This window comes from Quercus lobata, chromosome 5, assembly GCF_001633185.2.
Source record: "Quercus lobata isolate SW786 chromosome 5, ValleyOak3.0 Primary Assembly, whole genome shotgun sequence".
NCBI lineage: Eukaryota > Viridiplantae > Streptophyta > Magnoliopsida > Fagales > Fagaceae > Quercus > Quercus lobata.
This window is the reverse complement of record NC_044908.1, coordinates 45,099,180-45,243,358: the sequence shown is the minus strand read 5'-3', so window position 1 is coordinate 45,243,358 and position 144,179 is coordinate 45,099,180. Positions and strand designations below refer to the sequence as shown.

Below are 144,179 nucleotides of genomic sequence, written 5' to 3'. Positions count from 1 at the left end.
GTCCAAAATTTCAACAACAGCAAACAACAATAAAATGACAATGTCTCAACACCAAACACTCAATGAAACACGAAAACAACAAATTTCCCAAAAAAAAAAAAAAAAAAAAACTCACCGTGAAGCCCATCTTAGAGTGTGGAGCATGGGTCTTGGGGTCTTGAACAAGCCCCTTTGATTGACCTTTCACCAAGATCGAGGTAGAGAAGCCCCTTTGATCGATCTTTTAGCAAGATCAAGGTAGAAAAGCCCCTTTGATAGATCTTTCAGGAAGATCAAGGTAGAGAAGCCCCTTTATCTTTCAACAAGATTGAGGTAGAGAAGCTCTTTGATCAGCCTTTCAGCAAGATCAAGGTAGAAAAGCCCCTTGATCAACCTTTCAACAAGGTCGAGGTAGAGAAGCCCCTTTGATTAACCTTTCAGCAAAGTCAAGGTAGAGAACCCCTTTTCCTTCCATTGCTTGTTTGCTGGTTTCTTGTCTTTGCCTTTATATGTATGCACATGGAGCTAGGACGCTTGGAGCTAGGGCACAGTCTCTAAGGCGTAAGCAAAAAGGGCGTGGGTGTGAGCATATAGATGTGAGCCAATTGGCTACAGTCAGTAGGTTTAGGAGTTTAGTTGCTCCCTTTTGGTCATATACACTATTTAAACCCCCTTCTTTCCTTCCCCCCTTTCTCTCTTAGATGGTTTGTATTAGGTATATTATGCTGTGTACCATTAATCCTCATCTCTAGAGCATGGCGACCCCTATTTACTTTCCTGCACCTATATTTCGGGTCATGCTCTAAGGATGTAGGCATTTACTTCCTTGCTCTATGTGCTTGCATTGTGCATGATGTATGTATAAAGATACCTGCTCGCCCCCTTTTGAAGTCCGTGTCACCTAAGGCAAATGATGCCTAATTTCCACCATGAAAGGCGACATGTCGCCAGATTTTCGCTATGGAAATCTGTTACTTTGCCGAATGCCTTAGGAAAGCATAGATTGGAACCACACCCATTCAAAAGTCAAACCGCAAAGCCCCCATTCATGCAAAGCCCCGAAAGGCAATGCCAAAATCCTGTTTTTACTGCCAATCTTCGAAAATTAAGGTTTTATTAAAACCAAGGACTGTCCTTGGACAGGCGTTGTGGGGTGCCTAACACCTTCCCCACAAGTAACCAAACTTCCGGACCTAAGAATCAAGAATTTTTTTGCCATCCACACTAGATTAGGAAAAATGCCCTTTTTCTTAACCTAGGATTAGTAACAAAATCAACTAGAAATAGGTGACCAATCACACCTTAGAAAAACCCAATGATTGGTGGCGGCTCCACTTACCTTTGGTAATCCTTTAAAATTTGGCCCAGATTCCTGCCATAACGCCAAAGGTAGACATACCTTCTGTTAGGATTAGTGCCCTTAAATCCTATTGTATGATGCTATGTATGATATTAAGTATGACGTTATGTATGACTTAATATTATGATTAATAAATTTGTTTTATTATTATCTGAAATAATGGCAACATGAATATTCGGACATTATCATATAGTCCATGAAATGCATAGTATGTGATTTACTCATAGAAGATATAAATCACAAGTTCTTTGTAAACTCAAAACTTAGTTCATAATCGGTGATAAAATTGGGCGTTTAATCTGCGAAGACTATAACATATCAACTAAGATGATTTGTCTTGATCATGGAAGTGGAGACTTCTAGTTGATATGTTAATATGTTTTAAGAGTTAAGACATATTGAATTGGATCGTTGTGAGATTTATTATTCTCCTAACGACTGTCAAATGAATAATAAATCTCACGACTTATATTAACATGAACTCTTAATCCTAAGACAATAATGGACCTGATCATGAGGTGTAGGTTGCTTTGATATCTCAGGAGTGAGATCTAAAGTTACAGTCAAAAACCTTAGTATGTTAAGCAGCCACATTTAGTGTTGATGGAACATGTATTCTCAAGATGGAATTCATAGTCTCTTAACGGAGATACAAAATATTCCCTTGAGATAAGTTTAATGGATTTGTTATTCAGAGAGTTAGGCCTAACCACTTTAGTAAGAAATTACTAAAGTATATATTTATGAAATTGAATTTCATAAATATATGATGAATAACTTAAAAGGATTAAACCGGGTACTCAAGGATTAAAATATAGTAATTTACAAAGTGGCAGTTTACATTTATGACTTTGTATTACTACGAATATTTTATGAAGGGGTTGCATGTACAATAAAGTCTTGGGATATAATTTATGGATAAGGCCTAGAGTGCAACTATATTTATATAGTAGTATTAAATATAGTTAATGGTAACTTTGGACTTGTCAAGAGTTGACAGAAAAGCCCAAGGCCCATTGAAGCTAGTATCTTATTGGTCCCTTTTGGTCCCACTCCAAGCCACATACTAGAGCCCACTTGGAAAGGCCTAAAAGGCTAGCCCAATTAGATAATCAGTTATTAAGAGAGAAACATATAGATTTTTTATGAAGTCCAACTTGTATGAAATGGTGTATGTGAGTGTTGGACACTCTTGACTTCTCTCTTAAACAAATTCACATTACTGATTGAGAGACCACACATCTTGGGCGTTAGTGGAATTGGAGTGAAGATTAAAAGTATTCTCAAGTGCTTACAATCTTTGTTTTGAAATTCAACACACCAAGGTACACTCTCTTGTTCTTGTATTTTGAAATTTCATAGCACATGTTATCAATTTCGAATGAAATAGATCCATTAATTTTCCGTTACGCACATGTATTTTTTTATCAGACCTCAAGCTCTGTCACTCTGGCCTTTAAAGCCTCTACAGGTGCTAGCCACTCTGCCTCGATGGCCACTTGAGCGTGAATAATACCTCCCAGCACCCTGCCTCCACTCATAGGAACATCTCCAATGATAGGCCTTGCAGAAGACTCGGTAAACCAAGTAGAATAATCTCTGCTAGTATCCACAGAAGCATCAAAGGAGCCCATCGCATAAGCCGAGTCGCCTAGGACCTAGTGGAAGGTCCTCTCTGCTATAAAGAACTCCTAGCTCGTTAGGGCCCAAAACCAATGTCGAATCCTCGACTGGCCCATGGCAATAGTGAGCTCTGGCCTCCCCAGCAAAGTGCCATCATAAGGGTAGACTATAATCTCATCTTGAGTGATGCAATCTAAAGCCGCAAAAATAGTGATCGGCTGCACTACGACAACCCTCGTGATCCTACAATGAGCCCACGCATATGCTCGAGGGTACGTTGTCACAGACAAGCCTATATAATGTGGCCGCAAAGTGGGGATGTACTCATACACCCACCACATCAAAATCTACCAGCATCCCTCCAAACTCCTGAAGTCCTGCTGGGAGGCTCGCCTTAAGGAGATGAAGAAGCCATAGGTGACAGACCCCAAATCATATGTCCCAATGCTAGAGACTACTCCTATGGCCCACAACAGTCGGAAAGTCAACATTGGCCGGTTGTTGCCAAAGGAGCAACTACTGAGGAACAACAGGAAGAACTGACGAAGATGAATGTCGGTGGGTGCCACATCCCAGGGAATACTACTCTGTAGCCATTCAGTGTAGATCTATGGTGATGCAATAGGCTCGAAATATCCCCTCGTCTCTGTAGTGAAAGGAAAAGGGATGCCCAAGAGCTCGTAAGCCATCTTGAAGCGTATTTCCTTTGTTAGAATCGAGAGGCCACCAAATCTAATACCTAAAATAGCTGTCTAATCAAGAGGGAGGACCGCAAACTCCCCACAACTCAAGTGAAAGGTGCCCGTATCGGCATGAAACCAACACAACAAAGCCTCCCCAATCCTATGCTTCATGGTGAATGGAGGAATCTGTAGGAAGTTCTCAAACCCCTACTCTCTCAAAAACTTGGCGTATTATAAGTGGGTCCTAGGAGCAAACACTAGCTGAAGAAAAGTGGACCAGGTGCCCCAACTACAGAGCTTGTCACTCCCCTACATTTGAGATCAGAAGCTATTCGTTAGCACATCCATATAATTGAAATCTGACTGACCAAGAAGGAAGTGCAACATACCCCTCCCCTCCGTGCCGGTGCAGAAGGATGATCCTTTAGCCCCCGCTGAAGGTAAGTGTCCAGGGTGCTCTGTCTAGGACTTTGGTGCAAGCGTCAGCTTCATCCTGATGTGGTGGGAACCTCATTCTCAAACTGTGCCTCTGAAAGCTTGAAAATGTGTTGAAAACACAAGAGCTGTTTAGACCCTCAAATCAAAATTACAGCTTGATAGATTTTACTTTAACTTAATACTAAGTGCGGAATAGAGTAAATGTGAGTGGATAAACAAACAAGCTACTCTAACCCATAAAAATTATAACACAACAGTAAAATGAAATGTAAAAGAGTAGGGAAGAAGACTGCAAACGTAAGATAACACGCCGATGTGTTATCGAAGAGGAAACCGAAGAACTCGTTGGAAAACCTTTCTGCTGCCCTCCAAACTATAATCGATCCACTAGACAATCAGTTGGGATACATGGTTTAGCAAGAGACCCTCCAAGCCTAATCTACCCGATGTACCTAAGCCCTCTAAGCTCCTACTCTAACAAGGCTTCTCGAAACCGTGTCTTGTTTAGCTCTCCGAATCCCGCAACAAGCTCTATGTTGCATCCGCCATCCTTAGCATCTTCCAATGCTTGCCAGTAGCACCAAAAACACTCTCAACACTTTGAATGTGTGTGGGCAGTGTTTAGGTAGAAATCTCCTCTCAATAGATATAACAATGGGAGAGAGAATAAAAAGAGTCTATAAAGATTTCTCTCTAAGAGTAAGTAGCTCTCTCTAATAGGTGGATGTGTTGTAGAAACCTCTCCTAGGGTTTTTATCTTTGAATATCCTCATTGCACTTTGTGGGTAATGAGGGTATATATAGCATGAGTGAAAGGTAAGAAAGTCACTAATCAAAATTCTCCAGGCAAAATGTCTCGCAACTATCTCACGACTACCTCGCGGGAAGGCCTTACCCGCAAGATACTTGAGAAATAGACAGCGTGGCATGACTCTTCAGCTTCTAGTCATATGCTTCTCACATGCCCTTTTCACGGGAACCCTTCTCGTGAACTTCTCATGAGCTAGTCACGAAATGCACTGATTCTTCAATTAAGCTGAAGTCTTCACCAACTTAATATTAAACCTAATACAATAAAATCCCACAAAATATAAGGAAATAAATTAAAGCAATTATAACACTTTTTGTCATGGAATAAAGCCAACATAAAACATAGTTGTAAATCATAACTTTACAGCCTTCGAGCACCAAACTTCGGTAGGACCTCAAGCCCAGGAAAGTCATCGTCTATGTCTATAAGGATGTCCTCGGCTCGCATCTCTCCACCGGAGGTCCCCTTCCCTCTAGTCGGACTGCGCAGTGAAGTAGCCCCATTGGAAACGGTATAGGACTCAAATGAGACACTAGCTGTCTTAATAGAACACCATCTCCTGGACCATGTCTCTATAGATATATCACCGATAGGTCCAGTATCCTCCTCCCCGTGATCGAAACGGCTCTGCAAAACGCGAGCCACCTGCTTACTAGCCGAAGCAGTCTTGTCATCAGAAGAATCATCCCCCTGGGACGTAGCATACATGGGGGCCTTCCCCTGGTCTCCCCTAAAACTCGTCCTCTGTGACATAATCTGCAAAACAGCAAGGAATCCAAACATAATTAGTAAGCCCATAAGTCAAATGGCAACACAACTGGACTAACACTATTTTTTTTTTTTTTTTTAAATGTGCAGGTCTGTACCCAACATACACTTGTAAAGGATGCATATCAGGACTACTATTTAGATATCATCTATTTCTACCTGACACAAATTGGGACTGCAATTCAAATATCCTCTGTTTCTACCCAAACTAAGACCAAGACTGCTATTCAAATATCCTTTGCTTCTACTTAGTAAAAATCAAGATTGCTATTCAGATATCCTCTGTTTCTACTTGACACCAAATCGAGACTGTTATTCAGATATCCTCTATTTCTACCCCGCCTAAGACCAAGAATGCTATTAAGATATCCTCTGTTTCTACTTGGCAAAAATTAGGACTGTTATTCAGATATCCTCTGTTTCTACCTGGCCTAATACCAAGACTGCTATTCAGATATTCTCTATTTTTACTTGGAAAAAATCAAGATTGCTATTCAGATATTCTCTTTTTCTACTATTGGATAAATACATGTTTTTATCACATACAAAACATACGTAGCAGAAAATTAACAGATCTACTTCATTCACAATTGATAACATGAACTATGTAAGTTTCAGAATTTAAGAACAAGAAACCGTACCTTGATGTGGTGAAATTCAAAACAAAATATTAGAAGTACTTGGAAGCACTTTTAATCTTCACTCCAATTCCACTTAATGCCCAAGAAGTGTGGTCTCTCAATCAGTTTCCAAGAGAGAATAAGAGAGTGTCCAACACTCACATACAAACCATTTTATTCTCTATGAAAACTCGTATTAGAATTCTCTTATGAAAAACCCTCTTGAAATTCTGTATGTTTCTCTCCTTATATATATAACTAATTATCTAATTGGGCTACCCTTTTGGACCATTCCAATTGGGCTTTAATATGTGGCTTGGAGTGAGACCAAAAAGGAACAAATTAGACTCTACCTCCAATGGGTCTTAGGCTTTTCTGTTAACTCTTGACAAGTCCAAAGTTACCATTAATTATATTCAATGTCACTAAATGAATATAATTGCACTCTATGCCTCATTAATAAATTATATCCCAAGACTTTATTATACACGCAACTCCTACATTAAAATATTCATAGTAATACAAAGTCATGAATGTTGACCACAACTTTGAAGATTACTACATCTTAATCCTTGAGTACCCAGTTTAATACTTTAAGTTATTCATCATATATTTATGAAATCCAATTTCATAAATATATACTTTAGTAAATTCTTACTAATGTGGTTGGGCCTAACACTCTGAATAACCAAACCCATTAAACTTATCTCAAAGAAATATTTTATATCTCCGTTAAGAGATTATGAATTCTATCTTGAGAATATATGTTCCATCAACATTAAATGCAGCTGCCCAACATACTGAGATTTTGATCCTGACTTTTAGATCTCACTCCTGATATATCAAAGCAACCTCATGGTCAAGTCCATAATTCTCTCAGGATTTAGAGTTGATGTAAATAGTAGTCGTGAGATTTATTATTCATTTGACAATCATTAGGAGAATAATAAATCTCACAGCGGTTCAGTTCAATATGTCTTAACTCTTAAAACATATCAACATATCAACTAAAAGTCTCCACTTCTATGATCAAGACAAATCATCTTAGTTGATATGTTATAGTCTTCATAGATGAAACGTCCAATTTCATCACCGACTATGAACTAAAATTCTGAGTTTACAAAGAACTGGTGATTTTTATCTTCTGTGACTAAATCTCATAAATCACATACTATGCATCTCATGGACTAAGATAATGTCCCATTAGTTCATTTATAGATAGTCTCATATAATTAAACAATTTAATTATTTTTGACATGCCAATAAATTGGATTTTAGGGTATGGACCCTCACAATCTCCCGCTTGCCCTCAAAAGACAATTTACCATATATCCGACACTTATCTCCCTTTAGAGTAATTCAAAGTCACTCTAAGGCAAGGTTTGGAAACAATTTACCATATATATCATTTTCTCTCCGTGGGTCCGCAAGAGCATCCAGAACGAGGTGGCGTAACCCGTCCGGACACCGGGGCACTCGAAGTGCCTTTTTCAGCCAAAATGACCAAAATGCCCCTAGTCAACCCTAAGGTTGACCAATGCTCAATCGAGGTCAAAACCCTCACAAAAAAACATTTTTCATAGTTTTACATCAAACCCTAGCATCTCAAAGATTTTAACAACTTTGGCCAAGTTCGACCAAGTTTGACCCGAAGTCGATCTCGGGTGGGCCCAAAAACCCAAAATTTGATCTTGTTATCAGAACGGGTTCAAACCAACACCAATATGAAGATTTTCAAATTCTCATTCCAATGACTATTCATGGGCCAAAATCGGAGTTAGAACGGCCGAGATATCATGAAAACTAGGATGACGCACCGATCAATGCACCACAAACTTCCGAGAGCCATAACTTTTGATCCAACAGTTGGATTTTCAAGTTCCATACCTTTTCAGAAATGCCGGGGCTATAAATAGCCCCAAGCACCCTTCAGACCGAGGAGGAAGACATTTTTTCTGATTTTCTGCTCTCTGCCTAGCTTCTCTACATGTTTTTTCTCTCTTCCAAACACAAAAAACACCCAAAAAACACATCAAATCTTCTTGATTCTTCTCTCTTCACCAAAAACACACAGTATTGTTCTTATACCCAATCTTCCTTTCCTTGGTTATACACTTCGGATTTGGGGTTTAGGGGTATGGATGTAGCTTTTCTAGCTATCATCCACACCCCTAACCTTCTAAATCTTTTTTCTAGCATTCATTTAACTTTTATGCCTTAATAACATGATTTATTGCTTTCCTAGCATGTTACTTCCTTTCTTTTTGTTTCTAGCTTAAATCTCCATGGTTTTTATGCTTTTTGCCATGTTTCATGCTTAGATCTACGTTTTTACATGCTTAGGGTTTTATGCCATGTTCTTCTATGTTTTGTTCCTCTTTTTGCTCTATATTGATGTTAGGGTTATAATCTCACATGCTTGTATGGAGTTGTTGGCTAGGCTTTCCTCAGATCTATGTGTTTATGTGCTTTTTGCCATGTTTTGTGCTTAGATCTGTATCTGTACATGTCTATAAGCTTGGACCCATGTTCTACCATGTCTTTGTACTAAATTTCTACATGTTTCTATGCCTATATGTCTAGATCATTGTTTTCACATGCTTGTGTTCTTGGATCTATGCTCTCTACATGCTTTATGCTAGCTTTCCATGTCCTTGTGTGCTCTATGCCATGTTCGTGTGCCTAGACCTAGGCTATGTTTATCATGCCATGTGCTATTGTAGCCCTTTTGTACACTTTATCTTTCTTTCTTGTGTTTTCGGCCTTTGGTTCGGACCCAATCTTGGCCCTATGGTCTTTGTGGTCCATACGCCTTGGCCCATATCAAAGGGTTTGGATCACCCGTTTTGCATGTCTATGCTTGCTTGCTTCTATGCTTTATGCTTGTGTTAGCCTCTCTTGTTCTAGGCTTTACCACACTTGAAGCCTTTAGTGGGTTTGTGGTGGTGTGGTTACATCCGACGGCCATGAGGCCTTGTTTGGATGTAAACATTTGGGATGCATCGCCATGATGCCAGTTGCTTCATGCATACCTTTCCCCTTTTCTTCTCCGTGCGATCATATGCTTGCCATGCTTGTTTGTGCAACCCGTTTGTCTTATTTGCATCTTTACACGCTTGCTTACATGTCTATGCATGAGTCTTACTTGCTAGTGTGTCGTCCATGTTTCAACACAATGAAGCTATGGACATCTGATCAAAGCCTATATTTTTCTCTTGCGAACACCACCTTTTGTTTGCTTTTTTTTTGCTTGTTTTCTTTTTCACTTGTTTGCTTGCCTTCCTGTTATGCTTGCCATGTTTATCATGCTTATCTGCTTTATGCCTCTTTCATCTTAAGACAATGCTCCCTCACTAAAGTGCCATCAGTCATTTTGGTATTATAAATTTGCCTCATAGTTTCTTGCCTTGCAAAACAGCCTTGCTCATCAAACATCTCCTTCAGACTTAGCATAATGTCCGAAGCTAGTTCTACATCCTGCATTTGATGTTGTAGAACATTTAAGATAGATGCTAGGATATAGCACTTGGCCATCTCATTAGATTTTTGCCAATGATCATATCGTTGTTTTTTCTCAAGAGGAGCATCTAATGATGGAAAGCTAGGAAATGATTTAGTGAGCACATATTTGGGTTCTTTAGCAGTAAGAACAATATCCAAATTTCTTTTCCAGTTAATATAGTTGGATCTAGTCAGTTTGTTTTGATTAAGAATAGTAACAAGTGGGATAAATGAGGCCACGATCAAATCTAAAAACAATAAACATGAATATAATAAGTAAACTAGACATTATCTATTTAGCATATAAACATAGAGTATGGAACCTTAATAAAACCATAATATAATATATGTAACGACAACCCAATCCCATATTTAATATCCCTCAGCATAGAGTGAACATTAAATGCTATGATTGATTGAGAACTATTCTCATTATTAGTGCTATTATGATAACTCTTATCAAACATTAATAATATGCCGTTATATATTTAGCCTCTAAATAATAATAGTAAGAACTCAGAAAATAGGATACTATAATATTTAGTCTAGTGTATACCATTGTTAAGAATCATGTGTAGCCACATTTCATCTACCATATACAGGTTTATCTTGTAGTACCATGATTCAAAACACCCTCCGCATGGAATGCAAAGCTCAAGGATAAGAAAAGGTGTTTGGTCAAACCACTATAAGCCAGGAAATTCAATCTTTTAGGACCATGAAATAAATACTCTCTACATGGAATGCTAAGCTCAAAGCAAAGACAAAGTATATATTTCATACTACTATGAACCGACAATGGAGGCCATGAGATCCAACCCTTGTATCTCTCTCCCACTAGATGTTTTAAAAGAAAGGTTTTTAATTATAAAACATGCGTAATCTAATTACACACAGCCTTGCACTTTATCCATGTGAAAATAGTTAGAAAAATTCAAAATTCTTAGTTTTCGATCGATTGAATGTATGTCTCGATTGGTCGAAAAAAATTAAAAAATTCATACTTGATAATTTGCCTGGCTCGATCGGTACTCGATCGATCGAAAATGAACATTCGATCGATCAACTAGCAATCGAATATCAATCGAACCAAACTTAACAATCTGCCTGGCTCAATCGCTTCCTAATCGATCGAAAAAGAACATTCGATCGATTGAATATCAATCGAACCAGACAGATTGGTTACTGTTTCACTCGATCGATCGAAAGCAATTTTCGATCGATTGAATCTCATGAAACTTGAATTTTTCAGAATTTTTCTAGGGCAGTTTTCAACAGTTTTTCATGAACAAACAACCATCATATGAACATGATAGACAAAGATTGATATCAAAATTGAATTCCATTAATGCTATAGCCTTTAAGTTCAATTTAACATACTTAAACTCAAACTTAAACAACATCATAACATCAATATCAGTTTTCATTAAATAATAATTTCAACAACCATGCAGAAAATTAAATATATAATCTTCTAACAACATGAAATTATTATCTCTAATTCCAAAACTCATAAAACATGTTATACAGATTCGAAATTGAAGACCGCTCTGATACCATTTTTATGGAAAAATACATGTTTGTATCGCATACAAAACATATGCAGTGGAAAATTAACGGATCTACTTCATTCGTAATTGATAACTTGTACTATGTAAGCTTCAGAATATAAGAACAAGAAAGTGTACCTTGGTGTGGTGAAATTCAAAACCAAAAATCATAAGTTCTTGAGAAAACTTTTAATCTTCACTCCAATTCCACTTGTGCCCAAGAAGTGTGATCTCTCTATCAGTTTATATGTGTATGTTCAAGAGAGAATAAGAGAGTGTTCAACACTCACATACAAACCCTTTCATTCTCTTACAAAATTCTATATGTTTCTTTTCTTATAACTGATTATCTAATTGGGCCAGTCACTTGGGCCATTCCAATTGGGTTTACTATGTGGCTTGAAGCGGGACCAAAAGGAAACAAATAAGACACTAGCTCCAATGGACCTTGGGCTTTTCTGTCAACTCTTGACAAATCTAAAGTTACCATTAATTATATTTAATACCATTATATAAATATAATTGCACTCTAGGCTTTATTAATAAATTATATCCCAAGACTTTATTATACATGTAACCCCTTCATTAAAATATTCGTAGTAATACAAAGTCATGAATATAGACTGCCACTTTGAAGATTACTACATCTTAATCCTTGAGTACCCGATTTAACCCTTTAAGTTATTCATCATATATTTATGAAATCCAATTTCATGAATATATACTTTAGTAACTCTTTACTAAAGTAGTTAGGCCTAACATTCTGAATAACCAAACCCATTAAACTTATCTCAAGGGAATATTTTATATCTCCATTAAGAGACTATGAATTTCATCTTAAAAATATATGTTCCATCAACACAAAATGTGGCTGTCCAATATACTGAGGTTTTGATTGTGACTTTAGATCTCACTCTTGATATATCAAAGCAACCTACACTTCATGATCAAGTCCATTATTCTCTCAGGATTAAGAATTCATGTAAATAGAAGTCATGAGATTTATTATTCATTTGACAGTTGTTAGGAGAATAATAAATTTCACAGCGGTCCAGTTCATTATGTCTTAACTCTTAAAACATATCAATTAGAAGTCTCCACTTCCATGATCAAGACAAATCATTTTAGTTGATATGTTATAGTCTTCGTAGATGAAATGCCCAATTTCATCATCGACTATGAACTAAAATTTTGATTTTATAAAGAACTTGTGACTTATATCTTCTGTGACTAAATCACATAAATCACATACTATGCATCTCATGGACTATATAATAATGTCCAAATATTCATGTTACCATTATTTTAGATAATAATAAAACAATTTTATTAATCACAATATTAAGTCATACATAATGTCATACATAATATCATACATAACATCATATAATAGGATTTAAGGGCATTAATTCTAACAGATTGCTCGTCTACTCAATATGCAGGAGGAGTTAGGGTAATTTGTTAATCACTAGAAGGAGATCGTCTACAATATGTAGTATGTCTACAATTCCAAATGACCAATAATGAAGCTAAATATAAAGCCCTTCTTTAAAGCTTAGAATTGGCTAAGTCACTGGGAGCTAACTCAATAATCGTCTAGGAAGATTCGCAGCTGATCATAGGCCAGGTGAATGGAACATACGAAGCCAAGGAAGAACAAATGAAAAGATATTTGAGCAAAGTCAAGCATTGCATCAAAATTTTCGCAACAACCAAGTTTCACCAGATCCCAAGAGAGGTGAACATGGAAGCAAATAGCCTAGCTAGAGTTGCCTCTGCGGACGACATCATGAACGAGCAGATTAAAGTCCTATACATTCCAAGCATAGATGTCCCCGAAGTACAACAGATAAACGGAGAAGCCAACTGGATTACACCAATTGCATCCTATCTCAAGAATGGGCAACTCCCCGAGGATAAAGTAAAAGCTTAGAAATTAAGGGTTAGAGCAGCCAAATTTGTCCTTATGGCTAGGTACTGTATAAGAGGAGTTTTTCTCAGCCCTACCTGAGATGCTTAACTCCAGACGAATCAAACTACATCATGAGAGACGTGCATGAAGGAGCATGTGGAAATCATTCAAGAGCAAGGTCCTTCATTCACAAATCATTCATGTAGGTTACTATTGGTCGTTGATGCAAGCAAATGCCAAAGCCCACATCAAAGCATATGACATATGTCAGCACTCCAGTAATGTACCTAGATAACCATCGGAGTATCTCACCCTGATGACAACCCGTTAACCCTTTGCTCAGTTGGGGCTTGATATCCTTGGTCCTTTTCTAGTATGAACTAGGCAAATGAAGTTCCTAGTCATAGGAATTAATTACTTCACCATGTGGATAGAGGCAGAACATTTGCCAAAGATCAAAGACCAGAATGTTAGAAGCTCCGTCTGGAAGAATATTATTTGCCATTTTGGGATCCCTAGGGTGCTTATTTCAGACAATGGACAGCAACTCGACAACATAACCTTTAGGGAATTCTGTGAGCAACTTGGGATCAGGAATGACTACTTCTCACCCTCCCACCCACAGGCTAACGAACAGAAGTTGCAAACCGATCTTTGCTAAAGATCATCAAGACTCGGCTTGAAGGGGAAAAAGAGATATAACCATACAAACTACCTAGTGTCTGTTAGGCATACAGGACGACAATAAGGAATCCTACTAAAGAAACTCCCATCAAGCTGGTATACGAAAATGATGCAGTGATACCTGCAGAGGTTGGCTTGACTAGCTTTAGAGTGGCCCATTATCAAAACAAAGAGAATGAGAAGTAGATCCACCTAATCCTTGACCTCATAGACAAGGTGAGGATGGACGTGGAATAGAGGGTGGCACGTTACAAGATTTTGATGACTAAGCACCATGATGCAATGGTTAAGCCTAGGAAGTTTTAACATTGGAGACCTTATCTTAAAAAGGATGTCCTTGGCAACTAAGAATCCAGCTCATGGAAAGTTGGGACCCAATTGGGAAGGACCATATAGAGTCATCAACTACAAGAGACGAGAATCGTACTACCTGGAAACCCTAGATGGATGAAGGCTGAAGCATCCATGGAACGTGGAGCACCTGAGGAGGTACTATTCATGAAGACCCATCAAGAAGGTCAGCATGGATGACCTTAACCCCTATAGACTATTGGTTACCACTAGTAGTCTATCTATGTTATCTTTTAACACTTATGTTTTCTAGTAACATTTTATATTTTCTAGTATTTGAATTCCCTAAAAGCACTAGCTACTAGCATTTGCAATGTTTGTGGACGTTATTATGCTATGTACAAAGTTCTTAGTTTGTATATAAAGCGATGTGGATTTCCTACTTAACTGTTTCTAGTCCTTTGCAAAACTAAACTCCACAGAGTAAAGCTAAAAGCTATGGACGAATAAAATTCCTAGATGCAAAGGTGTATCTTCAAAAGCCACCTTTAGAAGAAGGAAAGGCAAAACACCACACGGTGGAATAAAACCTTAAGGTAAAATACATACATACATATATATATATATATATATATATATATATACACACACACATTGTAGACATTCGATTTTGCTTACATAATTTAATCAAGGAAGATGACTAGACTGACCATTCATATACCCAAAATTCATGACTACATTACATGCATTAATTCATTCATTGTAAAGCATAAAAATGATCTTGAGATCCTAATGGTCATGACGGTATGTCCGATTTCCAAATCAAACCGTTGGATTGAAAGATATCGCATGATCAAATTTGCATGGTCTGCTTGCATTTTGTCTAGGTGGAATCAACCACACATGATTAATTTAAATTAATTTTGATTGGCTAGACAATTAAAATTAATTAAGTAATTTTGTGATCGGTTCTTAGTTAGTATCAAAAATAGGCTTGCTTGCATGGGAATAAAGAGGATAATTAGATAACAACAAAATTATAGATAATCAAGACTTTTGGAGTGTTTATCTACAAGATAATCATTGCTGAAAAGACCTGAATCATTAGGAAAGGAGTTTAATTTTTAGAATATGGATTAAAAATGTATCTAAGTGCAAGTCCCAACTTGAAAAACCTCAAAAAAGGAGTCCAAAGTGGACTAGAACTCGAACATAGGATTGGCACCCAAGAGGGCCATTCGACACTCCTAGAGTGCTGATCAGCATTTCCAAGTGCCGATTAGCAAAAATGTGGGCCACAACCCGAGGGCACCTAGATTGAGATAAATCTCATCCTTTTCGATTTTTTAGGGATAAGGACGCGTCGTAATTCGTATTCTAATCATTCAACTAATTTTTAGAACATCCCAGCCTCTATAAATAAAGGAGGCCTCTCAAAATTCAGCACACTTTTTCATGCTTTCTGACCTCCCTCTTTCTGGCTCTTCTCTTCTTTTCTTTTCCCTCTTATGTTAAAGACGTTCTAGAAGCTCTTACCTTAGGAATTTCTTTTCAGTAAGTAAAATATTTTAGGCTTCAAAGAGTTGAATAAACTTCTTTGAACCCCAAAATATTCCTTCACTAAGAAGAGCACGCTCATGCAAGAAGTAGTTTTTTACCCCCCTTTCTTTTTCTATTCCTATCTATTAGTTTTGTTTGATGATGCATGAATAGGTTTAAGATATTTTTATTATTTCTGGTTCTTGATGCAATTACCATGTTTGGTTTGAAATGTTTCTTTAAATATGTCCTTAGATGATTCTTTTGTTTGTTATAATCTTTCTCTTGAATCTCAAAATCCGCTAATTAACAAAGATCTCTTTAAATTAAAAACTGATCTGAATTTTTCAGAACTTATTTTCTAAATTAAAAACTTATCTATATTTTCATTAAATGCAGATTTGATTTTTTTAACACACTAAACTGATCTGTACTTTCATTAAATACAGATATGATTTCTTTCTACACTAAAAACTGATACGTATTTTCATTAAATACAAATTTGATTTTTTCAACACATAAAACTAATCTTTATTTTCATTAAATACAGATTTGATTTTTTTTACACACAAAACAGATCTGTATTTTCATCAAATACAGATCTGATTTTTTTTTTAAAAAAAAAAACATAAAACTGATTTGTATTTTCATTAAATACGGATCTGATTTTCTTTAAGAAAATTTTCTTTGTCACAAAATAGCAAATTTTGAAATTTAAAAGAAGAAGTCAAAAGTTGAGATGATTTTTGATTGATGCATGTAACATAGATTTATCTTATGAGTGTAGTTCCTCTTCTAGAAAAAGTCTTTTTCTTATTTTATTCATAAAAAACAGATCTAATTCTTTTTCTCTACAAATCTAGATTTTCTTATTCACAAAACAGATCTGATTTTTCTTAATAAAAATCACCATTAACTTTGCTCCAAGTTGACGCCTGGCATCGATCAGAACGGTTGCAAAAAAACAACCGCCGTCGTCACGGGCCCTCGTTCGACCACCCGCCGCGGCGATAGCTCCCGCGCCTGCGAGGCCTCGTTGGAGGGCCCCTCTCGATGGTGGTGTGCGTGTGCTTCGCGTGAAGCTTCGGGTGCTCTCTCTTTCGGTGGATGAAGGTAGGTCTACCTTTGGCGTTATGGCAGGAATCTGGACCAAATTTTAAGAGATTACCAAAGGTGAGTGGAATCACCACCAATCATTGGGTTTTTCTAAGGTGTGATTGGTCACCTATTTCTAGCTAATTTTATTACCGATCTTAGGTTAAGAAAGCGGGCATTAGGCACCCTACAATGCTTGTCTAAGGATAGTCCTTTGTTTTGATAAAACCTTAATTTTTGAAAATTGGTAGTAAAAACATGATTTTGGCATTGGCTATCAGGGCTTTACATGCATGGGGGCTTTGAGGTTTGGCTTTTGAATGGGTGTGGTCTCAATCCATGCTTTCCTAAGGTGTTCAAGCGAAGTGCCAAATTTCTACGGCGAAAATCTAGCGACAAGTCACCTTACTTTCGCAGCGAAAATTAGGCATCGCTTGCCTTAGGTGACACGAACTATGACAATCATACCGGAAGGGGGGATCAGGTATATATATACATACATAATGTACAATGCAAGCACACAAAGTAGGAAAGTAAATGCCTACATCCCTAGAGCATGGCCCAAAATATAAGTGCAGAAAAATAAACAGGGTCGCTGTACTCTAGAGATAAGGACGAATGGTACATGGCATGATATACCTAATACAAACCATCTAAGAGAGAAAGGAAGGAGGAAGGAAGGGGTTTAAAAGAGTACATAACCAAATGGGAGAGGCTAAACTCCCAAACCTACTGATTGTAGACGCTAAGCTTATATCTACATGCTCACGCCCATGCCCTTTTTGCTTGCGCCTAGAAGACCGTGCCCTAGCTCAATGCATCCTCGCTCCATGTGTGTACATCCAAAGGCAAAGACAAGAAACCATCAGACAAGCAATGAAAATAAAAAGATGCAAAGAGCACGTGGAAGAGGCATCGAGTAGATAAGCATGATAGACATGTCAAGAATAGCAACAAGGATGTGAGCAAACAAGCGAGAAGGCAAACAAGCAAAATAGCAAGCAAACAAGCAAAAAAGGAAACAAATGATGGTGTCCGCAAGAGACAAATTTAGGTTTAGATCAAATGTCCATAACTTCATTGTGTTGAAGCATGGATGACACACTAGAAAGCAAGACTTATGCATGAACAAGTAAGCAAACGTGTAAAGATGCATAGAAAGCCAACGGGTGGCACAAACAAACATGACAAGCATAACATCGCATGGAGCAGAAAAGGGAAGGGTATGCACAGAGCAACCCGGCATCTGGAGATGCCTCCCAAATGGTTACATCCGAACAAGGCCTCATGGGCGTCAGATGTAACCACACATGGTCAAGCTCGTGAAGGGCACCAAACATGGCAATGCATAGAACTAGCACTACAAAAAAATGGGACCATCCCAGCATTTGCAAAACAGCTGGGACAACCCCAAAAAGCACCGGAATAGGCCTAAAATTCCAATTATGTAGATGTTAGGATTAGTGCCCTTAAATCCTATTGTATGATGCCAATGATGTAGATGTTAGGATTACTGCCCTTAAATCCTATTGTATGATACGATATATGATATTATGTATGACATTATGTATGACTTAATATTGTGATTAATAAAGTTGTTTTATTATTATTTGAAATATTGGTAACATGAATATTCAAAAATTATCATATAGTCCATGAGATGCATTGTATGTGATTTATGTGAAAAGTCACAGAAGATATAAATCACAAGATCATTGTAAACTCAGAATTGTAGTTCGTAGTCGGTGATGAAATTGGGCATTTCATCTGTGAAGACTATAATACATTAACTAAAATGATTTGTCTTGATCATGGAAGTGGTGACTTATAGTTGATATGTTGATACGTTTTAAGAGTTAAAACATATTGAACTGGACCGCTGTGAGATTTATTATTCTCCTAACGACTGTCAATTGAATAATAAATCTCATGACTTATATTTGCATGAACTCTTAATCCTGAGAGAATAATGGACCTGATCACGAAGTGTAGGCTTTGATATATCAAGAGTGAGATCTAAAGTAACGGTCAAAACCTCAGTATGTTAGGCAGCCACATTTAGTGTTGATGGAACATATATTCTCAAGATGGAATTCATAGTCTCTTAACGGAGATATAAAATATTCTCTTGAAATAAGTTTAATGGGTTCAGTTATTTAGAGAATTAGGCCTAACCACTTTAGTAAGAAATTACTAAAGTATATATTTATGAAATTAGATTTCATAAATATATGGTGAATAACTTAAAAGGATTAAACTGAGTACTTAAGGATTAAGATGTAGTAATTCACAAAGTAGCAGTCTACATTCATGACTTTGTATTACTACGAATATTTTATGAAGGGGTTGCATGTACAATAAAATCTTAGGATATAATTTATTAATAAGGCCTAGAGTGCAATTATATTTATATAGTGGCATTAAATATAATTAATGGTAACTTTGGACATGTCAAGAGTTGACAGAAAAGCCCAAGGCCCATTGGAGCTAGAGTCCTATTTATTCCTTTTTGGTCTCACTCTAAGCCACACACTAAAACCCAATTGAGAAGGCCCAAAAGGCTAGTCCAATTAGATAATCAGTTATGTGAAGAGAAACATACAGAATTTTATGTACATGAAATGGTTTGTATGTTATGTGTAAGAGACTTTTTCATTCTCTCTGGAACATACACACAGAACTGATTGAGAGACCACACTTCTTAGGCATCAAGTGGAATTGGAGTGAAGATTAAAAGTATTCCCAAGTACTCTTCATCTTTGGTTTTGAATTTCACCCCATCAAGGTACAATCTCTTATTCTTATATTTTGAAATTTACATAGTACATGTTATCAATTACGAATGAAGTAGATTTGTTAGTTTTCCACTGCGTATGTTTTGTATGCGATACAAACATGTTATTTCCAACAATTGGTATCAGAGCGGTCTTCAATTCCAATTTGTATAACATGTTTTGTGAGTTTTAGAATTAGAAATAATAGTTTCAAATGCTAGAAGATTATACTTGGATTTAATTTTCTGCATGATTGTTGAAACTATGATTTGATAAAAACTAAAATTGATGTTATGATGTTGTTTAAATTTGAATTTAAGTATGTTAAATTGAAATTTAAGGCTATAGCATCAATGAAATTTAGTTTTGATATCAATCTATGTCTATCATGTTCATATAATGTCTGTTTGTTCATGAAAAACGTTAAAAAACTGCCTTGTTAAAAATTCTGGAAATTCAAAATTCACGAGGCTCGATCAATCGAGATACATGTTCGATCAATCAAGAACAGGGATTTTGGAAGCTCGATCGATTGAGAAGCGATCGAGTATCGATCGAGCATCCAAAACATTTCTCGATCGATCGAGGAGCTATCGAGCATCGATCAAGAACTGGGAATTTAGAATTTTTCTAAGTGTTTTTTATGTACAAGATGCAAGGCTATGTGTAATTAAATTATGCATGTTTTATAATTTAAAAACCTTTATTTTAAAACATCTAGTGGGAGAGAGATACAAGGGTTTGATCTCATGGCCTCCATTGTTGGTTCATAGTAGTATGAAATATATACTTTATCTTTGCCTCGAGCTTAGCATTCCATGCGAAGAGTATTTATTTCATGGTCCTACAAGATTGAATTTCTTGGTTTATAGTGGTTTGATCAAACATCTTGTCTTAGCTTCGTGCTTTGCATTCCATGCGAAGGGTGTTTTATATAATGGTACTACAAAATAAGCCTGTTAAGGGGATGAATTGTGGCTACACATGATTCTAGACAATGGTATACACTAGACTAAATATTATAGTATCCTCTATGCTGAGTTCTTACTATTATTATTTAGAGGCCAAATGTATAACGACATATTATTAATATTTGATAAGAGTTATCATGATAGCATTAATAATGAGAATAGCTCTCAATCAATCATAGTATTTAATGTTCACTCTATGCTGAGGGATATTGAATATGGGATTGGGTTGTCGTTGCATATATTATATTATGGTTTTATTAAGGTTCCATACTATATGTTTATATGCTAAATTGATAATGTCCAGTTTACTCATTATATTCATGTTTATTGTTTTTAGATTTGTCATGGCATCATTTAGCCCACTTGTTACTATTCTTAATCAAAACAAACTGACTAGATCCAACTATGTTGACTGGAAAAGAAATTTGGACATAGCTCTCACTGCTAAAGAGCACAAACATGTGCTTACTAAACCATGTCCTAGCTTTCCTTCATTAGATGCTCCTCTTAAGGAAAAACAACGGTATGATCATTTGCATAAATCTAATGAGATGGCCAAGTGCTACATCCTAGCATCTATCTCAAATGTTCTACCACATCAAATGCAGGATGTAGAACTAGCTTCGGATATTATGCTAAGTCTGAAGGAGATGTTTGGTAAGCAAGGCCAATCTGCAAGGCAAGAAACCATGAGGCAAATTTATAATACCAAAATGGCTGAAGGCGGTTCAGTTAGGGAGCATTGTCTCACAATGATCTCTAATCTGAATACATTGGAGGTTTTAGGTGCCGATATTGATGGAGAATCCCAAGTGGATATGATACTCCAGTCACTACTGGAACCATTCAAGGAACTCAGACTTAATTATAATATGAACAAAAAGATTTATACATTGTCTGAATTAATAAATGAGTTGGTAGCAACAAAAGGCATTCTTGGTACTTCTAGTGTTAATGCTAACATGGCTGAAGCTTCTACTTCTCAACCTAAGTCGAAAGGCAAGGGTAAGAAGAAGAAGAAGAAGGATTTCACCAAGCAAGAGGGTAAACAAATTGCCTTAGGTGTTGCTGACAGAGGAAAGAAGATCAAAGGAAAGTGTTTCCTTTGTTCTTGAGAAAGGACATTGGAAGAGGAATTGTCCAAAATTCAAGGTTGCCAATAATAAGGGTACGAAAAGTTCTTTCCTCCTTTAAATATGTTTAGTACAAAATCCCACAGATTCCTAGTGTGTGCATTCAGGTTGTACTAATCATATCTGCAATTCTTTGCAGGGGTTCCAGGAGACTAGATTAATGAAGGGGAATTGTTTCTTACTTTGGCTGTTGGGAGCAAGATTCCGGTTGTAGCTGTTGGAGTGTTTAATTTATGCTTTAAGTCTAGGGTTTTAATGTTGGAAGACTGTTTGTATGTACCTAATGTTCGTAGAAATTTAATTTCTGCAACTTATTTGGGTAAACATGGATATTGTGTTATCCTTAAAGACAATGTTGTAATAAAGAAGGGTAAAGTGTTTATCTATTCTGGCAATATTGTTGATGGTCTTTATATTTTAACTCCTGATAAGCATGAATTATACAATTCTAAATTAGATCATGACTCTCATGTAAAATCATTAAAGAGAAAGTTTCCTTCTACTAGTGATGCATATCTTTGGCACTTGCGTTTGGGTCATATTAATTCAAATAGAATTCAAAGACTGATCAAAGATGGTCTCTTAGAGCCCATGGACTTTAATGAATTTCCAGTTTGTGAATCTTGTTTGGAAGGCAAAATGACCAAACAACCTTTTAATGCAAAAGGTAGAAGAGCCCAAGATTTGCTAGAACTAATACATTCAGATGTATGTGGTCCTATGTCAATCCAGGCAAGAGGTGGCTATAAGTATTTCATTACTTTCACTAATGATTACTCAAGATATGGTTATGTGTAACTAATGAAACGGAAGTCCGAAGCTTTTGAAAAGTTCAAAGAGTTTAGGGCTGAAGTTGAGAATCAATTGGGTAAATGCATAAAGGCCATTCGATCTGATCGTGGTGGCGAATACCTTCTTAGGGATTTTAAGGATTACTTAACTGAAAATGGGATTGTATCCCAATTGACTACACCTGGAACTCCACAACAAAATGGTGTAATAGAAAGAAGGAATAGGACTCTTTTAGAAATTGTTAGGTCTATGATGAGTTATTCGACTCTACCTATTTCTTTTTAGGGATATGCCTTATATACTGCAATATATCTTCTGAATTTAGTACCTTCAAAGTCTATTCCTAAAACACTTGTGGAGTTGTGGAATGGGCGTAAGCCTAGTATGAGACATCTCCATATTTGGGGTTGTCCAGCACATGTGTTGAAGGGAAAGTCTGACAAGTTACAGTCTAAAACAGAAGTGGTTTTCTTTGTAGGGTATCCAAAAGGAACTGTTGGAGGTTTATTCTATAGTCATAAGGATAATAAAGTGTTTGTTAGCATAAATGCCAAATTCTTGGAAAATGACTATATGAATGATTGTACTCTTAGAAGTAGAGTTGTTTTGGCTGGAATGAATGAACCTGTAAAATGAAAATGAAAATGAAAATGAAAATGACTAGGATTGATGTGACTGTATTAGATACACCACAAGATACTAGTCAAGAGATGTCTAGTACACAGGTGCCTCGTCGTAGTGGGAGAATTGTTCGGCCTCTTATAAGATTCATAGGTTTGGGAAAAACTTATGAAGCTACCTCAGAAGAGACTGAATCGGATCCCTACACTTATGAAGAGGCAATGAATGATAAGGATGCACATGGGTTGCAAAGGCTCCTAACGGCATTAAACCTGTTGGTTGCAAATGGGTTTACAAGAGGAAGAGAGGGATAGATGGAAAGGTTAAAACCTTTAAAGTAAGGCTAGTGACGAAAGGGTATACACAAAAAGAAGGTATTGATTATGAAGAAACCTTTTCACAAGTAGCCATGCTTAAATCTATCAAAATTCTCTTATCTATTGCTGCTCATTATGATTATGAGATTTGGCAAATGGATGTCAAGACTGCATTTCTTAATGGCAATCTTGAAGGGGAAATCTATATGATGCAACCGTAAGGTTTCATAGCAAAGAACCAAGAACATACGGTATGCAAGTTGAAAAGGTCCATTTATGGACTTAAGCAAGCATCTAGGTCATGGAACATCAGATTTGATCAAGCAATCAAGTCATTTGGTTTTGAACAAAATCTTGATGAACCATATGTGTACAAAATACATCAAGGTAAGTAGTAATGTTCCTAGTACTTTATGTTGATGATATTCTACTCATTGGAAATGATGTAGGGGTAATGTCATCAGTAAAGGTTTAGTTGTCAAGCCAATTTGATATGAAGGACTTGGGTGAGGCTAACTTTATTCTAGGGATTAAGCTTTGGCAAGATCATAAGAATAAGGTGTTAGGCTTATCACAAGTTGGATATATAGATAAGGTTCTAGACCGGTTTAGCATGCAAAACTCCAAGAAATGATTACTTCCTTTCAGACATGGAGTTCCTCTATCTGATGACCAAAGGCCTAAGACTCAAGAGGAAGTATATAATATGAGACAAGTTCCTTATGCTTCTGCAGTGGGAAGTCTTATGTATGTCATGCTTTGTACTAGACTAGATATCTGTTATTTAGTTGGCATGGTCAGTCAATATCAATCAAATCCAGGACCACAACATTGGCAAGCTATAAAGCATATTCTCAAGTATCTACGGAGAACGAGAGATTCTATGCTTGTTTACCATAGTGAGGATTTGATTCCCATTGGCTATACAGATTCAGACTTTCAATCGGATCTAGATTTCAGAAAGTCCACATCAGGATGTGTATTCACCTTGGGAGGTGGAGCCATAACATGGAGGAGTGTCAAGCAATCTTGTATTGCTGCTTGTGAAGTAGCAAAAGAAGTTGTATGGCTTAAGAAATTCCTTTCTGACCTTGGTGTAATGAGAATAGAACAAGTTCCCATCACATTGTTTTGCGACAATAGTGGTGCAGTTGCACAATCAAAAGATCCAAGGAATCACAAGAAAGGAAAGCAAATTGAGAGAAAGTACCACATCATTAGAGATATTATTGCACGTGGAGATGTGGTGGTAGCAAAGATTGAAAGTGCAAATAATCTAGCAGATCCATTTACCAAAGCCTTGCCTCAAAGGACTTTCAAGTCACATTTGGAGGGAATGGGAGTTAGATTAATGCACAATAGTCTTTAGGGCAAGTGGGAGATTGTTAGGATTAGTGCCCTTAAATCCTATTGTATGATACTATATATGATATTATGTATGACATTATGTATGACATGATGTATGACTTAATATTGTAATTAATAAAGTTGTTTTATTATTATTTGAAATATTGGTAACATAAATATTCGAACATTATCATATAGTCCATGAGATGCATTGTATGTGATTTATGTGAAAAGTCACAGAAGATATAAATCACAAGTTTTTTGTAAACTCAGAATTGTAGTTCGTAATTGGTGATGAAATTGGGCATTTCATCTGTGAAGACTAAAACATATTAACTAAGATGATTTGTCTTGATCATGGAAGTGGTGACTTCTAGTTGATATGTTGATATGTTTTAAGAGTTAAGACATATTAAACTGGACTGCTGTAAGATTTATTATTCTCCTAACGACTGTTAATTGAATAATAAATCTCACGACTTATATTTGCATGAACTCTTAATCCTAAGAAAATAATGGACCTAATCATGAAGTATAGGTTGCTTTGATATATCAGGAATGAGATCTAAGGTAACGATCAAAACCTCAGTATGTTGGGCAGCCACATTTAGTGTTGATGGAACTTATATTCTCAAGATGGAATTCATAGTCTCTTAACGGAGATATAAAATATTCCCTTGAAATAGGTTTAATGGGTTTAGTTATTCAGAGAATTAGGCCTAACCATTTTAGTAAGAAATTACTAAAGTATATATTTATGAAATTGGATTTCATAAATATATGGTGAATAACTTAAAAGGATTAAACCGGGTACTCAAGGATTAAGATGTAGTAATTCACAAAGTGACAGTCTACATTCATGACTTTGTATTACTACGAATATTTTATGAAGGGGTTGCATCTACAATAAAGTCTTGGGATATAATCTATTAATAAGGCCTAGAGTGCAATTATATTTATATAGTGGTATTAAATATAATTAATGGTAACTTCGGACTTGTCAAGGGTTGACAGAAAAGCCCAAGACCCATTGGAGCTAGAGTCTTATTTGTTCCCTTTTGATCTTACTCCAAGCCATACACTAAAGCCCAATTGGAAAGGCCCAAAAGGCTAGCCTAATTAGATAATCAGTTATGTGAAGAGAAACATATAGAATTTTATGTACATGAAATGGTTTGTATGTTATGTGTAAGAGACTTTTTCATTCTCTCGAGAACATACACACATAACTGATTGAGAGACCACATTTCTTGGGCATCAAGTGGAATTAGAGTGAAGATTAAAAGTATTCCCAAATAATTTTCATCTTTGGTTTTGAATTTCACCCCATCAGGGTACACTCTCTTATTCTTATATTCTGAAATCTACATAGTACATGTTATCAATTGCGAATGAAGTAGATCCGTTAATTTTCCGCTACGTATGTTTTGTATGCAATACAAACATGTTATTTCCAATAGTAGATTACCCCTATTGGCATCTCTCAGATTGGAGCTGCATTACTGATGTTAGTTCAAAGTCAGGACCTCGATATAACAAGCACGGTAGAGAGATTCCTAAGTTGGGGTCGTTTCACAATTCATAATTTGGCTCGCTAACCCTATACACTGAGGAAGAAGATGACATAGACACTAGATTGGCCACTCTAGACCAAAAACTAATGGTCCATAGTCTCAGAAATATAAAACTGGGTAGCCTTGAAGATGATAAAAAGAAGATGGAAGGGAATGAGCTCCCCCAATGCACCCACCTTAAACAACAAAGGGAAGCAAGATTTGTTTGGTGAGTGGATGGATAGCATAGAGCGCTTGAATGCTTTTGTGACTGACAAGGCTACAAATATGGAGATTGATGCTGAAGCCATGGATTATATGGATGAAGATCCCACGGTACTGATGCTAAAGGAAGAAGGAACTCACTGGGAGCCACCTGCCATTGTTGAAGCCATGATCGAGTTGAAGAACTAGGCATGAGAGGGAGCTGCCCACCCCATGGAAGACTCTGTGAAGAAGATCAAGACCATTATCACTTTTGCCAAGAAGATCAAGACCGTCAAGCCAGTCAGCCCCGCCAAGAACATTGTTTCTATCCCTATCGAGTCTATTTCTGCTAGTATTATTATTCTTGTCAATTCTGTTTGTGATAGTATTCCTGTTAAGTCTGCTTTAGTTAAGTCTATTGAGAACTCTTTTTCCTTATAATATGATTTCTAATTCTGCTTATTTGTTGGCTTTGAATATTTTTATTTCTGAAATTGGTAAAGAAACTCTTAATAATAAGGAATTAAAACGAGGGCTTTTAGAACCTATAAAAGAGGAAACCCAACCTATTAACTTAGGAACTAATGATGAACCTAAAATGATACAAGTGGGCAATACCCTAACCATCTCAAAGAAAGATGCATTAGTAGCACTGCTGACAAAATTCAAAGAGGTATTTGCATGGTCATAAGAAGATATGCCTAGGATTGATACAAATATAGTACAGCATTGCATTCCGACAGATCCAACCTTGAAGTTAGTCAAGTAGAAATTGAGAAGAATGAAGCCAGAGTGGACTCCCAAGATCAAGGAAAGGGTTGAGAAATAGTATAATGTAGGATTCCTAAGGGTGTTCAACTATCCAGAATGGTTAGCTAATGTGGTCCCGATGCCAAAAAAAGATGGGAAAGTGAGGATGTGTGTAGACTTCCGAGATCTTAATAAGGCCAACCCAAAAGATGATTTTCCTTTGCCTCACATTGACATCCTAGTTGATAACACAGCAAGACATGCTTTGTTATCATTTATGGATGGATTTTCAGGGTACAATCAGATTAAAATGGCTCCAGCAGATACGGAAAAAACCTCATTCATTACTCCATGGGAGACATATTGCTTCAAGGTCATGCCATTTGGCCTTAAGGATGCTGGTGCTACTTACCAACGTGCAGCCACCACTTTGTTGCAGATTTGATCCACAAAGAAGTAGAGGTTTATGATGATGGTATGATAGTGAAGTCCAAAGACCATGAAGGGCATATACCAACTTTACGGAAGTTCTTTGAAAGAATTCGATTCTACAAATTGCGGTTGAATCCAAAGAAGTGCACTTTCGAAGTCACATCTAGAAAGCTGTTAGGGCTTATGTAAGTCAGAGAGGAATTGAAGTCAATCCCGACAAAATCATAGCAATTGTAGCGATGAAGCCTCCAAGGAAAGAAAAGGAGATCCGAGAGTCTGGGGAGGATACAGTACATAAGTAGATTCATAGCCCAACTGACCACGACATGTGAACCAATTTTTCGACTGCTTAAGAAAGAAGTTCCTATAGTATGGAATGAAAAATGCCAAGAAACTTTTGAAAAGATCGAGAATTATCTAATGAAGCCACCAATACTAGTTCCACCGGTACTCGAAAAGCCGTTGTTGTTGTATCTCACAACTATAGATACAACAATGGGGGCTTTACTTGCTCAATACCTAGAGGAGACTAGAAAAGAGAATGCAATCTATTACATCAGAAAGAAGATGTTGCCTTATGAAGAAAAGTATTCACCACTTGAGAAGACATGTGTAGCACTTGTATGGGCAACCTGCAAACTCAGACATTATATGCTTGCTTACAAGGTCTTATTGATTGCAAGAATGGACCCATTGAAATATCTAACGGAGAAGCCTATATAAGATGGGAAGACAGCTAAATAGGTTTTTCTTCTGTCAGAATTTGATATTAAATATCTGACTCAAAAATCTGTGAAGGGGAAAGCAATTGCTGATCAATTAGCCCATTGTTCACCAAAAGAAGCTAAAGAAATCCAAGGGGACTTTCCAAATAAAGATATCATGGGGATTGAGGTGGAATCATCGAAGATGTATTTTGATGGAGCAACTAATTAAAATGGAAGTGGCATTGGAGTTTTCTTAATTTCTCCAAAAGGGAGACACATCCCATTTTTTGGTAGACTTAACTTTCCTACCACTATCAATGCCACTGAATATGAAGCTTGAATTATGAGGTTACGAGCAACCCTAGGTCTTAGAGTGAAAGAGTTGGATGTGTATGGTGACTCAGCCTTTATAATCTCTTAGATCCAAAATAAATGGAAGATCAAGTAAGAAAGGCTGCTGCCTTATCATGAATGTCTTCAGAAGTGGGCCTTGAAATTCAGTAAGATTCAATACCAATATGTGCCAAGGATGCAAAATCAGATTGTAGATGCTTTAGCAACAATGGCATCCATGATGGATGGGCCGAAGGAAGATGAAGCTAGACCAATAGTGATGGGATAGAAAGAAGAGCCATCTTATTGCATGACAATAGAAAAAGATGAGAGAGAGAATGGAGAAGGTGAATGGTATTCAGATATCCTACAATACCTTAAGGACGGGACATACCCAAAGTTTGCAAAAAAAAATGACCAATTGACCATTAGGAGGTTGTCCACTAATTATATTATTTGTGGCGAAAGGCTTTACAAAAGATCATATGATGGAATTCATCTCCTTTGTGTGACTGTGAAGGAAGCATAACAAATAATTGAAGAGGTTCATAAGTCAAGTTATTGGCCACATATGAATGCAAACATACTATCATGGAAAATAATAAGATAAGGTTATTATTGGACTACTATGGAGGTCAACTGTGCGGCTCATGTTTGGAAGTGCCATCAATGCCAAGTCCATGGAGATCTGAAACGCATGCCACCCATGCCATTACATACTATGACATCACCCTAGCCATTCTCTACATGGGGAATAGATATTATTGGGAAAATTCACCCAACAGCATCCAATGGCCATGAATCCATACTCGTAACCATTTATTACTTCACTAAATGGATAGAAGCTGCCTCATACAAGGTTCTAAACTCAAAGAAAATTGCTCAATTCATTCAGACCAATATCATTTGCAGATATGGGTACCACATGAAATTATCTCAGACAATGGACTGCATTTCAAGTAAGAAACAGAGAAGCTGCTACGACAATTCAACATTTAGCACCACAAATCTTCGCCCTACCATCCTCAGACTAATGGAGCAATTGAGGCTGCTAACAAGAATATAGGGTGAATCTTGAAAAAGAGCACGAAAAACTACAAGTACTGGCACCATAGGAGCCACTCATTATTCATTGGTGTATAAGATGGAAGCAGTCCTCACCATTGAAATGGGTGTTCATTCCTTGAGAACAATATTGGAGAGTGACATCCCTAAAGTAGATTGGTTGCAAAGCAGATATGACCAATTATGCATGATGGATGAGAAGAGACTTAAGGCCTTGAACGATATTCAAGGTTATCAAAGGAGGCTTAGGAAAGCTTTTGACAAAAAAGTAAGAACCAGACATTTGAAGTTGGGAGATTTAGTGCTAAAAGAGATCCAAGCCCCGATTCAAGATGCAAACGGGAAGTTCAAGCAAAACTGGGCAAGTCCTTACATTATCAAGCAGATATACAATAGGGAAGTAGTAAGGTTGATGGACTTAGATGTAAATCCTTTCATTGAGCCAACCAACATGGAACAATTGAAGAAATACCACGTCTGAGGTGGTAGCCTCAAAACACCACTTCTGAAGTGCTTATTAATTATGTTATTTCCCTTCCTAGGTTTGATAAGTAAAAAATAAAAACAAGAAAAAGGTAGGTTGAAAACCTGAAAGGGCAATTTACGTAAAAGGAGAGTTAAAATAAAGACAGTAAGAGAGCCTGCTAGGTTGAAAACCCAAAAGGGCTGCCTTAACAAATGATTGATCAACTCGGTTAGCCATCTCTAAGCCCAATAACATGCTCCTTATAGAAGTAGGATTTGTGTCCACAGGAGTAAAAGGTTTTTTTCTTTTTCCACCAGGTATTCCTTGCTCATATTGGAATTGCCTCAAGAGTCTATCAGCCTTGTAGAAAGTTGCTTTCCTTAGCCCAACTAGGAAAATATGATTTGATCTCGGAGACCACAAAAAAGGGGGTGGGCACTTCCACCAATAACAATCCCACCGAATGGAGACACTGGATTTCTTGTTCAAAAATTTCACCCAGTCAGTCTCAATTTGACACTCGATTTTGAGGACAATCCTACTGAGAAAATTACTAGGACCATAATTAGCAACAGTAGGCATGGCAATCATATCCAGTCTTTCCATCAACCATATATGCAAAACCAAGGAACTCCCGAGAAAGTTCTGTGACTCTCCACCATGGAATATGGAGTCCAATCCTAGAAGAGTTTCTGCTAAGATCAGAGGAACATGATTATCACCATCTTTAATTTGACTCACAACACTTATGGCTCAAGCATCCACAAAATCAAGCCTTTTGAAGCAAAGCAAGAATTTTCCCACAAAACAGAGGGCTAAGCCAAAATTCTTCTGCATGTTGCCAGTCACTCTGTGAGCATGTTTATTGATCAATCTCGAAAGAATTGCACAAAAATTCACCATGTGCCCTTCAATCATGCTACTGGCAATTGAAGTAGGAAGTCTTAGAGCATCAAATAAATTTACCCTATGTCTGGGATCACAAGAAGCTGCTACGGATTTCTTGCTAGGATCATAACCCAAGATAGCTGAAAATTCTTCCATGATGGGACAAATTTCAACAATTTGAAACCGAAATACATGATCTTTAGTATCCCAGAACTTCACAGCAGCACGGAGGAAGTCCCACTTGATCTTGACGTTCCTCAGAGCCTTAATTTTCTCTAGTTTGTAGGCTATAAAATTGGCCTTGGTGCTAAAATCAAAGCTACGAACCCATCTATTGATATCATGAATTGTTGAATGAGGAAAATTTTGATTATTAGCCATGGATAACTCTTGCTTGTGGATATTGTGTCTTTCTAACCTTGATGCAGAGATTTGTTTGCAGGATAAATTGCTAAAGTAAGCTACATCAGTTCTTAATCAGGTTTAAATAAGTTTCAAAGAGTTTGTAGCTGAGTGGGAAAGTGTTTCACGATCACAAATGAAGAAAATATTTTTCAAAAATCTTGAAAATGCAAAACACGCATCAAAAAAGTGTGAGGAGTTGGCCCACCATGGGGTAAGCTAATCAGCACTCCCCAAGTGTCGATTGGCACTTAACTCCACTAAGGCTCATTTATTCTGTTTTGCATTTTCGAGCACTTTTTAGCTCCATTTTTTACCCAATTAAACACTCAAAAAGATTTTTTTTTTTGGTTAAACTGGGGCATTCAAACATGTCTTGTCCTTTTTTAAAATAAAATAAAATAAAATTACCCACATCATTGCTTTCAAAATAAAATTTGATCAAATTAAGATTTTTTTCAAAGCCTTGAATTCATCTCTAAAACTAGGGGCATTCGACCACACCTCATTCATTTTCAAAAAACGACCATCATCATCATCTTTTCATAAAAAATCAAGATTTCCAAAAATCATGCATTCACTTCTAAACTAGGGGCATTCAGCTCCGCCTCATTCAAGAAAGTGCAAATTCCATCAGAATTGGTCAAGATAAGTTTAAATTGTTACCACAAGATTTCGTTAGGTGAATTCTAAACTTGTCTCATTCAAAGTTGCAACAAGAACAAAAGCAATTCAAAGGACAAAGAGCCAAAAGCTGAAATTAATACAAATTTGTCTAAAGAAACACTTCTTCTTGCATTTGCAAGAAAATTAAAAACATAAATCAAGCATCATTGGAACTCCGGGTCTGCCTGTGCGAAGATCTCCTTGATCCACCTCTAGAAGAGCCGCCCTCAATGTTTCCTTCTTGACTTGCATAGAATCGATTTTCCTGCGGCCGGTTTTCAAGTTCAACATTTATGATCCTTCCCTCTAAGGATCTTGTGTTAGCATTAGCCAATGCCATGCGACTCACCTAAAAAATTAACAAAGACAAGTGTTAGACCCATCATCAAGATAACCAAAGAAAATCTCATGCCCAACAAAAATTTTCAATGGCCAAAATTTCATGGCACCACAAAATTTTTCCATACCTGTACCCACAAAATTTTGCCATGCTCATGAAATAAGACTTACACATGCCAACAAATTTTCCGCACTCATCATGAATTTGTTCGACCAAGCCTGTACAACAAATTTTTCATAACTTTAATGCCCCTAAAATTCAAGCCAAAATTCATTCAACAACACCACATATTACATACATTGCCAAATTCCAAATTTCAAGTTTCAAATTCCAAATTTCAGATTCCAGATTTCAAGTTTCAAATTCTAAGTTCCAAATTTCAAATTTCAAATTCCAAATTTCAAGTTTCAAATTCCAAGTTTCAAATTTCAAAGTTAAAGTCATTTTCAAAGGACTACAAAAATCAATCAAATTTTTCTTTCTAAAAAGGGAAAAATTTAAATCAAGGAAGAACAAATAAAGATCACATATCCTAAAACAATGGAACAACAAAGCACTCATCATTTAAAGTCTAATCCCAAATTTTGGTATTTTGCAGGCAAAACTCCAGGTTCCAAGGTAGAGAATCCCCTTGGCTACCTTTCATCAAGATCAAGGTAGACAAGCCCCTTGGTCACCACAATGTAAGATTGAGATAGAGAAGCCTCTCAATCGTCCCAGGTTCCGAGGTAGAGAAGCCTCTTGGTTACCTTTCATCAAGATCAAGGTAGAGAAGCCCCTTGGTCGCCACTGCCCAGGTTCCGAGGTGGAGAAGCCCCTTGGTTACCTTCCATCAAGATCAAGGTAGAGAAGCCCTTTGGTCACCACAGCCCAAGTTTTGAGGTAGAGAAACCTCTTAGTCGTCACAGTTCAAGATTGAGATAGAGAAGCCTCTCAATCGTCCCAAGTTCCAAGGTACAGAAGCCCTTTGGTTACCTTTCATCAAGATCGAGGTAGAGAAACCCCTTGATCGCCACCACCCAGGTTCTAAGGTAGAGAAGCTCATTGGTTACCTTCCATCAAGATCAAGGTAGAGAAGCCCCTTGGTCGCCACAATTCAGGTTTTGAGGTAGAGAAGCCCCTTGGTTACCTTTCATCAAGATCGAGGTAGAGAAACCCCTTAGTCACCACCACCCAATTTCCAAGGTAGAGAAGCCCCTTGGTCGCCACAGTCCAGGTTCTGAGGTAGAGAAGCCCCTTGGTTACCTTCCATCAAGATTGAGGTAGAGAAGCCCCTTGGTCGCCACAATTCAGGTTTCGAGGTAGAGAAACCCCTTGGACACCTCCCATTGAAATCAAGGTAGAGAAGCCCTTTGATCAACCCTCCACATTCAGAATGGGATGGAGAAGCCTCTCAGCCACCCCACATTTCAAGATTCATTTCAATATTGGTTATCAAGTAGGTCAAGTATTCACAATTTTCATTTTTGTCAAACATAAAACACTAGTTCTATGTCCCAGGTTTTAGGTTCTAAGGCCAGGTAATTTTTGAAAATTCAACCTCAATTAAATCATGGCTGCTAAAATCAATGTCTCTGTTTTACATTGACATTCGCTTTATAAGCTCTGTCAATGAGGGGCATTCTGTAGATACTCGATTTTGTACCCATAATTTAATCAAGGAAGATAACTAGAGTGACCATTCATATACCCAAAATTCATGATTGCATTACATGCATTAATTCATTCATTGCATATCATAAAAATGATCATGAGGTTCTAACGGTCGCGACTGTATGTCCAATTTCCAAATCAGACCATCAAATTGAAAGATATCGCATGATTAAGTTTGCACGATCTGTATGCATTTTGTCTAGGTGGAACCAACCACACATGATTAATTTAAATTAATTCTGATTGGCTAGACAATTAAAATTAATTAAGTAATTTTGTGATTGGTTGTTAGTTAGTGTCAAAAATAGGTTTGCTTGCACAGGAATAGAGTGGATAATCAGATAACAACAAAATTTTGGATAATCAAGACTTTTGGAGTGTTTATCTACAAGATAATTATTGTTGAAAAGACCTTAATCATCAGAAAAGGAGTTTAATTTTTAGAATATGGATTAGAAACACATCTAAGTGAAGTCCCGACTCAAAAAACCTCAAAAAAGGAGTCCAAAGTGGACTATAACTCAAACACGGGACCGGCACCCAAGAAGGCCATTTGGCACTCTTGGAGTACCAATTGGCACAAATGCAGGCCACAACCCTAGGGCACCTGGATTGAGATAAATCTCATCCTTTTCGATTTTTTAGAGATAAGGACTTGTCTCAGTTCGTATTTTGATCATTCAACTAATTTTTCAAACATCCCAGCCTCTATAAATTGAGGATGCCTCTCAAAATTCAACACACTTTTTCATGCTTTCTGACCCCCTTCTTTATGGCTCTTCTCTTCTTTTTTTTTCCCTTTCACATTAAAGACATTCTGAAGGCTCTTGCCTTAGGAATTTATTTTTTGTAAGCAAAATATAGTAGGCTTCAAAGAGTTGAATAAATTCCTTTGAAACCTAAAATATTCCTTTACAAAGAAGAGCACGCTCATGAAGAGGTAGGTTTTTTTTCCCCTTTCTTTTTCTATTCCTTTCTATTAATTTTGTTTGATGATGCATGAATAGGTTTAGGATATTTTTATTATCTCTGATTCTTGATGAAATTACCATGTTTGGTTTGAAATTTTTCTTTAAATATGTCCTTAGATGATTCTTTTGTTTGTTGTAATCTTTCTCTTGAATCTCAAAATCTGCTAATTAACAAAGATCTCTTTAAATTAAAAACTTATCGTATTTTCATTAAATACAGATCTGTTTTTTTTAAACACATAAAACTGATCTGCATTTTCATTAAATATAAATATGATTTTCTTTAAGAAAATTTTCTTTGTCATAAAATAGCAGATTTTGAAATTTAAAAGAAGAAGTCAAAAGTTGAGATGATTTTTGGTTGATGCATGTAACATAGATTTACTCATGAGTGTAGTTCCTCTTCTAAAAAAAGTATTTTTCTTATTTTATTCGTAAAAAACAGATATGATTTTTTTTCTCTACAAATCTAGATTTTCTTATTCAAAAAGCATATCTGATTTTTCTTAATAAAAATCACCATTTTTAACTTTGCTCCAAAACAGATTTGATATTTTTTAGCAAAAACCTTGTTCTTACTTTATACAAAAATAGATCTTATTTACTTTACAAAACTAATTTTTTTTATTTACACAAAAATAGATTTGGTTTTTTTTTTTTTTAATGAATCAAATCATTTTTTTTTAATTTAAAAAAATAGATCTAAATTTTTTCTAAAAAATATGATACATTCATAAGATAGATTAATGTGAGTTAGTTTTGGTCAAGTGTGTCATGTATGTTCAACATATCATTCCATATCTTGCATAAAATGGTATATTGGTCTTTAGAGTCTAGAAGACCAGACATTGTCTAGGCGGAATGGGTGCCTAACACTTTCCCATTCCATAACCTAGCCTTCGAAATTAGTTCTTTTGGATAGGTAGACCTGTGCTTTGCCTTTCTTTTTTATCTTTGGGTAGATTGTAACTAGGACAAAAGGTCATGTATTCTTTTGGTAGATTGTAACTAGGACTCAAAGCCTTATAAGATTCAATTTATCAAGACTATATTTATTTCTATTCAATCAACGACAATGAAGTATTTTGATCATGTAATTTTGTATTTATTTTTTTCTTTTTTTCTTTTTTTTTAAAATAAGTGGCAACTCCACACCACATAGCCAAAAAGAGAGGTGCCCTTAAAAAGCACCCAAATCTCTTTTTTGAGAGCTCTCTCTCTCTCTCTCTCTCTCTCTCTCTCTCTCTCTCTCTCTCTCTCTCTCTCTCTCTCTCTCTCTCTCTCTCTCTCTCTCTCTCTCACACACACATATATAAGAGAAGGAACAAACACCTTTCACATATATTCGTCAAAACTGATAAAGTAGAAGACGAACAAAAGCATGCAATCAAACAAACAACAATCATGGACGGCCAACGTCAAAATCCCTAAATAAATGAAGTCCAAACCATGGACAAATATGTGTAAACAAAAGAAAAAGAGAAGGGATTACAGCAAGTTTCCAACCATGGACGAGTAAATACATATATATTAATTTGTTCAAGCTGAGGGTAGACAACCAACGACCAAAATCCCTTAAATGTTAAGCCTAGAAGGCAATTGTGCTTACGTCCTTAACTGTGGACGAAGTAAATGTACTTGAACAAGTTAAAATGGTCTAAAACAACAGACCCCTATAACACTAAAAAAAATGCTTACAAATAAACACTATAGGGATAAACCACTAGGAACAACGTCCCTAGACTTAGCATCATCTTTAGGAGGAAAAGCGGTGGTGGCGTTGTCTTCGATATTAATGTCCTCTGAGTTGGCATGGAGAAAGGAGCTTTCAGCTACAATAGAAAGCCTGATGGAGTTGAAATCCACCCCAGGAAAGGCTTTGCTGGCATCTTGGCGAAAATATTCAAAGCACGTATCATAATTCTCGTCCAAAAGCTTGGTAAACTCATTGGACATTTTGAACTCTCCAATAGCCTCATCCTTGGCCTTCCTTAGGGAAGTCTTCTTCTAGAGGTGGCCAGACGAGATTCCATCTCGATGATGTCAGTCCTTAGCTCCTAGCTAAATTCTTTAGCTCTTTTACCTCGGATGATAGACGCTTCATCTTATCCTCCAACTTGATCCTTTCCCCAGCTTTATGACTTGCCTCTTTTTCCATCTCACAGATTTTTGTCTCCAACCTGATTCTCTCCTTACCTAAATCTGTGGCCTGCTTGGACGCCACTATAAACTTAGACATGGCCTACAGTACAAAATGCTAAAGTGAGATTTATGATAAAATATTATTCAACTTTTATGAGTGGCCATGGACGAAGGGAAGTACCTTACAAAGATCATGAATTGTTGATTGTTCAAACTCCTTAACAAACATGTTATAGCAAATGTCGATGTCCTCATCCTTCTTTACTTGCTTCAATATGTTCCAAGCTAAAGTCTCATTCCTCAGCAGAGTCAAAGGACTATCCTTAGGGAGAGTAGTAACAGGAGGAACGCTCGATGGTCCAATGTCAGGAAGAGGCGTAGGAACATCAACTTTAAGAGCCACAGACAAGGAAATAGGGGCTGTGGCGGGGAATGGTAGGATCATGTTCGACGATAGGAGTTTTGGACAAAGTAGACGAGTCCACGTTATGCCTTTTTTGGCCTCGACAACTAGGAAGGTTTCCCGTGTTAATCAACTTAGACATGACCTTCCTTTTTGATGAAGCGTGAGTTCATCAGTCGATATAGGTAGATGGAACCAACCTCCGGTCTGCGTGAACATATCCTCAGAGATGGTCACCGCTGTGGTGCCTGCCACAACGTCTTCGATGCCAAAGTTAGAACAGGAAAGCACTTTGTGAAATGAAATAGACTAGCAAGATAATAATGAGTGTTCCTTAGAGTGTGTATATACCTTCTGTTGGCAATGTGAGGGGCTTTATATATGTTGCCCTGGGGTTCTAGCCTTTGTGATTGGCATTATGGTGTTAATGTCTTCCTTTGGTAACGCCTCCTGCCTTCAATGTGCTTTCAACGGTCTGTATAGTTGGTTATGTAACCGTCCGAGGTGTTATTGATGGCATTGAATGGTCCAGCTATCTTCTTCACTAACATGGGCAAGGGTTAGGCTCTTCACTGGGGGATTTCCTTGTCAGTCTATCTTATCTCATCTGTGACCGATTTCGTCAGTCCCATTAGATGCCCCCGGATTCTATGGTCGTTGGGACATGTCATGATGACCATAGAAGATGAAAGGTCCTTGGCCTTTGAGTGACTCTTAGGACTCCGTGCTATATTAAATGCGTAGTGGCGGCGCTACACGTTTCATGGCCACGTGGTGCATGCTTGTTGGTGGATTTTTTGCACGACCCTTGGGTTTCCCACCGCTTTTCAGTTATTTGGGTTTTAGTTTTTAAACTTCCTTTCATTTCCCCCTTTACTTTTCCTAATTTCCTTATTCATTGCTCTCAGTCTTTTCTTCCCCGTTTGTTCTTGCTACGCTCCAACTTTATTCCGATGATTCTCCTTCTCCAATTTGCGCTGCATTTTTTCAAGGTATGTTTCTCTTTTTCCTTTCCCTCTGTCTCCTTTTTCTTTCCCTTTGCTATCTGTTGTAAGTTTCTGATTTTTCCCTTTTTCTCGCTGTGATTGTCTTTGTTTTGTGGCTTTTAGGGTTTTAGTATTTACCTCATTCTTTTGCTTTTTTTTTTTCTGGGTGTCCATGATTGGTAGTTTTGAGGTTAGAATAGCTTGCCCCTCAATTTCTTTCCTTTTTGCATGTTTGGGGGGGTCTTTAGGTATTTTCCCAAACGTCGAGGACTTTGTTTTCATGGGTAACAGTTTAGGTGTTGCGTTGGCTAAGTTGTACCCTTTGCTCCGTTAATCCATTGATTGGTTTGCGGGTCTGATTAAAGAGTGGGGGACGATGTCTGAGGTTAGGTCCAGTGAACTCGACACTGGGTTGTCATCTAGTGGGGAGCCGATGGAGGGGGATACCGCCGTCTCTACTCCCCGAGAGGTTAGGGCTTTTTACCCCCTTGGGGAAGTGTGTGGGCTGGATGCTGAAACCATAGGTAGATTTAGAGATAGATTTTAATTTCCAGAGAGGGTTCGTGTTCGTCAGCCAAATGACGAGGATAGGGCTTGTCACTTCTTTCCTGGTGAGTTATGCTTCTATAAGGCTGCCTTTACTTATGGCCTTACGTTCCCCGTCCACCCTCTGATTATGGAACTTTTGGCACATTTTGGTATTGGCCTCGGGCAGCTTATGCCCAACTCTTGGAGGATAGTGGTGAATTGTATGGAAATATGGTTGGCCGCTATCGGGGACATGATTAAAGTTGTTGAGCCCGTCCATATGTACCGTTTGAAAGGGTCTAAAGAGTACTGGTATTATGAGTTAGTGCCCTAGGAAAGGAAAACCAAGATTGTCAAAGGTTTACCATCGTCCTTCAAGTATTGGAAATCAAGATTTTTCTTTGTGTCCGGGGATGACTTTGAGACTCCCTCCAGTTGGGATTGGGGAGATATCCCGAGGTTGCTCCGTCGGTGGGGAAACCCAACCTTAGGTGCGTCAGTATTTCTTCTCGTTGCTTTCAGTTTCGTTATGTTTGTTTTCTTCGTCACTAACTCCTTGTTTCTTGTTTTGTGTAGTGAAAAGACGACCTAAGCTCAAGAGTAGGTATAAGGAGCGCATTGATAAGGCCATAGAGTACGCACAGTCGATTGAAGATTAGGACGACCTGGTTGATCCACGGACCCTTGCTTTCTATCATCTTGGTCCTGACCCGTCCTCCTACGTTCTGCAAAGTCTTGACATTGAAGGAAAAAATAGTAAGTATTATGTTCGTCAGTATTTGAGATCGTTCGAATTGACTTTCTCTTAAGCCCTTGGATTTTTTTTTTTTTTTGACAAGTGTTTTCTTCTTACAGAGATGACGACCAAGTTCAATAAGGATATGTACGCAAAGATGAGGTCTAAGAAGGACAAGCCTTTGTCCAGCATCGGGAAGAAGGGGGTACGGGTAACCGGGAAAGGTCCGTCTGTTACGCCAGTTGATTCTGCTACTCCCATCGTCTCCGGTGTTGAAACTATGAGGACGGCCTCTCCAGCCACATCGGTTGAAGAGATTCCCACTCCTTTATCGAAAAGGCCACGCATATCAAGCAAGGAGAAGGAAAAGGCTGACTCTCATTCGTCCACCATATAGAGCGACAAAGGGCTGGCCATGGACAAGGTGCACGAGGTAGTGACGGCTGAGAACTTGAAGGTTTTTACTAGTGTGCCATTCAATGTGGTAGCAAATCAACAAGTCCACAAGCTCGTCCAGGTAATCTGCTTGTGCACTTCTTGTGTTTTCTCGAATTTATACTGATGACTTTATGTTCCTTTCCAGGTGTTGGGGGAGAGTCTCCACATTGCTATGGAGTACTTCACACAGGAAGCCAAGGTGGCATCACTAACGTCGAGGATGGAGACCTTGGAAGAGGAGAATTCCTCACAGAAGAGAAAGCTCATCGAATCTATGCACGAGGTCAATACTTTGAAGGAAAGCACCAAGACTTTGACTGACGATCTCCAGAATGAGCGTCAATTAACGTTGGAGAAGGACGAGCAACTTCTGGAAGCTAAGGAAAAGCTTAAGACAATTGCTGCCAGGTCTGTCGAGGCTTTCCAACAAACTGAGGAGTACAACATTGTGCTCTTCAGTTGGTACTTCAAAGGCTTTGAGCTTCTAAGGTGGTACCTCATTAAGCATCCCACTGGAGTTGATCTGCAGAACTTGGATCTTGAAGTAGTGGACCAGGAGATGGCGATTGACGAGGCTGCCCAATCTTCCGCTCCTGAGGATGACGCCCCTGAAAAGGCTCCTGCCGACGATGCTGTGGCTGGTGATGACGTTGCTATTGGTGATGACGCCGCTGTATGCCCCCGAACCTAAAACTTGTGAAAAATTTTCTTTTTTTTTTTTTTTTAGCTCACCATGTTTTGGGCTTTTTGTACATCTAATTTCGGAACAATCTAATCTATTTTGAAAACTATTTTTGTTGCCCAGTGTTTATGGGCTCTTAGATGTGAACATAGTGTAATTGCCCGTCATGTTGGGCTTTTTTAAATTCAAGGTTGTTATCTTATTTGCTTGATTACTTACTTGTTCGTCATATGCTTGTGGTGTTTTGCATTTGTCCACGCCTTGTACTTAGCAGAAATCAGTAACTTTTTCTCTTTCTTTCATCACTGATTTGCTACTTAGTCTCATAATCCTTCCGGGGAGCTTGAATGCAGCCTGAGCTTTGTTTTGATTTGTTGCAAGGTTCTTGTCCCTTTTTTTTTCCTTCTAGATTCCATTTTCGTATGTGGCTTCGTCAGTAACCAACATCTGTCGGGTAAAGTATTGTCACTTAGTCATTTTGTTGTTTGACTTAAACCCGTCTTACACCCATTTAAGGGATCTTGTCATGTTTTATGGATTCGTCAGTAACTTACATCCGTTAAGGCGGAATCTTGTTACTTAACCGTTTGACTTACACCAATTTAAGGGATCTTATCATGTTTTATGACTTCGTCAGTAACTTACATCCGTCAATGCAGAATCTTGTTACTTAACCGTTTGACTTACACCCATTTAAGGGATCTTGTCATGTTTTATGGCTTCGTTAGTAACTTACATCCGTCAAGGCAGAATCTTGTTACTTAACCGTTTTTAGTTTCACTGCTGACTGGACCTGTTTGCACAAAGGTACTGGATGAATAATTCTTTTATTAATTTCAAGAATGAACATATTTACTTGATACATCTATTGGTGGTACTTCTTCAAGTGCTCAATGTTCCATGGTCGAGGGAGTTTCTGTCCATCCATGGTTTCCAGGTGATAACTGCCTTGCCTAGAGTAGTGGATGACTCGGTAAGGTCCTTCCCAATTAGGGCCAAGCTTTCCTTGGTTAGGATCTCTAGTTGCTGTGGTAACCTTGCGTAGGACGAGGTCACCTATGTCAAGTCGTCTGAGTTTCACCCTCTTATTGTAGTATTCGGCCATCTTCTGCTGGTACTTAGTCACTCTGTTGGAAGCTTTGTCTCGTATTTTGTCCAGACAATCCAGATTGAGTCGCAGTTGATCATCATTGCCTTCTTCGTTGAATGCCTCTCATCTGATGCTAGTTACTCCTAGTTCGACCAGGATCACTACTTCAGTGCCATAGGTGAGCCTGAAGGGGGTTTCTCCCATAGGGGTTCTTACTGTAGTTCTATAAGCCCACAGGACATTGGGCAATTCTTCTGGCAAGGCGCCCTTCGCGTCGTCCAGCTTGGCTTTGATAATCTTAAGCAGTGTCTGATTAGTTACTTCCATTTGTCCATTCGCCTAGGGATGCCCTGGGGATGAAAATTGGTTCCTGATGCCTAGGTTTGAATAGAAGTCCCTAAAGCCTTGGCTGTCAAACTGCCGCCCGTTGTTTGATATGATCGTCAATGGAATCCCGAACCTGCTGATGACTTGCATAATTGAGTGTAATTTATCACTTCTCAACTTTAAACTTTAGTCTAATTTTATTTATTTTGTTGATTTTAGACTTGATTTTTGTTATTTAAATTTTATTCCAGATTTGAAGAAAATAAAGATTTATTCAAATAAAAGAAATATGAAGCATCTAAAGAGAATATTTTTGGCCTTGGAAGTTGGCAAGAAAAAGAGAATGAGGCGCTGAAAAAGAAAGATGAAAAGGAGGCGCTAAACAAAAAGAGAAGGTGTGCTGAAAACAAAACCAACAAAAAGAAAAAAAGGCTGAAACAAAACAAAAATAGGCTGAAACATTGGTGTGGGCTGAACTAAAAAAGGTTTTGGGCTGAGGCAAAAACGTTCTGAACTGAAAAAAAGGTTTTGGGCAAAATTGAAAAAGGTTTTGGGCTGAAGCAAAAAACGTTTTGGGCTGAAAAAAATGTTTTTGGGCTCAAGAGAGAATTGTTTTGGGCTGAAAAAAAGGGCACACGTGAACTGAAAAGAAAAGAAAGGCAGGAAGAAAAGAAACAAAAGGGGAGGCTGAAAAGAAACAAAAGGGGGCACTGAAAACAGAAGCAAGAAAAAAAAAAAAAAAAAGATGCTGAAACAAGAAGAAAAGAAGGAGAAAAGAAGAAGGGGTGCTGAACTGAACAGAGGCTGAACGAGATCTATTGAGTATTCTTTTTCTTCCCAATCTTCTCAGAAAAAATTATGGTGAACTCGTTTGTGTTGGATTTAATTTTTAGCATGAACTAAACTTTCTTTATTCTAGGAAAACGATGTAATCTAGTTCCAAACTATGCTTGCTTTTCTATGTTAATTTGAACAAATTCTCTTCATGTTTGTCTGATTTATTCTAAGCTTATTGCTTCTAATTAACTGGCCATTAATTAGATGATTTTAATCTTATGATTTGCTGTTGAAAGAGAGAATTATATGATAGATCTTGAATATTTCAGCATAGGTAAATATAGAGATCGAAAGACTTGTATAAACCTATGTAGTATTAAAATCATTGGTCTTATTGCTTTCTTGCTTTATTAAATTGCATACTCTTGTGTAAAATGATGAACAAGAATGTTTCCAATTGACTATCGAAAGAGGCTTTTGGAAGAGTTTGGAGATTGTTAACAAACAAAGAAAATTAAATTCAATTAGCTAGATGAGTAAAGCATAGTGAGGAATTAGGTAAAATCGATTTCCTAGAAGTTTTCTTCCCATTAAATTGATTTTTGAGCAACATTTTTTTTTCCTTTGCGTATTTTCTTTAATTTGATTTTATTTTAAATTCCAATTACAAAAAACCTTAGTGAGTTCTCCAGATAAAATCAAGATTAGCATAGTTTTGGTATTTGTCAAAAGTAAGTTAACAATCCCTGAGGACGATACTCTTCTCATCACTTTACTATAAAATTATGATATTGTGCACTTACAGTTTTGCACTGATCACCTATAAATTATATTCTTCCATACAAAGTTTCTAATTCTTGCTTCAGTGATTGTTGCTAGGGCCTCTACTTCGACCCACTTTGTGAAGTAGTCAATAGCAACTAGTAGAAATTTTACCTGACCTTTACCTTGGGGTAGTGGACTGACGATGACAATTCCCCATTGCACAAATGGCCACGGGGAGGCTATTGTCGTCAGTCTCTCTGCTGGAAGTCACCGGACGTTCCCGTATCTTTGGCACTTGTCACACTTCTTGACGAGCTCCACTGCATCCACCTACATAGTAGGCCAGAAATAACCTGTTTGAATTACCTTATTCACCAGGGACCTAGGACTGGCATGGTTACCACAAATCCCTTGGTGGATTTCTTCCAGTATGTACTTGGCTGCTTCTTCGTCGACACACTTCAAGTAAGGCATGGAAAAGCCTCTCTTGTATATGGTGTCATTAAGGATCGTAAATCTGGCCGCCCTCTTCTTGATCTTTTTGGCCTCTTCCATATTCTGAGGGAGATTCCCATCGTGGAGGAAAGATATTATTCGTGTCATCCAGCCACTTGTGCTCTGGATTATGAATGCTGGAACTTCTTCAATGTTGGGGTGTTTCTGGACTTCCATTGCCAAGCCCATGCTTATCCCCTCTTCTTCTAACGATGTAAGCTTCGAAACTTTGTTTGCCTCCATATTCTGGCTTCTTAGGATCTGTACGAATTCCACCTTATCGAACTCCTGAGTCAGGTATCTCGTCAGCCTGAGGTATTTCTGCATTCTCTCTTCCTTTGCTTCATACTCTCCCTTGATTTGTCCGATCACTAGCTTTGAATCATTTTGGACTAACAGGTTCTTAGCTCCTAGCACTTTTCCGAGCCTATATCCCGTCAGTATTCCTTCATATTCAGCTTCATTGTTGGTAGCCGAAAATTTCAGTTGAACCCCATATTTAAGCGTATCTCCATCAAGGGTAGTTATGAGGACCCCTACTCCCTCCTCTTTTGGGCTGACGAACCATCAGTCTGTATCGTCCATTGCTCGGATTCATCAGTGAGCCTATCCTCTTCCGGAAAGGTGAACTCCGCAATGAAGTCTGCCAAAGCTTGTGCTTTGATGGCTGTTCTGGGATGGTGCTTAATATCAAATTGACTGAGTTCAATTGCCCATTGGATCATTCTTCCGGCTACCTCAGGTTTGTTCATGGATTTTTTGATAAGTTGGTCCGTCATCAACAGGATAGGATTCGCCTAAAAATATTGCCTTAGTTTGCATGAGGCTACTATTAACGCAAACGCAATCTTTTCAATCCTTGGATACCTGGACTCAGCCCCTTGGAAGGCTTGGCTGACGTAGTAAACTGGGAGTTGTTTCTTACCTTCTTCTCTAATCAGGGCTGCACTCACCGCTGTGGCTGATACAACCAAGTACAAATATAGGTCTTCCCCTTCCTTGGACGAACTTAAGAGGGGTGGATTACTCAGGTAACATTTGAGTTCTTGGAACACTACTTCACCTTCGTCGGTCCAGGCGAAAGCCTACTTTAAGGTCTTGAAAAAGGGTAGGCACTTGTCCGTCGCTCTAGAGACGAACTTGTTTAAAGCTACAATCCTTCATGTGAGCTTCTGGACTTCCTTGACGGTCTTGGGCGATGCCATGTTGATTATGGCTTGCACTTTCTCCGAGTTTGCTTCTATTTCTCTCTAGGACACCATGAATCCCAAGAACTTCCCTGAAGCTACACCAAAAACACACTTACTAGGATTCAACCTCATCTGGTATTTTTTGAGGGTGGCAAACGTCTCCTTCAGGTCATCCAGATGCGCGAGCTCTTCCTTACTCTTGATGAGCATATCATCTACATATAGTTCCATATTCCTACCAATTTATTGGTTGAACATTTTGTTCACTAGTCTCTGATACGTAGCTCCGACATTCTTTAATCCAAAAGGCATAACCTTGTAAAAATAGAGTCTTTGACTCATGATGAAAGCAGTTTTCTCCTGATCTTCTTCAGCCATCCTTATTTGGTTATATCCTGAGAAAGTGTCCATGAACGTCAGCAACTTGTGTCTGGTTGTAGAATCCATAAGCTGGTCTATTCTCGGTAGAAGGAAGCTATCCTTCGGGCATGCTTTGTTCAGGTCCGTGAAGTCCACACACATTCTCCATTTCCCATTTGCTTTCTTCACCAACACAATGTTTGCGAGCCATTCAGGATAGTATACTTCCCTGATGAAACCTGTCATCAATATCTTGGTAACCTCATCTGTAACTGCTTGGTCTCATTCTAGGGCGAATACTCTTCATCTTTGCTGGACGGGTTTTCTTTCCGGGTTCACATTCAACTTATGCTAAATGACTTCTGGAGCTATGCCCGGCATGTCCTCGTGGCTCCATGTGAAGACATCTAGGTTTTCTTTCAGGAACTGGATGAGCCTTGTTCTCATCTCAGGGCTTAACGTCGTCCCTATTTTCATCATCTTGTTTGCTTCTCCTTTGGCCAGCTCCACTGTTTCCAGGGCTTCCATTTTATCTTCTTTCTTCTATTCAATCATCCATGTGTGGTTCTCCTTTGCAGCCAGGACGGCTTGATAACACTCCCTGGCTAAGACTTGATCTCCTTTTACTTCGCTGACACCATTATCCGTCAGGAATTTTACCTTCAAGCAATATGTTGACATGGCTGCTTTCCATTTGTTAAGTGTGGGCCTCCCAATCATCACATTATAAGATTACAGGCAATCTACTACTAGGAAATCTAATTGACGTGTCAACTATGCCGGGTAAGTCCCCACTATTACTGTCAGCGTCACTATGCCCCTAGGATATACCCTGTCTCCACTGAAACTGACGAGGGGGGAGTCAAATGAACGCAATCTCCTTGGATCCAGCTTCAGCTGTTGGAAGGCAGGGAGGTAGATGATGTCGGTGGAGCTACCGTTGTCCACAAGGATCCTTTTGGTGTTGAATCCCTCTATATTCAGCATTATAACCAATGGGTCATTATGAGGCTGCTTCACTCCCCGAGCATCCACTTCATTGAAGGACATGTCCTGGTTTATCCGTTGTTGTTTGAACGGAGGTATCATGTGGATGCTATTCACCTGTCTTTGGTATGCTTTCTTAAGGGATCTGAATGATCCTCCTGTGAAGGGCCCTCCTGTAATCGTCTTTATCTCCCCGATCACGTTCTTTGTAGGTCGGAATGGCTGATCGTCATTCCTAGAAGAGGACTCATGCTGACCCTTATTACCATCCCTAAACTTGTTATATTCTCCCTTCTTCACGTCTTTCTGTAACTTACCCTTCTGTATCAACTCTTCTATCTGTTCCTTTAGGTCCCTACAATCTTCCATGTTATGGTCATGATCCTTGTGGAATTGGAAGTACTTGTTCTTGTCACGGACCATAGGAGATGAGTGTAATGGTCTCGGCCATTTGAGATAGTGTTCGTCCTTAATCTGCATTTAAATTTTGTCAATAGGCATAACTAGAGGGGTAAACTTTACCGTCCAAGGACCTTTGTCTTCTTTCCTTCTGTTTCTGTCATTATTCCAACGATCTGGGCGTTCCCTCTTTTGACCCCTACGCTAGTCATCCCTTCTTCCTTTGTCCCCTAGCCTCTCCACGTCTTTTATGGCTGCTAAAGTATCTTCGGCATTTATGTACTTCTGTGCTTTTATAAGCATTTCCGCCATCATCTTTGGAGGGTTCTTCACGAGTGAAGCCACAAGATCTCTGGATCTCAGTCCTGCTTTGAAGGTCGTCAGCTGTACTTTGTCATCAACTTCGTCTACTTCGAGGGTCTCCCGAGTAAAATGTTTCACATATGACCTCAAGGTTTCCTTTTCTCCTCGCTTAATGGTGAGTAAGTGATCCGCTGGCCTCTTAGGAAACTGCCCCCAAATGAAGTGAAGCAAGAAAGCGCTGCTTAACTGTTCGAAGTTGTCGATGGATGATGTGGGCAACTTTGTGAACCATTCCCTTGCAGCCCCTTTGAGAGTGGTGGGAAAGGAACGACACAATATCTCATCGGGTGGCTGTTGAAGGCCCAATGTCGTTTTGAAGGTATTGAGGTGATCCTGAGGGTCTTTGAGCCCGTCGTACGGCTCAAGCTGACGTAAATGGAATTTTGATGGCACAGAGCATTCAAGGACGGCTGTAGTGAAAGGTGAATCCGTGGCCCTTACCATTCTGTCTACGCTTTGGTCTGTCTTCACCTTAATGGCATTCCTCAACTCGTCCATCTCCTTCCTCATCTCTTGAAGGAGATTAGAATTCTATTCGTCCGGAGTAGGTCTTTGATGAATACTCCTCCTATGGCTGTCCCTTTCCCCCTCCACGTTATCCTTGGACCGATTCTCTTCCTGCTGAGCCTGTTGAAGCCGTAGCTTCATTTCCTAATTTTGTTTGGTGAGTTCTTCAATAGTGGCCGCAAGAGCTTGAACTTGCTGGGCCAAGGCTACGGAATCTAGATTGGATTCCATCTGAATGTAGAAGTTGATGGAAACTACGTTTTCAAATGTGAATCTGAAAATGTCGTCCCCACAGACGCCGCCAAATTGATGAAGCATGAGTCCGTCAGTCGATATAGGCAGATGGAACCAACCTCCGGTCTGCGTGAACGTATCCTCAGAGATGGTCACCGGTGTGGTGCCTGCCACAACGTCTTCGATGCCAAAGTTAGAACAGGAAAGCACTTTGTGAAATGAAATAGACTAGTAAGATAATAATGAGTGCTTCCTAGAGTGTGTATATACCTTCTATTGGCAATGTGAGGAGCTTTATATATGTTGCCTTAGGGTTCTAGCCATTGTGATTGGCATTATGGTGTTAATGTCTTCCTTTGGTAATGCCTCCTGCTTTCAATGTGCTTTCAACGGTTTGTACAGTTGATTCTGTAACCATCTGAGGTGTTATTGATGGCATTGAATGGTCCAGCTGTCTTCATCACTGAAGTAGGCAAGGGTTAGGCTCTTCACTGGGGGATTTCCTCGTCAGTCTATCTTATCTCGTCTGTGGCCGATTTCGTCAATCCCATCACTCTTTTCTAAGGAAGATAGGGGCATGAGATCCAATGTCTTCAAGGGAGGTGGACAAACCTGAGCAGTAATAGCACCTTCAGTCTGGACAACCTCGTCACGGCTAGCAAGTTCTTTCTCGTTGTTTTCCTTCATTGTTACCATTCTTGAAAATGGTCGTCAAAGCTTAAAACGGACTAATAAAACAAAAATAATAAAAAATAATGAAAAGAAAAGGAAGCTTACTTCGACAAGTGGCAGTCTTGTATGACAAAGCTTCCTTAAACAACTCAAGACCAAGAACCCAGCAGGCAAGACGATGTAAAGTCGTCAAAGAGTAAAAAATCCTATCAGGGAAGCAGTGAGCTTGTTAGACCCTCTCTAAGAGCGCATTGTTTAAGCTTGGACAAGTTACAACTAAGGGTGTGCATAAGTCGGGTTGGGTCGGGTCAAGGGGATTTTCTGACCCAACCCACCATGGTGGGTTAAAAAAGATTCAACCCAACCCAACCCATCACATAAGTCCAACACAACCCACATGGGTCGGGTTGGGCAATTTTTTTTTTTATTACCATTATTATTAAATTGAGTAGAAAAATATAAATATATTTAAAAAAGAACCCAGAGATTCATATCAATGTAACTCCTTAAAGGCAAACAACACTAATGTCTAAACAACAATAGTAAAAACAATAGAGAGAATGCCAGACAGAGACAAACCTGCAAACCAAGATAGAGAGAAAGAGACACAGCAAGTCAGCAAGAGAAAATATTGTAACATAAGAAATAGACCTGTAAGTTGAGACAAAGCAAAAACATTTAAAAATCAGCCAAAAGAAAACTAAGAAATCAACAAAGCAAAAGCTAAACATTGATCCACCATGGCAAGAGAGATAAGCAGATAGAGCGAGAGAGAGGAGAGAGAGAAGCTAGAAAAAGAGAAACAGAGCAAGAGAGGGAAACCCAAATACCTGCACCTAACACCGGAAAAGAGAACCACCAGAGTAAGGAAGAGGCCTGTGGTTGATACAAATGCAAAATCATATAAAAATCAGTAAAAAGAAAACTAAGAAATCAACAAAGCAAAAAGTAAATACTGATCCACTACGGTAAGAGAGATAAACAGAGAGAGAGAGAGAGAGAGAGAGAGAGAGAGAGAGAACATTGAGAAACTTTACCTAACACTAGAAGAGAGAGCTACCACTGGAAAGATGAAACCACCATCGAGGCGGTGATGATAGCTAATGGACGACAGTGGCTCAATAGAGGGAGAGAGGGTTAGGGTTCAAAAGGGAGTGAAATGGGAGAGGGGAGTGAGAGGCGGCACATTAAGAGAAAAGGTTCTAGGGTTTGTGTGAACTAATTGACTTTTATATAGGATAGGAAGAGCTGGTTATTTAAAAAAAAATTATTAATTATATAATATATTTTAAATATATATTAAATATATGGATGGGTCGGGTCGGGTTTGGCAGGTTTGAAATTTTATGACCTGAGCCCAACCCACCAAACCTTAAAAACTGACCTAACCTTGGGTCGGGTCAGTTTTGGTAGGTTGGCGGGTTGGCGGGTTGGCTACACACCTAGTTATAGCTGCAAAAGGAGAAACAAAGTTAAATGGGAAAAGAAAAGAAGATTTAGACTAGTAAAAAAAAAAAAAAAACAGAGGTTACCCTCAAGATGAAGACGACCCTAGTCACCAACCAATGGAGGGAAAGTATCCCTACTAACCTCGATGGGGTCTCCAGCCCAAGGACTAGAAACAAAAAAGAACTCTTTCTTCCACTCTCTATCAGACATAGGAAGAGACCTTATCATCCTACAGTCTGAGCCTCTAACAAAAAACTAGTAAAAGCCAAGGGATTGGTTAATCCCAGAAGGTTTATAACAATAGAGAAACTCGTCCACAGTATAAGGACCATTCCCCTCAAAAACTTCTCTCCACAACACTTGCAATGCCACGATGATTCGCCAACCATTGGGGTTAAGTTGATTGCGGGTAATGCCTAACCTAGTTAAAATCTCCCTAGCAAAAGCATCCAAAGGAAGTCTAAGACCACCTAACATGTAAGCCTCATATATACCCAACCTTGGGGAGTTGGGAGTACAACACCATTCCCCAGTAGCTAGAAGACAAGTGTGGATATCGTTAGGGATTTGATATTCACCCCTGAGTTTGTATAATTTTTCTACGTCTGTTGAAGACAGTATATTCAAAGCACAACAGACCATAGCATCGTCTTTTGATTGAATTGGGGAAGGAATGGGCTTTGGAGGAGCGGTACACAGGCCAACAGACAATCCTAAAGCTGCCATTCTCCTCATCTCTTCCTGAAAAACCTCTAAAAGAATCCCAGGGGTCCCAGACAAATACACTTCATCTGAAGAACTACTCTCACTACTACTACCTCCATTACTATTGCTCTCATTGTGATACTCGTCTATCTCCCTATCATCCCTATCGCTAGACGAAGACACCACTATCTCAACCCTTTATAAATGAATGCATAAGAGAAAACATATAGATGAAAAGGAGGGGATACCTGATGCTATACAAAGCGGACTAAGGACAAAAGAGGATTGCTAAATAAGGCGTGAAGGACGAGCAAAGACAAGAGTGTCAGAAGAGAAAATATGAGAAAGTGGGAGGGTAAAAGAGGTATTGGTCTATTTATAGGCAACAGGGTGGGACAATGAAATGACATGGACCAACCAGATGACAACACGTGGTAACTCTCACAAAGAATGAAGCGACATGACAACTAGACCGTTATGACCAAGCCACGTAGCAGTATGCATGACATTTAATCCCAGCGAGTCCCAGAACACCACATGGTAAAAGTCATCGACGAATGACAAAATGCCATGTGTAAAAAAAAATTATATATAGAAATATGGACGACCCATGAACAAGGGTGCAACTAATGGTGATTTAACCAATCTCATTCGTTCATGATGGACGTGGTCCAGAGTAATCCACAGAAGAAGAGGCCAAGAAGAGAGCATCATAAAGAATGAAGATGTGCCGTCCAAAGAAAGGAAGATCGTCCAAAATGATATTACTCGTCCACATCCTGGGAATGTATGGATGACCATCCAACACTTTGCCAATTTTAGAGGATTTTCTACAAGCACCAAATAATTGGACCACATTCTACTCTTCCGAGATGTGGGGTGAATTCCCCAAAATTCGCTCCATTCTCTCCACTAACACCACACATCTCCCATGCTGGTAATGGATCCAAACAAGTAGACCCACTAAAAACTCTCTATAAAAGGGACTTAACCCCATCAGCCTAGGGTACGTTTTCACTATTCATCCACTCTCATTGCTTGAATCCTAGAGAGAAAACTGACTTAACCGTCGAAGGGTCCTTGGCCGGTTTACCCCTGTCACCTTTGATAAGTTCTTTTTTTCTTTCAGGTCACTAAACCACTGTTAAAGCTCAGAGCATTCAGCCTACTGATTTTCGAACTTTATCACCTTGTTTCCTAAAGTTCATGGCTACCTTCTAATGATTCAATCTCATCGTTCTGATCTTGCATTAGGAACTCTTGTATTATTTTCAGTACTGTACTAACATCATACATTGTTGTTTCCTCTTCTGGTGCCCGTATCAAAAGATCATTTACGGAAGCCTCCTCCAATTGCTGTCCTATTCTCCTTAATAGCTCATCCTTAGTCATCTCTCCTGAATCCATCAAAATGGAGGCTTTCAACAACTTTAGCAGGAAGCTAGAAGAGACACTGCCTTTCTCTGCAGGCAATAGCCGCAAAATTGCATCCACTATTGACTCATGCTTTATCATATCTCCAGACTAAATCAGACCCTTGCTGAAACCTGGCAACCTTCTATAAGAATACGCTTTTAAGGCTGCTCCAATCACATCATTAGAAACTATCCTTTTTTCTTTAATAATCATTAGAAGACGCTTATAAAGATCAATTTCAAGTTCACACAAATCCTCAACCCACAGTCCTTAGGCACCAGACGGTTTCTAACGCCATTCCAGTTTGGATCATTCCCATTTTCCTCTGGAAGCTTCTTTCGGTTATAGGCATAGGACCAGTCAACCTTGTAAACATTAACACAGGCCTTGATAGCTCTAGAATCAATGCAATTGCTAACCATCTTCAAATCCTCAGATAATGGTAAGAGTCTTTGTAGTCTGAAGAACAATGATTGAATCTATCCAGCTGCGAAAAATGCTAGAAGTAAGAAATACATCAATCTTTTAAATGAGGTTCCCTTTCTCAATGGACTCATGCATTTCTAGGTACTCAGCTGCACATAGAGCTGCAACAACAATGTAAGCAATGAGGGTAACAGTCATGCCATAACAAAACTTCACACATATCTCAAAGGCTGCACAGGACGACCAGGAACGTCAGAAATGTGAACTTTGTGTGCGTTTGCGTAGCAGCCAGTGTGTGTTTCCAGCGTTTGCATTTTTGGCTGGGTCTCACAGCACTATTCACAACCCAGCCAAAAACACAAAAACATGCATATCAATGCATTTTTGGGTCCCACGGTACTATTCACACATTTAAAAATTATTTTGCTACAATGTTTTCAGCAATAAGTTTTCAATTTTCAAGTAAATAAGCAGGATTGAAACACACCTTTCATATTTGTTCTCTTCATTAGTGGTAGCAACCAACTTCTGCAACTGGGCGCTCTTTGACAGTAGAGGAAACTACACAAATAAAGAAATTAAAGTAATACATCTAAAGTGTAAAAGATAAAAATTGTGATTTTTTTTTTTTCTTGATGAGTGTTTAATGATGGCATTACTGTTTGTTAACAATCAGTTATTCTTGGAGTTATAAGGTTAGAAATAAATCGATGAATTACTGTAAGATACATAATAAATAAGATAAAAAAAAAAACAAAAACAAAAACAAAATATAACAAAAACAAAAAAAAAAAAAAAAAAAAAAGTGAAAAACATATAAGGTAAAAACTCTCTACTAGATATTAGATAGAAAAAGTTTCTCTCCAAACTAGTTCGGAGAAAAATCTTTCAAATTTCTCTTTTTTTTTTTTATTACATATGAATTTTGAAAAAAAAAAAAAAAACCTTACCGTTGGATTGCATGTTTTTATTATATCCTTCATGCTTGCAAAATTTCAAGAAAATAAAATGCCAATAACAATGTCATCAATCACATGTTTACAAGTTTTTGTGGTATAAAATTATACATGAAAAATAAGTTTATCGATTGAATAGTAAATAACATCTGATTTGAATTAAGTTAAACATGTACATTAAGAATATAAAAAATATGTAATCCAATAGTTATATTTCAAAATTCATGTCTAATAACATAATATAGACATAATATAAGAGGGGTATGAAGGATTTCTCTCCAAACTAGTTTGGAGAGAGACCTTGTCCAACTTGGGATAGTTTTTTCTTTTTTTTTTAATAGAAAATGAGGATAATTTTTTTTAGAAGGTGGGGTAGTTTTTTTCTTTTTGATAGAAATTGAGATAGGTTTTTATTTTTATTTTTTAACATTGGGTTGCAACTTTGTATCTTTTTCCTCCCAAGTACTTAAAAAATAAAATACCCCATATAACATTTTAAAAAAAAAAAAAAGTATGTGGTATATTTTTAGAACTTAGGATGGTTTTTTTTTTTTAAATGAGACCTAGGTTGTTTTTTTAGAAGGCCCTCATTTCTTATAATTTAGGAATAAGAATAAGTTAATTAAATTAGGAGTAATTTGTAAGTAAAAAATGTAATAATTAACTTAACTGCAATGAGGTAATTTCACAAAAAAAAAAAAAAAAAAAAAAAAAAAAAAAAAAAAATCTTTACTACAATGAAGTAATTTCTCACTACTGTTTTAAATATTTTAATAGTAATAAAGGAATTAGAGTAATACATCTACCATGTAAGAGATAAAAATTGTGATTTTTTTTTCTTGATTACTGCTTAATGATGGCGCTACTGTTTGTAAACAATCAATTATTCTTAGAGTTATAAGGTTAAAAATAAATCAATGAATTATTGTAAAGATACATAATAAATAAGATACGGGTAAATAAAAGAAGGGGCATTATAAAGAATAAACTTCCATAGTGATAATTCACACATACAAACAACTCCGTGTTTAGTTCACCAGATGAAAGAGAAATCCTTCATGGGTCCACAAACATTTATTTTCTCTTTACTTCTTCTTCCTAACCAAACAAGGGAAATGAAAACATCCTCTTTTTTTCTTGACTGAAGAAGATTCTTCAGTATCCCACTCATCTAACAAACCTTCCACTGTTCCACCAAAACCCCCAGTGAAAAGATGTAAACCCTCAATGAACTGAACAATTTGTGACATCGTGGGGCGTATCTGATGATAGACCACGCAACGAAATATCAACTTTGTAATTGCTACTCCATCAAAAGCATGAAATCCAGGTTCTCTCTTCAGGCTCTCATGCACAAGTGGACAGTCAACTGGTTGGAAGCCAGAATACTTGTATTTTTTCCAAGCCCATAACTCAGGTAGTTGATCATCATATTTCCACTTCTCCCCACCGAAGGCATGTTTACATATGAGTTCAAGAAGTACAATAGCAAATGAAAACTGATCTGATGTCGGCCCCCAATCTCCTGTTACAAATTTTTTTGGTAAGTACTATAATAAAATTAAAAGAGCGGGGGGGGAGTACAATCGGAATGCCAAAAGACTAATGGGTCCATGCTATTATGCTACTGTAAAACATAACAGGCAGAAGCATTTAAGCAGTCTAGGTTAATTAAACAACAAACAGGGACAATATCAAGGAGGAAAGCCTAGGAGGTTTTGCATGTGTATTCAGATTATAATCAACATTGTCATGTGCACAGATTCTGTTAGATTATAGTGACCAGGAATAATGCATATTTCTTCCAAATATCAACACAACTAAAAGAGGCAATGCCTGAAGGTTGTGAGTTCTCTAAAATCTTATATAAGGTTCACAATAGCTTCCCCCCTTCTTTTTCTGCTTCTCTTGTAGTGATGGTTAGCAGCAACAACTCCAAAATAAATACGAATAAAAATAGAAAAGACGAAAGAAAGGCTGCAACTTCTAACAAATTATACTTTTTGATTAAAATGAATTATAGGGTTTAAGAGAGAAACAGAACTGAAAGACTTAGCCACTTGGGTGAAAAAATTTTTGCAACTTAGCAACTTAAATGCCCATTAATTTGAACTTTAGGGAGGGTGGCAACTTTAAGCACTTATGCACATTACCCAAAATTCTTTTTTGACCTCTTATTATTTATTTGTATTTCTCAGTTATATAGGCACCCAGTAGGTATTGAAACCACAACCTAACCCTCAACCAGTGTTTATTGGACTGAAAACACTTTCGACTTAAGCAGCTATATGGTACTACTGCCAAAAACAAGGCAGGGGCAATTTGCTTTGGGCATTAACACTAAGGACAGTTAGTTTGACAATGATTTCACAGTGAACATATACATACACAATGTAGAGTTGTGGCTCTATCCTAAGTTCAGACCACTGCAATACATCAAAACTGGAGCTAAACCATCATTCACAACAAATTCAAGCCACTCTTTTGGTTTGGCCATATAAAACTGGCATTATGATTCTAACTCTCAATTATGCCTAGAACAACTTGAAAAAATGTGAAAATCAAAATGGACACAAATTAAGAAGCTCTTAACAATGCTGATAAAAGCAATCTACTACTGCGCACATATGTGCTCCAAATGACCTGCAAGTGCCCTTACAACTCCTGGGGGAAACGATACACTAAATGCAATTGGATCAAATGCAGTAGTTATGACTAAAATAACTACAATTAATTATCAAGTCTTTACTCTTTAGGCTTTAATTAGTCTTGGTCAGATTCACATGGTTTTAATTTATTCTCAAGTGTCAGGGACAATTCTATAATTCTCTGGCTTCTGGACATAGACTGTACTAATTGTCCATTGGGTCTTATTGTGGTTTTCTATGAATTTAATTCTAGTTTAGGCCTAGTAGTAGAAACCCAAGAGTCAAAATCTTATTATGGTTTCAAGAAGTCCAAGTTCTACTAGCTATAGAGGTTAGCCACCTACAAGTAAATAAATTCATTAAAAATCAAAATAAGAAGTGCACTGCCCAAGTACAGTGGCTGTATACAAGCAGCAACGCAAAACATAGAGAACTAGAATAAAAAGAAAATTAAAGATATACAGAAACTAATGAAAGTTCTAGGAAACCAGAAAAACTAGAAATCCTTCTGCAGAAAACATATAAGTAACAGACACTCAAACAAAGTCTTCAGAAACTGGAATTTCAACTTAACCACACTGAAATCAGCTCACTTGAAACACATACCGTTCCGCTCTCTCCCAATGCATCACATAAGACACAACAGAACATGCTACATCATCCCAAATCCTTTCTCACCAGGCAACCCCTCTTTCCATGCTAACAACATATCTCACATTGAAATGGGTATCACCCAAGAGACCAAATAAATAAAGAAAGATTAAATAAATAAATAAAATTTAAAAAAAAAAAAAAAAAGCGTGCCAATAAAGTGATTAAGAATCAACAAATTTTGCTCTTGAGAATCACATAAGGTGTGATGCCAAGGAACCTAGATGTGATGCTTAGGTATGTTTAGCTTCTATTTTTCCATTGAAATTAATTACATCTATTCAACATTAACAACCAAGTCTTAGTCCCACAATTTTGGGATCGGTTATGGACCATCAACAAAAAAATCAAAGTTGACCATGTTAAAATTATGGTTAAGTGATTAAATTCACTATTTTCTAATAGTTTAAGCTTTTGGGACAATTGGTAGTTTAACATAATAGTAGAGCAAGAGACCCTGAGTTTGATCCCTGTCTTCACCCTACCTTTCATTTAAAAAGTTAAATTCTCACGTGTTGGGCCCCCACTTATTAAGGGGAAGTTTAGGCCCACATGTGATGGGGGAGTATTAGAATCCTGGGTAAGTGACATCTAATAGCTTAAGCTTTGGTGAAAATCGTTAATTTAACAGACCACATGTATTCGTTTTTGCTATTTTGTTATATCCTAAAGTGATACTCTATGTTACTTCTATAATTGACATGTCTCTTTTTACTACTTCCATTAACGTTATTTATGGTCTTCCTCTTCTTTTTTGCATTTCCTCAACTTGAATCAACTCTCTCTTTCTCTTTGGGGCATTGATTGCTCTCCTCTAAATAATATCAAAGCATCTCAAATGACTCTACCCCATCCTTTCATCAATAGGGGCTATCCCTATCTTTAAACAAATTTCCTCATTTTAAATCCTATCTTTCCTTATATTTTCACTTATAAACATTCTCATTTCAGCTACACACATTTTATCAATTTTTTGCTTCATAACAGCCAAACATTCAGAACCATAGACACTAATTGGTCTCATTGTAGCCTTAGAAAATTTTCCATTTAACTTAATAGGTATTCAAGATCATAGAATAGTCTTAATGCACTCCTCCACTACATCCACTTTGCGCTTAAACTCCACGTACTATGTTTTAGCTTTGTCTTACTTAACTAAAAGCATTTAGACCTTAAGAGTAAGGGGTTTATGGTTAGTTCTTATTACCATCTTCTAGCTGGTCATAGTGTGCAGTTTTTCCCTTGGAAGAGCATTTGGAAGTAGAAGATTCCTTCTAGAGTGGCTTTCTTTGTATGGACTGTTGCCTTGGGGAAATGTTTGACAATTGACAATTTAAGGAAAAGAAAGGTATGCATTTTGGTGTTATATGTGCAAGTGTAACAGTGAAACTGTTGACCATTTATTCCTTCATTGTCCAGTTGCTTTGGAGTTGTGGGATATGGTTTTTGGTTTATTTGGAGTTTGTTGGGTTATGCCAATGTCTGTTGCTAAGCTTCTTGCTTGCTGGCAAGGTCGATTTGGTCGCCATTATAATGGATATATATGGATTGTTGTTCCTCATTGTTTGATGTGGTGTATTTGGAAGAAAAGAAATAATAGGTGTTTGAAGATAATGAGCGTTCTATGCCTGATCTCTAGCTTTTATTTTTTAGAACCATATTGGATTGGTTTTTTTTTTTTTTTTTGAGAAAGTTATTGGACTGGTTCTCAATGTGGAGAAACCAACCTTTTTCTTCAATTTTGGATTTACTTGATTTATATAATTTTTGTATTTGATATGTACACCCCTATATACTCCCTGTGTAGTTGGGTGTCTTTTTTTTTTTTTTTTTTATATATATTAATAAATCTTTATTACTTATCAAAAAAATTAAAAAAAATCTTAAAGTGTCTCACCAAATTACTAACTTGGCATTAACTCCACGTCTAGTTTCATCTACTAAGATTATATCATCTACAGAAGGCACAACTAGAAACTTTTTCTTGAATCAATTTAGTGAGCTCATTAATAGTAATTGCAAAGATAGATGGACTTAATGTTGATTGTTGATGCAAAGATATATGGACTTAATAGGAAACTCAATATTGATGCCTTCACTTATTCTTACACTAGTTACAGATTACAGATTTGTCATTACACATCCTTAATCAACTTAATAAACTAAGAAGTCATCAGTGTTTCAGTTTCAGCACCAAAACTTTATTAAAAGGACCTGATAGGCTGATACTGCTATAGGGATTTAGGTTAAAACGTTATAGTCAGTGAGGTAAAGCTTGTTTTTTGGTAGTAATTAGGTGTTAGAAAATTGAGAAATTCATACTAGAAATTCTCAGGGCATCTCACTTTGGCGCTTAGATGTTAAAGTGAAAGAGCTTATAGGGAGAGAACAATTAGAGTTGCTTAATAACAACTTGAAGCTGTAAAACAGCAAATAGGAAGTAAAGAGGTGAAGGAAAACAGAATAAACTAGGGTTCTTAGGCATCAAACCTAATGAGGGGATACATCTTGCACCAAAATTCTAATAGCACCATACCACAACATGAGCATCACACAAAGCCAGAATATTGTAACTTCATTCATCTCACTCCAGATCAGACAATGCGTCATTCATTTCAAGTTAAAAGCATGGCACCTAGTAAACAAGGAACCCAAGCAAACTTGCCAATCAAGTTCAACATCTATGATGGTTGACCAAGACTTATTATAATTAGATCCACTACAACAGAAACCAAATGGAAGACCATTCACAAGATAGCAGAAGTAAAAAATTCTAGCAAAACAGAAACATCCACAACCAGAATGCAAGGAATTAATGCCTCAACAACAACATGCACACAACTTTCAATACTGAAATACATTAATACACAAATGGAGATACCTGTCTTGAAAAAACTGTTGTCTAAATAGGGAATATCTGAGATTAACATGACGTCCTGGTTCAGAAGATGCTGCTTTTCACCAAGAGCTCCACCAGTTAGCATAAAAAAGTCGAATAGCACTGGATTGAAATCCTGTGAAACAATGAAGATCAAATCACACCAAATTTTAGAATCCTTTTGCTCATAAAACAAAAGTGAGTCTATTGAAAGCATGAAGAAAACCAAAGATGACCTGATCAAGCATTATAAGAGCAGGGTGAACAAAGTGAAGTAGGTAAGGGGGATTCTGACAATGCAAATGCTCAAGCACACGTGCAATCGCAGATGCCACCTGCATTCTTTGCTTCCAAGTTAAATCATCTGCAAATGCAATTAAAGCACTTTCCGTTTAGTCTTTTCGATGGAAATGGGCATCAATGGTTAAAGTTCATACGTTATGTAATGCATGAATCAGATGAACAAACAGCTAAAATGTCACAATACACGAAGATTAATATATATATTATAATGCATAGACAACACCAAAGTGGTGATCTTACCTTTGTCAGTGATGTTGATAAGAGTATCCTTTGATCTAAGATCATAGACAACACCAAAGTGCTGATCTTCAACTTCACAGCAATATCCAATCAATTTTACCAAATTTGGGTGATTTACAACATCTGGATGTGTCAGAAAAATGCATTCACTCTACAACAACAAAGATGAAGCAAATCAATTTTATTTTCTGTAGTTCTTCTTTTAAACATAACATTTAGTAGCGGCAGTAAATAATAAATGAAAGAAACGTGCGTAATGTATATACATACCTCCAGTCTGGTAAGTCCATAATTAGCATAATGTTTGGCAATTCTTCCAACGTCAGGGTAAAACCATATCTTGACTGTAACTTCTTGACCTTGCTGAGTTTTTCCCCTATAGACTTTCCCGAAATTTATCTTTCCAATAAAGTTTTCTTTGCTAAAGGAGTTTGTTAGGAGTTCCAAATCCCTCCAGCAATATTCTTTTGGTTCGACACAATCAGCAGAAAAATCCATCTCTGCATAATTTTTTTAATCCAATGTTAATGACTTAATTAAGAGTAAAATTTTACAGACTTACAGTATGATTATAATCCTAAGACACAGCTAAAAGGAATAATATGTCAACTTGCTATGATTATTATAATATCTCTATATATTATGAAAATTTAGAAAGTTAATTATGGCTTCAAAAAATATCCAAAATACCTTAATATAATTAGATAATCCTTATTCTTATTCTTAGTATCTATATATTGCAAACCAACGAAGGCAAAACCCACCAGGCCACCACCACTACAAAGCATGTTCAAATAAAAACCCTAGAATAACCAACAAATTTAGTGACATACCTGGAACGGACATTCACGCTTGAGTGACGATACAACGTTTGTGGGAAAACTGTTACGGAGAGAATCTATATTCGCCGTATCAGAGAGAGCTCTTCAGATAAAAAATAAAATAAATGTCGAATTACTTTTTATATTTATATGGCCTTCGTTAGACACGTAAGTTGTTTTACGTTTTGGATTGGGTAAATAACAAAGACACGTAACCAAATAAAGCCCGGAGTTCCAAAACAAATTAGAAGTGGAACTCTTATATATCTACAGTACTTATATTTTATACTGTTATTGGGGTTTTTTCTATTTTATATTATGTATAATTCTAGCGTACTTTTTATTTTATTTTTTTTACAGTACTTACTAGTACGCAACCTGCTATATTAGGGGGTCATTCCACCATACTCTCTCTTTTTTTTGGGGTATGGTACCCACCTAAATCTAAACCGTTAAATGAATGAAAATTTGATCCGAACCATTCATTTAATTTGAAGTAATTTAGAGTAAATACTGGCTACCGGTCAAACAAGTTATATATATAAGTAAAAAATCTAAAACAACCCAGTATTCACTGTGCGCTTCTCCTTCTCCTTCTCAGAAACAAATTTCTCTCTGCGCTTCTCCTTCTCAAAAACAAATTTCTTTCTGTCACGCTTCGGACTCTGTCACGCTTCGGACTCTATCACGCTTCTGATTCGGTTTATCTAAAGAACCCAGAATTCGGCTTCTTCTTCTCTTACTAATCAACCACAAGAACCCAGGGCAGCTAAACAAAACCCAAAGAAGAAACAATATCGGCCGGCGACGATATTTGAAATAGGTTTGTCTTTCACTTTCTGTTTCTCTCAGACGAAGTTGATTTTACTACTAATATACAGATTATTAAAATTTCTTTGACTATCAACGCATGATTTGTCTTTAGTTTTATTTATTGTAAGTAATCCCTAATGCTATAAATTGATTTGGGTTTTTATTTTTATTATTTTGATAGGAGATTTGGGTGTTGTTTGTTAAAAGTTGATTTGGAATTTCCTCCTATTTGAGAAACAAAATTTCAATACCATGATTGCTGTTTTCTTTCAACTATTTAGGTCCCCAAGTAAAATTTCAAATACAGTATTGCTATTAATTAGATCTTTTTTCTTCATGTTCCCCATATTAATTTCCCTGTTATGCTCACTTTCTTGGTACTGGTCCTTATATCAGTGAGTCTTGGAATTTAGCACACGGGTCTAGAAGTTCCATTGGACGATGAAGTTATATATGTAGACACTGTTCTGGAAAAAAATTGGCATTGAAGGTGAAGGTAAGGCCCCGCCTCAATTCTTCTAAATGAATCTACATTTTTCTACCTGAACTCCCATTTCATATTTTTTCTTCGTATAAATTTTGGAATGGTCATTGTTTGCAAGATAAATTTGCTGCACAAATGAATTCAAAAGCTTTCTCACGACTTTATTCTATGGAAGCAGTTTTTTTAGAACCCAAGGAAAATTACACTTCCGAGATCAAATAGATGTTGATGTACTATGATTTTTCCCTTTTAAGAATTGTAATCAGTCTCGACTGATTAACAAGTGCATGAAAAAAAAAAGCTTCATTTTGTTTTGTCCAACCAATGAATTTTCCATTGATTAGACTATTTACTCCTTGGTGGTTGGTAAAAGTGTCATGTATGCTTTGTAGATTTGGTGATGAAGAGTTTATTTTTAGAAGTCAATTACACAATTTGTGGCCTTTTTACCAGACTAGCAAATATGTGTCTTCCTTGTAGAATATTGAGTACAATGTGATAAATTATAGTTTTTAGTTTTAATGTGGTAAAGCAAGTACTCTTAACTATTTTGGCAATCTCTTTTGGCTTAGAAGCAAAATATATATTATATTGAAGATTGTGTCTTGAATAATAAGTGCTGGAGTGGCACTTCATCTTCAGGTATATTTTATTAAAGATTGTGTCTTGAGTAATAAGTGTAAGTGATTTGGTTGTATTTTCTACAGATTAGTTTTTGGATCTTGGTGGGAAATCTGATGCCTGTTGGCTATATACAGTATGTTTCTGACCATGCTAGTGATTTAAATTCCTAATCAACATTTTTATGTGGTATCTAATTTTCTGAATGTGCTGGAATTAGTTGCTAGCTATGGTTGGATAACAATTTGATCATGGAGATGAAATTTGTGGAGTAGTTGTCAATGTCAGAGCTAGGCAGGAAAAAATATCTCTATGGCTGAAGAATGCTACAAATATAAAGCCTAGGCAACTAGCATGTTTTGTTCACATGTAAATATAATATTTCAACACTAGAGGAATTACATGTTTTGTATAATCACATTATTAAGCGAATGTAATCACATTATTAAATTTAATCCATTTTGTATATAACACTAGAGGAATTATTATACTTAATATTTATACTGCAATATAAGCATATATATAAAGCCTCAGTTGTAAAGCTTGAATATTATATGCAAGAGATATGTCCTAAAGAAACAATGAAGCTTCTCCATGTCAAAGCTACCGTTGTCTAAAGGTTCTTACATACCAATCATAATGAAGTCTGGACTTATGTTTGTGTCCAGGAAGCTCTTTTCATGAACAATCTTTGTTTGTGTTTGTATTCTAGCTGTAAATTGTTACATGCCAAAGTTGGAACAAAAAAATAATAATAATAATAAAAATACAACCGTTATTATCAAGCTCCACTCTAGAGAGGTAAAAAACAATCTCATAATTGCCAATAGCTGTAAATTGTTACATGTAACACTTATATTGAACCACATGACTCAAGTACACATGTAAGACCCTATGTTTTAGTACATAGTATCTGATATCAACCTCAGTTGTTTATTATGCTACAACAAAACAAAGTTCTAGCCCACTACCAAACATTAAAAAGAAAATACATTGCTGCATATATGTAGTATTGTAGTTCCACAAGAGAGCTTTCCTTTTTTGTTGAGCAAGCCAATCAAAAGCTTTAGTCAACTGAAACTGGTTGCATGTTTTCAGCTTCTTTCCTCAGCTCTTGAAACAGGACAGATGACAAGTATCGCTCCCCAAAACTTGGATGAATAGTCTGAAATTCAAACAATCAACAGCCATTTATGGGCATTAATACTTGAATCAAATTGGTTACATAAGAACAGAAACACTAGAGATGTTGATAATAAAGAACACCATTTGCTTGTGTTGATTGAATTAGAAGCTTTTTCACAACCAAAACTGGTGATGTGTAGAGAAATGAATTTTGGAAACAGAATTATTTTTTCAGAATATAACCTTATTCACATTTCATGTATAAATCTTGTGAATTAAAGAAGAATAAGATAATAGACAAATAAAGTTGATCTTTATAATTTGTTTGCATATCCTGAAGCTATCTTATGCAAAATCAATTGGCTCCAGATGATATTCCTACTTGCATTAACCAGGACGATCGAAGTTATAAAATGCGTAATAGCATTCCAGATATCATCTTGTTGGGTCCATCTGGGGGTACTAAAAAGATGTTACTAAAGCACAGAAAGCGTTCTCCAGTAGCATCAGCTGATATAATTAAGTTGTGAGCACCCATGAAAGTGTAGAGATAGATATGCTTCAAAGAGTTATTTGAGTAATTACCATAAGTCCCTCCTTCAACGCTAATTCCTTGGCCATATTTACTGCATCTTCGCTACTAACCTACCAGATAAGTTTCAACATGACAATTAGGGAAAACCAAAACTATTAGCAAGAATACTATATTCTTTTTAAAATCTTTCTGTCATTGCTAACAGCATCATCAACAACACTTACCTCAAGAACTTTTTCCATTACATCCATGTCCAAAATATCTGGTTTGAACCCAACCCCATTGCCAGTAATCTGATGAGAACCTGATTCAAAATTTCAACAATATTAGAGTGTTAACTTCTCTTACCAGGACAATGTTATCTACAAAGGCATAGATAAACTTGAAAGTTACAAAGTCTGTATCTTCATTACTTTTATAGTCTTCCATTATTAGATATCAGTTGGACGAAAAAAAGATAAATTTGAAAATTTTCCAACTTTGTTCTCTTCAGAGGTTATAAAAAAAAGGAACTAGATAAGAAAGAAAATAGCATGAATTTTACCTGGTTTACCACCATTCAATACGTTACTTTCTGCAGGTTCTACTCCATATATCTACAAGAAATCAACTAAAATATTAACAAGGAATGAAACAAAATTATAAGGGTGAATGTGGGCAAATCATGAATCATTACCTTTACATTAGGATTTTGGGATTTAAGGTACTGTCCAACCCCAAAGACAGTGCCTCCACTACCAATTACCATGACAAAAATGTCAACTTGTCCATAAGTATCTTCCCATATCTCAAGACCTGTAGTTTCAAAATGCACCTGTTTTCCATTTTGAGGTCAATCACATATCCACCATCCACTAAGCAGGAGAGGATGAATAATGTATATACCAGATTCGAATTGATTCTAAACTATATATAATTTAAGATAATTATGTAGCATAGAAAATTTTATCCTACATGATGCCAATAAAGACTTTTCAGTTACAGGAGAAAATTAAAGGCAGGATAACTACCAAGGCGTTGGCAGGATTTGAAAATTGCTGGAGCATGAAAGCATTTGGTGTAGATTCCAAAAGATCATATGCCTTCTTAACTATTCCCCCCATCCCCTTGGTGGGATCAGTGAGAATTAAATCAGCTTAAATGCTCTTATAGTTACCCTCCTCTCCAAGCTTGTGTAAGAGGGCATGGTTAGAACCGTTTTGTATCCTTTGAGGGCTGAGATAAATGCCATACTGATCCCTATATTTCCTGATGTGGGCTCTATCAAAGTTATCTAACCTAACATTTATACTAAATTAGACAAACCTGAAGCTGCAGTATAAGTTTAAGACAAAAATATCTTATAACAAGGGAAAAATAAATAGATCACTAAGTTAAGTATTCAGCTAACCTTCCCAGGGTAATTAAGTTTTTCTTTTCAGCATTCACAATCATGGCATGTGCTACTCTATGAACAGAAATAAACAAAACAATTATACATTTTAATCATAAAAATGTAGTCAGTAATGTGTGTTTTAAACTGTAATAACAAGAAATATATGCTAGTAAATCTATCATTATGAGGAAGAAAGAAGATACCTGTCTTTGATGCTAGCAGTAGGTTGCATCATTTCTTGCTTGACAGCAATATAAGCTCCACAGCCTTCAGTGACTTTGTTAAGATATACAAGAGGAGTTCGACCAATGAGCTGAAGTTGGTTACAAAAAATAAAAAAAGGGTTTCATTCTATTAGAAAGTGATCACAAGCATTGTTTATATATGAAATTTCCAAAATATCAAAAGATGAATATTTTTTTTTTTCTTTCAAAGAACTAAACAGGAAAACATAATATTTCATTGCATAAGAAATATTGCTTCAACTAAAACAAATAAGTTATCATGTAAATATGCAGATATTGACATTTGTGAGCATACATTTGATAAGCCACCAAAAAAATAGTGCAAATGAGAAATCTGATCTCTGATTAATCAGCTGAAGCTTCAAATATCCTTTACCACTGTCTTTGTACTCAGGACTGGAGTAGTTTGCAAACTGATACTGCAAAAGAAGACAATCCAATTCACACTTTTAGCTCCATTTCTATGTCAAAGGAGGTGAATTTACAAGAAATGAGAGAGAGAGTCATTCCTAGATTTCAGGGGCATTATAGTCATTTTCTATGTTCTAATGGTATTTTGATCATTTTGTAGGTTGCAATGGTATTTTTTTTTTTTAAATGTTAGAGGGAATTGAAGGAGTTTTGGTCATTTTTTAGGTACTAAGGGTAGGGGTGTGTAGTGAAATTGCCAACCCACCAAAATCGACCCGACCCGACCCAACCCAACCCACTAGGTTAGGTCAATTCTTAGGAGATGGTGGGTTGGGTTGGGTCATGATTTTTTTTTTTTTTTTTTTAACAGTGAGTCGGGTTAGGTTTGGGTCATGAGATTTACAAACCTGCCTAACCCAACCTAACCCATCTATATTTAATATATTTTTAAATTAAAAAAATATATTATATATATATTTTTGCCCCTCTTCCTAAATAAACCCTGTACATTACACTACTAAGATATGGGAGAATGCATATGTGGTTGGATCTGGACCCTACACTTGGAATGGCTGTGATTGTGAGTAAAGGAAGAGGAAGCATTGGCTAAAAGATCCTATTCTTGGTCCGTGCCAAATGCATGACTACTTTGGGAAGAAAGTAAGATATGCACCTAACATGGGACTCAAGTACTCACGAAAAAGGAGATAGTGACTTTCTAAGGTCAGCAACTATAGGGACACCCCTTATTGGTTGAATGCATGTTGGACTACCTTAGAGACACATGTATCATTTACAGTACTCCTGATGTCTCTCTCAATGTCCATGACTTGTTTCCCAAGCAGTGGCAAAATCACCTACCCACAGGTCTCAGTGCCACGTTGGCATAATCTCTATCCTCTAGTCAACTTTCCATATCACAACTATGGAAAGGTCCAAAATAGAGAAATGATGACTTGACACCTATCTTTGTACTTAGCCATATTCCTCAAATTATAAGAGGAACATTAAGCTATATTTTAGGGTAAAAACCCTAGTAAATATTTGAAGAAGAGAGTAGAAAGTTGATAAGATAGGAAGGTAGAAAACAAGGTCTCTCTTTAAGGAAGAACACCTTTATTGTACAAGAGTGACCTCTTTTCCCCACATAATACAAATTTGAACAAAGCAAGAACATTCAATTTTTGCTCAAACCGTGGTTTTTCATCCCTTTTCCTAGGGTTTTCCATGTACATCTTGTGTCCTTTTTACGTTCTTGCTATCACTTTCTTCTTCTCTAACATGTGTCATGTCAAAGCAAGCATCCTTGTCACTTAAAACTTTTTCATGTAAATATACTATTAGATAACTTATTTTATTCTTTTATATAAGCTCAAATCTAACTTGCACATATAAAACCCAAACCCTAAGTTTATCTTATATAGTTTGTGTTTGTTTGCCGTTATGTTTATGATTATTTGGTTATAAATTTTCTTTTAATTGTAGTGGTGTTGTTCTAATGCTTAATTTAATTATAATGGGGAAAAAAAAAAGTTGTCCAACCCATGAGTTCAACCAACCCAACCCGACCCACGTGGGTTGGGTTGGGTTAAGTTGAACCCTTATAATGGGCTAGGTTGGATTTTTTTTTAACCCGAAATGACCCACTTAACACAACCCGTTTAACTCGTATAACAAATAAATATTCATTTTTTTTTAGATTTGTCAAATACCTTTTATATCCTACATATATTTTAAATTTAAAAAGAAAAATGAGTAATTACAAAAACTTACTAGGGATATAATTGGAAATTGAAACTTTACAAACCCTAGATCTCTAAACCCTACAAACCCTAAATTATTTCTAGATGGATGTTATATTTAATATTATGCAGGTTGAAATGGGTTATGTTACATTCATATCAACCCAACATGACTCGTTTATTAAGCGTGTCAAATGGGTTGGGTCAAGTCAACCCATCTTATTAACAGATCGGGTTAGGGTTAAAGGATCATGACACGATTATTAAATGGGTCGGGTTATGGTTGAGTCATTTAGTCAAATACCCTTATCTCAACACGACACAAACCCGACACGCTAACCCGAATTGACTCTTTGTTAAATTTCTAAGGGTATTTTTAGATATTCTCTATGTATAGGGACCATTATGGTCATTTTCTTTTGTAAGGGCATTATGGTCATTTTTTTTTTGTAAGGGTAGTTTGGTCATATTTTAGTTTTGTGGTTATTTTAGTAATTTTTTTTTTAGATTTTATGGTAATTTCAGTCATTTTTTAAGTTTCAAGATTATTTGGTCAATTTTGTTTGTTTTAAGGGTGTTTTGGTCATTTCTTAGTTTTCATGGTTATTTCGGTCATATTTTGGGTTTTTTTTGGTAAGTAGTTTTTATTATTATTATTTTATTTATTTTAGTTTCAGGGTTATTTTGTCATTTTTTAGGTTCTACGGGTATTTTGGTCATTTTTTAGGTTTCATCGGTATTATGGTAATTGGTGAGAAAAAAAAAAAGGGAATCATTGAATGTAACAAAAGTACCACCGAATGTGAGAATAGTATGGTCAAATGTGATGTTAGTATTACCTAATGTAATAATAGAACCATCATTTGCAAGAAAAGAATAATTGAATCACCAAACGTGACAAAAGTATAGTCACATGTGATTTTTGGTACTGCACAATTTGAAAATGGTACCATTAAATGTCAGAAAAAATACGAGTACAACCGAACGTGGCAAAGGTACAGTTTTGTCTATTTTGGCACACTTAATAAAATTGAGAAAAGAGAGGTTTGGTTAAGGGTACATATTCGAAATCATAATTTAAATTTATATAGATGACAAAAAGTAATATTGTATTTTAATTGTTTAATTTAATGATTTGAGGTATCTGCCAAAGGCCTTGTAACTAAATTGACACTTCCTCATGCACAAAGTGTTTGGGGGTTTAGGAAGAAAAGAGTTCGAACTGCAGGTTAGAAGCATGTTGTAATTATCTCTAAAAAAAAAAAGATTTGTTGTATATTTTTTTATGTTCTTTTTTCCCTTCTTACCTGATATTAATATTTTAGTTTTTGAGTGAATTACACATTTTTAGTGTTTTGATTGTTATAATTTGAATTTGAAGGCAAATTTCTAAGTCACACAGAAATTAGGAGATTACTATAACTATGATTGTCTTAAGCTTTTAAATGATTCACTTGAGCGTGAAAGCTTTTTTCTACTAACATATGAAGCTCATCTTGCATCTTGAAGTTAAGCACTAGCAACTAAGGATTCTTTGAAAATTTATTTTAATATAAAACAAGAAAAAGGAAAGGGAGAGTTAAAACCATTGCACTATTCGTAAGCTTAAGTGTGCAATCTCAGGTGGAAAATCTGCTACTGATTGTGTGAAAAAAAAATCCACAACTATTGTAGGAATGTGAGAATAGCACATGAGAGAACAATTAGTACCTAAATATAAATAATTACTACTAAGAGAAGATTACTGTGAAACAAATCATATTTTGCTATCATTTCTAGTAAATTTTTTATATAAGTACAATCAACCTGAAGTTATTAACCAAATAGAAAATTAAAAGGGATAAAGGATTCAAAACATTGTTTTTCCAGTACTAATCACACGTAAGTAGTGACAGTTTATGGCAATTACAACAAATATTCTGTTACATTGAAGCTCCAACTTCATCTGAATTCACTGCAACTCCATTAGGGGCATCATCTCCATGAAGTTGAGTAGAAACATCATCTATGGCTGAATTCAACTAAGCCATCTTCTCCGTTAATATTTTGCGGGTTCTCTGTAGTCATCACACCACTAATGCAATATCAATGCATTGCAAACATTTAAAAAAAAAAAAAAAAAAAAAAAAAAAAAAAAAAAAAAAAAAAAAAAAAAAGATAACTAAAACAATATCAATAATAGTTAAAAGAGGATGAAAATACAAGTAAACACAAACAATTTGTACAGTGTTTTTTTTTTCTTGAAGCACAATTCATAAAGCTTACTTATAGATACAAACCATTATATTTTTCTTGTTTGTCTTATGACAACCAACCATAAGTAGGCCTTTATTTGTAACCAAAAAGACTTTACTTTCAAAGCTGAACACATTAACAAACATGCATACACACAAAATGAATAATTTAAAGGATTGCGAATGCAGGAACAGCTTCTCACCTCCAAAGCTTTCTCCTTATCATATATAAATTTTGGCAACTTCCTCAGCAGATCTTTTCTGTCAGCTCCAGCAAGTGCCTTGCTTATCTGCAAAAACTAAACTAATCAGTACTTCAACCTAAAAACATTTTGAAAAATAAATAAATAAACAATACATCTGAGCTGTTAATTGTACGAACAGTATATAAATCACATCAATAGCCCAAAAGTGAATCAATAGCCCAATACTTACTGATGCATCACATGGCTGTTTAATTAGGCCAAATAATTACATACATTTACATATTTCTTGATACGATGACTTTAAATGAAATATTTTTACTCTATAGGCTCAAAAATGTGACAAAAACACATGTATTACTCCAATTAATTAGAACCTAAGGAGACAGATGCACAACATTCTCATTACAAAGCCACTAACAAAGATACTTGCGCAATTTGGTTTTCCATCAAATAAACCAAATTTTAGATTATTAAAGTGTCAAAAAGAACACATACACCACTCTACTTAATTAATAACCTAGGGAAACACAGACACCCAAGACCAAATAAGTTGGATTTCAATAGGTATATTTTCTCAAACATCTTCAGTGCATTTCACAACTCAAACCACAGCAGTAACATAAGGAATGAGAAAAAACTGATCCATTGTGACAAACTTCAAACTAAGAAATTATTATCAAGCTAAGAATCATAGTTATGTTTCAGTGAAAGAAACTAAGGAATAAGAAATGGATACTCTTAGGCAAAGAAATTTGGATCAGAGGAAAAAATCATAGATTTAGTATCAACATTTCCAAAATGCCAAAGCTAAGAGACCCATACACACAACAATTACAAGAAAACCCATATTCATTCAATCACAATAGATTCAGCCATATTGCAAAGCCCCAATTTTCAAACTCAAGCAAAACCATCAAGCTTTACACTCAACAAGAAAACCCATTAATCAAGCTAATAAAAAAAAGTCCAATTTCCATACACATAGCATCACATTTTAGCATAAAAATCCAAAAAAAAGGCAGAATACAGAGAGATAAACTAAAACTCTATAAAGCACTTCAACAAACATCTTCAATGCCCACCCAAAAACCAGCTTTTAAAATGCCAATAATAACAGTTATTGCTAATACCAAAAATCCAAACAAGAAAACCCATTCATCAAGCTAATCAAAACTTTAAAAAAATGTTATTCATCAAACTAATAAAAAAAGGAAACAAAATGAGTGTCAAAGGGGTTTCAGTCTTGTCTAAAAGGCAAAAAAAAATTGAAAAAAAAAATAAAAGAGAATGAAAATAAAGAATAAGAGAGCTGGACCCGCAGCCACCAGTGGTTGTGACACCGATGAGAAGCACCGCCAACAGCGATAGGTGTGAGTGGAAGCAGAAGCTCGGCCACGGTTGGGCTTGAGAGAAGAAGAAAACAGAGAAACCCAGATGAGAGAGAGAGAGAAATAGTGAGACGAGGGGAATGCCATAGTGGCAAGCATCACCGGTTATGGTGAGGGATTTGGTGGCTGCTAGCTATAGCCATGGAGATTCAGCCATAGACAAAGGTTTGGTGGAAGATAGAAATATTTTGAAATTTTTTTGGATCTGATGAGAAGCTTAGGCAGGAAGTAGTGAGGAGAGAGCAAATTGAATTGGCAAAGAGCTGAGCACACGGATTGCCAGCCTGGTATGATGAGGTGTCAAGTAAATGAGTCTTTAGATTAAATGGATGACTGATATTTGTGGGGTATTGCAATACCTATGGGATGTGAATCCATTTTTTATTATAGGAAAGCGCAGCACGATGGTACTACTCAATGTAAAGATAGTACCATTAAATGTGAGAGAAAATAAGACAATAAGGAAATGTGATAAAAGTGCAATTACATGTGATGTAGATGTTACATAATGTGAAGATAGTACTATTAAATATAAGAAAAAAAATAAGGAAATGAAGGAAATGATTGAATGTGACAAAAGTATAATTACATATGATGTTAGTACTGCTCAATGTGAGGGTGGTACCGTAAAATATGATAAAAAAAATAAAGGAACTATCGAATGTGACAAAAGTACAGTCACATGTAATGTTGGTACTGCGCAATGTGAGGCTGGTATCATAAAATGTGAGAAAAAATAAGAGAACTACCGAATGTGACAAAAGTACAGTCACATATGATGTTGATATTGCGCAATGTAAGGATGATACCATAAAATGTGAGAAAAAAAAGAAGGAAACCACCGAATGTGACAAAAGTACAATCATATGTGATATTGGTACTACGTAATGTAAGGATGGTACCATAAAATATGAGAAAAAAAATGGGAATCATCGAATGTAACAAAAGTACAGTCACATGTGATGTTGGTACTGCGTAATGTGAGGATAGTATCATCAAATGTGAGAAAAAAATAAAAGAACTACCGAATGTGACAAAAATACAGTCACATATGATCTTGGTACTACGTAATGTGAGGATGGTACCATAAAATGTAAAAAAATAATAATAATAAGGGAACCATCGAATGTGAGTAAAGTACAGTCACATGGAATGTGAGTAAAGTACAGTCACATGTGATGTTGGTACTGCGCAATGTGAGGATAGTACCATTAAATGTGAGAAAAAAAATAAAGGAACCACTGAATGTGACAAAAATACAATCACATGTGATGTTGGTATTGCACAATGTGAGGATTGTACTATCAAATGTGAGAAAAAATAAAGGAACCACCGAATGTGACAAAAATACAGTCACATGTGATGTTAGTACTGCGCAATGTGAGGATGGTACCATCAAATGTGAGAAAAAAAATAAGGAAACCACCGAATGTGACAAAAATACAGTCACATGTGATGTTGGTACTGCACAATGTGAGGATGGTACCATCAAATGTGAGAAAAAATAAATGAACCACTGAATGTGATAAAAGTACAGTCACATGTGATGTTGGTACTGCGCAATGTGAGGATGGTACCATCAAATGTAAGAAAAAAATAATGGAATTATTGAATGTGACAAAAGTACAATCACATGTGATGTTGGTACTGCATAATGTGAAGATGGTACTATCAAATGTGAGAAAAAATAAGGGAACTACTGAATGTGACAAAAGTACAGTTATATGTGATATTAGTATTACACAATGTGATGATGGTACCATCAAATGTGATGTTTTGGTAACCTGGTATATCAGGTTGCCTACTAATGGGTACCGTACCCCCCAAAAAAAAAGGAGGGGTACGTTAGAATTACCCTATACTAGGTTACTAAAATATCATATTTAATGGTATCATCCTTATATTATATGGGTAATTCTAACGTACCCTCCTTTTTTTTGAGATGTACGGTACCCATTAGTAGGCAACCTGCTATACCAGGTTACCAAAACATCACATTTGATGGTACCATCATCACATTATGTAGTACTAATATCACATATAACGGTATTTTTGTTACATTCGGTAGTTCATTTATTTTTTCTCACATTTGATGGTACCATCCTCACATTGTGCAGTACCAACATCACATGTGATTGTACTTTTGTTACATTCGGTGGTTCTCTTATTTTTTTCTCACATTTGATGGTACTATCCTCACATTGTGTAGTACCAACATCACATGTGATTGTACTTTTGTCATATTCAGTGGTTCATTTATTTTTTCTCACATTTGATGGTATCATCCTCACATTGTGTAGTACCAACATCATATGTAACTGTATTTTTGTCACATTTGGTGGTTTTCTTATTTTTTTCTCACATTTGATGGTACCATCCTCACATTGTGCTGTACTAATATAACATGTGACTATATTTTTGTCACATTCGGTGGTTCCTTTATTTTTTCTCACATTTGATAGTACAATCCTCACATTGTGCAGTACCAACATCACATGTGACTGTATTTTTGTCACATTCAGTGGTTCCTTTATGTTTTTCTCACATTTGATGGTACTATCCTCACATTACGCAATACCAACATCACATGTGATTATACTTTAATCACATTCGATAGTTCCCTTATTTTTTTTTTTCCATATTTTATGGTACCATCCTCACATTACGTAGTACGAAGATCATATGTGACTGTATTTTTATCACATTCGGTAGTTCTTTTATTTTTTTTCTCACATTTGATGATACTATCATCACATTACGCAGTACCAATATCACATGTGATTGTACTTTTGTCACATTCGATGGTTCCCATATTTTTTTTCACATTTTATGGTACCATCCTTACATTACGTAGTACCAATATCACATATGATTGTAATTTTGTCACATTCGGTGGTTTTCTTATTTTTTCCTCACATTTTATGGTATCATCCACACATTGCACAATATCAACATCATATGTGACTGTACTTTTGTCATATTCGGTGGTTCTTTTATTTTTTTTCTCACATTTTATGATACCAGCCTCACATTGTACAGTACCAACATTACATATGACTATACTTTTGTCACATTCCATAATTCCTTTTTTTTTTCCTCACTGTTGATACTAAATCTATGATTTTTTCCTCTGATCCAGATTTCTTTGCCTAAGAGTATCCATTTCTTATTCCTTAGTTTCTTTAACTGAAACAGAACTATGATTCTTAGTTTGATAATAATTTCTTAGTTTGAAGTTTGTCACAATGGATCAGTTTTTTCTCATTCCCTATGTTACTGCTGTGGTTTGAGTTGTGAAATGCACTGAAGATGCTGGAGAAAATATACCTACTGAAATCCAACTTATTTGGTCTTGGGTGTCTGTGTTTCCTTAGGTTATCAATTAAGTAGAGTGGTGTATGTGTTCGTTTTGACACTTTAATGATCTAAAATCTGGTTTATTTGATGGAAAACCAAATTGTGCCCACTTTGGCTACCGACCATAAGAGGAAGGAGGTCATTAAATATGTGCAACGTCTCATTAGGAAACGTGTGAGATGTGAGGTACGCGCTGAATTCGCTTTGCTTTCTGTTTATCAAGCAATTTTATCATCTGGGTATTTCACTATTTTCCTGTTTCTGCGATTCTGTTTAAGAACTACCAGTTTTTTTTCGCATTGTAGAGTGGTTTTGCTTGTAATGTAATGGGCTACAACCATAATGTCTTTGAGCTAGGTTGATGGCTACTTTTTTTTGGGGGTTGTTTTAGTATGTGTATAGTAATGTGACTGTGACTGTTACTATGGCTGAGCCATGTGCTACTGTTGAAGCTATTAGTGAATAAATCTTGGTTGGTGTGATATGTGGGGATTGTGGTTCTTGGCTGTTTGTGTTTGGAAATTGATTGATATAGAGTCAAAGATGTCATTTTTTTTGACGATTAGATGCGGGATACAAGTGATGGGAGTAGTAATTGTCAGACCGAAGGATGAATGAAAGAATGTGCCTGTAGTTTTCAACAGTGAATGGAATTTTGGAATGAGTAAACAATACAGGAGTTGGTTAAGGACACAGGAGTTGAGGCTATATTTAAATCTATGATGATTATAATTGTAGGTTAGTCACTAAGTGTATTTGTTAGAATTATCGTTGAATGATTAAATTCACAATTTCCTAAGAGTTTAAGGTTTTGGGGTACATCATATTTTTGCTTTGTTTTTTTTGGCTAGGTTGTTAGGGGGGAGGGGGGCTAGTGGGTACAAACTTCAGTGCCCAGACACCACAGGAGGTGCTGGGACCACTGGGGTATCCCTCGAATCCCAAGTCATTTTTTACATGGTGCATTAGCTCAAGTGTAGTCTGTGTTGTTTTGCTTTCTTCAGTACAGGTGGCTGTCTTTTGAGCCTTGTTAGTTACAGGGTTTATCAGGTTCTGATTGGAGGTTGGAGGGCTTAAATGTACATAGTGGTGTTATGCTTTGATTTGTAATAGTTAAATTAGATTCGACAAAAGGGCGGGCAGTATCTCCTAGGATATAAACTAAGAAAAATATGTATTTTATTTTAGTATTAAACAAAGGGATTCATGAAGATGATCTTAATAATTTGGATAACCTACATCATTGGACCGAGAGATTGTATCTTGAGTAAGGCTGACAGATCCTTCTATTATTAGAAGATTAGGATTCATCTGCTCAATTATAATTTATGGATGAACTAAAAAATATTGTAATCTATGAATGTAATATAAATTTAGAATATCACTACAGGGGAGCAAGTAACCTGGAGGATTGTTGCTCCATTTCATTGAAGTTCTTACAAGTTGAGTTTCCAGATTTGTGCTTATTTTGCAGGTCTTCCCATATGGATCAGTTCCACTAAAAACATATCTTCCTGATGGAGATATTGATTTGACTACCCTTAGTTGTCCAAGTGTTGAGGATGCCTGGGTATCTGATGTTCATGCTGTTCTGAGGGAAGAAGAACATAATGAAGCTTCTCGGTTTGAAGTGAAGAATATCCATTGCATTGATGCTGAGGTTCCCCCCACCTTATTCACTTGTCTTTTTTGAATTTAAATTTTTTTAGGTGGATTGGCTCACATCTCATTATGCATGTGGGCTGGCATTTTCATGCCTTGTTATCTCATATTGTTGAAATTGAAATTCTTTGTTAGAAGTTCTGTTATTTGCATGGATGACATGTTATGTAACTAAATATTTACCTGTTATATATATTTTTTTTATTAAATTGCATCTGTGTTTAATGGTGGCAGGTTAAGCGTGTGAAATGCATTGTACAGAATATCGTGGTAGATATATCGTTCAATCAGTTAGGAGGACTTTGTACGCTTTGTTTTCTTGAACAGGTATGATGTAAGGCTACCTTTTAAGATTATAAATGTGATTACCATGCTTGGTATCTTTTATCTTGCAGGATATATGATCCTATTTCATAAAAAAAACATTTTGAATTAGTAACTTCTTTTCTTTTTAGTAGTATTTGAAATGAATTTATTTTGTATGTAATATATATTATTTGTGTGCATTGGGCTGTGCTTGTTTACATTCTTATGGCTGCATTCCTTAGATTTATACCTTTAAACACCATGGAAATTGTTCCATTGTATGCATTTCTGTGCGTGTCTGCACACTTCAAGGATTCAAAGAATGGCACGTCTACATTCTAATGGCTCCATAACTTCCTTAAACAATATGGAATATGGAGTTGACTCAGTGCTGCCTTCTAGAAATTTCACATTTCTAATGCTACCTGTATGCAGGTTGATCGCCTTGTTGGTAAAGATCATCTCTTTAAGCGCAGCATTATTCTGATAAAAGCTTGGTGCTATTATGAAAGTCGTATTCTTGGTGCCCATCATGGTTTGCTTTCAACCTATGCTTTGGAGACATTGGTCCTTTATATTTTCCATCAATTTCATTCTTCCCTAAATGCACCTTTAGCAGTGAGTGCTCTTACAAATTAAAATTGAATTGCTTACTAGATGCATATGTTAGATTGAATACTTAATTTTATTTTCTCTTCCCCCACCCCCCATAGGTTCTTTACAGATTTTTAGATTACTTCAGCAGATTTGATTGGGAAAGTTATTGTATTAGTTTAAGTGGACCAGTTTGTAAATCTTCTCTACCTGATATTGTAGGTAAGTAACATCCCTTTGTCTTTGTGATGTTGGATGGCTTCATTGTTTTTTTTTTTTTTTAATCCCTCTTGCTCTCTTCAGCTGAGGTACAAGAAAATGGGGGAGATGATCTATTGCTAAGTGAAGAATTTCTCAGAAACTGTGCCGAGATGTTCTGAGTGTCCCCAAAGGGGTCTGAGACGAATTCACGAGCATTCACCCAGAAGCATCTTAACGTTATTGATCCACTTAAAGAAAACAACAACCTTAGGCGTAGTGTCAATAGAGGTATGATTCTTCTTGCTTCTATTGTGATGCTTTTAGAGTATGTGCAGGTTTGTTTCTAAAAGGTTCTTTGTTCCAAACTGACAAAAACTCCATTTGGTAGAAACTCCTATGTTTGCTTCTAGTCACCTTTAACCTCCCCACCCCGGCTATGGAATTATCAAACAAAAAAATTGTTACAATAACCTTTAATTTTGAAATGTTCTCTGCAAGTTAAAAATGTACGATTGCAACAATATGCAAATATTTGAAAAAAAAAAAATTAATATCTTCTGTATAGAAAAAATAATTTCATTTAGGTATAAAGGCAACTAAATTTTTGACAAAATATCTTAATAGAATGAGTTTGCATGTGGTCAAGCCTAATTAATTTGTTAAAGATCCATAGCCGACCCAAAAAATTTAGGATTAAGGCTTGTTGTTGTTGTATCTTAACAGAATGAGTTTGCATTTTCACCATGAGCATATGTTTTCACATGCATGTGTATAATCAGCAAAATTAATTGTGAAGGCTAGAATATTAGGGACTGTGTAAATAGGATGGTTTGCGCACAATTAAAGTAGACATAGTATTTGAATTTTTGATAGCCTCCTGGAATCAATTTGATGCCTTCTGGAGGAAAAGAAATCTGTTTCTTAGTAAACTTTAAAACTAGTTTTTCTAACCATTAGAAAAAAAGAAAAAGCAAATCCAGAATGTCTAATTGTTCTCATATAGCACCCGCTCCAATAGAAATTTCTCGATTTTGAAATGTATCAAAGTGGAAGTTAAAAATTATGGTGATTTTTGGAGGGGGAAAGTGCTAAGGATGGCGGGAATATTTTTCTTTTATGATATTTAAGTTACATAGGCACCTTGGCACACACCCATAGCCTCCACCCTGTTTTTAGGGGAGAGGAGGTGCCATTTGATTTTGATCTTCTAGGCAGGTTTTTTTTTTTTTTTTTTTGGGTAATTACACATGTATTCATATGGACTTGAGCTTGTTACCTATCTATCTTACTCTTAAAAAGTAGGAGGTGCCATTTAAGCTAGAGCTCTTTGGCATTGTTGGTAGGGAATTATTGACCTTGATGTTAGAGAATTTGCTGTTCTTCATGCCCAAAACATGGGTATCAGGGCAGCACAATTATTGCTAATAGCACCATGGTCGTTAAGTACATGACCTGTACAATGCTACTGCTGTTGGCACAAATATCTATTATGTTCTCCATTGCCATAAATCTGAACTGAAAAAATAGGAACAGTTTGTTGCTGTAAGTATCACCGGTTCTTTCACTTCCTGAATCATTTCAACTTCAGTGCTTCTCACACTGATGTTACCACCTCTTGCTAATATAATCATTGCCAGTGAAACACCAATTAACTGTATTTCATGGTAGTCAAAGACAAACAAAAAAAATATAATGGTTCGTATCTATAAGTAAGCTTTATGAATTGTGCTTCAAGAAAAAAAATAAGAAAAAGAAACACTGTACAAATTGTTTGTGTTTACTTGTATTTTCATCCTCTTTTAACTATTATTGATATTGTTTTTTTTTTTTTTTCTTTTCAATGCATTGATATTGCATTAGTGGTGTGATGACTGCAGAGAACCCGCAAAATATTAACGGAGAAGATTGCTCAATTGAATTCAGCCATAGACAATGTTTCTGCTTAGCTTCATGGAGATGATGCCCCTAATGGAGCTGCAGTGAATTCAAATGAAGTTGGAGCTTCAATGTAATAGAATATTTGTTGTAATTGCCATATAAACCGTCACTACTTACGTGTGATTAGTACTAGAAAAACAATGTTTTGAATCCTTTATCCCTTTTAATTTTATATTCGGTTAATAAATTCAGGTTGATTGTACTTATATAAAAAATTTACTAGAAATGATAGCAAAATATGGTTTGTTTCACAGTAATTTTCTCTTAGTAGTAATTATTTATATTTAGGTACTAATTGTTCTCTCATGTGCTATTCTCACATTCCTACAATAGCTGTGGATTTTTTTTTTTTTTACACAATCAATAGCAGATTTTCCACTTGAGATTGCACACTTGAGCTTACGAATAGTGCAATGGTTTTAACTCATCACACGCTTTTTTCTTGTTTTGTATTAAAATAAATTTTCAAAGAATCCTTAGCTGCTAGTGCTTAACTTCAAGATGCAAGATGAGCTTCATATGTTAGTAGAAAAAAGCTTTCACGCTCAAGTGAATCATTTAAAAGCTTAAGACAATCATAGTTATAGTAATCTCCTAATTTTTGTATGACTTAGAAATCTGTCTTCAAATTCAAATTATAACATATCAAAACACTAAAATTGTGTAATTCTCAAAAACTAAAATATTAATATTAGGTAAGAAGGGAAAAAAGAACATAAAAAAATATACCACAAATCTTTTTTTTTTAGAGATAATTACAATATGCTTCTAACCTGCAATTCGAACTCTTTTCTTTCTAGACCCCCAAACACTTTGTGCATGAGAAAGTGTCAATTCAGTTATAAGACCTTTGATAGATACCACAAATCATTAAATTAAACAATTAAAATACAATATTACTTTGTCATCTATATAAATTGTCTTTTCTCAATTTTATTAAGTGTGCCAAAATAGACAAAACGGTACCTTTGCCATGTTCGGTTGTACTCATATTTTTTCTGACATTTAATGGTACCATTTTCAAACTGTGCAGTACCAAAAATCATGTGACTATACTTTTGTCACGTTTGGTGATTCAATTATTCTTTTCTTGCAAATGATGGTTCTATTATTACATTAGGTAGTACCAACATCACATTTGACCGTACTGTTCTCACATTTGGTGGTACTTTTGTCACATTCAATGATTCCCTTTTTTTTTCTCACCAATTATCATACTACCAATGAAACCTTAAAAATGACCAAAATACCCTTAGAACCTAAAAAATGACAAAATAACCCTAAAACTAAAATAAATAAAATAATAATAATAAAAACTACTTACCAAAAAAAAAACCCAAAATATGACTAAAATAATCATGAAAACTATAAAATGACCAAAACACCCTTAAAACAAACAAAATTGACCAAATAATCTTGAAACTTAAAAAATGACTAAAATTACCATAAAATCTATAAAAAAAAAATTACTAAAATAACCACGAAATTAAAATATGACCAAACTACCCTTAGAAAAGAAAAGGACCATAATACCCTTACAAAAGAAAATGACCATAATGGTCCCTATACATAGAGAATATCTAAAAATACCCTTACAAATTTAACAAAGAGTCAATTTGGGTTAGCGTGTCGGGTTTGTGTCGTGTTGAGATAAAGGTATTCGACTAAATGACTCAACCATAACCCGACCCAATATCCATATCAAGTTCAAGATAAGTACAAAACGTCTCAATAACAATTACTACTAACTTTACATATCATAGTTCACACCATTCTCCATATCAAGCAATTCACAAGTGCTAAATTTGAACACAATTGCTACAAACTCAACACAACAAATAACCACATCAATATTCATATCAAGTTCAAGATAAGCACAAAACATCTCAATAACAATTACTACTTAGATAAGCATAAAACTTTAAGACAAGCAAACAACATTTAAGACAATTGTTATGAACTTTACATATCATAATCTATATCAAGATCAACATCAGGTATGTCATGCTCTTCATTTTGATTAGCGTCTCTTGAAGTTCCACCTTCAGGAACAACCTCAGTTTCAACATCACCCATACAATACTCAATAATATTGTCATCAACATTGATAGTGACAACATCAACAATTGCTTCTTGTTGGAATGCGTCACTATCTTCTGTATTATCATTAGATTCTCCACCCCCGACTTCCGGGACATCAAACACTCCCCTATGTTGGATGCATTGCACAATTTTCCAAGGGTCACGCAATTTGGTATCTTGAAGGTAGAAAACTTGTTTCGCTTGACTAGGAAGTATAAAGGGGTCATTTTGATACCACCGACTTGTAACATCAATGCTTGTGCAGTGTGCATCGGTTCTTATCGTTCTCCTTCGACCATTGGTACCAGTATTGTACCATTCACACTGGAACAAAACAACTTTATGGCGAAACATATACTCTAATTCCCAAATTTTGCACACATGACCATAGAAGTTGTGCGTTTCTCCCTCATGGTCCCCTTCGGTACATACACCACTGTTTTGGGTTACACGACGATTGTCTAGGTCCTTTGTATGAAACTTTACACCATTGACCATACAAACTGTGTACTCCTTCACATGCGGTTTAGGACCATTTGCTAATGACCATAACTGTTTAATAGCTTCTGATGACTCGTTAACTTTCAATCTATTCATCTATAATGACACACAAGTGATATTAATTAGTAATAAGCAATGAAGAATAAATTTAATCTCATAAATTTATTAGTGTGATTAAATTTCAAATATCTTACACGTTCTCTGAACCACTTGGGAAACTCTTGTCGTTGGATTTGAGTTATGATTTCTCCAGTAGGATTATGCAATGTACTTTTATGTTCGCTGTTAAAAATAAGGTGATTTACTTTCAGCTAAGCATTGTAGATAATATTCAAAACTTGATCAAACAATATATGCATATGAAATCACATACTTTAAATAAGGCTCTAGTTCAGGACTATTGTACAACAAGTACCAATGAGCAGTGTCAAGCAATGCACGAGACAAGTCGCCATCATTCCGCCTACCACCTGTAGGTCGGGCAGTCTGTGAAAAAACTACCAATCCTTCACTAGATTCACCAAAATCTTCATTTCTTTCTCTTCGGTTATGTACAGTTTCGATCCCATCAATATACAAAGACCAGTTATTAATACATTCTTTAAGAATGTAAGCCTCTGCAATCGAACCTTCTGGTCGAGCTCGGTTGGAAACGTATCTTTTCAATTTTCCAAGGTACCTACGAGGAAAAAATACGCACAATATGTGATTTTATACCACGTAGGAAAGATACAATTGTTGAATGCATCAAATGATCTAATTACCTTTCAATTGGATACATCCACCGATATTGTACCGGGCCTCCTAGAATTGCTTCTCGAGGCAAATGAACAGCAAGGTGGACCATAACATCAAAGAATGCTGGAGGAAAGAACCTCTCAAGCTTGCATAGTATAAGAACTATACGTTCTTCTAGTTTCTCTAATTCACTCCGTTTTAGGGTCCTTAAACATAAGTCTTGGAAGAAGTTGCCCAACTCAAACAATACAATACTTATGTCCTTATCTGCAAACCCTCGCAACCCAATTGGAAGAATTCGTTGTAGTAACACATGACAGTCGTGGCTTTTCAAACCAGATAATCTACCATTTTTTGCATTCACTGACCTTGATATGTTGGTTGCATAGCCATCTGGATACTTGACTGATTTCAAAAAGTCATAAAAACCATCCCTTTCATTGGGGCTTAATGAAAAGAAAGCCCGAGGCTTGTCATATGATCCATCAGGACGTTGTTTCAAATGCAACGTGTGCCTGAAGTTCATATTTTGCAAGTCTATCCGTGCCTTGTCAGTGTCCTTGTTTTTCCCCTCAATGCCCAACAAAGTACCATAAGTATTCTCACTAATGTTCTTCTCCACATGCATAACATCAATGTTGTGCTTAAGCTTCTTATTTTTCCAATATGGAAGCTTATACAAAATACTTACCTTTGACCAATTTGGCTCCCCAATGAGTTGTCTCCTCTTGTTACTTGGATGCTTTCCTAAAATTATATTTGGCATTCTATCTAGCTGCTCTTGTATCTTTCCCACTTGTAACTCTAAAGATCTCTTCCGTTTCTCTGGTAAACCATTATGCAACCGACTATGTCTCCAACGATGATCCATAGGCAAATAAGCTCGATGGTTAATGAATCCAATTTTACTTTCCAAACCTTCTGAATATGGTTCATCATTGCAAGTGTAACAAGAATGATAACCCTTTGTCCTCCACCCGGACACGTTACCAAATCCAGGATAATCATGTATTGTCCACAATAAAGTTGCACGCATCTGGAAATGCTCTTTACTATAAGCATCATAAGTTTCTACACCTTCTTCCCACAACTCCTTCAACTCATCAACCAATGGTTTCAAGTAAATATCAATTTCATTTCCCGGTTGATGAGGACCAGGAATAAGCAAAGACAACATAAAATATGGCTCTTTCATAACCAGCCAAGGCGGTAGGTTATAGGGGATAAGTATGACAGGCCACATACTATAGTTGTTGTTCATATTCCCAAAAGGGTTAAATCCATCTGTAGCCAACCCCAACCTTACATTGCGAGGTTCGAGGGCAAAATCAGGATATTGCAAATCAAACTCCTTCCACTCCTCACTATCAGCTGGATGCCTCATTATCCCATCATCCACACGTTTGTCTATATACCATCTCATGTCCTTAGCTCTTTGGCTTGACATGTACAATCTCCTCAGTCTCGGTGTCAACGGGAAGTAACGCAATACCTTATGAGAAATCTTCTTACCTTGAGCACGTGTATTCTTGTACCTAGGCGCCTCACACACCGGGCATTTATCAAGGTTTTCATTTTCCTTCCAAAATAGTGCACAATCATTTTTGCATGCATCTATATGCTCGTATGACATGCCCAAGTCACGTAATATCTTCTTTGCTTCATAAGTTGACCTTGGAACTAAGTTACCTTTTGGTAAAACCTTTGTCAACAATTCTAACATCATATCAAGTCCCTTATTACTCAAGTTGATCATTACCTTTACATTCAACATCTCAATAACAAACTTCAAGATACTATAATTAGTGCAACCCGGATACAACTCACGCTTTGCATCTTCCTCAAGTTTGTCAAAATGATGCACCTCCTCATCTTCGATTACATTCCTCGGTTCCCCTCTAATTCGATCACCTACCAAGGCATCGATACCATCCATATGATCACCATCCGACATTTCATTATCATGAATGTTCTCGTTCAATACACGAGATTCTCCATGATTATGCCAATTAATGTAAGATTGCATAATCCCACGATGAAGTAAATGGATACGCACAGTATGAAGAGATTGTCGATAGCAATTCACACAGTGAATACACGGACACGGAATATTACCACTCAAGTCCACAACCGCCTTTGCAAAATTAATAAATGCATTGACCCCTTCAATATATGGACGACTTAATCTGCCATCAGGTGTCTTACCCATTGTCATCCAACTTTTATCCATGTTTGACTACAATTGCAAGATGAATGCTATTTTAGCAAAATAAGGACAACTCATGTATAATGTATTCTAACATCTAAGTCTATAAGCTACTTAGGTAAAATAAGAATAACAAACCAACAATTCACAAGAAAACCAAACACAAACATCACAACTATAATGCTTATAAGTATTGAAATCTACTATTCATCACATCTAATCAACAATACCCAATCATAATTCAAAAGAATGTAAAACACTCCCAATATGTATTTAAATCACCTTATAACACCATGCAAGCCACCCGCTTGCTCCAACACAACATACCACCACAAATCCAATTTCCAACATCACAAATATAAAATTTTATAGGTATTTAAATCAAATAAAATACTATTCATCACATCTAATCAACAATACTCATTCAAACTAACAATCCACAAGAAAACCAAACACAAACATCACAACTATAATGCTTATAAGTATTGAAATCTACTATTCATTACATCTAATCAATAATACCCAATCATAATTCAAAAGAATGTAAAACACTCCCAATATATATTTAAACCACCTTATAATACCATGCAAGCCACCCGCTTGCTCCAACACAACATACCACCACAAATCCAATTTCCAACATCACAAATATAGAGTTTTACAAATATTTAAACCAAATAAAATACTATTCATCACATCTAATCAACAATATTCATTCAAACCAACAATCCACAAGAAAATCAAACACAAACATCACAACTATAATGCTTACAAGTATTGAAATCTACTATTCATCACATCTAATCAACAATACCCAATCATAATTCAAAAGAATGTAAAACACTCCCAATATGTATTTAAACCACCTTATAACACCATGCAAGCCACCCGCTTGCTCGAACACAACATACCACCACAAATCCAATTTCCAACATTACAAATATAAAATTTTATAGGTATTTAAATCAAATAAAATACTATTCATCACATCTAATCAACAATACTCATTCAAACCAATAATCCACAAGAAAACCAAATACAAACATCACAACTATAATGCTTACAAGTATTAAATTCTACTATTCATTACATCTAATCAACAATACCCAATCATATTTCAAAAGAATGTAAAACACTCCCAATATGTATTTAAACCACCTTATAACACCATGCAAGCCACCCACTTGCTCCAACACAACATACCACCACAAATCCAATTTCCAACATCACAAATATAAAATTTTATAAGTTTTTAACTAGAATTTACTTACTTTGCTCAAGCTAAGCTTACAACTTTCAGAAAAAGAAATCCAAAGTTATTGCAAATAATGTGTATTTAGCCTGCAAAAGAAAACTTAAATTTATAAGTCCTTCAATCTTGAAAATTAGTACACAAATATTTGAAACAATTCTAAAAAGAAGTCATGGAAGATATGATGCATATTAAAAAAATTCTTGTTAAAATCAACTCATAAAGATGTTTGTGAGAACCATAATAACAATAATAAGAACCTTGCATTCCAACTAGCCCAGCCACTTTGCGAGTTCTTCTTTTTCCTTCACCTTGTCCTTAATAGCCTTCAAATTGATAAAATAAAAAACACCCAAAAACAAAAAATCAGCACTATAGAAAAATAGAAAAAGAAAAGTGCCACTTGAAAGTTAAAACCCTAATATACACTACCATTAATTTTGATAAATATTCCATCCATTGAAAAAAAAAAGGTCATTCTACTAATTCCCTCCATTAAATTTTAATAAAGAAGAAAATGCAATCCTATAAAAAATATTCAGAAACAAAACAAATTTTACTTAAAACTAACTCAGCCCCCTAAAAAGCACTGTCATACAAAAATCCAACCCACCAGAATCCCCAATATCACAACAACAACAAATTAGCAACCAAAAAATATATATCACAACCACCCCCCACTTCTCCTCTCAAACATTAATAGAACTACCCATCTCCAAACCAGTACGCATTCCTCCTCATAACTTAACACACCATCTAACACTTGCCCACAAACAAACACAACACAAACCCACCTTACCCTTTTGCAAAAACAACAATTTAGACAAATAAACACAATCAAAGAAATATATGCATTCCTGTATGTGTGTGTGTGTGTGAAGTATTGCAGATTGTAGAAAAGCAATAAATAAATATAATTTTAGGAGTCTCATACTTGAAGTAGTTAGGGGGAAAAAAAAAAAGTTTGAAGGGAAGGCAAAGGGTCACCGGTTGAAGTGGAAGCCGAAGGGTTATGGGAGTTGAATCGGCGAAAGGAAGTTGAAGTGACGACGACGGCAAGCTTCAGCGATGACGGCGAGCTTCAATGACGACGGCGAGCTTCAGCAACGACGGTGAGCAAATGCGACGACGGCGAGCAAAAGTGACGATGAGCAAGCAAAAGCAACAAGTATGGCGAACGATTTGGCAGCGACGGCGAACGATTCGGCGAGATCGTCGCGAATGGGGATCGTCGCGACGGCGAGATCGTCGCGAATGGGGTTCGTCGCGAATGGGATCGTCTCGATGGGGAGATGGTCGCGAATGGGGATCGTCGCGACGGTGAGATGGTCGCGAATGGGGATCGTCGCGACGGCGAGATCGTCGCGAATGGGGATCGTTGCGACGGCGACGGCAACAACGTCGCGAATGGATAGTCGCGACGGCAAGATCGTCGCGAATGGATAGTCGCGACGGCAAGATCGTCGCTAGCCGGTTCTGTGTTGGGCACAATGGCTTTGGGCAGTGAGGGAGAGAGTGAGCGAAAGAGAGAAGTGAAACAAAAAGAAAAAAAAAAAGTGCTGAAGGTCATATTAGTATAAGAGCTTCAGTGAGGAACTCCAATTCGTTGCTATTGACTACTATTAGCGACGAAATAATTTTCGTCACTAATAGTGTTCTCATTAACACCTTTAGCGACGAAATTTTTCGTCACAAAAAACCTAAACTTTTAGCGACGAATCGGTTCGTCACTATAGCTGAATTTAGTTTGGCACCAAAATTTTCCGCTTGGCGCCTGAGTCCATATTAGTATAAAACTTTTAGTGAGGAACTAAACTTCGTCGCTATTGGTTGGCTTTAGTGACGAACATGGATTCGTCGCTAATAATATACTGATATTTATGTTTTTGTTTTTAGTGACGACATAGTTTCGTCACTATATGTGATATTCAGTGACGAAATAGTTTTCGTCACTAATAGTGTTCTCACTTACACCTTTAGCGACGGAATTTTTCGTCACAAAAAACTTAATCTTTTAGTGACGAAAAATTCCGTCGCTGTAGCTAAATTTAGTTTCGCGCTATCATTTTTCGCTTGGCGCCTGAGTTCAACACAACATATAGCGACGAAATCTAATTTTCGTCGCTAAATATTACTTTTTTTTTTTATAAATAGCGACGAAATATATATTTCGTCGCTATATAGTACTTTTTTGTGAGGAAAAAATTTTCCTCACTAAAATTCGTCACTGAAACTACATTTTCTTGTAGTGAATTTACATTTATTATAATTTAGAAATATTTTTATTTTTATTTTTCAAACAAATAAAAAAGATAAATTTTAAAGATAAGCAAGTAGTAACTGTAATTTCTTTTTTGAATACGAAGGGAAAAAAAAAATCCTTAAAACTATGATTCAAACCATTTCTTAGGACTTAGATCCACTCATCCCGAAGCATTTGAATTCAAAGTTTGAACATAGACCCACACTAGTAATAATTCAAAGTTGGTGTCATGGGTAGTTGGGCAGAGGATAGGTACTGTGGTTGGCAATCTTTAGATGATCGGTTAGAGCATCTCCAGCAGCTTCAGCACATTTTGTACTGTTTGGAGAATGAATAGTGACATTTAGCTTTTACATACCCACTTTTTCAAATACACTTCCAACAGATTCTCTATCACATTCTCTACTTCATTTAAATATTATTTCTTCATTCATTCTTTATCATCATTTATTCTTCCTATATTTATTCTTAACAATTATATTTTTTAATGAAAAATGTTATATTTACAACATTTTTCGCAATATTTTCACAACAAAATTTATGTGGAAAGTTTTTAATAGTTCTAATTTGAACTCACCACTGAAATTATTTTTTTTCTCACCAATATTAACTAATAACAATTTGTTATTTAAAATTTATTGTGAAAATATTGTGGTATAATTTCTCAATTAAGATTTTTTATTCTTTATATTATTTTTTATTCTTTCATTTCATTCTACTCCACACACGTGTCCTCTATCTCCCTTCTTTTATTTCTTTTTCTCCTCCAGAACGTTCCAGCAACATCTCTTTTTTTGGTGAAAGTTCTAGCAACATCTCTTTTTTTTTGGTGAAAGTTCTAGCAACATCTCATTTGCTCCTCTGTTCCTCAAAAAAAAAAAAAAAAATTGCTCTTCTCATCAGAGAAAAGAGAGAGACAGAGACAGAGACAGAGGAGAAAGACTGGGAGATCGGCGTTCACCATGCCATTGGAGATCGAGGTTCACCATGCCGTCGGAGATTGGCGTTCACCATGCACTACCACGTCCGCCGTCCCACCGCCGCTCGTCCTCCTCCCCACCACCAGGCTTGGTCAGATCGGCTTATTCCTTTTTTTTTTTCTTTTTTTCATATTTGCTTGTTCTGATTCAACTTTATTTTATAAGAATTGGAATTTGTTTTGTGTTCTGTGTTTGGATTATGTGAGAAATGGGGTCAGATTGGCTTGTTCTTTTTTTTCTTTTTCTTTTTTCATATTTGCTTGTTCTGATTCAACTTTATTTTAAGAATTGTTTTGTGTTTTGTGTTTTGTGTTTGGATTATGTGAGAAACAGAGAGAATGAGAGAGAAAAAATATGGAGGAGAGAGAAAGAATTGATATAATAATAGCTGGTGTAATTTTTTAATCCAAGAAATTCGATTGCTAATGTTCAGTAGCCCATCAGGTCTGATGGGCTACTATTCATGAGCCAAAAAAAAAATCCAGGTTTACCGAATCTGCTGGAGCATGAATGGACCATGAACAGTGCACAGATTCTCCAAATTTTAGCTAATATACCCAGATACATACACTGCTAGAGATGCTCTTAGTTTTGCAGAGTTTGCTTTTTAATGGGATATTATCTTAATTCTTTAAAAATATTTGTCAGGTTACTTAAAAAATGCCACTTGGCACACTTTATTGCTTTATTAGACACGTCATTAACGGAAGTTAACAAAAAGACTAATAATACTTACTATTTTTTTTTTTGAAAACTTACTATTTTTTAAACTATAGGAACCAATAGTACTCATTTAAAACTTCAGAGACTAAAAATGCTTATTAAATAAATTTTAATAACTAATCGTGTAATTTCAACAAGATAAATAGCTCAAATAAATATAAAAACATACTTTTTTTAAGAATTGATATAAAAACATACTTAAGTGTGTTCCTTTAATATTAGCCTGAACCAACAGGATTATTACGTGTTATTAATTTCAAATTGAATCTTAAATTGGACTAATCAAAAAAAAAATTCAAAAAAGAAAATCAAAATTTTTTGATACAAAATTAGACAAATCAAAATTAATTGTTCATAATCAGGCTTATTAGTGTGAATGCCATCCTTTATCGTTGGAATTTGATTCTTGATGGTCCAATTGAGGTTTGTGACTAGCTGTTTTGATTTAGATCAATTTGGTGAGCAATAATTGAAAATCCTATGGTTAGAATTAAGATGCTATTTGTAGATGTAAAATTAAACTTTTGCCCTTCAAATAAAGCTAAATGCGTGTTATAAAATGAAGTGTCAACAATTATATCTTTTGAGTTATTGCTGCTTGATAAACTAAACCTAATATTTTAAAGTGTTTTTTTTAAAAACAAAAAACAAAAAACAAAAAAACAAAAAGCAAAGATAGTGTTAGGTTCTAAATATTTAGAACAATTGGCAAATTGTGAACACAAACTTGTCTAGATATAGATCTTAGAGTCTATAGGTTTTATTAGACAATGCTCAATGTGATTCAAGTCAAGATTCAAGAACATACAAGATACAGGAAGAAGATTTCATAATCTGTTTGGTTCGATCGATCGAAAGACAAGCTCGACTGATCGAAAGTCGTATCTGCAGAATTTTAATTAAACCCAAACAGCAGTCCAAGCCCATTAAGGATTAGGGTTTCTAATCTATTTCTCCCAGTATATAAAGGAAACCCTAAGCACGTTTTTATGTGGCTTTTCAGAGAGAAAAGAGTGTGCCTCTTTTGTATTTAGGGTTTTGTTCCTAAAAGCTCTTTTATGTCTTCTACCGGTGCTATTCCTTGAAGAATCTCAAGATCCGGTATTGTAGAAGTTGCTGCCTTCTCTAGTCATCAAAGGTGCTGATGATCTAAATCTTCAAGGGTGGTCTTGGAGTCACAAACAGGAGAGTTTGTGTTGCTAAACCTTTGAGTGGATCTCAAAGTCATAAACGGGGGTGTTTGTGTTTTGCAAAGGCCAAAAAAAGAAGGAGTCCGTGGATTCGGAGTTTGCACGTGGTCGTGTCAGTAAGTTCTACTGGTTGGTAGCATTAGGAAGTCAAGCGGGGGTGCTTGTAAGTCCTTTTGTATGAACTTCGATTCTTTCTAGTGGATTTGCTTTTTACCTTGAGGATAGCTAGGTTAAATCCTCTCCAGGTTTTTTACTGGTTTGGTTTTCCTGAGTGATCATATCATTATCTTATTTATTTTCCGCTGGTATGCATGATATGATTGTTTGATTGTGATAACCTAGACTTGGAATTTGGACTAAGTAACAACTTGGCTAATTACCTAGGTTTAATCAATTGTATTTTAAAGGGTCTAAAAACTGACAGATAGTAATATTTTAAGAGTTCGTCTTAGTATTAAAAAAAAAAAAAAAGAGTTCATCTTTATATTTTTTTGAACATAGACTTTATACTAGAATAAAGATTAAATGGTCAAAGATTTTTATAAAAAAATTAATATTATCCAGGTATTATTTTTGACAAATCATCTTTATGTAAGATAAAAGTTAAGAACTTTTTAATAGCCAATATTATACTAAGTATATTATTATATATTTATCCATTTTACTTCAAACATGTCATAAAATTTTTATTTTTTATTTTTTTTTACGTATAATTGATTTACATTTTTAATACAAATTAAATTTTGTATAATTTTAATTGCTACCCCAAATCACTAATTGATCCATTGGTTGAGTTAATAACCCTAAGAATCCAAAAACCTACAAAGAGTTTAACTTCAATTTAGATTATAAAATATGTTCCGAACTACAAATTTTATGATGTTTTTAATGGTTTTCCTTAGTCTTGTAGTTTAACGGGTATTCTATATACTATAATGTTTTAAACAGAGACATACATATCAAAATAAATAAAGGGTTCCAATCCACTTTCTACAAATTCCCAGTGGACATAATTAAATTTAATCATATCGGTGGTAACTTATCTCTATATGAAGAGGATTTGAAAAGTTAATTATTGCCTTTTTGACTACCAAAAATACATATAATTTAATTAACTTATCTTTATTCATAAAACATAAGAAATGATGCCAAAACCGTAAATTGACAAAAATTTAAAAAAAAAAAAAATCTACTGAGTAAAAACTCCCCACAAGTTGAGTAAAAAAAAAAAAACTTTGTAAAAAACTCTACTTAAAATAAACTTCCCACGACTAAACTCTACTTAAAAATACTCCCCTACTCTACATAAAATAAAATTCCCACTACTCCATATATACAACCAATGTTCTATAATTAAAAAAAAAAAAAAAAAAAACCCGCCCCAAGTTCTTTAAGAAAATAGAAAAAAAATCTCACATTTTATAAAAAAATAAAAAACTACTCATGTCACATAAAAAAAAAAAAAAAAAAAACATATATTATGAATTGGCAACTCTATAACCTTTTATAATATGTGAACTGCATGAAAGTTGTTATAAAAAATTTAGTTATGAATGAAAATTTGGTTCATACATTTTGATAATAGTCAATTTAAAACCTATTATTTTCAACTTATACTTAATTTGGTTTTTACAGTTAACTTACTAACGAAAAAAATATCTATATAGCAAATAGTTTGCACAATTGTCACATATGTGGCTAATAAAATAATAATAAAAATTTAAGTGCTATTAGAAAAGCCACGTCAATCATAAAAAAAAAAACAAAAAAACAAAAAAAACAAAAAAAAAAAACACACATCATCAATTAAAAAAAAAAAAAATCATGTCAGAAAAATAAAACACTAAAAAAACCACCTAATGCCCATCCACCGAAAGCAAAAACCTCTCTTTAATCTGTATTGAAACTTTTCAGTTTTGACCTTGCTGAGAATATGCTTACACGCTCGCATCTCAGTGGCCAAATTATTCAATAATTGAGCTTTTAGCCTTTATTATTTTATCTTTGTATTCTATGCCATTCTTCCGAATATTTTTTACTAACATAATACATGAAAATTTCTCAAAAATAATAATAATAATAATAATACGTGAAAAAAAATACCTAAATAAAAAGTGTAGGGGTTTATATTTGTTGAAATTATTGTTATAGAATTTACTTGAAGTAGAATTTTCAAGCTCTTAAAACATATATCTAATAGAGTTTTACTTAAACTAAATTATTGTAATACTTGATAAGAGAATTACACGTTAAAGAGAAATAATAAATATATAAGATATAAAACCTAAAATACAAAGAAAAAGAAAATAGTGGTGACGTGAAAAATTATGAGAGTTTCAGAGGCTTCAGTTATATATATATATAAGCTGAGTTTTTTTATTAAGAGAAGTGCTATTATGTCTACAATTCTTTCACAACAAATTTTAAGTTGTAGATTGTTATTAGTTATTAAGGGTAGAAAAAAAAAGTAATTTAAGTTGTGAATTTAAATAAGAAATTAAGAACCAATAACAACTTCCCACCTTTGAGTTATTGTAAAAATATTATGAAAATGTTGTGGATATAACAGTCGTTCGTCAATAAATTAATAAAACATGGCTTACAAGTTAAGCCAGCCAAGCCCAAAAAATTTAAAGTTATACTTCTTCTTCGGCCTAATCTATATATATATATATAACCGAAGCATCTGCTGGCACTACAATTTTTCACATCAGCACAACACAATATTTTAAAAATAAAAAATAAAATTACAAACACTATTTTTCTCTCAGTGAAACTCTATATCTCTAACAAATTCAACTCAAACTCAAACTTTGATAATTTAACTCAAGGTTAATGATGAACACTATAAAAGCAGTGCAAACCCTAATATTTTTTTTTAACCCAAATCTAAAATCAATGCAAAATCACAAAAAAAAAAAAAAAAAAAAAAAAAAAAAACTATTTCTCCCCATCCTCTCTCTTCTCTAATTTTCCCTCCTTCATCCTTACAAAACTTCTGTGACTTACTTTGGACTGAACTAAAGAAGGGGACTATATGCAGCAATCTTCAAAGTAACGTGACTTTTCCTTTTATCCTCAAAAAATTACAATATCACACATCTGCGATCAGCTCTACCCATCTGTGACTCTATTCTCAGTTTCTTCCTCTCTCTGCATTCCAACTTCAAACGCACTAATCACTATGTTAAAGTTAAGTTTGATTTACTATTCTTTTTCCCCTTTTCTTTACTCATTAGCAACTGGTCTGCATTGCTCCAATTTCCAAGAGAACGTGCACCACGTGTGGTTAAAATTTGATGTTTTCATCAATTGAAGTTGTGGCCAGGTATGACTCCTCTTTCTTCTTTAATTCTTATCTATCTATAAATATATATATATATATATATATATAACCAAACCGAAATCACTGAAACTCCCACAATTTTCCACGTCAGCATAATATTTTAAAAAAATAAATAAATAAATAAAACCAAAGCCAAAAAAAAAAAGAAAAAAAGAAAAAGAAAAAAGGTCGTAAACCCAACACTTAAAAAAATAAAACCAACAAAAAAAATGTAAGCTCTGCCTTTCCCTTTCACAATGGTCTGCCATTCCCATCTTCTTCTTCCTCAGTCCTCTACCAATACGATGGTTTGCCATCCCCATGTTCTTCCTCAGTCCTCTACTAGTTCCTCCTTGATCAAACCCATAAACTTGCAACCAACAGCAAATCAAGCATCGCATCTCATCTACAGACCCACCATACCTACAAACCAAAGCCTCAATCTCCTTCCTCAGACCACCGATTTGCCACAAACCACCCACATCCAACCTCTACAACCCAGAAACGGCCCCCCATTTGCCGTGGCTCTCATAAAGCCTATGGCCACAGATAACCCACCATGCCCACCATACCCACAAACCCACAAACATCGAACAGAGGTCGAGCTCCTTTCTCAGACCACCCATGCAACCTCTACAACCTAGAAACGGTGCCTAATTTGCCGTGGGTCTCATCCAGCCCATGGCCCATCAATTACGTCGGTCGGAAATACACCCAACCTAGCTCGTCGAAATCGGCCCAAAGGTATCTAATAAACAAATTTAATTAGAACTCTATAATATATATATATATATATATATATATATTTTTTTTTTTTGAAATCGAACTCTATAACTATTAGGACTCTATAACTATTATCTTATAAATAGTTGATTTTTATTAGGTTTTTTTTTTTTTTTTTTTTTTTTTTTTTTTTTTTTCACGGCTGTTCAATTTCTAGGTTTATTAATCTTGCCTTTCTCTTCATTCTTTTCCTCCATTCGAATCAGGGTTAAAGGTATGGTATTCGTTTGCCTCTATGATAATCTATGTAGATCTAATTTCTAACTATTTTAGTGTGGATTTATTAGCTTTTTTGAATTTTAGTTTAGTTATAACAGATTTAGCATACAGCTTCATGGTTTATTTTTTACCCCAGCCTATTTTGTATTCTAGAGTTGATTGAGTTGTAGTTTTAGCTGTGTTTCTCTTTGTATCTTTGCAAACCCATGTAGCCAACCTTTTTAAAAATTTTATCCCAGCTTCATTGATTTCTGTTTTGTATTCTAGAGTTGATTGAATTGTAGTTTTAGCTGTGTTTCTCTTTGTATCTATAACTGAATTTGTGCACACACTTAGATAATCAATTTGAATAGATATTAAAATGGTGATAATCAATTTGATTTTTTTTGTGTGAATAGATATTAAGTCGTGTCCCAAGAATTTCTCATATAATTTCATTCCCTTTTTTGTTCAGCAACTATGTTTTTATCCCTGTTCTGAATTTATTTGTTTGTTTATAGAGTGTAACGGGAAGAGGCAAGTTACATTTATTAAGTTATTCTCTTTCGTCACGCATATCGGTATGTTTTTTGGTTTAGAACTTTAGAACTACTCCTTTTTCCTCCCTCCAATATCGTTTTCCTTTGAATGTAACCTGAAGTGTGTTGAAGCCTTTAGATGTCAGTATTTAAGTATCATTATCATCTAAAACAAGGAAAGACAATTGCATGTTCATCATCAATTATGCATCATTTACATTATTAGATGCTTGACTTTACTTAATAGCTAATTTGGAAATCAGTGGGGCTAATTGGGGTGACTGCTATCATGATCATATGCTAACTTTAAATGCTATTCTTCTTCTGTGAATGTTAAACCTAATATTTACCATTTACCACTCAAGTTGAGGATGCTATGCTACCTTAGCAAAATTGGTGTGGGTAGATTTTTGTAGCCCATGTGATCCAAGTGTTTAAAACTTTTTTCAACACAAACAGAAAATTGTAGAGTGTAGCTTAACATTGTTAAAATTTTATAAATGCCCTTGAGCATAATGTTGTTTAGTTTTTCAAATTTGAATATTGTATTGCTCAACAACATTATTTTTGTCTTCAAATGCATGAACATATGGACATGCAAGGTATGATGCAGTCGACACATTGATTAGATAATATCTTGCTGTTTGATAGTAACACAATCAGGTAGCTCGTCCAAGAATGGCTTGCTATTTGATTGGATAAACAAGCAACCAAATGATTTTGTGGTGTATGTGTCATTTGGGAGTGGTGCAACACTGTCACACTAGCAAATGAATGAGCTATTTGTGTCATTTTTTTTAATCTAGAAAAATGTATATTTTGTTATTATTTGATGACTGTTACAATTCTAATGTCACATCATTTTACTAATATCTTACTACTAGACTCATAAACCATTATTATTGCTAGATTCATAATAAGTTATTGTTCCTCTACTTTCTAATTTGTGATTGCTTTAGTGTTGTATGTGGGTTGCTTCATTGTTATTTTATTGCTAGACGTATATGACTTCATTGATACTATACCACTAAAGAGGTGAAAATTTGAACGCAAAGCCTACCACAAGATACTCCAAACTAATAAATGGATTTGGCTAAGTCTGGGTTCATTAGAGGAGTTTGACCCACCACTCTAATCAAAGCTCCCCTAGATTGATGTTGAAGTAGCCAAAGATCTACCACCTAAAAAAGCCAAGACCCCATACTCATATCTACTCAATAAATGAATAAATGAATTCATTTAGGACTTGGAACTTGCAACTTGCTCACCCAGTGAAACTTCCACTTACTAAGAATGTGCTGCTAGAGAATTGATGTTGAATTCCAATAGCTAATGTCACATCATTTGGAGGTTTATCTTAATTTTTATTTATTTTTAATTAAAAAAATTGGTAGCTTTCCCATGCATCGCACGGGTTAGCAACTAATTAAAATAATATATATTATACTACATAAAATTATAGTATATATATATATATATATATATATAACTATTATTAAACTATTATACATCATATAATATATAAAAAAAATAGAAATATAATAGGATTTTTTGGGCTAAGCAAAACAATTGATTATTATTTTTTTATATTGAGATCTCGTGCAATACCTAGGGCACAGTGTGCAATGCCTTCCATTTAATCCAATGACTCATTATTTTAACACCTCACCAATCTAGGCTGGCAATCCGTGTGCTCATTTCCGTTTTCATTTCAGCTTCCCAAATTTGAATTCCACTAAACTCTTTCTCCTGTCTCTGACTTCAACTGAGTTCTCTCCCTCACTCTCCCTAATGCTTCACTCTCTCAACATTGACTGCGCCTCCTCCACTCTCTCAACCTCCACGCTTGTTCTTTGCTCCTCCCTCAACGTAACTCACCATCTGAGATCCTAACCCCCAAACACTCTCACCCTTTTTAGACCCAGATTAGAGAGAAAGGGTTGGGGTTTGGAGAGAATCAGGTGTTTAAGTGAGCACAAGGTGCTTTTCAGACCCAGATCAGAGAAAGTGAGGGTTAGGCTTTGGAGAGAATCGGGTAAGAGAGAAGTTGATGCTCAATCTTCATGGCTATAGCTAGCAACTACTGTGTTCCGCTCCACCAATTCCGGTGGTAGTTTCGGTAAATTTCCTCTGTCTCTCTCTTTGATTTTTCATTCTTTTAATTTTCTCAACCAAAAAAAAAATTCTTTAAAGCTCACACTTGGTCGAGCTTCTTCTTGCACCCACACTACCACCGGCAACGGTGCATATAGATGGTGTTTACACCATTGGTGGCTGCCGGTACCCCTCTTTTTCTTTTTATTGTCTCTTCTCTTTTTATTTGCTTTTAGAAATGACTGAAACCCCATTTTGTTTCAGTTTTTATTAGTGACTAGGTACAATTGAATGTGCTGTGATTGAAGAGAAAGTGGCCTACTTGTAGTTGTTGTGTGTTGTTGTCTTTGACATTAGTAAAGTAATTCTGTTGCCTGGTCTATGCTAAAAAAATCATTATGAAATTTCTCTTTTTGTCCTAATTTTTCTTAGGTACCTGTTATTTTCCTAAATTGTAGATGGGTATTTTGCGTGTTGTAGTTCATTTTAAAGGTATAAACTGTGGCTCTTGATAGGCTAACTTGAGGGGAAAATTTTTGCTTGCTTGAATTGTTACCAATCATACTTAACAAGTTTAGCTCAAATTTTAAGTAGTCATTTTGATATTAGTTATTTTCTCCCTCTTTTTTATTTTTATTTATTTTTATTTCATTGTCAAAGATTTGCCATTTTTTAATTAATTTTATTTTTCAGTCCTTGCTAAAAAATTATAATGAGTCATTGGATTAAATGGAAGGCTGAGATTTGTGCTATTGCACACCCTAATACAACTATAGATTAAAGGGAGGTTTTGCTTTCCTTACTTCACTTCTCACTCCACTCACTAAAACTTTTCATTTCATTTTTTTGCTTTTGTTTTTGTTTTTGTTGTTAATTCTTTCACTACCGCCATGCCCACCACTACGACAGTTTAGCCCATGTTGTTGTAGATCATTGTTGGAAATATTTGGAAAGAATGGGACAAAGTTTTCCTCTAACCATTTTGGAGGAAAGTTTCTCCAACCCTTTACGTGACAACTACATTGAGTATCCATGTGTTCTTTTGGTCACATGATCTATTAAGATTTCATGTTCCTTTTTTAAATGGCGTAATGAGTTAGCTAAAAAAAATACACGTGCATGATCATTTTAATCTCCATGTAATGGGTGGGAGGAAATTCCTCTAACCCATTTTAGAGGAAAAATTTGTCAAAAAAAATTGTTGTAGTATCTAACAAGTATTTTGTATATTAACTGGCACACGAACTGTATCTTCTAACCTGTATAATTATTGGGAAGTTAAGTTTACTTATTGAGCATTTGCCTATCACTTCCAAAAAGGTTAGGTACATGCAGAGCAATGTAATGCTCAAATGCCCTATTGTAAGTGTTGATCATTGACTTGTCTAGACATGACAAAATGGGCGGGTCGAGTTGGGTTCGGGTCGGGTCAATTGGGTTTGCGAGTCAAACGGGTCGCAAGTTAAAACGGGTTATTTTTAAACAGGTCACGAGTTGAGTTGGGTTACGAGTCGGGTCTAGTTGACCCGTATTTTTCAAACAAGTTTTTTTTGGAAATAGATGCAATCTGTCAATTGTTTATGAGTTCCTTAACTGTGATTAGATTCTCACTGGTGATATTGTTACCAATTACCACTAAACACTTGACTTGATAGTCAAATTTGGTGCAACTCTTGTTCCAGCTTTTTAGAAGCTAATCTTAGTATAATCTTCAATTTGTTTAAAGTAGGAAGAGAAAATGAGCTGGCAAGTAAAGAATGACAAACTATAATGGAGTACCTAACATATTAAGTAAAGAAGAATAAGTAAGTATTTTATAAGAATTACATCTTAATCTCAATCTATTCAACGTTGGTAGACATGGCAAAACGGGTGGGTTGGGTCGGGTTCGGGTTGGGTCAATCGGGTCGCAGGTCAAAATGGGTCATTTTTAAACGGGTCAATCGGGTTACGGATCAAACGGGTCAGGTCAGAAAATTCTGACCTGTTTTGCCATGTCTAACTTTGTCATTGGTAATGAAGGCTGGGGGATCGCCGTTGGTTGGAAGTATAGTTATTTACTCTCTGCTTAATCTAGCTAGTTTATGACATAGACTTCTTTTGTATGTCTTTTTTTTTTTTTGTCAAACAATTATAATGCATTCTATGCCATTTATTGGGGATCTTATGGCGTGCTCTCTTGTTCTTTCAACTAATGGATAAGATAGTTGGGATCTAGGTTGCACCGACACGTCATTTTTGGCGACGTACCGATGTCCGACATGGAACCAGTAAGACTCGCAGGACTCCGGTGTCCGAGCTATGTTTCTTTCCTTTTTTTTTTTTTTTTTTTTTTTTCGCTTCTTTGACGCGACGCCGACATGTCCGACACACTAGCAGTGGAAAAAGAAATCATAGATTTTGACAGATGAACACCAATATCATTGATTTTTTGATATACCCTAAGTCATCAAGTGGAATTCTTGGTTTCTACAGCATGATTGTCTCAGAAAGAACATCGAAACCTTTTTCATGATATGGGAGGATGGATCTAGTGGGCTGGCTATGCTGGATGAACTATGGCCAGCCTGATTGTGAATTGTCATGAGCTGCTTGGTTTGTCTTGGAGGAATTTGTGCTTCATAATTTCTATATTAAGGAAGCGAGCTTTTGTATAATCCCTCTCTCGCTCAACGCACACATGCACATTCATTTGTTGCAATAGATGATTATGTTTGTGGTGTATGTGTGATATTGATGGTGGTACTTGACTGACAATTCCTTTGCAGGTTGCAGAGTCAAAAGTGGACAGTTATGATGCAGAATTATCATCACTCAAGCTTCAAATAAAAGAGTTGAATGAGAAGTTAGATGGTGTAAATGAAAGGGCCAAATCTTTTGAGAGAGAAGCAAAGATACTGGAGCAGGAGAAGATCCATTTGGAGCAGAAGCATGTATCTGAGTTCAAAGGGTTTGATCAAGTACAGGAAAGGTGTATAATTGCTGAAAGAGAAGCTAGTAGAGCAACTGAAGTAGCTGATAAAGCTCGGGCTGAAGCAGGTACTGCTCAAAAGGAAAAGAGTGAGATGCAGAGGTTGGCAATGGAACGATTGGCGCAGATTGAGAGAGCTGAGAGGCAAATTGAAAAGGGTTGCGTTAACGCGCACCTGTTAACAACAATCTTTTGCAGCTTTTTGCTGCATTTATTCTACTTTTCAGCTTTTTGATAATTGTTTAACATTTTTTTTTTTAATATAATCTTTTTTAACCATTTTTTAATAACTTTTTGTCACCTTTATTAAGTCAGACCCAATTTGGGAGAGGCATAAGAATGATTTGGCAGATGAGAATATGTGTATCAGAGATAGATGCTGTTCAAAAGTTGCACTATTGGAGGCAAGAGTAGAGGAAAGGGAGAGAAATAGATTCATTATTGACGTCGAACAATGGCAAAAGGTCTACTACAGTACAAGCCCTTCAGAGTCTTCTGGACACTGAACATGCAGCACATGCAGAGGCCAACAACAGGGTAGAAGCCCTCTCTCTTCAGCTACAATCCGCACAAGCGAAAATTGACAAGCTCCAGCAAGAGTTGACCAAAGTTTGTATTAATGAAACAGCACTGGATAGTAAGCTGTAGATGACTTTGAAATGGGTTTGGAATCCGTAGATGGATACAATTGACAAAATCATGAGAGGAAACAAGAGGTTTCCTAAAAAGAGAACACATAATTTAGAGGGAGTTGATTTGATAGATTAGTATAGAGCAGTGAACACATAATAAGCAGAATTAATGCTATATCCCATTGGGGTGGCAAGCCAAAACCGCCAAAACAAAGGCTCTCACTGTACATGTCTAAATTATGTATGGCAGAAACCATTTATGGTAATGACATGCACCTATAACGGAAAAAAAAAAAATGAATTTCATATGTCTAAATCCTATTACATGTATTATCCAATCAATACACAGTTGAATATCCTGTACTGATCAAAAGACTAACCAAATAAATTTTCTAGAGTAACAAATACCTTCTTCAACTTACTGTTGTATAATTTCGAAATTATTTTGTTTACTCCTACGTGACGCAACTCCGCCGAAATCTCTGCTATGGTCGGATAGTGATGTTCATCTTCCTCCATCGAATCTGGTACACACGTTAAGGCAAGAGTGTTCAACTTCTTTCCAGTCGCGGCACTACAGCCGCTCAATCGCAACTTGAGGTGGGCACCTTTCCTTTGGTTCTTCACAGCGTAGTTTCTTATATGTTCCCACTGGTGAAATGAATCCTTAAGTCGATGGTTTTTCTTCCACAAGAGCTGAAGTATTACGGTCCCTACTCCGTATAAGTCATTGCGTTTTTCCGCCCTCACTGTATATATATTAATATAACACGATTTTAAAAATGCTAGTAAAATATATATATATATATATATATATATATATATATATATATAACACTAACTTTTTTAGTTAGAGTTAGAGCTTTACCTGCACGAGTCGGTATGTATCCGCTTCCTACAGCTCCCGAAATCACCCTCTGGCCCTCGCGCTTTGCATGCCCAAAATCCGCCAACTTTACGTCAAAATCCTGTATTCATAAATATATTCTTTCAACGGATTGTAAACGTAAATTATTATTCCTATAATAAAAATTAATAAAAAAGCAACAAAGTTATAGTACATTTACCATTGTTAATAACATATTATGCGGTTTGACGTCTCCATGCACAATTGAATCAGAAAAACCATGCATATAATCAATGGCTGAAACTACACCTTTGATTACTTTTAGACATTTGTCCCACGTCAATTCTGTAACAAAATTATAATAATAATTAAATTGAATTGTAAAAAACTAATTACCAACCACCAAATTAAGAACAAAAACTATATAATACCTTGTAAATGATTTGCTACTGAACCGTTCGGAACAAACTCATAAATAAGATACAAATTTTCAGGTCCATCGCAATACCCAATTAGGTTTACAATATTGGGATGATTAAGTATACTTCCGAAGCTAATTTCAGCCTAAAAAACACAAAGCAAAACAATTTAAAAACTTAAATGAACAATACAATAAGTACTTCAAAATGAAGTTTGTATGAGTTTTGTTAAATACTTCGAACTGAATGTGGTGTTCTTCCGTCAGACCAAATGACTTCTTTACCGCGACTGCCTGAGGGTCAATACCGTGTTTGTTATCACTTGATATTAAACCTCGGTACACGAGACCGAATGCACCCGATCCTATTACGTTAGCTTCTGTAAATTCAGTGACGAAGCTCTGAATATCTTCGATGGTGAAGTCGATGCAAGAACCATCTTTTTCTAAAAGAAAGTCAAGATTCAGAACGAAATAGTCATCGAATAAAAAGAAAAAAAGATTTGAATAAATTTAAACAACGCAAACCCTATTAATAAAGTATAAAGATGTATAAAAGTTAAAATCTAATCAAAATAAATGCAATGCAACAAAATTAATAATGCACGGATAAAACTTTTTTCATAAAGTTACACAGCACGTAGAATAACAATGAAGAAATTACGTAGAAGAAAAAAGAAAAAGAAAGGAAGGAAGAAATTACAGCACGTACAATATGAACGAGGAATTTATAAAAAAAGAAAAGAAAAAGAAAGATAGGAAGAAATCATACAAACAAACGTTACTAAAGGAAAGAAATTGAAAGGAAGAAATTACAGCACGTACAATATGAACGAGGAATTTATAAAAAAAGAAAAGAAAAAGAAAGATAGGAAGAAATCATACAAACAAACGTTACTAAAGGAAAGAAATTGAGAAGAATAGACGGTGAAAACAATGGCTGCTTCTCTATTTGCGCTAAGTTCTTCTTCTTCTTCTTCTTTTTTTTTTTTTTTTTTTTTTTTAGTATAGAAAGGTTTTACCTACAGTATGAACCATTATTCTTATATAGTATAATTTTAAAAAGTTACGCGCGGTATTTCTTAAGAAAAAAAAATTTTAATTGGGCCTACCATGTTGGGTTTAAAAAACTTCCATCCAATCCAACGGGTTCAACCCAACTCACGTAAATCGGGTCGGGTTGGACCCATGGGTTGGATAGATTATTATCTATATATATATATATATATATATATATATATATAATCGAAGCTTTTGAAGCCCTTACAATTTTCCACGTCAGCATTTAATTTTTTTTTCTATTTTTTAAATTTGATTTAAAAATAAATCTAATTTCTGTCCCCATCAAATACACGTTACAACCTGTTTAAAACCAAAAAACGAAAACTTCTCTCCTCTTCTCGCACACTAACATCTCCTTCCCTTAAACCTAAAACTCACCCTTTCCTTCCACCAAAATCAAAACCCAAAACTCAGATTCTCCCATTGCTGCCGCCACCACAGATCTCCAAGTCTCTCGCAACTTTCAATGTCAGATGAGTAACAATTTGAAGTTAGAGTTCCAAATTTCATCAAAGTAAAGATTCTAATTTGTTTATAAATTGTCTAAGATAAGGGTTTGCTATCAAATTCGATGTTGGCTTTGTTCAACCTAGGGAAACCCTATAGAAGATCAAATTCTACATGGGCTTCATCTCTTGGCATTTTAAAGAATGGTTAGTGATGTTTTTATTTTAATTTTAGGTTTTCCCCCTTACCTATTCTCTTTATTTAGAGTAAATTTGTGGTTTTTTTAAAAAACCAAATGAGCCTTACATTATTATTGTTCATTGAGAGCCTTAATAAGGGGCAGAGAGAGTTAGAGAGGGAGAGAAAAATCTGAGGGACTTTATAATCAGACCAGAACTTCTCCGAAAACATTACCAGTAAGTTATTAATTTTGTTCTATTGTTTTTGGCTGTTAAGTATGATTTAGGGTTACGTTTGGGAGTGTTTCTTTTGAATGATTAGCATAGATTGATGGGTTTGGAACCGATAGTGGAGTTTGCTAATTTCAATTACTGGCAGCATTGCTCTCTCTTTCATATTTTAGCAAATTCAATCAAATTATTGCTCTCTCTTTCATATCAATTGAGGGGGTTGCTAATTGTAGTAGCATGGCTTTGTCCTCAATTTCTTGGTTATGATTTTCCATCTTTTTTTGTTAATAGGAAGGATGTGGTGTCATTGCCGAATGGTGTATTTGCCCATGTCTTATTTATATGGGAAAGATTTGTCAGTCCTATCCATCTTCCTACATTTAACTTTTACCCTTCCATACTATAATATTTTTTATTCTTTTTTCAAACTATTGCTATTGCATAGAAAAATAATTCAAATAATAGGTTTCAAAGATACTTCAAAATACGAAGCACAGATACTTCAAAATAGTTGTTGTATTGGATTAATTGATATTGTATAAGTAATAATGATTGCCTGAAGATTTAGAATTGTAATAAGATTTTAATCAATACTGCAAAGTTTGGTCAGACTCCCAAGGGTCAACTTCAAACCCAATGGATGTTTTTTTATAGAGGTGTTGAAACAGAGACTTTGACAGGTACAATCTCTGCCACTGCAATATGAATTGCCCATAATATTTTTGTATCTATAAATATTCTTCTCTTGGCTTCAACTCAAACTTTTCTCATAAACAATACTTTACTTTTGTTAGTGGGAAAGAAAGAAAAAACAACTTAGCAATCCAATCTGTTCTGTGTTAGACAACACCTTCAAGATAAAATACCCGACTGTTTTATTCTTATTACATAATCTGAATCTAAATTCCCAAATTTTTGAATTTTTACAAATAATTATGATCTTTTTCACTCATTTTTATTGTGTCCATGCTTTAATTTAAAAGATATTGCAAGGGTGGAGATGGAGTATAAGTATGAGGACTTAGCTAAAGCCCTTGAAAACTTTGGAAAGAGTTATTATATCTTTCTTCTCTTTTTGTTTGTTTATCTAATTCTTTGATTGAATTGGAAATAAACAGTTAAGTTCTTTTGCAATCTAACATTTTAATATATTTAGATTTTTATCATTTTGGGTGTGTTATTGATAATTGATATATGAGCCGATTTGTTTGGTCTGTTATCTGCTCATCCAGTAACACCCTTGATTATTTGGGTTACTAGTTTTGATTGAGGTTGATAGAAGGGCAAAATCGAAGACATCTACAATCCCACTTACAGAAGAAGGCAAATACGCCCCCAGGAACAATCTTCTACTGAACTTATACCTCTCATCATGTACTGCAAATTTACTAAGTAAGTTGACAAAAATCCCTAGAAAATATATATCAAGGAGAATCGAATATTTACCTTATATTTTTTGTGCGTATGGGTTGGATAAGAGTTTGGCTTTTGTCATTGGGTCAGTCTGTGGGACAAACAATGTGATGCCTAATTGAGAAGGTTACTAAAACAAACATTTCCTTGCATTTATTAACCATAACCCATATACTTTAATAATTATATGTATTATTGAATTTTGGTTTGTGTATGTGTTTCAAATTTGAGAAAAATTTTAGTTAAATTAAAGTAACCATTTCAGTATTACATTATTATTGAGAACATAAAAAATGGTCAAAGAGGAAGAAAATTTATAAATATATTACAAGTTGAACATTTATATGCTAGCAAATAACATTTACAAATATGCAGACACAGTAATGTTTCGCAATGTTGAAGCTGAATTGCATGAAATAGAGATTGAGTCTATTGATGAAACTAGAGAAGTAAAGGGAAGCAGAAGAATGCACTATTATAATGGTCAACACTTTCTAATGTTCACAACCACTATTATATAAGTATATAAATCTTTTTGAAGCCAAAATTTAATGGTGGTTCATGCTTAGCAATTCTTCTGTTGATGTAAGTAGTGAAGATCAAAACCTCATAGAAACAATTAATTTGAGACACATATAATTAAATGATATAATAGTTCTCAACTCTCTATATTACTTTGAGCATTTAGATCAATGAAAATTTCGTATCTTTGTTGTGTATTGAGGTAGCACCATGAAAGGTTAATTAGCAAATACAAGATTCTCTTTCTATGAAACATGTTTCTCCAACTTAGTTAGCCTAATTTGTTTATTGATCAATTTAAATGCTTTTCTTTCTTCTTTTTTTTGTCATTTTTTATTATAGATTGTATGCAAAGATGATCCATAATCCATTGATTCAGTATCAGTTACCTAAGATTGTCAGATTTACAAGAACTATGATTGCATATTAAAAGTTTGTTGCTTAGAACTATTTGATCATTTTTTGCAAAAGCACTTTAGCCATCATATGCTTTTGTGATTCAAAATGCTTTAAAACAATTGGTCTCTAGATGATATAGAGGCATTTACCCCACTTGGTATATACCATTGGATACAAGTTTCTGTATTGGTTAACATCTTTAGGATGTTCATTGTAATAATAATAATAATAAAATAATTAAAAAAAAAAAAACATGTTGTGTAACAGGTCACCATCTTTGCATTGTACCATTAGGACCCAAATATGGAAATATGCTTCTTATGGATTCTATCTTTTAATGCCTCAATCCAGCCTTAACAATTGCAGATTTTCTTGCACATAGTGACCCATTTATGCTACCAGTAATTGGAAAGAGGAAGCTGATGAAGAAGATCCTTTACGGGTGATTCTTGCAGGTTGATTATTAAGCTGATCCTTACTAATCCTTTTTATGGCATATGCAGGTTTTTTTAATGGTTAACCTTAATTCTATTACTGATTTTAAACCTGTGCACATATTCTTTATGCAGTGACCACATAGCTTTTCTTAAACTTGGTAAGGATGAAAATATGCAAAGCATAATGGAAAGGAAAGAGCGTTCTATTGGGAAAACTTTTTAATTATATCCAATTAACTTGCAGAAGATGGAGGATATGAGAATGCAATAAGTAGATCTATTATCAAGCATTGAATTTGTATATTTTCAATATTTCTATTTTCAAGTGTAAGTATTCCTAATCCCTTTCTCAGTTTTTTTTTTTATTTTTTATTATTTTTTATTATAACACTTTATAACGCCATTTTATTCAAGAGAAATCTAATTGAGTTTGTGGCTGGTGCAACTTTTCTTCTTTATTTCCTGCTTAATTTAACCATTTGAATAATTGTATAATATATCTATCCAAATTAGGATTTACTCTTTATGATATGTGCATAGGTTTACAACCAAAACATATGTGATTACGAGAAGTTTTGCATAATCCTTTGTACTGAACACTACCCAAATGTAATGCAGTGCAAAAGAAGAGGAAAGAGAACATCATTTTACACCATACAAGTTGGGAAAGTTGACATTCATCATGCATCCTGCAATGGAACAGTTTATCTCTTTCCTCTATCATAGATTGTTTTATTAAAAAGATGAAAACAACCTGTTTGTTATGCAAACAAATGTGCAAGATAACATAGATTATATTGGTGATAAATAGTAGATTTAATTGCAATTGAGCATTGTGCGAAATCATCACCATAGCATTTTTTTATAGCCAAGTTATAATGGCAAAATAATTTTTTTTAATTTTTTCTTTAAATATCCCGTGCATCGCACGGGTTAGCGACTAGTTATTATTATTGTTATTAAATTGAGTATTAGAACAACACTATCACAAATAAGAGCAAATTTGTAACCAAATAATTATGAGCATAACACCAAAAAAATATAAACTATATGAGAAGAACTTAGGCTTTAGATTCTATTTAGGAAGATAGGCAAAATAGTAAATAACAAAATTATATAATATATATATTTTAATTTTTTTTTTTTAGATATATTAAACATAGATGGGTTGGGTCGGTTGGTGGATTTGTAAATCTAATAACCCGAATCCAAATTGACCTATTGTAAAAAAAAGAAAAAGAAAAATAGTGACCCAACCCAACCCAGTGGGTTGATTAGGTCAGGTCGATTTTGGCAAGTTCGCTGCACACCCATATATTTAAGAATAAAATTTAGCTATAGAATTGGTTATAGCCGGTCTATATTCCCTATATATATATATATATATATATATTTGTCATAGCCTACAATTTTATTCAATATCATTAACATTATTACATATTTCAAAAATCTAATCGTTGCATTGCATATTCTCTATGCTCATAATACACATGTCAAATTTTGTACCAATTGAATATTATTTATTTTATGATCTATATGATCATATTATATTAAACTACAAAAACATGTTATTTGAACAATTTATTGATGACATAACTATTAATTTTTTATTTTCTAGAAATTTTGCAATCATGGAAAATACAAAAAAAGCAATGCAAATATTAAAAAAACCCTTAAAAATAGCAAAATGTAAAAGCTTGCCAACTCAACTGTTGTTAAAAATGTTGTTATATGTATATATATATATATATACTCTGTGTGTAGCATTGTTTTTTTAAAAAAAAAAAATTAAGTGTTACATTCACAACATTTTTACAAAAAATCGTAGGTGCTAAGTTGTTACTGTTTCTAATTTGAACCCACTACTAAAATTACTTTTTTGCCCACCAATAACCTCTAATAACAACTTGCCATTTAAGATTTATTATGAATATGTTATAGATATAGTGTAGATATTATATTTTGTCCGACCTCGGTAAGCATGTCAAAATGCCGATTTAAGTGCCCTAAAAAGCAAAAACCGTGTTTCCAAAACGAAGAAAATAGGGAAATACACAAAGGAACCATGTTTATAGGGATATACACAAAGGAATCATGTTTATCTAGATTGGATGATGGAACAAACCATTCAAGATTTTAAAATTTCAAACTTGTTATTTTTGGCAAAGTTTGACCAACGTTGACTAAACTCTAACTAAGATTAGTCAAAAGTTGGATTTTTTATCCGACCGTTTGATTGAGGTAAAATTTAATTATGTTAAAGATTGTAAAATTCCCTTCAAAACGACAGTTTATGGGCCAAAATCGTAGATAAAACGAATAAAATATCAAGAAAAATACCAAAACCCTAAATAAATGTATTATTTTCAAGTCAAGGTCTGTTTTGGGGTGTTTTCGTGCAAACAATTGTACCAATCTAGCTACAACTGGTGCGATATATCTGAACCAGATCAAAGCATGATGGGTTAGCTACCTTCCATAAAAAGGGCTCGAAGACATCTCCTCCAGATTGGGAGAAATGAATTTTTTTAAGAATAGTGTATTAAATTTTCTATATTGTGTCACTTCATTCCAAATGCAATATCCCAGCAACTGTAACTCCAAATCATATGAGGTCAAAGCTTATGAAAACTAGACATCTAGACCTTTCTAAGGACACTAGTTTTGAAAAAAAAAAATCTAAACTCCCAAAGAACTCCAAAAAGCAACCCAAAAACAAGGTTCAAAAGATAAAATTCCCTAGCCAAAGTTAACTCAAATTCCAAACTTCATAATTTTGTGTTGAGATCAAACAATAAGACTATGATAATTTGGGCTTAAATCTCTCTTGGTTAAAGTTCTATTTTGCAGGAAACAATCCTCTGTGTGTGTGTGTGTGTTTTTTTTTTTTTTTTTTTTTTTGAGAGAGAGTTTCAACCTATCGTATCCATTTCTGATGATAACTTTTTATAATCAGACCAAAACACTAATAAGTTTTTGGTGTGAGCGGGGATTGAACCCTAAACCTCTTATTCAACCATCATGTGTTTATATATATACATGCTGCATTTTACAGTTATTAAACATTCAGTGGCATGTTGATTGTATTGTGAGCAAACAAATTACTGGGCTGTGTTTTACTATTTGTTTGAAGTGTTTATTTTGGCAGTTTTCTCACAGACTGGCTCGACAAATCCAAATCCAACTAGGCCCATTCTGCAGGATAAATTAGACCCAAATCCAACTAGGCCCATTCTCCAGAACGAACCAGGCCCAATCCCTCTTAACCCATCAGCCTTCGTCCAAGTAGTGTCCATAAATTCTCTAACACGTGTATTTTGACCGAAAAGGCCCTGCACTTTTTCTTTCAGCAGTCTTTTGGAGCTGGTTGAACTCCTTATTCATGCCCAAAATTAAAGGAAGATATTTCCCTGAACGCCCTTCCATCCTTACGGCACCCTAAAGTCGTTGGGTAATGAACTTTTGATTTGCCCTTGTGAAAATGTCCAAATAACACCTTTTTGCATACTATTTGACAATCTACTACTGTTTCAAAAATATTTAACAATCTATCACTTTTTAAGTACTCGAGGTTAACGAAATCGAGTTTTTAATAGTACTCGAGTTCTAAGAACTCGAGTTCCTATTGAGTTTGCCAACATGGCAGTGGTTGAGCTAGAATTTTGCACATTAAAAATGCCACCTTGAACTCGATGTCCCTAAGCTCGAGTTCTGTGTTGACCAAACTCAAGTTTAGAAGACTCGAGTGCCGTGTTATTTTACATACATAGTACCCGAGCTCAGTAAACTTGAGTCTGACTCAGGTACCATGTTCTTTTACTACACCATACTCAAGTTCTATGAATTCAAGTTTGGATCGGGTATCTTATTATTTTACTACATTGTACTCAAGTTTTGTGAACTCAAGAACCTTCTTAGGTTTTTAATATAGACTAGATTCAAATTTTAGATTTTTTACTTGATGACATTAAACGTTACTGGTTTAGCTAACTCTAACAGTACAACCACGTCATCCCACATTTTAAAGTTTAAAGCTCTTGGAGGAAAAAAAAAAAAAACCTGATTAATGATCTAGATTCAAATTTGAAATTTAAACCTAATTGACGACATCTTTTATTAAAAAATATTTTAGCCTTTAATTTATTTAAAACCATTATCTTTCCAAATTTTGAATTTGAAAATAACTTCAAAATGATTTGATTCTCATTGTTTATGAAAATTTTATTTTTAAGTGCCCCTTAAGGCATGTCCTAAATTAACTATTCAAATTTAAATTTGAAATTCAAATTTCGTTTGACTTAGGTCACTTGTGGAAATGTGATATTTCGTTCAATTTGGCCTTAAAGGCTAAATCTTCTCCAAATTAATTATTTTCCGACCTTCCTTATTCCCAAATATCCTAAATGAAAGTCAAGAAAATCCTAACTCTAAAACAAATGAAAATTAAATGGCAATTACGTGAATTCAAAATTTTTTGTTATGTTATTGGTTTTATAGAATTTATTAATCAATCTAATTAAAGTAATTCAAAGACTCTAAAAAAAAAAAAAATTAAAGTAACTCAAATAATGCAAAATAAAATAAAATAAGATAAAGCAAAGCAACCCCATATGCAAAGGAACTAGTCTTAACTTAGTTAAGCAATCACAAGCAATCTACCCTATCACCATATTAACTATTTACCAACTAAAGAAAATAAAAATTCGAAGAACGGAATGAGGAATTAAAATTAGGAAATCTTGTTATATATAAGAATCGAAAAATAGTCATCATGTGAGTCATGCATTTATTTCCATCCAAACCTATCAAGCATTCAACATCGAATCAAAGTTAATTCAATACTTACTTATGAATTTGAACCATGCATTCTAATGCTTATAATCATAATCATTTAAATAAGTTAAGTGGGTTGCCATTTACCAGTAGAATAGGTTAGGGTATAAAGTAAAAAAAAAAATCTTGCTTTCTCTCTTGTTCTTTCAACTCGTTGCAAGATGGATTTGAGCAAAGCTTATGATAGATTGAGTTGGAATTTTATTGAAGCCACACTTCAAAAAATGGGTTTTAGCCAACAATGGATTCAATTGGTGACGTAATGTGTCAGCATAGTGACATACAACATTTTAGTCAATGGAGCTCCTACAAAAAAATTCAAACCCAATTGTGGTATAAGACAAGGTGACCCATTATCACCATACATACTCATTGTCGGCACAAATATTCTTTCATGCATGTTGCAGGATTTAGAAGCTAAAGGCATGCTAAAGGGAGTGGAGAAAAATAAAGGAGGGCTACCTATTTCACACCTCATGTTTGCAGATAACATTATCATCTTCTTCAAGATATCCAATCAAACTATAGACAAGCTAAGCCAAACTCTTCAAAGCTTTTGTAAAATGTCAAGCTTTTGTTTTTCAAGAGAGTGTTCAGCAACCATTTAAACTCTTCAAAGCTTTTGTCAAAAACCGAACAAATGAACAAAAAAAAAACCAAAAAAAAAAAAAATTTATACATATCTATACAATATAAATAATGGAAGTTTTGCAATAACTTTTACAAAACTATTTTTGCACCACATCTTTAGCACACTTTATTATTTTTTTGATTTTTTGCAATTTTTTACTTTGTTCAACTTTTCATCTTCTTCAACTATTGTCTCCCTAATTCAATCTTTCATCTCCTCAAATCATTATTTTTTAAAATTTTCATTTGATTACTTCTATAGATTTTTAAATTTATATCTTCTTAAATATTATAGTTTCATTTTATTCAACCTTTCATTTACTTCCACTATTCCTCTTCCATCTTAATTTTTACGTAAATTTCTTATTATTTCATTCTCACCCCTCTCCTCTATTCCTTCAAAGTTTTTAACAACAAAAGAGGTCAATACTCTCTCTCTCTCTCTCCAATTTTGTTTCTCTTTTGGTCGATTTTTTTATTATTTCAACCACTTATTTTTTTCCACTAATAGTTCTTTTGTTATTGTTGATTTAATTGCCACGTCACATATGTTTCTCTTTTTGATAAACTTGTATAGAATTTTATGCATATTTGGGTATTTTGGAATTATAATTATCGGTCACAAGTTCTTTTTCTTTTTCTTTTTTAATCCCAGTGGTTTGATTTGATTTGGGTTAATAATTAGTTTTTTTGAAAGTTAGAATTTGGTTTTTATAATGTAGGGTGATTTTTATAAAACATGAAAAGATAAATTATACAACAATAGATTGCAAACATATGTAAAAAGAAGCAAGTAATGATAAAACGTACAATAGGAAGGTCAGAAATTGCATCTTTAAGCAAAAGCTTTTCTTCCAATTTAAGATTATGGCCTTCATCATGAGCAACTGTATTTTTCTGCATCAGTACATAAATAAACTTATAAGAAAACCATCGGTAAAGAAAATAGAATTTCTTCTATAAATCCAAGTAACCCTCTTATAACTCAAACTCTAATGAAATAACCCCCCTTACAACAACATCATAGGTGAGGAGTGGGAACTGAGGCAAATTTTGCCAAAGGAAAACAACTGATTATTGCAAAAATGCTTTAGGATAGTTATACAAAATAAAATATATATAATTATTTTCGGACCTTAGAAGGCTGCCCCTGATAAGAAAACATGCATGCGGAATTTTGGAAGCCCATATGCACCTACAGCCATCATCCCCATCCGAACTTGATGGTTCATGCAAATGAGATGACCCAATGCATAACATCCAAGAAAGCCATTTGCAAATTTAACAAAGTCAATCACATTTTCAATTAAAACATATCATAGATTTAAATTTTACACAAAGTTCATATAAACAATTAGTTGTTTAATTTTGTCATTAGCTCATATAAATAATTAGTTGTTTAATTTTGTCATCATCCAATGGATTTTCTTTATTCCTAAACTGATTAAAACCACTTATGCCTTGACAAGGAGGTCCACCACATATCACATCAGCATCAGCCTTGTGGGACTCTTTGAGGACACCATTCTCTGTGCCATTCACACCAATTTCAAATTTTATAACTAAACAATTAAATCAATTAAAAATTGAAAACCAAAAAAGTCAAGAAAAAAATATTTATACATATCTATACTATAGAAATAATGGAAGTTTTGCAATAAATTTTACAAAACTATTTTTGCACCACATCTTTAGCACCCTCTATTATTTTTTGTTTTTCGTAATTAAAGTAATTATTCAATACTTTATAGTCGGGTTACACTAATTAAATTCATGGCGACATCAACAAAGAGAGTACCACGTGAAGAAGGGGAGAAATTATTAGGTTCACCGAAAGGACTGATGAAGTGGTCCTCCCAACCAATGAAATAATGCCACTTATGCAAATGTGTGAGTCAGATTTCTAATCAGCATAAGAATTGAAAATAAAAACCCATTACGTGATGTCACATTTGCATAAATGACAGCGTTTTATTGGTTAGAAGGATCAGGAGGTCCACTCTAGTAATTCTGGATCTAATAATTTCTCTATGAAGGGAGTGATGGGATGCACTCCATGAGTACTTAATAATTTAGAAATTGCTAAAATCACTACAATTTTAATACATGAGCTTTACAAATTGAGTTAGGCTTGGGTCCGATGCATGCATTGGACCTGTTGGGAGATGACATGTGGCCAAAAAGGGGCATGTGTCACCATCGTAACTGGCCCAATGCTTTGCCATTAGAAGTTGATGTGAAAATGAATGTTGTTAGGTTCTAAAGACTTAGGAACTAATGTATTTAGAACTCTAATGTGTAATGTTGGTAAATCATGATCAAAACAGTTGTTAGTCTTGTTTAGACTTGCTCAAAGTGTGTGCGTTGTATGTTAAGTTGGAATCAAGTGGCTGTAGAAGTATTAGTGACTTTCGGCCTGGCTCGATCAATCGAAGAACAAGCTCGATCGATCGAATCTCGAGCAGAATGTTTTTTCTACAGAATTTTCAACTCAGCCCAAGCCCATTAAGGATTAGGGTTTCAAATCTAATTCTCTTAGTATATAAAGAAAACCCTAGCCACGTTTTTAGAGGAGTTCCAGTTGCTCATATTGCTGTTTGTGTAAATCTCTTGTGAGATCTGTGAGGAGCTTTCCTTTACACAAGTTTAGGATTATCAAGAAGGAGATTCGTTCGAGAGCTTGATGATCATTCAGTTGCGGCCATAAGAACTTAAAGAAACACAAGCAGGGGTGCTTGTACTTGCTGGAGAATCCAAGAAAGAAGGAGTCCCTGGTCTCGGAGCTTGTACGTGGGCGTGTCAGTAAGTTTCTACTGGTGGGTAGCAATAGGATGTTAGCGGTCTAAGTCCTGTTGAACAACTTCAATTCTTTCATAGTGGATTTAGGTTTACCTTGAGGATAACCAAGTTAAATCCTCCCCAGGTTTTTACCAGTCTGGTTTCCTAGGTGATCATATCATTGTGTTATTTATCTTTCCGTTGCTTTGCATGATATGATTGTTTGATTGTGATAACCTAGACTTGGAATTTGGACTAAGTAACAACTTGGCTAATTAACTAGGTTAATCCAATTGTGTTTTTAAGGGGTCTAAAAAACTATCAAATGTGATTGGTGAATTTAAAAAAATAATAAATGAATGTCAAAATTAGATTGGTGACACATTAGTTTGTAAAACAATATTATAAAATTTTTAGGGTTCCTTAGCAGTAATAATTTCCCTTTTTTGTTTGTTTGTTAAGAGTGTAGAGAAAAGAAAAGAAATCAAAGCTATGAATTCTGGATTTCTCTTTACATAGAATCAAACGGAGGATTAGAGTTTTGATTTTAATGGGTGTCTGAGCAAATGCAAAAATATTCGATTGTCTGGTTTGTTATTTAAATATGGGTCTTGTCTAAGACTAGTTCTTGTGGATTGGAATGACTAGTAATCTTATAGCTAAAGTTATACATTGAAACATTATGAGGTTATGAAGTTAATAATAATGAATAATTTATGAGCCTGACTTGGTTATTGATTGTGTTATGATATGAGTATTTTCTGTATTTCTTGACATGGTAGACTGTGTAGTTTTCCTTGTGCATTGTGCCCATTTGATGTTATTTGTTGACTGAAGAGATCATGCTGTTTGTTGAATTTATTTTTTACTACTTATGACCTTTCATATAATTTTCAAATTTTGCTTTTGACCCTTGTCATTTGTATATCGACTGTTGGGTGATGAGAAAAGTAGAGAGATCTTCAAAGAGTTGTACTAGTTCAGTGGACATAAACTATCAGCTTTTGTAGAATGCTATTTTGGTTTTCCAACTCTATTCATTTGAGTTGGTCCAATCCGTACATTTAGTTGTGTATTTCTTTTTGCAGGCAGCTTCTACTACAGCAGAAGCTGAATTACCTCCTACACATCCAATCAGACTGGGTTTGGCCTTGAATTTCTCTGTATTTCATTATGAAATTATGAACTCCCCTGAAAGGTATGCATATGATATCCTTTCCTTTTTTGTTATTTATTTATTGATAAATACCTTTGTTATTGTTTAGAGAGAGAGAGAGAAAGAGGAAGATGATTTACTTGTCCTTGCATGTTAATTTTTATCCCAGGGCCTGTTACCTGGCAAAGCAAGCTTTTGATGAAGCTATCCCAAAGTTGGATACTTTGAACGAGGAATCTTACAAAGATAGCACTTTAATTATGCAGCTCTTGAGGGATAACCTCACATTGTGGACTTCTGACATCCCAGAGAATGAAGGTAACTTGTAGATCTTTATAGGATAAATCAATCTTGCTAGAATTTTACTCTTGATGAAACTTTAGTGACAACCATTAAATTATTTCAGTTAACATCTGCTTGGGTAAATGAATCAGTCTATATACGTTAATGTGACAAAGAGGCTGGGTTTTGTCTATCATTTTCAAGTTTCCATGACTTGTATATTTATGTTAAACAGATCTACCATTTTTTTAGTTGAACAGCAGTGACATTGTTGGGAGGTAATGTAAGTCTTGGAGTCAAATTGAATATGAGATCCCAAGAAGGTGCATAAATTAATGTTCTGAAAAAGGGAGAAATTAAAGTAGCCTTTTAGATTCAGATTCGAAAAACATGCATTTGTTATTACAGGTCCTATAAAATTAATCAAAGAGGATCTTTCTAAGGAAAGTAATAATTGGATTATAGTTTAGAGAAAGGACCAGAGAGGAGGTTTTTTTTGGTGGGGGGGGGCCGCAGTGGGGACGGTAGCAGTCTTACAAGCCATGATAATTTCTTTGATGTCTTTTTAGAGCAGATTGAGGTGGATTCTTTGCTGCCAATCTGTGTTTGAAACATGTGCATTGTGTTAGGTAAAAAATGTCAAGTTTTGGCCCTTTAATCTATTATAATAGTTTTCGTCTCTATCATATCGTTAATTTCAGCTTTTACTGGACAACATAAGTACAATATCCCAAATTTTATTATATGCTTGGAAAACATGACATATCAGTATACTTATTCTGTTTTATTAGTGGATTATGTACCAAAGCCACTTAATATAATTTATTTTGCACGGACAGAACTATGCTGAATATGAGACTGTGTTCCCATTTAAAGATTTGAAAGTTTACCACCTTATGGATGTCACAAAGCTTTTCTTGAAGATGATCATGTAAATTTTTTCCCCACCTTTTGAGAGGTTTATATGTTTTGCTTTCCCAACTTATTGAGTCCATTTTAGGAAGTCTGCCACAATACTTCTTGTTGTATTTGTTGGTGTGACATGTTGAATACCATTTCTAAAGAGTATACCTTTCAAGGTGGGTTGGGATTATGCTTAATTGGTCTCATCTAGAGGTAATTAGCCCCCCTCCCCCTCTTTTTGGAGGCTGATTTCTAGACTTGAACCCGCAATCCATCACTTTTAGTGGAAGAAACTTTGCATTGGGTATCATCCAAAATGAGTATATTGGATTAGTCTTATTTTGTCATGGAGAGCTGGTCACTTATGTTTGAAAAATGATCAAGCACTACAAAAAAAATGTACTATTGCAGCGGGCCAAAACTGCCGCAAAAGCCCAAAAAACCACACTAAAGGTCCATTTGACCTTTCGTAGCGTGTGCTATTGCGGTAGTTTTACTCGCCAGTGTTGCGGTGCCACAATAGCTCTATTGCGGCAGTAACAAAAAAAGCCACTATAAATGCACCTTTTAGTGGCCTTTTTGGTTTTTTGTGGCGGGCAGAAAACCGCTACCATATGAGGTTAGAATTCATGTCAATTGACTTTTAGCGGTGGGTTATGCCCGCCGCTATTGTTGTCCACCTTTAGCAGCAAGCAAAAGGCGCTACTATAGGGAATCAATTAAAACAGACTAATTGCACTTTTAGCAGTGGGGAGAAATGTTGCTATATGTGTAAACCTTCTAGCGGCAGATAGAAATGCCGCTATAGGGCTTCATTTAAATCATAATATATGCACCTTTAGCGGCGCTTTTTGACCACTGCTATAGGTTTTTTTTTTTTTCAATGGGTTTTAAAACCACTATTTTTTTTTTTACAAACCTGTTACGAAGAACCTGTAATAGTTTTAACTCTACTAACACAATACCACAAATGTAACTAATTAACAACACCACAAATGTCTCCAGACTAACGTAATATTAACATAGAAATATATTATCAAATACATATAACATTGTCTATAACCATTGTCAAAGTTCCAAAGTATTTAAACAAATCCTTCAACACTTTTGCAAGAAGATGCCCTTGGTATACTTTTGCAAGAAGAACCAGTAGTCCCAACTCCACGCCTGCTGGTAATAGTATAATTAATAGTGGTCACTCATTCTGGCTTAACATTGGGAGGAATGGTTGGAGGTGGTGCGGGCAAAGGTGGTGGTTGTCTACTAGCTTCCTCAGAATCACCTGATTTCTCCATCTAGACTAGGGTCCTACATGCCAAATTTGCAAGAAAATAATAATTAGGAAAAAGAATGCAAATATGTTACGCCAATAATAAGAATTTGAGTAAATGGTCAAAATTCCCTTAATTGTAGACGCCAAAAGTTGCCTCCAGTTAGAAGCTAGAGCACAAAAGCAAAACAAGAAAATAGCACCTAAAGAAGAATCATTAAGAAAGCTATTTTATGCTAAATTATGTGTTATTTTGGCTAGGGTTTTTGAAGTACTTTTCTGGCTTGTGCCAAATCTGATTTTGGCTCCTGTGAACAATGAAACTACTTACAAAATCCAAATCACAACAATAGAATAAAGCAAGCTAAGAAGTTCACTTAACATTTAAAGTCAAACAAACCATTGCAAAAAAATCAAGAGAATACTTAAAACATCAATAACAAGAAAATTCCATGTTCTTTCAAACAATCAGTCTTATACAATAATTAGTTGAACAAAGACCATGATAAAGAAGAAATGAAATGGCATAAGTTTTCAGTTCAGTATAACACAGATTTATTCACTCTACTTAATATTAACCATATCTTTTCCTTTTTCCAAGGCCGGTTAACCATAACAAACAACACAACAATCAAGTGAAAAATAATATTCATATTCATATTTAGAGCCACCAAGGGCCATTGGTAGAAAGCATATGATCCCTTATCTGATGGCATTGTAAAATCAAAACCCCACATACACATGAAACAATTTCTATAGATTTCTTTTTTCTTTTTCAACATTGATAAGTTCTTAATGTGGAGGGCTATCATTTTCATTTTTAAACACCATAGTTTAATTCTTATGAGATTATCACTGTAATCAATCGCAAGGCAAAGAATATTTCAATCGAATGAAAAAACTAAGCTGCTGTAGCCTATAAATAACAAATACTTGCATCATACATGAAAGATTATCAAGTGACTAAACAATTTCAACAAAGAGAACCATACATGAAAACCAATTAAAGAGACAAAAAATTAAGCAAAGCTCCACTTCAACTATAAATATTTCTAGAAATAGAAAAACTACGAATGGCTTTTAAATCTACTCTAATCAAAAAGCTAAAAGAGGGTATTTTGAAAACAATGAAATATATAGTTTCATTGATGTAGATCATATTGTGATAGATTTGTTGGAGTTATCTAGATTCAAATAATTTCAAACCATTTTAAGGAGAAGAAACTAACCAGAGAGAGGTTTTGAAACTCTAAGACTCATCATCATTGGACTCATAAACATCATCGCTAAGCTCTTCATTATCGATAAAGTCTTGTTCAAGCAATTCATCCTCACTGATCAACGGTGTATCATAAATGGTTCCTTCTTCATTAACTCGAGTCCAAGCATGGTTGTCATTTGCATCATCACATGCATCATCAGTGGTTATATTGTAAGGGACATTCTCAAGATAGGTACCCATTTCATCATCATCATCATCATCATGTGAAGCATTAATACCAACATTAAACACCTCCCTAGGTTTTGTTTTGACCACCATCACCCAATCTTTATGTCTCACGTCTTTCACGTAAAACACTTGTGAAGCTTGAGATGCTAATACATAAGGCTCGTCAATCAACCAACCACTCGTGTTTATCAATCGTGAAAAATTGATAAGGGGAAATCCAAACTCATCTTTTTTGCATCCTCTCCCACTAATAACGTCAACCCATTGACATTTGAATAGTACATATCAATACTTGTCAGAGTAGTTCAACTTAATAATATCGATTACTACACCATAATAAGTAACACTACCTTTAGTAACAACACAAACTCCACTGTTTTGAGTTTTCCTAGTTGCCTCAAAGTCTTTGGTGTGAAACTTCACACCATTTATAACATAAAACTTGAACTGTTTTGCTTCATTATTTGGATATCAAGCAAACCATATGAATTTATTAGAGAGTTTCTTTTTCTTAGATGCATCTATTAACATCACCTAATATAGACAATGACGTTTATTATAAGTATGCTATCTAAAGTGTTACAACCAAGTTTTATATATAGACATTGAAATCACCTATTATAAACAATAAAGTTTTATGTATATGCTTTACTTACATAGTTCCTAAACTAGCTGTAGAATTTCTCCATATGCTGCTTTTGAATAACATCATCGGTTATATGAAAAGGAAAATCAACCTTGGTCTCCGCTATGTGTACATTATGTAGACAAACGTGTTAGTTTTAAGTTAGAATATTGTACTTGAATGCCATGAAAGGATACGCAATGACATATTACTTACTCATGAAATGGGGTGATTTTTTCACAGTTGAATAGCACATAACGATGTGCTTGGATCCATGAATTTGAATCTAGTGTAATGCTCACCACTTCGCTCATGGATTCCTCAACGTTCCTTACAGGTTGATTTCAACATATTTAAAATAGTGTAAGTAGAATGCTAAGCATTCCTCTGCTATATACCCTTCTGCAATAGAGCCTTCTGAATAAGTTTTATTATGCACATAAGACTTAAGTCTTGACAAGTACCTATTGGAAAACCCAAGATCAACAAAAGAAAATTGGTGTGAAAAACAATTAATTAGATAGACAAAGTTACTATACGTGTTACCTCTCTATGGGATACATCCAATGATAATGACTGGGCCAGCAACTTTGGCTTCACTAGCCAAATGCATGACTAGATGTACTATCACTGTAAAGAAAGAGGGAGGGAATATCCTTTCCAACTCACACAATGTCACTGCAATTCTCTTCTCAAGAGCTCTAAGTTCATCCACATTTAGTACTTTGGAACATATCTCCCTAAAGAAACAAGATAAGTCAATTAAAGGCCTACTCACTTCAGGGGGCAAAGATCCACGTATTACTATTAGAAAAAGTTGTTGCATTAAGATGTGATTATCATGGCTCTTCATCCCACTAATCTTGCGTTCTTTAAGTTTAATACAACGTGGGATGTCTAAAGAATATCCATTTGGCACTCTTACATCCTTCAAAACTTGTAGAAAACCATCCTTTTCACTAGCATTCATATGGTAGCAGGCATGTGGCATACATGTCTGATCATTCCCAACCTTTTCCAAGTGAAGTTCATTTCTTATACACATATCCTTTAGGTCTTGACGTGTCTTCAAGTTATCCTTTGTCTTGTCATCCAAGTTCAATAATGTGCCGATTATATTATCCACTACATTCTTTTCAATATGCATCACGTCAAGATTGTGACGCAACATATGATCCTCCTAATAAGGTAAGGTGAAAAATATACTTCTCTTCTTCCACACAGTTAAGGCTTCCTCCTCTCTTTTTCTTTTATTGGGCAAATTAACTGTTTTCTTCCCAAACACATGATCGACTACAGCATCCGTTTGTAATATGATTTCTCTTCTGGATACCGTAATAAGAGCTGATCTCGTATCAACATGCCCATCAAACGATTGTTTTTATTTACGGAATTTATGATCGCTATCCAAGAATTTCCTATGTCCAATGTAACTAAATTTCCTTCCATATCTTAACCAACGAGACTGACTATCATTGTTACAAGAGGGACATGCAAGAGCACCTTTGGTACTCTAACTTGAGATATCACCATATACAGGAAAATCATTTATGGTCCACAATATTACAGCATGCATTTGGAATGATTTTTTGGAAGACACATCAAACGTTTTTACTCTAACATCCCATAATTCCTTCAGTTTTTCTACTAGGGGTTGTAAGTACACATCTATATCGTTCCCGGGTGAGGTTGGACCGGGAATCAATAATGATAGCATGAAAGAAGACCTTTTCATGCACATCCATGGAGGGAGATTGTCATGCCTTAAACCCAAAAGGGTCCAAAGCGTGAGGGAAGGACTATTAAGAGCGAGAACGTAGGAGATTTTTTTTTCTTCTTTTCCTCTCCTCGACACATGACAAGAATAAATAACCATACTAAAATCTTCATATTACAAGTCACAACTCTATGACACATTTACAAATAATAACTCAAGTCGTGTGCCTCCAAATAATGCATGAATATATTTCAAAGCTCCAAATGGATAACACAAAACAACAATCCCTTCTAGAATACACAACCTTAACATTGAAGTTAGGCCTACAAAGCCTAAGGTTAACAAATCTCAAGTATCCAACCTACAATAAAAGTAATTATGATCTCGTTAAACTTTGCAAGATTGAGTCACCAACTAATCATAGCATAAATCTCTTAATTAGCATAATGCTCCAATCACCACCAATAAAACAAGCTCCATGCCCGAGGTATAGCAAATTTATCTGAAAAACTGTTGGATAGTGGGATGAGCTAAAGCCCAATAAGTAGCATAATTAATGAGGGTGCGGGAAATGCAAGTCTCATGATAATGGGCATATTACAAAACATGTTATACTTTGGGAATTTCCATGAAAATCCAACAAATCCATTTCCATTGGTAAAATAACAAGAATGATTAAAACTATGCAGCACAAAGCTTTCTTAAAATATTTCAACTTGAAACTACATACTATACACTGTGAGCAATTACAACATTGTTCCAAACCAGAAAATCCAACCCAAGGCCACGTGACAATGCTGTCACAAAGACGGAACTCATCACCAACACACTACCAGAACTAATTTGCCGTCACAAAGACGGAACTCAATACCGTCACAAAGATGAAACTAATACGCCGTCACAAAGACGGAACTCATATGTCGTCACAAAGACGGGTGTTAAGATACCAATGTCACATAGACTATAGTATCTAGCAAGGTTATCACCGGGTAATCACACGTCATGGCACAAGAGTAAAATATAAAGAGCTCACAGATTACATGAATTCAAAACACAATTCATTTCCAAGTAGTTCCACAAAACCTTTTTGTTAGATTCTAAATGTTTAGAACAATTGGCAAATCGTGAACACAAACTTGTCTAGATAGAGATCTTAGAGTTTATAAGTTTTATTAGACAATGCTCAAGGTGATTCAAGTCAAGATTCAAGAACATACAAGTTGCAGGAAGAAGATTTCATAATCTGTTTGGTTCAATCGATCGAAAGACAGGCTCAATCAATCGAAAGTCGTATCTGCAGAATTTTAATACCCAAATAGCAGTTCAAGCCCATTAAGGATTAGGGTTTCTAATCTACTTCTCCCAATATATAAATGAAACCCTAAGCATGTTTTTATGTGGCTTTTCAGAGAGAGAAGAGGGTGCCTCTTTTGTATTTAGGGTTTGTTCCTAAAAAACTCTCTTATGTCTTCTACCGGTACTATTCCTTGAAGAATCTCAAAAACCGATATTGTAGAAGTTGCTGCCTTCTCTTGTCATCAAAGGTGCTGATGATCTAAACCTTCAAGGGTGGTCTTGGAGTCACAAATAGGAGAGTTTGTGTTGCTAAACCTTTGAGTGGGATCTTAAAGTCACAAACGGGGGTGTTTGTGTTTTGCAAAGGCCAAAAAAAGAAGGAGTCCATGGATTCGGAGCTTGCATGTGGTCGTGTCAGTAAGTTCTACTGGTGGGTAGCAATAAAAAGTCGAGCGTGAGGGCTTGTAAGTCTTATTGTATGAACTTCGATTCTTTCTAGTGGATTTGTTTTTACCTTGAGGATAGGTAGGTCAAATCCTCCCCAGGCTTTTACCGGTTTGGTTTCCTGGGTGATCATATCTTGTGTTATTTATCTTTCCGCTGCTTTGCATGATATGATCTTTGTAATTGTGATAACCTAAATTTGTTAAATTGGACTAAGTAACAACTTGGCTAATTACCTAGGTTAAATCAATTGTATTTTAAGGGGTCTAAAAACCAACACTTTTAATATCCAAAGATATTCACAAGCTTCTCAAAGCCTTCAAACTCATTTTTTGTCAAAAGATTTTGTATCAATTCTCCCAATTATCAAAGCATCTTTAAATTTTGCAAATAATGCAATAAATCCATAAAATCCATTCTCAAGAATTTAATCAAAGATGCTTTTCTTTCCCATGCCAAATATTCATGCATTTCCCAATATGCAATATTAAACATGATGCACTTTTCATAAATAGTCATATATATTAAGGTTGCAACACAATAGTTTTTTAGAAAGATATAGTTCCATAAATAATTTTCCAAAATGTGTTTAACCAAAAAACAACGTTTATGCAACATGGTTATTTTCCAAAAATCTCATTAAAAGCTACTTACCTCGAAAAGCCAACCAATTTTACCTCAACCGGGCATCACAAAATCAACTGATCCTGTCACTAGGTCCATCACCAAGAATCTCAAAACCTAGAAACATAAGGAACAAGCCTATTAATAACAAGGCCTATCGCAAAGTTTATCATCACATTTGTCTCCAAAATCAAATAGGATCTCCTAAAACAAATCAAATGCACTAAAGCCTAGCTTGCCCAACCTAAGACAAGTACCCATTCCCAAACGGGAACCAGACAAGCATACAAACTCATAGTGCCACAGCACAAAACCAAAGCATTTTAATTTTCCACTGCAAGCAATGTGTACATATAAAAATAACATAAAACACATCAATTCATAATAGGGGTAGCATATCTCATGAGTTTCCCTTTAGAGCACTACATGATTAAACCAAACCATTAATAGACTTAACTAAGTAAAACACATGTCGAAGAAAGCACATGAATTTACAAACCAATCCATTCAACAAAGATTTGAAGTAAATTCCACAAAATCTCAGCGTTTTCATCACACTTTTAGATTCAATACACAGTTGGCCAGCCATTTTGTAAAAATTATTTGGTCCACGAAAAGTTATCCGATTAACTTGAAATTAAAGAGGGAGAAGACTTTATGTGTCTAGTATGTACTGCCAAAAATTCAGCTGACTCATGTATTGTAGCTGACTCAAATCTGTCAAGGACAGATTTACAATTCCAAAGTAAAATTACTATAATCTTAATACTATGCCAAAAACTTTGAAACTTGATTAACCTCAAAGCTACATGTTTTAGCACATGATAACAACTATGAATGCAACCAATAACCTCATATAATAGTCATCACAACACGAGTCAAGAAATTCGATCCTCTAACTCATATAGGTAATTTACCAAACACTTGGCATGCAACAAGCACATGCCCACATTCACATATGTCAAAGCCATTCAAATGCAAAGGAAACACTTTGAAATCCACTCATGCAACAACAAAACCCATATAGTTGCTCTAGAAAACCAAACCTCAAATACCCACTAGTAAAATAAACAACCAAAACACCCCATCAAAGCAAACACCCCTAAATAGTTTGAATTTTTTGGATTTAATATAAACTCTTGCTGCCCAAATCCTCATAACCCTCTAAACTTCCAATACTCACCAAACCCATCAAGTATATATCATAAACATCATAAACTAACAAAACCCAAAGGATTTAATAGAAGAAATTGAGAGAAAACTTAGATTTTTACCTTGGGTCTCTTGCATTTCAAAATCTCATGGAGTTTTGGCTCTACTAGAAGAATCAATGGAGATATAATCCTCCCTAATAGGGAGGATTCGACTAGAGAGGGGAAAGAAATGATGAAGGAGATGGGAGCTAGAGTGTGTTTGTGTGTATCGATGGGTGGGTAAGATAGAAGGATAGAGAAATAGAGAGAGGGGCAGCCAGTCAAGAGGGAGAGAGATATCAACGTGAAATGAGGAAGAAAAAGGGGGGGGGGGGTTAACTTAAGTTGAAAAACTTAATTACCAAATTGCCCCAAAAATATCTTGTGAGTAGATTACCAATTTGCCCCTTAAGCTTCTTCCAAATTACGCTTAATAACTGGGGTGTTACAGAGATTGTATGGCATCAAAATGATAGGCCATGTATTATGAGTATTACTCATGTTTTCATACGGGTTGAATCCATCGGATGCTAATCCAAGCTTCACATTACGAGGCTCGGATGAGAACTCTATGTACTTAGAGTCAAATGATTTCCAAGTTTCAGAATCGGCAGGATGCCTCAGTAACCCGTCATTCACACAATCGTTGGCATGCCACTTCATATGATTGGCTGTTTCAGGAGACATAAATAGTCTTTGCAATCTTGGTTTTAAGGGGAACAACCATAGGATCTTTGCAACTTTCTTCTTTCTTTTCTTAGAGGAAGTATTAGTACTTTGTTGACCTTTACACTCATTACTTTCCCATCTTGAATGGTTACTGTAACACCCCGATCCAATTTTTATAATTAAACTATGTGTTTAAGTGGTTAAGTATTATTAATATTTTAAGCCACTTACTTACAAAAATTAATATAAGAGTATTTAATAAACATATTATTTTGTAATGTCATTGAATAAGAATTTTAAAGATTATAAACAATTGAAATGACTATTTGTATTATAAAAATATATTTAGCATGTACAAAACTATATTAGGTGGTCAAGTTGTGAGATATATATATATATATATATATATATATATACATATGCAAAGTGATATTATTTTGGTAGAAAAGTAAGTGTGAATGCAAAGATTATATATATAAGTGTGAATGCAAGAAATTTGGAGGAGTGGGTGTGATATTTGTTTTTCCCTAGCCATACACGTACCCCACCCCTAAAGTCAATTTGACTTATGTTTATTTTGCTGCATCTGAAGTCCAGCAGCTCACTTTCCTCTTTCTCTACTCCTTTCTCCCCTTTCTTTGTTCTTCTTTCCTCTTCCCTTCTTACACGGCAACATCTCTCTTCCTTTCTCACCAAAAATTCTAGTTTCTTTAAAGAAGGAATTAAACAATTAGCCTTAAGGTTTCATCTTCAAAGTGTGTGGGTAAGTAATTAAACCTCATCTGATTTTGTGTATTTGGATAGTATAATTGTTTGCTTACTTTCCCTTTTTGTTCTCTGCTCTGTTTTTGGAAGTTGAAGTGGTGTTTCTGTTTTAGTGATTTGAAGGTTTGATGAAATTATGGTTTATTTAATGTTTAATAACATATTTTAGTATGTTAAATATAGGTATAAAAATACCCAAATTAAATTAAGACCTATTGCTATTTGTTGATGATTTTGTAAGATTATGTACTGAAGCTGTCTCTGTGACAGATTTGATGTTTACTACAAGAAAATTCTGTATTAAATCGTATTTTGTGAATTTGGATGCTAGGGATAGTTCCTTTGAAACATAAGACACTTATGGTTGTTATTGAATTGGTCTCACAGCATTTGGATTAATATAAAAATAATGGTTTAATTTATAAGTTGCATGAAATTCTGTCAGGACAGATCTGAGTATACTGTCTTGCGTGATTTTTAGTAAATCATGGGTTTATGTTTTGACTCCGAAATTTTTATGGTATATACTGAACATACAGGGGAGTAGTTCTGTAAATTTTCATGACAATTGGATGTGTTTGAGCAGCCCGTTTGTATTTTACAAATGGAGCCTATGCTGCTGGAATAGAACAGTGAGTAGTAAGGGCCATGTATAAATTTGTGGATTTAATTATCAAGTTAGGGTGAATGTTTTGAGCTATAATTTAATATGCTTGTCTTTTGGTATGTCTCGATCATAGATTAATTTTGTGTAACTTGTTTTGAGGTTTATTACTCAAAGGAAGGGGTTCTAAACCATGAGACGATTATATGTATGAAGCTGTTTTGCCCGACGTGTTGTATATTATCATATGAATGTATATAGTTACATGATCATGCTTAAAAGATTTTATATTTATGCATGCATTATTGCTCTGACCTTAAAGCACCTTTTGAAATAAAGTTAGCTCTTTTAGAGATATGGGATTAATATAAGGATGTTGGTTTCTCTAGGATTTTGTACTTGTTGTTGATGAATGTATTTTTGTTTGTGGGAACCTCGCCGAGGTGGGATTAGGACTTCTTTGATTCTAAGAGATAGGCTTTGAGATGAATGTGAAGTTTATGGTAAAGAATTATGGATAGTAATAAGCTTTGATTTATGGTTTAGGTGTTACCAGTATCCAAGTCTAAGCTCCTTCGACTTTAGGCTCTCAGTTCCTCTGCTTTCAGGTAAGAGATAAGTTATATGAGCATTTGGTAAGTCATGAGGTTATTTTAAAGTATGTTATGCATTAAAATGTTTTTGATTAGAGATATGACATGTAATCATTATTCTGACAATGATATGTTCGTGAGCTTTCGAAAAACTTATGTATATGATTTAAGCATATTGATGCTATTATTGATTCCACGAACATGATGTTTAATGAAAAGAATGGAAATGCTATTATTATGAAATGTTATGCAAAATAAGAAATTTCAGTATGATGTAAAGTATGAAATGTTTTCAGGTTATGTCCTCTGATAATTTGAACTCAGCCAGTAGGGGTTAATTATTGGCTTTCCATGGAAATATGTTATCTGTTTGGCCATTTAAAGTAGAGGAAATGGGGCTGCCCGTAACTCTAGGCCATTTAAAGTAGAGGAAATGGGGTTGCCCGTAACTCTAATCTGACTAAGGCCTTCTCCCCAATGTGTACGGACGGTGGGGAGGAACAAAACCTGGAGGAGATGTGCCATCAGGCCTCTCAAAGGGGACAATATCATGCACATGAGGTTTTCCAAATGTGATGAGGCCTTCTCTGTACAGCTTATCAGACATGGACTAACCAATATGTTATGAACAGCTATGTTATGTTATTAATCATGAGAGAATTATTTTGTTTAAATGCATTGTGAAAAGTGAAAGCTCTCATGGCAAGAAGAAGTTTCTAATGAAAAGAAAAGCTGTTCATTAAAGATAAAAGTTTCTGAAGTTCTGTTATGCTATAAAAGTAAAGTTTCTGATAAAAGTACAAGTTTATGTTTAAAAGTATCAGATATCTGTTTTTATGAAACGTTAAGTTTTATGATCATGAAAGTTATAGTATTCTATGAGAAGAGGTTTATAAAGAAAGGTTTTCTTATTGAGTCAAGATGTTTCTAGTTTAATACAAAGTTGCCGAATAATTGATTTACGTTAAAATGATTATTTTGTAATGAGAATATATGTGGTGACTTTGTATAAAATGATAGAAGTTTAATCCGAAAGGTTTTGGTAATATCAAGCTGATAAGAAAAGGGAGAACAATTATTTTCCTATGAAAATGCATCCTTATTGAATTCTCATATATCTTACCTTTACTGAGCTGTGTAGCTCACCCCTTCCACTCTTTCAGTTAGCAGGTTTTATTTTGGAGCAGAGGGAGCCTTAGACGAGTTTTGAAAGGAGCTGGTTTTAGTTTGATATGTATAGATCCTAAATTAGCATTCTGACGTTTAGCTTTATAGTTATTGTGTATTTTAGGATCAAAAGAAAGTTGTGTATCTTAAAGTATTAAGAGATGTATTATGTGAAAGTGTGGAAATTAAATGATTGGTGGATTGTGTTATATTTTGAGTACAGTATAGATGCTCTGACTATCAAGTGAAAAGTGATATCAAGAAGTAGAGAAGCAACAAAATTATTCTGAAAATAAAAATAGAAGCTTTTGGAAAAGTTTTGTAAAAGTTTAAGTTGGTTCTTGTTAATATCAGGTTTAGGCTTGATATTAGCATGCCAGTCATGGTCACAAATCCGAGTATCGGGTTTGGGGCGTGACAGTTGTGGTATCAGAGCAAAGGTTATGATTTTGTAGACTCTAAGTGTTGATCTTCAGAGTAAGATATTAAGATTGGGTAGTTAAGGGTAGACAAGTAGGGTACATCTCTTCTGAGATGTTTGAATTGTTTGATTGTTGGCTTATTCTCTGATGTCTACTATCATTTTTGGATATTTTGAATTATGAAAGCATGCTCAGTATTGCTATGGTTTTAGCTCTTTTTTTATTTGTATTACGATGTTTGCTACATTTGTGTTTTGTGGTCTGTCTTGTTTTTCACACAGGTCAAAGAGATCACTTTCATCATTTTTTGTTCCATAGAAACCTTTGGAATCATCTTGGTTAGAGTACTATGGAATCATAGTAGGCTAACGTTGGGTTTGATATATTCTGTATATCTCTGAATAAAGAAATTGTGGTTGGCTTCTCTATTTGACTAGAAAAATGAAAATGGAGCACAGACAAGATATGTGATGTATTTTTATTAATAAGTAGATTTGACCGCCTAAATGGAAGCCAAATCTTAAAGCCCTTAATAAATAAATAAATAACTACATTACTTCAGTCTTTTCTGTTGTTTGGTGATCTGATTCTTTGTATTACTATGACATTCAAAAAGGGAGCATACATGGTAGAGTAAGTTTGTTAAACCTTTAGCCGAGGAAATTTTTTTACCAAAGATTTTGTTTATTACAATTGCTATTAACTTAGTAAATTTAGTGCAACATACATTTTTGAGGTGTTGGAAGGTTTAAGTAGTTGTATGGCACATGATTTTGTCAGAATGAGTGTTTTGGCTTGTTCAAGTATGATATAAAATAACCGCTGTTAGGTACTCTGTGATTCAAAATTGATGTCTTGGGGTTATTCAGTTTTTAATTGGACTCAAATTTGTAAAGTTTTTATTTATTTATTCTTTCATGTTCCTTGCACTGTTTTTCTCCATTATGTGTCCAATCTTTGACAAAGTTATTTTTTATGATAACATTTTCTGGCATTATTCATAAGGTATTAATTTTTAACGAGTTCACTTTAGATGTGCATGGTGGACATATACTAAGAAATTGGCCACGATCCTAAAAAGTGTATATATATTCATAGTATATTCAAAAATTATGCTTGTTAACATGCATCTGCTCTTGTATAACAATTGCATGTGTCAATTGAGGTACTACATTTTTTTTTGAGTTTTCATGTAGAGTTGAGACAAAGTTTCCCATTACAAATTGTAAAAGAATAGTGAAATGAGGGAAATTAAGGTTGTAGATTATTTGTTTGTTGGCTGCTAGTGCTACCTAAGGATGTGCTTATCTCCTTTGCCCTTCCTTTCTTCTTTATTATTTTAACATGATGCTTCGTAAATGCTACATGGGTATTTACTATATTAAACATTAAATCAGCATTATTGCCATGGACATTGTGCTTTTATGGCCTTATTTGAACACTATTAAGGTTGGTTGGGAAATTGTTCTGTAATTCACTTAAATGCATATTCTACAAGGTTTAAACTTCTAGGATCATGTGTCACCTATGGTCTCATGTTGTTTCAATCCTTGTGTAATTTTTCTTTTGCAAACTTTATTTGGTGTTATTCCCTTTTGCAATCTAGGGCTCTCTTGGCATAACAAACAAATCAGTTTTGGAAATTCTCTCCCTTTGTTTAAGGTTCTGAATTTTTTTGGGTTGGCATCTAAAAAGCAACTTGACCTTGCATATTCTGGAGTTAGTAATCTTCTTGAAGTTAATATGATTCTTCTGGCTCTAAAGAATTTTGATAGTATGCATGAATTGTGACCACTCTAATAATCATACTGACAATGCCTTTGGGCAGGTTGAAAGACCTGTCTATGAGTGCTTGTGGTACTCTTAGGGTTGGGATAATTTACAGGTTAAGGGATTAAAGCTTTAGACAGAGAAGTTAGGATTCAAGAATAACTAGGGTTTTGGTAAGCTATGATTAACATGAACATAATAATTGTGCCCTCTCTCTTTTCTAGTACAAGTGAACTTATGAGATACCTCAAGTAAACTATAGTGTGGTAGTAATATGTTTATACTTCAATGAGGAGGATTCCATTTTAAATTTTGAAATGTAAAACAATGATTATTTTGATTTTTGAAATGTAAAAAAAAAAAAAAAAAAAAAAAAAAAAAAAAAAAAAAAAAAAAAAAAAAAAAAAACAATGATTATAATGTTTACTTGGAATTGCTTATTAAACTGTTTAAGAAAGAAAGGAGTTTTTAAGAGTGAGTTATTAAATGTTTTGAAAATTTTGTCTATCTTATTTTATTGTAGTCAGCCTTCCTAATGTTGGTATGGACTGATTTAGTTGAACACCGCTGGCCACGTGTGGTCTGCTAAGTCATTTGCCAACTAACCTTATGTAGGGTGACATAAAATGATTATTTTGCCTATTCCTTGGTCAGGTAATTTGTTAACTGCCGTTGAGCTCACGTGTGGTTAAACAAGTTATTGACAACGTATTACTTTAATATCACTTAACATCACTAGTGATGATATTATTTGATGAAGTTTATTTAAAAAAAAAAAAAGAAAAAGAAAAAAAAAGGGGGTTTTCAGAGTGAATTTTGATAAGTTTTTGGTTGTTGATAATGTATAATGTTATATATCATTTTTTTTAAAAAAGGAGAGATATATGCTAAATGGATGCTTTCTAAGAAATTCTTTGAATTTGAGGAATTGACCTCATTTGATTGATTCATTCTATTGTACCTCTTGAAATATAATGTGTAGCTCAAGTTACAAAAATTTTGACAAGTGAATGATTTTTAATATTTGATTGTCACAATTAAGATCTTTTCTTTTTAATCCGTTGTTTATATTGATATTATAGGTATTGATATTATAAATTTTGATCGGTGCATGAAAGAATTTCTTAATTGTATTCTTAGATTGAATATATGTTAGTGACATGTGCTCTTAGTACTTGTCTGCATGTGTATATAGTGTTGTATCTTTTAATCAAGCATGAAAATTGTTGAAAGCATGTATCATAACTTAAGGAAATTTTGTAATAAGATAAAGAATTGTAATGTATATAAATGACTTGCCATGTGATTCTACTATGTTTTGTGATTTTCTCAATTTATCATTTCACATTATTGTAATACACAGATATTTGCTATTATAATTTTCGAGGACGAAATTTTTTTTTAAGGAGGGAAGGATGTAACACCCCGATCCAATTTTTATAATTAAACTATGTGTTTAAGTGGTTAAGTATTATTAATATTTTAAGCCACTTACTTACAAAAATTAATATAAGAGTATTTAATAAACATATTATTTTGTAATGTCATTGAATAAGAATTTTAAAGATTATAAACAATTGAAATGACTATTTGTATTATAAAAATATATTTAGCATGTACAAAACTATATTAGGTGGTCAAGTTGTGAGATATATATATATATATATATATATATATATACATATGCAAAGTGATATTATTTTGGTAGAAAAGTAAGTGTGAATGCAAAGATTATATATATAAGTGTGAATGCAAGAAATTTGGAGGAGTGGGTGTGATATTTGTTTTTCCCTAGCCATACACGTACCCCACCCCTAAAGTCAATTTGACTTATGTTTATTTTGCTGCATCTGAAGTCCAGCAGCTCACTTTCCTCTTTCTCTACTCCTTTCTCCCCTTTCTTTGTTCTTCTTTCCTCTTCCCTTCTTACACGGCAACATCTCTCTTCCTTTCTCACCAAAAATTCTAGTTTCTTTAAAGAAGGAATTAAACAATTAGCCTTAAGGTTTCATCTTCAAAGTGTGTGGGTAAGTAATTAAACCTCATCTGATTTTGTGTATTTGGATAGTATAATTGTTTGCTTACTTTCCCTTTTTGTTCTCTGCTCTGTTTTTGGAAGTTGAAGTGGTGTTTCTGTTTTAGTGATTTGAAGGTTTGATGAAATTATGGTTTATTTAATGTTTAATAACATATTTTAGTATGTTAAATATAGGTATAAAAATACCCAAATTAAATTAAGACCTATTGCTATTTGTTGATGATTTTGTAAGATTATGTACTGAAGCTGTCTCTGTGACAGATTTGATGTTTACTACAAGAAAATTCTGTATTAAATCGTATTTTGTGAATTTGGATGCTAGGGATAGTTCCTTTGAAACATAAGACACTTATGGTTGTTATTGAATTGGTCTCACAGCATTTGGATTAATATAAAAATAATGGTTTAATTTATAAGTTGCATGAAATTCTGTCAGGACAGATCTGAGTATACTGTCTTGCGTGATTTTTAGTAAATCATGGGTTTATGTTTTGACTCCGAAATTTTTATGGTATATACTGAACATACAGGGGAGTAGTTCTGTAAATTTTCATGACAATTGGATGTGTTTGAGCAGCCCGTTTGTATTTTACAAATGGAGCCTATGCTGCTGGAATAGAACAGTGAGTAGTAAGGGCCATGTATAAATTTGTGGATTTAATTATCAAGTTAGGGTGAATGTTTTGAGCTATAATTTAATATGCTTGTCTTTTGGTATGTCTCGATCATAGATTAATTTTGTGTAACTTGTTTTGAGGTTTATTACTCAAAGGAAGGGGTTCTAAACCATGAGACGATTGTATGTATGAAACTGTTTTGCCCGACGTGTTGTATATTATCATATGAATGTATATAGTTACATGATCATGCTTAAAAGATTTTATATTTATGCATGCATTATTGCTCTGACCTTAAAGCACCTTTTGAAATAAAGTTAGCTCTTTTAGAGATATGGGATTAATATAAGGATGTTGGTTTCTCTAGGATTTTGTACTTGTTGTTGATGAATGTATTTTTGTTTGTGGGAACCTCGCCGAGGTGGGATTAGGACTTCTTTGATTCTAAGAGATAGGCTTTGAGATGAATGTGAAGTTTATGGTAAAGAATTATGGATAGTAATAAGCTTTGATTTATGGTTTAGGTGTTACCAGTATCCAAGTCTAAGCTCCTTCGACTTTAGGCTCTCAGTTCCTCTGCTTTCAGGTAAGAGATAAGTTATATGAGCATTTGGTAAGTCATGAGGTTATTTTAAAGTATGTTATGCATTAAAATGTTTTTGATTAGAGATATGACATGTAATCATTATTCTGACAATGATATGTTCGTGAGCTTTCGAAAAACTTATGTATATGATTTAAGCATATTGATGCTATTATTGATTCCACGAACATGATGTTTAATGAAAAGAATGGAAATGCTATTATTATGAAATGTTATGCAAAATAAGAAATTTCAGTATGATGTAAAGTATGAAATGTTTTCAGGTTATGTCCTCTGATAATTTGAACTCAGCCAGTAGGGGTTAATTATTGGCTTTCCATGGAAATATGTTATCTGTTTGGCCATTTAAAGTAGAGGAAATGGGGCTGCCCGTAACTCTAGGCCATTTAAAGTAGAGGAAATGGGGTTGCCCGTAACTCTAATCTGACTAAGGCCTTCTCCCCAATGTGTACGGACGGCGGGGAGGAACAAAACCTGGAGGAGATGTGCCATCAGGCCTCTCAAAGGGGACAATATCATGCACATGAGGTTTTCCAAATGTGATGAGGCCTTCTCTGTACAGCTTATCAGACATGGACTAACCAATATGTTATGAACAGCTATGTTATGTTATTAATCATGAGAGAATTATTTTGTTTAAATGCATTGTGAAAAGTGAAAGCTCTCATGGCAAGAAGAAGTTTCTAATGAAAAGAAAAGCTGTTCATTAAAGATAAAAGTTTCTGAAGTTCTGTTATGCTATAAAAGTAAAGTTTCTGATAAAAGTACAAGTTTATGTTTAAAAGTATCAGATATCTGTTTTTATGAAACGTTAAGTTTTATGATCATGAAAGTTATAGTATTCTATGAGAAGAGGTTTATAAAGAAAGGTTTTCTTATTGAGTCAAGATGTTTCTAGTTTAATACAAAGTTGCCGAATAATTGATTTACGTTAAAATGATTATTTTGTAATGAGAATATATGTGGTGACTTTGTATAAAATGATAGAAGTTTAATCCGAAAGGTTTTGGTAATATCAAGCTGATAAGAAAAGGGAGAACAATTATTTTCCTATGAAAATGCATCCTTATTGAATTCTCATATATCTTACCTTTACTGAGCTGTGTAGCTCACCCCTTCCACTCTTTCAGTTAGCAGGTTTTATTTTGGAGCAGAGGGAGCCTTAGACGAGTTTTGAAAGGAGCTGGTTTTAGTTTGATATGTATAGATCCTAAATTAGCATTCTGACGTTTAGCTTTATAGTTATTGTGTATTTTAGGATCAAAAGAAAGTTGTGTATCTTAAAGTATTAAGAGATGTATTATGTGAAAGTGTGGAAATTAAATGATTGGTGGATTGTGTTATATTTTGAGTACAGTATAGATGCTCTGACTATCAAGTGAAAAGTGATATCAAGAAGTAGAGAAGCAACAAAATTATTCTGAAAATAAAAATAGAAGCTTTTGGAAAAGTTTTGTAAAAGTTTAAGTTGGTTCTTGTTAATATCAGGTTTAGGCTTGATATTAGCATGTCAGTCATGGTCACAAATCCGAGTATCGGGTTTGGGGCGTGACAGTTACAGTTTGGACAAGCTTCAAGGTTGGCATTCTCCTTCCAATATAAAATACAATCTTTAGGACAAGCATGAATCTTCTCATAGCTGAAGCCCAAATCCTTAATAATCTTCTTAGCCTCATAACAATATTTTGGCAACTTAGCATTTGAAGGAAGAAAATCAAGCAAAAATTGCAACAACATGGTAAATGATTTGTTGGTCCAACTTTTAAGACACTTCATGTGGTACAAATGCACAATGACTGACAATTTGTTAAAAAGTTTACAACCTTTATAACAAGGTTGATTAGCATCTTCAAGCAATTTCATAAACCAAAGTGCATCTTCATTAGGACCTTCTGCAGGATCTTTTGTGGGTTGTTGTACAATAGGGACTTCTTCCATTGGCTCAGATGTCATATCTTGTATGGGAAACATGTCATGCAACATGTCACGAAGATCGGCATACTTTATCGGGTTTTCTTGGACATGACTATTAGGAATTTCAGAAGAAGTCTGTGCAAATGATGATTGCCCATTAAAAACCTAAGGGTTATAACCCCTACAAATCCCTTTTGACATTAAGTGAGCCTATACAACATCTATTAGGCCACAAATTTGTATGCACACATTTTCTACACGGACATGAAATCGTTCCATCTAGGTGTGCATGGTTAGATGCAAAATTCAGAAACTGTTGGACTTCATCTAAATATTCTCATGATCTTCTATTCGTAATTTTCATCCAACTCCCATCCATTGCTATAAAGTGGTTTACAAGAAATACCTATAATGTGATTTCAAGAAAGCACAAAGCAAGAGTTAACACACATTTCATTTACACAATTTCACTTTAATTTAAGAAACAAATCATCTTTAATCATTCACTTTTAGCCATGCTCCTAACAAAACAATGAATTTAAACGCATAGAGAAGTTATCAATACATTTGGTAACTATAACATCATTACTAGCAATAGTCTAAAATGAATCAATCAAATAAAAACAATTCAACAAGAATCATCCAATATTACACAAAATAGTCAACACTTCCAATATCAGCTAAAACCACCTTATTACTCCATGCAGGCCACCTGCTTGCCCCAATTCAACAACCCACCACAACGAGAGAGAGAGAGAGAGAGAGAGAGAGAGAGTACCTTAATTATTTTACCAATTTAACTTACTTTGCATGCAATTAGTTGTATATATGAGAGATCAACGGTCCAAATGCTGCAAAGTGTCAACAACAGGATTGGACTAGAAATATTAGAAGGTAGAGTATCATAAATCTGTAAGATAATCCACTTCATATATTAAGTTACTACTAATTACAGTATTAAAGTTTGGACTAGCAATATAGTGTTTTGGAAAGGAAGTGGGCATTGTGTAAAGAAGGGGATCCTTGTCATGGTTTACCAAGTCAATAATGAATTATAGTAATTCTAATCACAACACATAGTTAGTTGATTGGATTTTAAAACTCATAAACGCAATAAAAACTAAAATAATGAAGTCATATTTTGATATAATGCTCCATTAGAAGTCCACAAATCAACAATCAACTATGTCTCAACGGTATATATCAAAAACTCAATTCCTAGTCCAAGCAAGAAGGCACCTTTTAATCTTTAATATAGAACCTGAAACTTTTGGAAAATAATATGCATTGAGAAGAATAAGATAGTCACTTATCTTCTTCTTCTTTTTTTAATAAAGAATGCATTTTGTTAGAATAAAGGTAGGAGTGGAAATTTTGATACCATTAAATAGGTCTAGTTGTTCTTTTTACAATTGGTTCATTACTAGGCCATCCAAACAAATCCTTGGAACAAAAAAACACATCAATAACCTTAAAGGCATCACACATCCATGAGATAATTACTTATCAAGAAAAAATTGACAAGATAAGCTGATATCATTAAGAAAAACCAACACATAAGCATCAAATCCCAGATAAAGCCTTAATCCAATTACCAAGACTACAAAAACCTATTGACTATTGAACTAGTTCAAACAAAGCAGCACTAAAGTTTTTGTCCAAGTCATAGGACACCACATCTTTTCAGCATTATTTCAACAATGCACTTTTTTTTCTAGCACTCACCTTCTTCTAATACCCATCAACCAAATTACTCAATACTACTAAATTATATATGTATGTGTGTGTGTGTGTGTATGTGTGTGTGTGTGTGTGTGTGTATTGTACACATGACTAAGTAACCATGTAAGACAGCTTTCTTTGATCTCACCCTAATGATGATTAACAAATCATATATTCAAGATCAATCAATTTGCTTTAATCACACAGTTAGAATGAAAAGACTTCATATACGTAAGCTCTTTCTTTGAAAAAGAAAAGGCTTCATGTCTCCATAGAAATCCCCATGCCTCTCAAAAGGCTGAGAGGCTTAAATGTCAAAATAGTAAATCTATGTAAGATATTCATCTGCATATAAACAAGTTTGTTAACAAGTGCTTGGTAAGAAGCATCTTATAGGACTCAGGAGAAGCTCCTCTTTCAGCTTTGCATACTTTTGTCGATTCTCAGTTAGTTCCTTTTCCCTTAGGTCACAAGAAGGAGGTAAATAACCTAAAAGCAGCTGGTTGAAAACATATAGGGGCAATCAATTCTTAAATAATCACAAGCATCAAACAATAAAACTTTATTAATTTGGTCCATTAAACATCTTAGTGATCAAGTATCTTAACATGTAGACTAGAATTTAACTTCCAATCCTTAGATTTGGAAACATTCATTTATAATTTGTTACATTCAACTGTGCTTTTTTGATTTTTTTACGAATACCTTCAGCTGTGTTAATGCTTGCTTCTAGTTAAAGATCCAATTAAGCCAGGGGATAACTCTGTTGGTTATCTGAGTGTTGTATCAAAGCATTATGCAGTAGCTCTTTCTAAATATACTACCCATAGACATACACTTTGATGAACACACACACAGACCTTAAATTCACATGGGAGGTCCTTATTCCATTTTTTATGAGATGAAAACCTCCATCCCACCCATCAATTTCAAAGGTGTCCACTAATCATAAAGGTAAATGAATTTTCAGGATGAAAATTAACTGAATGAGATATCAAGTTTCAAGAGCTAAACTACCCTAACTATCCTATTAGTCTATCACTGCAATTATAGTACAATCTTTAGTCACTGAGTGCATGTATAACTTACCAATGAATCAAAAATAATAGTTCCAATTTTTGGTGCACAGTCGGAATCTCACACTAGCTTGCTGAATTAAACCTCAAAATCCAATACCAATTCAAACACCAAAAAAAAAAAAAAAAAACACAATAAATTAACCAAAAACACAATAATTTAAACACAATAAATTAATACCAATTCAAACACCCAATGAATTAACTAAATTCATAAAATCACAGAACCAAAAAAAAAAAAAAAAAAAAAAAAAAAACCTTGAGTGGGATGCAATCGAGAGAGAGGGAGAGTACCATTGGATTGGGATATGGTGATGGAGATGGAACATTCCTTGCACAATGAGTATAGATCAATAAAAAAAATAAAAAAATAAAAAAAAACTTACGGATCGGAATGACGTTCTTGGTGCAGAGCTGGTGGACGAGCTGGTGGTGATGTTGGCGGCAGAGGGTAGTTTTGTCGAGCTCAGGCATGGAGTGGAGGGTGGAGATGTTGGTGTTGGAGTGGAGGGTGGTTTTGTCGAGCTCAGCGAGGATTGAGAGTTTGAGGATTTGGGATTGAGAGTTTGGAGAGAGTGAGAGTTTCGGATTGAGAGAGAATGAGAGTAAGAATGGTAAGTGGGAAAAGTGAATAAGTGGGAAAAATGAAAACCTCAGAGGGAAGACAAAAAAAACAGAGGGAAATTTTGGGGCTGGAAATTTAAAGGTCTATAGTGGCGGTCTAACCTGCCGCTATAACTAAGAAAAAGCATTGCAAAAAGGAGTCCTTATTGCGGCAGTCATACAAAATGCCGCTACAGCTTGCATATTGTGGCGTTTTTCTCTACCGCCACTATAATATCTGTGTAAAATGATATATTTATTGTGGCAAGTTTCTGGAGAGCCGTTATATCTAAGTTACTACCGCTAAAACATATATATTGTAGCGGTTTTATGCTCGCCGCTGTAGGATGCTGCAAAAGACTATACCTATAGCGATAGTCCAAAACAAATGCCGAAATAGACCCTATGTACAGTAGCAGTCCCAAAAAAACGCTGCAATATGCGACATATAGCAGTGGTTTTTGCACCCGCCACAAAAAAAACCACCGCAATAGTACAGATTTCTTGTAGTGAGGTTGGTTGGTTTATTTGTTTTATTGGTCCGACAGTTTTTTTTTTTGGGTGAATTTGTTGGTTGAGGAAAACCTAGAGAGTTGAAAAAAGTAAAATGTATTTGAAAAAAGCAAGTCTTTATTCCGTAAGTTTTTAAAAAATGACATAAGATATTTTTGCTGTATTCTTGGATTTTACTATTCTTACTTAAGTATGATCAGTTTTTTATATACAATCCAGTGTAATTAATAGAATAAAATAAATCTCTTCGCATTTATCAAAAAAAAAAAAATCTCTTTGCAAAAAAATAAAATAAATGATTTAATAAAGGGTAAACTACGTATTTGGTCTATATCCTTTACATCATATTTCAATTATATTAATTTGGTCCCTAATCTTTTAGTGCCATGTCAATTTATTAAAATATTAAAAGAATA

General features: G+C 35.1%; 8 protein-coding genes, 4 long non-coding RNA genes and 2 pseudogenes across 13 annotated transcripts; 7 read left to right on the top strand and 7 right to left on the bottom strand.

The window, feature by feature from the left end:
• Nucleotides 1–21,150: 21,150 nt before the first annotated feature.
• On the top strand, nucleotides 21,151–21,714 carry LOC115990554. The gene has a single exon (XM_031114377.1). The coding sequence runs from the start codon at nucleotides 21,151–21,153 to the stop codon at nucleotides 21,712–21,714; it is 564 nt and encodes a 187-aa protein (XP_030970237.1).
• Nucleotides 21,715–47,751: 26,037 nt separating this feature from the next.
• On the bottom strand, nucleotides 47,752–48,420 carry LOC115990553. Its single transcript, XM_031114376.1, has one exon. The coding sequence runs from the start codon at nucleotides 48,418–48,420 to the stop codon at nucleotides 47,752–47,754; it is 669 nt and encodes a 222-aa protein (XP_030970236.1).
• A 4,254-nt stretch (nucleotides 48,421–52,674) lies between these two features.
• LOC115990552 lies at nucleotides 52,675–54,050 on the bottom strand (annotated as a pseudogene).
• Nucleotides 54,051–55,235: 1,185 nt separating this feature from the next.
• Nucleotides 55,236–61,938, bottom strand: LOC115989224 (probable serine/threonine-protein kinase PBL21). 2 transcript variants are annotated; one of them, XM_031112892.1, is made up of 6 exons: nucleotides 61,829–61,938; nucleotides 61,266–61,495; nucleotides 60,996–61,146; nucleotides 60,689–60,816; nucleotides 60,456–60,588; nucleotides 55,236–55,800 (listed from the first exon to the last, which is right to left on the bottom strand). In XM_031112892.1, the coding sequence occupies exons 1-6, from the start codon at nucleotides 61,839–61,841 to the stop codon at nucleotides 55,361–55,363; spliced, it is 1,095 nt and encodes a 364-aa protein (XP_030968752.1). In that variant the 5' UTR covers nucleotides 61,842–61,938; the 3' UTR covers nucleotides 55,236–55,360. The 2 variants fall into 2 exon arrangements, with proteins under 2 accessions (XP_030968752.1, XP_030968753.1); XM_031112893.1 differs by having other exon boundaries at nucleotides 60,456–60,525.
• Nucleotides 61,939–62,611: 673 nt separating this feature from the next.
• LOC115989116 lies at nucleotides 62,612–64,025 on the top strand. The gene is made up of 4 exons (XR_004091782.1): nucleotides 62,612–62,639; nucleotides 63,026–63,125; nucleotides 63,821–63,870; nucleotides 63,955–64,025. It is a non-coding gene; the product is annotated as an uncharacterized LOC115989116 (long non-coding RNA).
• Nucleotides 64,026–64,776: 751 nt separating this feature from the next.
• LOC115992364 lies at nucleotides 64,777–67,079 on the bottom strand (annotated as a pseudogene).
• A 9,360-nt stretch (nucleotides 67,080–76,439) lies between these two features.
• Nucleotides 76,440–79,294, top strand: LOC115990551. Its single transcript, XM_031114375.1, has 6 exons — nucleotides 76,440–76,591; nucleotides 77,808–78,012; nucleotides 78,249–78,341; nucleotides 78,756–78,938; nucleotides 79,034–79,136; nucleotides 79,218–79,294. The coding sequence occupies exons 1-6, from the start codon at nucleotides 76,440–76,442 to the stop codon at nucleotides 79,292–79,294; spliced, it is 813 nt and encodes a 270-aa protein (XP_030970235.1).
• A 5,268-nt stretch (nucleotides 79,295–84,562) lies between these two features.
• LOC115990550 lies at nucleotides 84,563–86,604 on the bottom strand. The gene is made up of 2 exons (XM_031114374.1): nucleotides 84,625–86,604; nucleotides 84,563–84,580 (listed from the first exon to the last, which is right to left on the bottom strand). The coding sequence occupies exons 1-2, from the start codon at nucleotides 86,602–86,604 to the stop codon at nucleotides 84,563–84,565; spliced, it is 1,998 nt and encodes a 665-aa protein (XP_030970234.1).
• A 15,791-nt stretch (nucleotides 86,605–102,395) lies between these two features.
• LOC115990549 lies at nucleotides 102,396–103,404 on the top strand. The gene is made up of 3 exons (XM_031114373.1): nucleotides 102,396–102,578; nucleotides 102,696–103,061; nucleotides 103,210–103,404. Exons 1-3 carry the CDS (start codon nucleotides 102,486–102,488, stop codon nucleotides 103,402–103,404), a joined length of 654 nt encoding a protein of 217 aa, XP_030970233.1. The 5' UTR covers nucleotides 102,396–102,485.
• A 429-nt stretch (nucleotides 103,405–103,833) lies between these two features.
• LOC115990548 (receptor-like cytoplasmic kinase 176) lies at nucleotides 103,834–106,281 on the bottom strand. The gene is made up of 7 exons (XM_031114371.1): nucleotides 106,236–106,281; nucleotides 105,033–105,241; nucleotides 104,809–104,941; nucleotides 104,598–104,722; nucleotides 104,399–104,498; nucleotides 103,939–104,279; nucleotides 103,834–103,848 (listed from the first exon to the last, which is right to left on the bottom strand). Exons 1-7 carry the CDS (start codon nucleotides 106,279–106,281, stop codon nucleotides 103,834–103,836), a joined length of 969 nt encoding a protein of 322 aa, XP_030970231.1.
• Nucleotides 106,282–108,510: 2,229 nt separating this feature from the next.
• On the top strand, nucleotides 108,511–119,211 carry LOC115990547 (14-3-3-like protein B). The gene is made up of 3 exons (XM_031114370.1): nucleotides 108,511–108,576; nucleotides 118,815–118,924; nucleotides 119,052–119,211. Exons 1-3 carry the CDS (start codon nucleotides 108,511–108,513, stop codon nucleotides 119,209–119,211), a joined length of 336 nt encoding a protein of 111 aa, XP_030970230.1.
• Nucleotides 119,212–120,987: 1,776 nt separating this feature from the next.
• LOC115992847 lies at nucleotides 120,988–128,976 on the bottom strand. The gene is made up of 3 exons (XR_004092698.1): nucleotides 128,768–128,976; nucleotides 127,524–127,610; nucleotides 120,988–121,375 (listed from the first exon to the last, which is right to left on the bottom strand). It is a non-coding gene; the product is annotated as an uncharacterized LOC115992847 (long non-coding RNA).
• Nucleotides 128,977–129,824: 848 nt separating this feature from the next.
• On the top strand, nucleotides 129,825–132,711 carry LOC115991996. Its single transcript, XR_004092394.1, has 3 exons — nucleotides 129,825–130,118; nucleotides 131,271–131,332; nucleotides 132,481–132,711. It is a non-coding gene; the product is annotated as an uncharacterized LOC115991996 (long non-coding RNA).
• A 3,698-nt stretch (nucleotides 132,712–136,409) lies between these two features.
• LOC115988473 lies at nucleotides 136,410–139,296 on the top strand. The gene is made up of 3 exons (XR_004091526.1): nucleotides 136,410–136,703; nucleotides 137,856–137,917; nucleotides 139,066–139,296. It is a non-coding gene; the product is annotated as an uncharacterized LOC115988473 (long non-coding RNA).
• The last annotated feature ends 4,883 nt before the right edge of the window (nucleotides 139,297–144,179 follow it).

Bases quoted from the DNA above. Each gene is read 5' to 3' on its own strand.
- LOC115990550 (XM_031114374.1), bottom strand. From the start codon at position 86,604: ATGGATAAAAGTTGGATGACAATGGGTAAGACACCTGATGGCAGATTA.
- LOC115990551 (XM_031114375.1), top strand. From the start codon at position 76,440: ATGGAAAACCAAATTGTGCCCACTTTGGCTACCGACCATAAGAGGAAG. The intron at 76,592-77,807 runs GTATTTCACTAT...TTGAGTTTCCAG, and splicing joins CAAGCAATTTTATCATCTGG to ATTTGTGCTTATTTTGCAGG. The intron at 78,342-78,755 runs GTATGATGTAAG...ACCTGTATGCAG, and splicing joins CGCTTTGTTTTCTTGAACAG to GTTGATCGCCTTGTTGGTAA.
- LOC115990554 (XM_031114377.1), top strand. From the start codon at position 21,151: ATGGCCAAGTGCTACATCCTAGCATCTATCTCAAATGTTCTACCACAT.
- LOC115989224 (XM_031112892.1), bottom strand. The intron at 61,147-61,265 runs GTATGTATATAC...TTGTTGTTGTAG, and splicing joins ATGGACTTACCAGACTGGAG to AGTGAATGCATTTTTCTGAC. The intron at 60,589-60,688 runs GTCATCTTTGGT...ATTGTTTCACAG, and splicing joins CTCTTATAATGCTTGATCAG to GATTTCAATCCAGTGCTATT.
- LOC115990553 (XM_031114376.1), bottom strand. From the start codon at position 48,420: ATGAGGAAGGAGATGGACGAGTTGAGGAATGCCATTAAGGTGAAGACA.
- LOC115990548 (XM_031114371.1), bottom strand. From the start codon at position 106,281: ATGGGAGAATCTGAGTTTTGGGTTTTGATTTTGGTGGAAGGAAAGG. The intron at 105,242-106,235 runs GTGAGTTTTAGG...ACTTTCTTTTAG, and splicing joins GATTTTGGTGGAAGGAAAGG to AAAAAGATGGTTCTTGCATC. The intron at 104,499-104,597 runs GTAAATGTACTA...TTATGAATACAG, and splicing joins ATAATATGTTATTAACAATG to GATTTTGACGTAAAGTTGGC.
- LOC115990547 (XM_031114370.1), top strand. From the start codon at position 108,511: ATGTTTCGCAATGTTGAAGCTGAATTGCATGAAATAGAGATTGAGTCT. The intron at 108,577-118,814 runs GTAAAGGGAAGC...TTCTTTTTGCAG, and splicing joins CTATTGATGAAACTAGAGAA to GCAGCTTCTACTACAGCAGA. The intron at 118,925-119,051 runs GTATGCATATGA...TTTTTATCCCAG, and splicing joins ATTATGAACTCCCCTGAAAG to GGCCTGTTACCTGGCAAAGC.
- LOC115990549 (XM_031114373.1), top strand. From the start codon at position 102,486: ATGGCCAGCCTGATTGTGAATTGTCATGAGCTGCTTGGTTTGTCTTGG. The intron at 102,579-102,695 runs GTATAATCCCTC...ATTCCTTTGCAG, and splicing joins TATTAAGGAAGCGAGCTTTT to GTTGCAGAGTCAAAAGTGGA. The intron at 103,062-103,209 runs GTTAACGCGCAC...ACCTTTATTAAG, and splicing joins GGCAAATTGAAAAGGGTTGC to TCAGACCCAATTTGGGAGAG.